A 144,179-nucleotide genomic window follows, 5' to 3' on the forward strand; every position below is an offset into this window, starting at 1 on the left:
AAATCACCGCAAGGTTTATATTTACACAGGTAAGAAGCTAATTTGCTTTTGCAGACACAGGTCAAAAATATTTGCAAATATTTCTAGCAGTGAGTCAAACCTGTAGAGGTAGCAACAGAGAAGTACTTGGATCCTTTCCTCTTGAAAAAGTTCATCATTCTTACTGTCAAATATACTTTAAAACTTGAAATTAAAGTAGAATTAACCCTTTCACCGTGCTGTATACATGTATGTATCATACTATTTGATTGTTATTCTGGATGTAGTAGTTGCGGAGGTGCTAATTTTAACTTCTATTACTATTTAAAGTTTTAAAATGCATCATGTTATATTTGTTAATCATATGATGCATTAACTGAATGTGCAAAAGAACTAATAAGGCGTCAAATAAAAGTAGTAGAGTAAAAAGTACAGTAGTGTGTGTGTCTGCAGTTTAAGTATAATGTGGTGTAAAAGGGAAGTAGTTAGGTGTAGTACTTGAATAATAAGTTATTTCCCCCCTCCTGCAGATAGATTTGCAGACAGTTTGAGTTAACAAATATTGCGGCACTGTGGCCGTGATGTTTGATGAGGGTTTTATTCCAGAGTTTGGTGAAAGTGACAGGAACTGGGAACATAAACTCCTCCTGCAGTGGAAGTTCTGGTGGTTTGGTGGTGAGGAGCAAATCCAGGCGCAATGTTATCACTGCTAACATGTCAATTCGGTCTGATTAACTCTGTCACTGGTTTTTTCCCCTCGTCGGAAAAGCACAAGTGGTTCGGCCGCAGCTGCTCCATTTCTCTCTCTGTTGGATTACGCAAATATTTAGAGTCTGTTTTCCAGTTGACTTGTGTTTATTCGAAAAGCACCTCATCTGAACTGAATTTATATTAAATGACGTGTGTAGAGTGAAAATGTGACACCGCCAAACATTTCAGGGACAGAGGATAAAAAACACCTGTTCCTCCCTCCCTCCCCCCTCCCCCCGCCTCTGTGTGTGTGTTTGTTTGTTTGTTTGTCAACAGGATTCTGCAAAAACTTGGTGGAAGGATAATAACAACACAATCAGACATATTTTGGGGCTGATGTGTGAGTGTGTGTAGTTTGGAGCAGCTTGTTGTGGAAGCCTTGGGTGAGATAATGCAATATACTGAGTGTCATCCTTGTTTATTTATTTGTGTATTTTATATATTTACAGAATTTTTTTCACCCTGAGACCAAATCTGTGAATGAGACCTTTTGCACCTCCGAGGTTAATTCTTTGGTATTTATTTTGTACAACTTCAAACCAGGTTGTGTGTATGTAAAGATGCAATACAAACTAATCGCTCTGTCAGATAAATATTAAAGAACCCAATGAGAGTTTGTCAGTTCAGTGCAACCTTAATTAAAAGACTTAACTTTTCCATTCAGTATGAAACACAATGTGCTCTGACCTTCTCAGGTGAAGAGTTTGATTCCTGCGTTGAATTAGCGACAAATAAAGAAAAGTGATTTATATTAAAGGAAACACTATGGTAACAGTTTCAGGTGCACGTCCTCCGCTCTCTGCTTTTAGACGTTCAAGGATGAATAAAAAAAAAAAGTGGGTGGAAGGAATAATTATCTGAGACAGGTGTGGTATAATGTGTGATAAACAGAGGAGGAAAGAAAGAGCGACAGAACAAAGAGTATAAAGATAGAAGTGTCAAACATTAGCGAGTGCCAAGTCGTCTGTTGTTGTCTTTTGATGGTTATGACACTTGTGATAATTAACAAAAGCTAAGTGGAATAAATTTACAACAAATTACGCTGCCTTGATTCTTTGACAGTTGGTGTTTGACTTTAAAGGAACTTTTTACAGAAAAAAAAAAGTTTCTCTGTTTGAGAAGGCCTTTGTGATTTTTTTTTTATTACAAAGGAGAAGAACAATTGCTTCCATTTATTGCAGCGGAGTCTCGGTTAGTGCACGGCACACGCAGTCTCGTGCACTTCACCGTATCTCTGACATTTGTTGTTATGACAGGAATTTATGCCCTGAAAGCCTCTTTATTGGGATCCTGCGGACTTGTACATTACACGATGGATCTGAGATGATGTGACCGCTGACCTCTTAGTGAACTTCGGCAGAGATAACTTTGTTTAGGAGACGTTGCTGTGGCTGTAGGTTCACCGCCGACCGCTGCAGTCAATCAGTGTGTTTGGTAATCTGATTCACCGCTGCCAGGACGGACGAGTGCCCCGCTGCTGAACTGGAGTACAAGTATCTGAGCCGACATGCTAAATATTTGCTTTCAGTTCCGTCTCAACATTTTACCAACTGATTAGGATTTATTTTGAAGTCCAGCTCATAACGATCTCCGAGCCCACCTTTTATCTGACACTGTCTCGTAGCGTCTGACTAATCCTAACCTGAGTTTTGTTTAGATCAACTGCAGATCGGCTCAAACCAACATGTGAAGAATGACACACGCGTTTAAACCCCTTCCATTGGTTGTCTGGCTGCTTTAGAAAGTGTATTTTCAGGATCTGTTGTTGGTTTTTCTAAATCAGTAGCAGCCCCGCGCCTGTATACATGTCAGATGTGATCTCTCCGGCCTTTTGGCACCCCCCAGGTCAAGATTAAGACCAGTGAGGGAGCTGCTTTCAGTGAGCATGCTCCTCGCTCCTGCCACAGTCCACCAGAGGACCTGAAGGCAACACAGTCACATGATATTTTCAAATGGAACGTATTATTTCCATAGATTTCACAGTGATTATTTGTAAACTGATATTTTTAAGTAGTTTATTTCTGTTCTTTTGAATCGTTCAATCTTTTTTTTTATTTGCTTATTTGACTTTACGAGAAGCTGCACAGCTGCAAAAATATTATATTAGGCACAATAGAACTTAATGTCCTTTGTGTTATCTAACGTATTTTACTTTCATCACTAATAGTTTGGGTATTGTCGCTGTTATTTAAATTAATATTATGATCACTTACTATTTTTATATTTTTGTTTGGTATCTACTTTATTTATTTTATATTTTTGTTTTATATTTCAAACCTTTTGCAACTTTTCGACATAGCTAGAATTGAAGACTGTCAAAGTTCAATCTGAACGTTTATGGGCAATTAAAATACTTATCACCTTCTTTGACATATTCTATGATTAGTGCACAGTGGTTTTGTGTGTGTGTGTGTCTGTGCGTGTGTGTGTGTGTGTGCACGTTTCGACTGTACTTTCACTGTGACCATGTGTTTACTGCAGATACAGATCAGCCACAAGCCAAACGCTGGTCGTGGTAAAGGTTTTTATATTCCACCAGCCGCTCTGGAAAGAAAGTGGCCATCACATGGAGAAATGGTTTTACTCTGAGAATCATAAAAAAAAATTTCTCTGCACTGACGCTGGAAAGTCTGAGGAAAAAAATCTTAGTCTTTGCTTTATTGTGATTTTTAGAACTTTAATATCTGTCATTTTAAAGAAACATGAAAGCAACATGTCGGAGGTCCTTCAAACCCTTTGTTGTCAAAATCCAAGTCTGTCCAGTGACTGAAAATAGACCCAACTTAACAACTGGTGTATTTTCACATTGTGTTTTAAGAACCTACCCTCAGATATTAATAATCTCTTGTCGTTTTTTGAAATATTATAGGACTGCGTCTTTCATTTGGAATCACAGCCCTTCGTGTGTTTCCCTTATAGCTGCTGTTTCTGGCTGGTTTATTACCACCAGGCTTTGCTGTGCTCCCAGGCCACTCTCCGCTCCAGCCTAAACTCACACCCATCCAGGAAAAGATGAGTCTTCACACCTCTTCTGCAGCCTTCCCTCACTCCTCGCTTCCTATCGCTCTGTTTTTCTTTTTCTTCCCCTCCCTCCTGGTTTTATAGCCCGGCTCCAACACCCAGCTTTTTCCAGCCCTCATCATCATCCCTCATCTTTCCTTTTTTCTCACTCTCCTCTGTCCCTCCTTCCCTCTATTTCACTCTCTCTCTCTCTCTCTCTCTAAGGTGCTGATCAATTCACAGCCTCAGTGGGAGGTGTGACAACCCCCCCCCCATCTTCTACCATTCACCCACTGCCACCCTCACCCCTCCACCCTGAATGGTGCAACTGGCCGACATGTGACTTCCTTCCCTTGCCCAAAGCCTGATTTTTTGGGGGGGAGAGGAGTTCATGATGATGATGATGATGATGATGATGATGATGATGATGATGATGATGATGGCAATAATCCTCTCCTTTTGTTCTTCATCTTCTCCTTCTGTCCTCCTCTTTTCAGTTCGTCCCGTCTCCTCCTCTCATGGCAAAAGTGTCTGTGACACCATTAGCACACCTGAAATAATACCAGTGGTGCCAAATGTTGCTGGAAGGGGAGGGCGAGAGACCTTGAGAGAGAAGGAAGAGAGGGAGAGGAAAGACAGAGGGAGGTAAGGAGGTGTGTGTGATGGAGTGATGAGCTCCTGCTTTATCTGTGGGGTTAATTCAGACTCAGCAGCCTTTCAGAGTAAAAGTGGAGCTGCTGACCTGGTGGCCGCTGGCACAATGTGAAAATTGACTGGCAGCATTCGGCACAGTTATTATTGCAGGCCTCTGCTGTGTGTGTGTGTGCGTGTGTGTGTGTCCGTGTGTGTGCTTGAATATATACGTTAATTTGTCTATATATGTATGCATCTAATTTCACACAGTTCTCACTCTACAAGCAAAGCAGCTGTTCATCACGTATATGTACCTATAGGTGTGATGCAGTGGTGTCAGTGTTGCTGTCACATCCACGCAGCTCCTGTGTTTGCAGTTCTTTATCATGAATCCACATGTTCCACATTAATTCAACACCTACACATCAACTGTTCAGAGACAAAGCAGCAGCACTTTTTTTTCTCTCTCAGGCTTTGACGGAGCTGAGTGAAGCTTTAAGTTACTCAAATGTTTACTTCGCAACATAGAAGCAGTTTTATTCACCGAGTTCAAGGTCGTTTATGAAACACGTGTGTGAAAGCTTCGCTTTGAACTCAAGAAAAACTCTTTTCTGTATAAATATATGACTCATGTCACATTAACAGTAAACACAGCGACAGGAACAAGCAGCGTCTTCTCATGCTTTATTAAAAATCAACCATTTTAAATATAGATTGGAATTGAAGAAATAAAAACACTGGACAACTGAAACACAACAAAATACAAATACAGTTCTCAGTTATAACCTTTATTAGCATGTTTAACAATAAACAAAGATCATGAGAAATAAATAAGGCTTCAGCAAGTAATTCATTTAAAGATTCAAAAAGTATTTTCTGCCTTTAGTGCAACGTGCAGGGAACTAAGAAATACTGATGTGCAAAACGTTAAACAGTGAATTCAAACTGCTGTTGTTTCATTATCTGAGCTGAACTCTGCATTTCTGCACCACATGTAATTTCCAAGAGCTCCGGTAGAAGGCGCACATGATTAAGCAGTAACGTGTGTGAGCAGCTCACAGGAACATTTGTGCAGGATCCAACAGCAGAAGTGAACTCTCCCACAGGAAAGTTAAGAAAATAACTGTAGCTGTAGTCTCATGGTTTCAATTAATATTATAATATTTTATATCATTAAACTGCAGCTGCGATTTTACACCATTAACCTCGTGTCTGTATTTTCCACGGTGTTTTCTGTGCCATGTAATTATTCTCCTGAGGTTTTAGCGTCATTCTCCTTTAGAATGAATCAAACTTTTGCAAAAAATCACACTCGAGCCTCTTGTTACAATAACGTGAGTCAAAATGTAAATTAAAATAATTCCGGCTACAGCACTTTCATTGATTAGACATATTTTGAACGTAGTAGTTTAATCCACCACATGCTTTTGTTCTGTGAGCCTGCAGTAAACATGCCTACCTGACATTATACCTCATTACAACCACTTTTAAGAGTAATCTCCGAGGCGCGTTGGATTCATCTGCTTTCGCCTTTTTTCTCCTCCCCTGCACTGAATCACTTCTCACATGCCTCCAAACGCGCCCTAATGAATCCGGCTGATTATTCTGACAGGCGATAATGCACCCGTGCTCTCATATAATTAGATGTGCCGTGAAAACTTTTGCAGCAGGTCTGTGTTTCTGCAGCGGTGACACAAAGCAGAGAGAGAGAGACTCCAGTGGCCTTTTCTCCTGCAGATCCCAACACGTCCGGGCGCAGAGCTGCGGGGCTGCAGAAAGTTTGACCTCAGTTTGACTCCTCGGGCTGCCAGTTGCTCCCTGTTTTTTTAGTTTTTTTTTTTACGCAGTGATACAGAAGGTCACACAGAGACGGACATGTGATTCATATCTCTGACCTCGAGCTGCTTTTAAAATGTTTTCTACCCTCAGGCACGGGTGGTAAAATAATGTCCAAATTTGCGTAATTCTATTTGTAGGAACAATTCTCTGAACTAAAAATATCTGCCGGTGACTATAAATAGTGATATGCAACACAGCGAGAGATGCACTTCTTATATTTACTGAATTTCTACTCAGTGCGCGTGTTTTCAGACTTTAACATGAAGACTACAACTCCTCTTTGTCTCCAGACGCACAAGTCAAGGCGCACAGGGCCATCTAATAACGCTCCCGTTTGTTTCCGCAGTCAAACACGCTGTCAATTTGCATTCAGCCGTTTGAAAGTAATACCTGCTGATTTTATTGAAACGACTCAAAGCATTACCGTCAACGCAAAGCGGATTAAACAGAAATGACCGTATTTCGCCCCCCTCCCCTTGCTCTCTTTCAGGATGCCAAAATGCGCTGACCCTCACGAGAAGAAGCAGCTCCAGGAGAGAAAGTGGAGCTTTTATAGACGCTAATTGAAGGAGTTTAATTGCTTTATAATGCCATAGTAGTTATTTTACAGTGGGCAGGCGCTGACGTGATCTCCTTTCATGTTAATTTAGACCTATACTCCTTCTCAACGAGTCACTAAAAAATTGTGTACCTTGTGTAAACGCACAAAATTAGCTGAAAGTGGATTAAAACACAAGCGTCTCCTTTAATTTTGAAAATATTCGAGTTTAAAAAATAGTTTATTTTATTTATAATCCATTAGTTATAAAAAAATAAAATAAAAAAGGAACAGGAGAATGAGAACCTTCTACTCACCAAAAAGTCACAGAATTAACAAACTCCACGAGCACATTCTCACAGCAGAATATTTGCTCCGGTGTCTCTGTGCGTAAAAGTCCGTGCGTCCTGCGCGGCTTGCTGGCGTCTCTGCTGCCCGCGCCCCCGGACTGCGGGAGGCTTTGATATCGTCATTTCATGCCTGTAAAAACGTCCCATCGGATCCCACCGCTCCGGGTTTTTTGTGCCACAGGAATCGCCGCTGAACTTGTGAAGCCGCATTATCATGTTATGACACCGTCGCTGGCACCGGGGGCAGATGATCGATGGCTCAACGCACTGAACGGGGGAAGAAAGGCGTCTTTAAGCTGCCTGTCACCGACCAGCAACTCCTCGTGAGCATAATCTGGAGATAATGTGGCTCTTTTTACAAACTCTCCATTCACTCGTCATGACCTGGGAAATAATGAAAAAGTTGGGTAAAGCTCTGGGTGCTGACAAAAACAAATGAAACATCTATTGAAATGTCTGGAAACGCTTTCTGCGTCTTTTCTAAAAATAATCCTTCACATGTAACTTCATATCCTTTGGATTATCTCATAACTACCTTATACGTATTTCTACGTAATCTCCCAATTCACATTTTTATTTAAACTGAATAATATTGGATTTGAATCCCTTTAAGTACTAAATTAATTAACTTCATTTCCATCCTCACTTTTCTCACTCGCATCATTACTTTTGTTGGAATCAGTTGAGAATTAAAGTTTCCCTCTCATAAATTCACACTCATTAATATTTGATCAAACTTTATTAATCTCTGCTCTGCAAACCAGTGAACACTCACGCGCACTGTTCATTTTAATGAAACAAAAACAAAAGCAGGGAGAAGGAAGGTGACAAAGTCCTGTTTGGTGAAGACGAGTAATTAAGATAGAGATGTGAAAATTGGTGTGTGTGTGTGTGTGAGAGAGAGAGAGAGAGAGAGTGTGTGTGTCTGTGTCTCTCTCTCTCTCTCTCTCTCTGTGTGTGTGTATGTGTGTGTGTGTGTGTCACAGAGAGGGAGATGTTGGTCAGATGTCCTGTGTTTTGGTGAATCCACAGTCTGTGGGAACTGACAGGGAAAAACACAGAGTGTGTGTTTTCAAATCTCGGACGATGTTTTGTTTTTGCGCCTCAACGCTAATGTGGCCTATAACCGATCAATCAGCCCCGGATCGATCATGTGGGGAACCAATAGGGGGCTCCCATCTCTGTGCCTCTCTGCCATTGGCCAGCCCGGGCAGACTGGAGCGACCCATTCAGAGCTGCTGTGGGGGAGCGGGCTGGACGACATGTGAACTGTTACTCAGACATAAGACGATGCTCCTGTAACGTGTTTAATAGCTTATTTATTAATTCAGCTTTCACACTGTGTGCAGATAAAGACTAATTACACTGATTCACGTTTATATTATATATTATTATAATTAAATCCAAGTTACGCACCCAAACGACTCGATGGAAGTTATATTTGTTGCTGGAGAGCTCACGTTTGGAAGCCTTAAATCTTATTTATACTAATTCACAGGTGGAGACAAATGCACTGTGGGCCTGTGCAAGTTGATAATGAGCCTCAAGAGTCTAAAAACCTGCAAGACAGGATTCTGTCTCCAGTGCACAGTGTGGATTCCCAGCAGCAGACAGTTGACAGACTACCACAGGCCTTGAGTGTCTATCAAACTATTTAACTTAACACGTTTTTAGTCACATAATAAATAAATGTCCGTCATACATGAATTATTAATTGTGAAGTTGTACTCCACGGTTCAGCTCATATCTTCTTGGAAACATACCTGAGTGTCTCACACCAGAGTTGACAGCAGGTTCATTGAGTCTTTACAAACAAAGTGTGCAGGCGGAGGAGTGGAGGCTGTGCGCGTCATCCTCGAACATCGGGAGTTTCACAAGCGAGTCCGGGGCTGCAGAGGAGTCACTTAGTGTGGATGAGCCGTGGAGCCGGAGTCCTGGTGCATGTTCACTGTTCAATCCCCGCGTTGTTCCAGCTCGCTGTGCGCCTGGCCGGGCTCGCCGAGTCCTCCCACCCCCCCCTCCATTGCGCACGACTTGCTGCAGCCCGGTGCGTTGTGTAAGACGCGACCTGTTATGGCCACCACTACTTCCGGGTTTCAGCAGTCTGGTCGAGATCCTCCGCTCCTCCTCAGCTCAACACACACATCCATTGTACACAAACGGACAGGCGGCTCACGCATACACACGCACTCACTCACTCACACACACACACCCACACACACACATATATATACACACGCAGACGCACACACACGCAAAGCATCGATCGTGGCTCCTTTAAGAAAGCCTAAGCCAGAATTATCACCCCACCTCCTCTTGATCTCCTCTAGACGCTTTTGCATAAGAAAATCAAGCCGGGAGCCGAGAGTGATCAAAGAAAGCGAGAGGAGAGCTGCTTCATTTTTTAACTCTGATTGTGACCATTAACACTGAGGTGGTGCCGATCCCGTGGAGACGCGCGTCGGACCATCATTCATCCGGTACTTTTGACAAGCCCTCGCGTTTTGACTGACAGGCGGAGTGGCAGAAAGCCATGAGAGTCGCCGCTTCGGTGTGAGGGGGCTATTTTATTTTCACCCTGGTTTTTTGGAGAAGGAGTCTGGCGCCGCTGCCCCCGAGGACAGCCGAGGACCTATTCGCCGCGCCTGGGCTTAACTTGCGCAGAAAAGCGCGGACTGGCTTCTTTCAGCGTGGAAAAAGAAGGCACACGGGATTTTTGGCTGACACCGCTTCCCATTTATTTGGATTTTCTTTCTTCATTTCGTGTCCATCCTGGCCTCAGAGGGGATTTATCTAAAGTGAAAGGACGACCAGGGAGTGAGGAGGGTTATGGCGCAACGGGTACGTAGGGCAATCCCCCCCTAAAAAGTTTCTCTAAGTCCACCGTGCTCGAACGCAATGCTGCGCTGTAACGTGGCTTGATGACACACACGCCCGCACGGACGCACACACTCGGCGGTGAAAGTTTCTGCCGTGCTGCTGACACATGGAAACACAATTTCATGTTTGTCGTCTTTTGGCACGGTATTACGCGCGGCTGCACTCGCTCGCTCCACGAACCGGCCCACGGAGAGACATCGGGAGCGTGATCATATCTCACATCGGCGATGTTTCTTAGATTAGTTATGACAGGCCAGTTACTGGAAGCGAAAAGGGGGGGAGGGCGAGGAGGCAAAAACATATCTCGACATTTCTCCTCACGCTGTTCCCGTCCGGATTTCACACCGAGTGGAGCAAATTCACGAAGTCAACAAAAAAAATCCCAAAAATTTCAGTGTCAGGTCATCCCGAGCGCGAAGAGTGCGAAAACGCGTAATATTAGCGTAATGCCAGCGAGGCGAGTTTTTAGTAATGAGGTGATGACAAAATGTTTGATTCATACACTCCAGGAGTGTTTGCCTCGGAGCAGCGGCTGGATCTGTGCTCGGGTAGTGGACAGAGTAAACGCAGAGATGATCGAGGCACACTGGGCACATTTAGCTGCTCGGTTTGGCACCGGAGCTGCACCACGCTGGGGTTTGCACCTCTTTGCCTTCAGGGTCGAAATCCTCAGCTTTAAGTGATAATGCTTTTTTTGTTTTTGTTTGACTCTTTCCCCCTGCTCTTGTTTGTCACCTCCAGAGAAAACCATCAATAATTCAAGATCCCACTTTGAAAACTTTTATTCCATCTTTTTTAAACCTGACCCCAGAACTCTGCGTTGTAAAGAACCAGCATCGTGTTTAACAAACTGCAAAACAACAACGTAAAGACGACAGTAAAACTGATGGAGTCCAAACTGACACGTGAAAAAAGTTTGAAATTCCAGCTCCGGTTTAAAAACTGTGTCTAAAAAACTCACAACACGCGTTTAGTTGCTTTTGCTGCGTGAACTGATCACACTGTGTTTAATGCTGCACAACTATGAGCCCTTCAAATGAAGAAACACTATTTAACTAGTTTAAGACATTTGTAGTTGTACACAGTGAAATTACTGGACACCAGGGTTAGAAATACTCTAGTGATAATAATGAAGTAATAGCAATAATAATAACTGAGTCGTGCTGCTATAGTTTTAGTGTTTTGCAGTCCTAATAAATTTAAACGTGTTGAATAATTCATGTTTTATTTTTCCTTTAAGCTACAAGAGTCATCGCGAATATACTGAGAGCAACACCAGTGTTGTAGTTTTTAAAACGTAAACTATCTTCTACTTAAACTTCAGTGTTTTCTTGAAAACTATAAGAAATAATTAAAACAACTCTGGGGAATTTATTTCCCTTCTTTTCTAATTTTTTTTTCATGTGTCAGTAGTTTGAAAGAAAGAAAGAAAAAAGGCAGCTCGGTGCACATGTACAAAAATAAACAGCACTTTGAATTAATACAATTTGAGAAAACTGATTTGGGAAATTAATTAAACTATTTCCCAGCTGGCAAATTTTTTCCTTCACTATTTTGAAAGAAAAACAAGACTCCAAGTGTCACTTCGACAACTCTGAAGAACTTCTCTAATGTTTTCCAGACCTGTAGTTTTTATATAAAGTTATAACCAGACTCTGGTGTGTTTCTGTGTATTCACCCGCGTGTTTGTTGTGTGCAGTACGAAGACTTGCCCCACTACGCGATGGACGGGGTGGGCATCCCGACCACCATGTACGGGGACCCGCACGGCGCCCGGTCCATGCAGGCGGTGCACCTCAACCACGGGCCCCAGCTGCACTCCCACCAGTACCCGCACACCGCCCACACCAACACCATGCCCCCCAGCATGGGCTCCTCCGTTAACGACGCTCTCAAGAGAGATAAAGACGCTATATACGGGTAGGTTCGAGCCCCTGGTCCGCGGGGAGAGCATCTCGTGGGTCCAGGCCCAGAGGGGGCAGCCGGGGTGGGCGAGAGGCTGCACAGTCAGTCCCTTATAGCAGGAGAGAAACCCCGGGTCAGTGCCCGGTGAAAACACTGGAGCACAAACTGCTGAACGCTCAGACAGAAGGGAAATAATGTTCTGTGATTTTTGCACGGTTTGGATTTTTAGGCTTTTAACGTCAGCCATGTTTACTTCATGTTTGTGAGACTTGACAACTGAACTGAGTAGAAAAGAAAAAGTTGTGTCTCGTGAAGGTTCTGCTGCTCGTGAAAATGTATTTATGACTTATGATAACACTGAGATACTCATGAGACAATGTCCCATTTTAGTGGAATTTCTTTTTTATTTTAGAATTTAACTTTCTTATTTTGAGCATAAATTATAACCTCATATCTTTTAACTATTTTAATTAATTGTGTGTAACGTTGCAGGCCTCATCAAATTAAAAAAAAAAGTATGATGTTTTAGGGAAATCTCACAAACGCACGTCGTTTATTATTTTTTACACAAGTTGACAAAATAATTTCTGAGCATTAGTTTTGTGGAGGCTGAACAGTTTCACCTTGTGATGACACAACTCCAGGAGACATGTTGTCACTGAAGCTTCAGCTGTTTACTCTGATGCCTTAAACAATAAATAAAACACTGGATGTGCGCACGTTCAACCTCCTGCAGCTTCAGAGGAGTTTACCAAACACACACGCACACAAACACACACACGCCTGTAATCCAAACTGAGACCTGTGCAAGAAATTGTTTGACTGACTCTAAAGCTTTTATGCTATTAGGCGCGCTTAGATTTAATCACAGAAGTCTGCCCGCTGTTTGCAGCCCTTCTCCCAGCCTCTGCATAATATAATAGCAGAGGCTGCAGCAGCAGTCCCCACGGGCGACTTGCTGGAGAGTAGCATGGCTGGCTAAATCTAGCCTGGAGTAGTCTTGACCCCGGCGCTGTTCTCTCTGGTGACATTTGCTATTGTGTGTGTTCCCAGGCACCCCCTGTTCCCCTTGCTTGCACTGATTTTTGAGAAATGTGAATTAGCGACGTGCACCCCCAGAGAGCCCGGGGTGGCGGGAGGAGACGTCTGTTCATCGGAATCTTTCAATGAAGACATAGCAGTGTTTGCAAAACAGGTCAGGAGAGTTTGACTTTTTTTTTTTTTTTTTTTTTTTAAATCATGCATGCTCGGGCTGGTCGAGCTCTTATCTGCACATGCAAAGTGTGGAGCTCATGACTTTTGTGCGTAAAGTTAATTCTGCATTTCAGAGAAAATAAAATGACATGTTTTGTAAAAAAAATGTTTGAATTTAGTACAGTGTGATGGCTGTGCGTAAAGTGAGAATTAATGCCCGATACACGCACGTTATATTTCATGTTACATGGTGTGTTATGTATAACTTTATAATAGTTTATATTCATGCTTTTTTTATGAAAATGTTTTTTTTTGCTTTTTAGATTCGGGCAGAAAAGCCTTTATTTTCATCAAATCCAGAATTGGATAATCTGGTAAGAAGCATCATTTATTTATTAAGATTTTCTGACATTTCTCCATATAGCAGCTGCACGTTTGCGTCAGAGATCCATGCATGTGGCGCTGAAAACTAAAAGCACAATTGGAGGTGATGTTCGTCTTTTGGGGCTGTTTGATATCACGATGGCCCCCGGTTGTATCTGCACATGAAGGGCCGCTGTTTGACAGCTGTCGCAAACCTTTGAACTCTGTCTGGAAAGTTTTTTTTTTCTCTTCGTGCTTTTACTTTGTGTAGTTTAGCTTCCTCTGAATGTGATATGAGAATAACGTTTTCCTCACCACTAATAGATCTCTGACTCTGAGGCTTATTGCTGCGCCATGTCTGCACCGTATGCCTGCTCTCCATATTGCAATAACGTCCAAGTTTAATATCAGTTCCACATAAAAGCTACTCGCATGAATATTTCCTCCTCGTCTGCAGTTACTTGTATTGAGGAAAAACGTGCCTGTTTAATATCAAAAGATGTGAGCAGCTCATTTTTTTTATTGTTATTTTAATTTTTCAGATGATTCAAGCCATCCAAGTTTTACGATTTCATCTTCTGGAGCTGGAGAAGGTAATATTCTCTGTCCACTGCACCACCTCAGACCTATGGGCTGTTATTTGCATAAATGTATTTTTGCGAGTCGGTTATAATTAGCGTCAAAATCAATCATGGGGCCATTTCTCTTCCGCGTTTAATCACGACGCAAGCTGTTACAACTGGAACGGATATCTCTGTGCCCAAATCTCCCCGCGTGTTCTAATGAAGTTTAATGTCGGCAGAGATTGCATGCAAGGTGAAACATATCGGCGAACTTTGTGGGGTTTTGTAGAAATGATTCTTTGTGGAGGGCAAAAGGCCCCAGGCAGCCATCTGTGGTGAAGAGGGATAGTGGGTGTAAAAGTCTGATTTGGCTCCGTGTCAGATGCACCACAGTAAAAATCTCCACCGACTCTTTTAACCTAAACTTTAATATGAAATATGAACATGAAACATCATCAAAGCTGTTCGTAGTTTGACTTTAATGTCTGTGCCACTGCGCGCGCGCACTGATCCCCTCACTGAGCGTTGGAGCAGGAGGAAAAGTCAGTATAGCTTAAATAAAGTTTAAGGTGGATCTCTGTTTTTCTGCGCATGCACGCTGCTGACATTTGGCTTCCTCGTGCTGCAGGATGCGCCACATTGGCGGTGATAATCTAATGTAGTAGACGAAATTAAACAGTTTACCTTAAATGTCAGTCAAGCGGGTCACACTCCTCTAATGGCCACTACCCGGGGCACCGATGATGAATTTAACACGGGTGTTGAGTGCGTTGTAGCCCCTGAGCCCTCTTGTCACTGTCAATTTTCGACGATATCTCTATTTTGAGAGGCGGAGGGAGAAGAAAAAATAATAAAGTTGCTATCAGAGACCGGATGGAGCGCGCTGCAGCCACCGTGCGCACTGGACTCAGCGTGGGGGACTGATCCAGAGGGATCTTTTCTCAGATTTCCAAAGAAACTTGAAACAACATGAGCAGTTTTTGGAGGCAGAAAATGCGAAATAAAATGTGAGTTTTTTCATCATATTCAATAATTTATCACAGTGTCAAATGAACATGTTGCCATTGATCAGCCGTGGCTCTTTTAAAACTATATCAAAAATGTTAGAAGCAACAATACGCTGCGTAAAAATTGCGTAAAAACTGTTCGGGCTCCAATTTCATGTCAAAGGCTGTGTGTGTGTGTGTGTGTGTGTGTGTGTGTGTGTGTGTGTGTGTGTGTGTGTGTGTGTGTGTGTGTGTGTGTGTGTGTGTGTGTGTGTGTCAGTGAGTCAGTGAGTCAGTGAGAGTTGGGGCGGTGTTGTGGTTGCACATGTCACCGCAGTGATGGTGATGATGATGAGGATGAGGATGATGATGGTCTCTTTTGGGGAAGAGTGTGTATGTGTGTGTATGTGTGTGTATGTGTGTGTATGTGTGTGACGCCTGTGCCTCCTCTGCCTGCAGGTACACGAGTTGTGTGATAATTTCTGTCACCGGTACATCAGCTGCTTGAAAGGAAAGATGCCCATCGACTTGGTCATAGACGACAGAGAGGGCGGCTCCAAATCAGACAACGAGGAAATCACGAGATCATCGGTGGCCCTGGATCAGGTACACCCCTCTCTCTCTCTTTCTCTCTCTCTCTTCTTCCTCTCTCTCCTCTCTCCCTTTGTGTGTGTGTGTGTGTGTGTGTTCTCCCTGCTGGTTATTCAGCTATTCTGGGTCACTACTCCGCTGCGCTGTTATTTGCATATGATTAGGGCCGTTTTACATTCCATCCATCGGAATGAAAAAATTCTGAATAATGTTGCTATTATTGGCCCATTAAGACTTGAACCCGGAACCGACCTGGGGAGATTAGCTCGAAAAAGCATCGCCATAAACTTGACCTGTTTCATGTCGATTTTAATTTAGTGGCTCTCTGGGTTTTTTTTTTTTCTTCCTTCGACTCAGATTGAAGCGTTATCATCTCCTCAGTGTCTGAGCAGCAGCAGCAGCAGGCTGATGGGCTGCACACTGGGGTTTAGGTGCCTTTGGTTTCTCCACTGTGCAAGTTCACGGTTCATCACGCGTCTTGTCAGTGTTTTTCCTTAGACATGAGTGCACATTGCTTATCGAGACCTCCTCCTCCTTTTTTTTTTTTTTATTTCGCTTGGAGCGCACAGATTCAGCCCCAACGAGGATGTTTATATATTTAATTTTTTAAAAAGCAGCGGGTATTAAAGGTAGATTAGGGGAGTGTTTCCTTTTGTGCAGATATCACAGATAACCACGGCCTTCATTATGTGCTCCACTGGCTGTTGGCACTCCGGGGACATTGTAGTGTGCGCACAGGCATGACCCTAATGGTCCACACTCTGCCGTTAAATAATGATAACAGCCACCGATGATTAGAATTATGCAAATCTGGATTTTCGGCCATTAATAGCTGGAGTCATTTGGTTGCAGGCTATGAGACCATGTATCAATAAGTTAAACTACCCCCCCATCTTTGCGCACAGGCTCATAGGAGCTCAGCGGCTACAACGTATGGACACCGATGAGGGAGAGAGAGAGAGAAATCAAGTGTCCAAATTAAAGGGATTAGTTGGGTAGTCCGACATAAAAAGCAATGAAGCGATTAGGCTAAATAATTTAAATCCGTGGACTTCCATATGGTTGAGTGGCTGGTCTGAGTATAGAGAGAGAGACGGCCACCGGCTTTTATGTCCTGGGCTCAATAGCAGGACTGGGGCCTGACTGGGGACACCCCCACCCCGCTACCCCGGCTCTCTCTCCTCCATCCCCTGGCCCTTATGTCTGATTATGGAAATGAGAAAGATCACCCGGAAGATAATACTTCATTTAATCCAGAAACAGAATTAAATAACACAGACGCCACTTGTGCATTTAAGTGTCTGTTTGAACTGCTCGTTGTTTCCTCCTGGGGATTCAGTTGTCAAAAGTTTTTTTGATAGATAGGTCAGGACATGGAATGAAGCCTTATGGTATATAGATATGGAAATGGAGTGTGTTAAAACCCTTGGGTTTCAAGGTATATGAAGGAAATTATGTTGTGCTCGGGGCTCTGATGCAGATCTTTAATTGACTGTAAGATGAAGACGTGGCCTAATTTAATATAATGATCGTCCCTACATATCGTCAATTCAGGACAAAACCACATGAGCTCTTGTTTACACTGACAGAATAATATAAATGACCCACAGGCACAGTTTGCATTAAAATGCAGAGGAAACTTTTTGACAGATGTGTGATATTGAGGGATTGGCTGATGTTCCAGTACGATAACATGGAGACTGTCCACAGCAGCGGGCTGTGTGTAAATGGGCATATCCAAACAGGGAGAGGGTGCACGCTTCTCACTGCTTATATTGTCAATCTAATGGCACTGCACTTCATGACTTACTCGCAGCAGAATATATATTTTTGAATTTTGTGGGCTATTTTTGTGTGACATCTTATCTGCAGTTGTTAGGCAGTGACATCCTTAACGAATTTGCGTTGTGTGGGCATTATCTCTTTCCATATGTATTTTTAATATATGCCCTCGAGCATAAAGTTGAAGTGGACTGGAAAAAAAAAATGCTCTGAATTTGCACAAAGAACAATGTTAACAAGATGGAGAAAGCAGGCTCATTTATTCATAAAGCAATTTATTCCAGTGAGGCGACTGTAGCAGAGGAAAAAAAAATGTCAGACAGAAAAAAATACTTTGAATTTATTAAACTCAACAATCCAACAACGCTGACTCTGTTGCTGCATTATGCACCCTTGCGTCATAACAGTAATTTCCTGAATATTCTTTACATGTCTTTACATCGTGCTTGTTTTTAGCCTGCCGATGCAGGCGAGTATGGAGGGACGCTGAGCGCCCCTTTCAAAAGAAAGCAGAGCATAGCTGAGAGGTGAAAAAGTCAGAGAGGCTCTGCGCTGGCTTGTGAATGCAGCCCAGCCAGTTTGGGCTCACCCTCCTGTGTTTGTGTGTGTGTGTGTGTGTGTGTGTGTGTGTACGCACTAGCTGTGTGCATGCATCTGTCTACAAGTGTATGCATATGTGTGTGTTTGTGTGTACGCTGCAGTGTGCGCATGTGTGTGCATGTGTGTGTTGAGACTGGCCTGATAAATGCAGCACCCCCCTCAGGTGCTATGTGAGTGGAGTGACTGGTTAGCACCAGTTGGACTTTCTTAACCCCTTCCCTGCCGCTCCCTGGAGAGCTTCCCACCATGTTTGCCTCATTTCTTGACTCGAGCAGCACGTTTTCAGTCGCCCCAGTGGGCACAGACGTCCTGCTTGAGCTCAACTGCATATGAACATTAAGGCACAATTAAACTGTGAGGCAGAGGCTCTTGTCCTCACCGAACATGGCTCGGTCTCTCTGTCCTCTTGTTGTTGTTGAAGTGTGGTGTCTGTTGCTCCGCTGATTGCCATCCCAATTTGCCTGGAACACATGTTCACCTCAGCCTGAAGAAGCATGGGGGTATTTCCACGCCGCTGTACGTCATTTGCACAGTTGCCTTTAATTGCACCGAGAGCGAGGGGAGGGGCGCAGCAATTTGCTAATGAACTCCGAGGGCCTGGGCTCTCCACTGTAGAGCAAAACACTACTAATGGTGCTGAGGACTCACTGCAAGTCTCAAGAGCTTCTCTACTTGATTGAGCCACGCAGGCTGAAGCAGGGCTGGAAATAATTGAAATTTCCCTGAAAAATATTCGGCGGCAGACTTTCTGTGGATGTGAGAGAGTCTTAAATGATTCGGAATGATCAGCAGTGGATCTGCTGACTTTATTTATATTGTGGAACTGACATTTTGAGAAGGTGATTTGTGTTTGCTGTAGAAATCATGTGAACAGATTGTGCAAATGTGAAATAATCTGTTGCTGTTTCCTCATGTCCAGCGCACTAAACAAACCCGGCCTGTGTGAGCTCAGTGTTGTGGTCACTGTGTAAGAATTTACTCTTGATAGCACTATCGCGGTATCTTCTCCTAACAATTGGCACTGTTATGCCATACAAGTGCTTGTTTCCAGGTCTTTGAGGCCCAGCAGTGTTGGTTTAGGTAACTCCAGTGGTCAAAGAGTGACCCCCTACCCCTGCCCACCCATCCGAGCTCAATGGAAACCCTGACCGCCGGGGTCAGCCACAATTTTCCTAATCAGTACACCGCTATCGCTAATCTATCCGCTTCTCGTTGAAGTATGGACGGAGTTACACCCGACTTAGCAGCCGCTCGCTCTCTCTCTTTTTTAACTCCCTCTCTCTCCTACAGTGGCACGCTGCTGTTCTTAATACAAACTTTTGAACCATCGTGGTGATTGTTGGTAATAGCTGCTTTTGTAGTTGAATGGGGGAGAGGGTTGACCCCCCCATCCCCGCTCGCCCCCTCCCTCCCTCCCTCCTCTACACCCTCACCCACCCCCAACCCCCTCTCCTTTTTTCCATTGGGGAGTGAATGTGGGGCGGCTGTGAAGAATTCAACAAGTGATACAAAGAGGCGACCACGTGACTTGTGTGTTTCTTAGCCTCTTCATTATTGTGGTGGAATAGCAAGTAGGGGTGATTCTGATTAAGCAAATCAAGGCCAGAGTGACTTCAAAGTAAAAGGGACGTCAGGAGCCTTCATATATTCTCAGACGTCCGCAGTGCATTTGTTTACTTGTCCGAGGTTCTGGATTCTTCTGGTTGATTTACTAGTTGTTTTTAAATCATTCATTATTGCTGGAAACCAGTGCAGAGTCGAGCCGCACAGTGTCACAGACACTCTGTTGTGATAGCCACAAGATCCCAATTGCAAATAAAGTTCTTGGCGAGTATCTCGTGTTACTTATGATGGGCGGCCATGTCTGTCCCTGAGGCCTGCTGTGGTTTCTTTGGCTAAGTAAACAATAACCTGGCTTAACACATGTGTACTTAGCTAATGGAAAGTTCCTCTCCCTCTTAACCCCCTGCAAGCCTCTGACAATGGCCACCGTCACAAACAGCCCGTCTCCAAGGAGTCCACAGAGAACATCCCAGCGCGGCGGCTGTAAGTCAAGCTAGGCTAACGAAGAAACCGCAGCAAAACATGTCATTAAGAAATCACGGCCCGCCTTTTCATTCACGACGGAGGAAAATATTCTGTGTTTGGGGTTAGATAGCGCGGAGGGGAGGGCAGCGGAGTTAATGTTTTTGTTTGGATTTCAGCTCAGAGAGTAAACAAGCGAGAGCTGAAGTGGAGGAGGCCACGGAGAAAGAAAATCAGAAAGCAAATCAGTTTCCGTGAGTGTCATCTAAATGGACTTTGAAAGCTCTGGTAATTATCTCAAACATGTAATTATCTTTGGTCGTCTCGATGAGGTTAACCCATCGGTTTTAAAAAGCCTACTGAAGAGTACCTGACGGCTATTCACTGTAGCATACTTTACTTACTCAAGAGACCAAATCCAGTTTCTCCCTCACCCCCTTCAGCAATTATAAGGTTATTTCTTCTTTCTTTGTCTATTGTGAAGAGTTAGAGGAGGAATGGGAGTGCAGAGCAGAATGGGAGGGAGGGGGTCTTTTGCTTTTTTTTTTTTGTACCATGCATACCATTATCAGCCCCCTCCTTTCATTTTGGAAGTACTAATATTGCAGCGAGGGGAGGAGCAGGGTGGAGAGCAGCAGAGAGAGCAGAGGTAGTCTGGTGAGCTCTTGCTCGGCTGGTTATCAGAGGGGCAGATCCTGCTTGTGCTTTATCTGGTCACAGTGGAAACCAAAGCAAACAAGAGTTTACAATAGCTTTCAGCTCCTTTCACTCACAGCTTCACCGCCAGCATTCAGCTGAGTGGGAGTATGTGTCCGGACTGGAGTTATTAGAGGCCACCTCGCTGCTACAGCACACTCGCCGATTTCAACAGGAGGAAGCAGCCTCTGTCGCAAAAGGTCAAAAATGTGTCGAGGAAAACGTGTTAAAGAAAACAACTGCAGAGAACAGATGCACCAAAGCATTCTGGGGGATGAAGTAGCCCAACTGTCATCTTTGATTCAGATGTACCACCGCTGAGGAGAGTATGTGTGTGGGGGGTTATTTGGATATTTATGTCTGTGCCGTTAAGTATGCACATATGATTATTCCCGCACGCTCGCTGGCACAGAGTGAAAAGTAAATATCCATATCATCACAAAAGATATTTCAGAGTGAGGAAGGAAGAGAGCGTGGAGGGGCGGGGGGGGCAAAGCACAACAACCTTAACCATTTTCTTTATTATTGCAAATGAATTGGCAGGGCAACATTTCTTGCATGAGCGCTTGTATGATATGGGGCCTGGCACAGCGAGAAAGGGAAGCCCCCCTCGCATCTTAGACGCGGCACAATGAGAATGCATTGGATTGGAATGCCTCACAGATCATAGCGGAATCAGAATTTCCAGCAAGGAAAATCTTTTCATGGTGAATTAGGGTGGTGGAGGGAAGAAAAATGGTAATGAAAAAAAAAGAAGAAGAGAAAAAAAAAAAAAAAGGTATGCACGGCTCACAAACAGGGTTCCCTCGGCTTGGCGCGGCAGATTTAAGAACTTTAGCTAAAGCTAGGCAGAATAGAATGTGGAAAATTGAATTTACTAAACAATTAAGCTTTGAATTAATCTACATCCTGCACAGGAGAGAGCGAGCGAGAGAGAGTGTGTGTGTGAGAGAGAGAGAGAGAGAGAGAGACACACCAGTGGCTCATTAAGGGAACAGAATAAACCGAGTGTGCACTAGAGGGAGAGCTCTTTCTTTTTCTCTGTTTCCCTGAACTTTCTGTTTATTCACCTTGTGCATTTGCATATCCCACCTTTTAAAGGAGGACCTCTGTGCTGTGGACTTGTTGGCACAAGGTGTGTGCTTTTGTTAAATAGGGACCGTGTGATGTGTGCATAGGTAGATAAAGTGTGTGTATGTGTGCGTGTGAGTGACCTGTGTGCACTGGTGTGTGTGTGTGTGTGTGTGTTGTGTGATCTCAGCTGTGTATTAATTGTGTGTTAGATCAGTGTTGGGCCTGTTCTGTGTAAGGGTGGCCTGTGATTATAAATAAACTCCCTGTCCCCGCGGAGATGCCACCAGGCCCTGTCTCAGCCCCGCCCCCTTTCCCATGGGGCCTCGGCGGCCACCTCCCAACGGGCAAAGCACTCTTTTGTTCAATTACAGCTAACGCAGTAGTTTGCCATGTCCCCCTACACTTTCTAATTATATTTTCAAGTGGAATTTGTTGCAGAATTAAAATAAAAAGAAAATGGTAAAGAAAAAAAACTCCTTAGTGAGCTGAGGCTCTTGGGTTTTTTAATACTTGCTGTTCATCATCCCTGGAGAACTGCTATTCTTTTTCACGTAGCTCTGAATAAACAAGTTCTGCTCATTTTTTAAAAGCTGCACTTTTGGAGGAGCTGGCAAAAGCCAGTGTTAACTGTTTGCATGCTGAGCATGTGGTCTGGATTACCTCACTTCTGATGTTCTCTGGAGTTACTCAGTCATGCACGGGTGTTTCATTTTTCAGTGTTCTACGGTCAGCAAAAAAGAATTTGTTTGGGGATAAAAGACCCTCTTGGTATCTTATCCCTGTTAAAATCAACGTTTATCTACACAATCGCGTCCCAGTCATGCCTTTGTGCAGTGAATTTCCTCTTTATTGCAAAGCCTCAAAGCCTAATTCGGAAAACAACGATCATATCGTCCATGTAAGCACTGGATTATAATTTCATAGCGCAGGAACATCAAATGGGTTCTAATACACCCCAAATGTGTTGAATTTGCTGACTTATCGTATATTCTTCTCTTTTCTTTTATTCCCTTTGCATTTTCTTTAAAACAAACCCTGTGTCATGAATTAAAGGTTACTATTTTAAAATGCTAAACTCAGCTCTAAATCTCACTTGCAGAGGCAACAGTGCTCGTAGTGTCCCAATTGAAACCAGTTGTGTCTCTCTCCCCCCCCCCCCCTCCTCTCCTCTTCCATGTGGGTTTCTATCACTCATTTCGTCACATAGCCCTAAAAGCGTGATGCGAACACCACATTGCCCCTTGATATCTGCTTCATTTGATTTGACAGAGCAAAGATAGGCTCACACGGGTGGTAGAGGAGGCTTGAGTAAGTGTGTGTGTGTGTGTGTGTGTGTGTGTGTGTGTGTGTGTGTATTTTTTGTTTGCTGTTTGTTTGTTTGTGTTAGCTAGCTGTGTGTGATAAGACATGAGATTCTATTTCCTTTCTCTTCTCTCTCCTGTCCTCAGCACTTATGTTGCTTCTCAGTGCATTGAGAGATAAGAGCTAACATCTGGTTTAGTTTCAATATTATGTAGCAGCAGCTTTGTATGGGGCAGAGTGTGTGTGTGTATGTGTGTGTGTGTGTGTGTGTTTATTACATAGTTTATACAGTGTGTGTACTGTATAAGTGTGTAGATGTTAGTATTGAATGTTGTGTGTGTGAGGGATCTCAATATTACTTTATCTGTGTGTGTCTGTGTGGGTAAAAGACAGTCCAAGGAAAAATGAGTGTCAGCTGCACAACATACAGTAAGGAGCAAACGGAGAGGACGTTAAAGGGAACGCACACACACACACACACCACACACACACACACACACACACACACACACACACACACACACACACACACACACACCGTACTATATATAAACCCAGGGCTCTAGTCAGTGAAGTTTTATTTTTCTTGAAGTCAAAGAGAAAAGAATGAGTTTCAGCTCTGTGGTAAAACTCGACCTTCTTCATTTGTCTCTGTGAAGTTTTTAGTCGGCGTCAGTTTTGTGTCGTACTGTGGGAAAGCTTCAGCTTATTTGGTAATGTCTGTCTCTCACTTGGCTCTGCTTCCCCAAATGAAATTTAAAATCTACAATACATTAGGGGGATTGGTCATCCATTTCTTTTTTTAATTTCATTTTTTCGACAAATCGCAGGAATTAGACTTATATGTAGCAATACTTTGAATTATTTACCGCTCGCTCCTTCTCTCTCTCTCTGTCTCTCTGTCTCTGCTCTGCTCGGCCGAGATGACATCACTCCCTGGCACTGGCTGCGGCCTATCTTAAGTTGTAGCTGTTTTGTATTTTCATCTGCTAGTGGTTTGAGCCAAATGGAGGCAGCCATGGATTGCATGCCTCAGAAAGCTGGGAACTAATACAACATGTTCGCTTGCTATTCATCTGGGCCTTTCTCTTTATTGAGCCTCCTCGTTCCATGAGATTGTTACAGGGACACACACACACACACACACACACACACACGCTGCGTGACTTGGTATCGAGTTGGCGAATTATGAATTTTGTTTGAGTTTGTGTGTGGGCCTTCCTCTGTAGTTTTCAAAAGAAGATAATAAAAAATGGATGCTTAATTTACCCCCCAAAAATCATGTGTCTTTCTGTTCAACAGACGTCCTGGAACAGAGATCATGACGACACGGCGTCCACACGCTCCGGAGGAACACCGGGGCCATCCAGCGGCGGACACACATCGCACAGCGGCGACAACAGCAGCGAACAGGGTAAGAGACTGAGTTTCTGTCTGTGCATCTTCTTCATATTTGTCATTTCGAGGAGATAAAGAGAATCAGGAGATACAAGACGTAGCTCCCGCAGAGAGGTCAGAGGTCAGGTGAAGCATGTGGGACCACCTCTGGATTCCTGACCTGTTGTTGCAGAGCAGACATGGAGGGTTAGATGCTCTACCTGAGTGTAGAGTGTGGTTTCTGTTTACCTGATGCCACCCTGTCAACTGGTTGTTTCGTGCTGAAGGCCTTTATCCTCTTTTTTACTTGGATTTTAGATTTCAGGAATATCGTGGATGTTGTCATTTATAAAATCACCATAAGGCAGTGATTTCCCTGCTTTAGTTTTGTTTGAAGGATTACATTCACCTCTGTAGAGAAATCCAGGCGCATAAATCCACCTCAGATACTTCTATGGGTGTTTATAGGCTGTTGTTTTGCAGCATATGGAAAGCTATGGCTGACACATGCTGCAGGTTGCACTGAAGTTGAGTGCATCATTGACTTAAATTATTCGGATAAGAATCAGAGAATTTTGTTAAATAGGCTGAAAATCTATTCATGAGTTGGCTATATTTGATTTTACGATATTACATTCATCCTCATTATTATACTTCACTCTTCACTCCCTCTTTGACCAGTGAACTCTGCTGGGGCTTGGTGTGTGTGTGTGTGTGTGTGTGTGTGTGTGTTATAGAGGGGCAGCAGTTGGAGGATGGGTTGGTGGTGGTCGGGCGGCGCTGCAAACAAACTGTAGGCAAAAAAGCAACTTCATATATTATTGAAGGCGATGTCAAGGCGAGCAGTTTGCAGGGTTGCCAGTGCCAGGAGGCAGAGCCTGGGTGGGAGCAGGGAGCAGCGCCATACCTTCCACTCCAACGAGCAGCCATTTATATGGTCAACACACACACACACACACACACAAACACACAGACACACTCTCCATCTCTTTGTCTCTCTTTTCCGTCTCACACTCGGTCTCATCCTCTCTCTTTCTGTGTCTTTCACACACATTTTCTCTCTCTCTCTCTCTCTCTCTCTCTCTCTTACTCACGCACACAAACACACACGTACTGTTTTTTTTCTTACTCGACCTAAGAGCTGAGGAACTGAGAGGTGAGACATGAGGTGAGATAAAAATAAAAGATGATGAGGAAGAGGAGAACAGACTTATTAAAGAAGGTGAAACAGGGAAAGACAAAGAAATATTGTGTGTGTGTGTGTGTCTGTGCGCATTTCTACCTCTGATGACTAATGGTCTGGGGCAGCCAGGCAAAATCTGATTGGTCGCTCTAATGAGTGTGCTCTGTGCCGAGTTTGGGCTCCTGCTTCTCTGACCTTTGCCCTCTATTGACCAAACTGACACTTCATTTTTCACATCTTTCCAATTATAGGCTCACTCCTTATGTTGACCCGCCTCCTCTCATTCTCTCTGTCTCTCTCTCATCATCTCTCTCTCTCTCTTTTTCCTCATATCTCTCTTCTTTCTTCCTGTCTGACTGTCCCTGACCGTCGGAGGGTTTTGTTTGTTGTCGAAGTTCATTCGAGGGTAAAATGTGGAGTGGTGTGTGTCTTTGTGTGTGTGTGCCTGTGCACACTGTGGTTGCATGCGTGTGTTGGTGCGTGTCAGTTTAATGAATGAGGTGCTTTGATTTGCCAAACGCAAGTTCTGCATGTCATGAAGATGGCGACTTTATGATTCATTCAATGACCTGAAATTCAATATTTTAAGTCTCAATTTTTAAAATATTTGCTGTAAACGTTCAGTTTTAAATGAATGAAGAGCAGCTGCATTGTGTATGGTTGTATCTGTTGAACATGGTACATTTACAGTTTTTATACAGGACTTTTCTAATCTTATCAACTCCTCAAAGCACTTTACACAAGTCATGAGGTCGGGGTCAGGTTAACTTGAGACTCTAAATTGGCCGTAGGTGTAAATGTGAGTTTGTTTGTATGTTTGTTGCCCTGTGATACGTTGGCGTGGGTGAACCAACTCCCCCCCGCAACCCTCGAGGGACTAGTGGTATAGATAATGGATGGATGGACATATGGGTATAATGTGCAGGTGTCCACACACTTTTGGCCAAGTATGTTTATTAATTCAGGCTTATATGTGTAATTTAAAGTAAGATAACAGCTCAGTCAGTGTCTTCAGCCTGCAGGTACCCTGATGTCAGCCAGTGCAACTATGTGTGTGTGCATGAGATATTTCTTTGTTTATGTGGGCACACACACACACACACACACACACACAGTCACTCACAAACACACACACACACAGTCACTCACAAACACACACGCCCTCCCAGTGGAGCATCAGGACACAGTGACAACAGTAAATACCGGAGGACATCTTGGACTGCTTTCAGGTTTATATGGGTTAAGCGCTATCACTGCCACGTCATATTGGCTCTGGCAAATTGTGTGTCAGTCACTTGGTAATCCCAGTAAGCTGGTTATTTATCTGTTTGGCACTTTGCTCACTCTCTCCCCCGACAGCTTCACCCCACTGTCTCTCCTCCCTCTCTCCCTCTCTGGCGCTTTCATCTTCGCATCCTCCCTCTCCTCTCCGGTTTTCCCTTGTCTCCCACCTACTCTTGCGTCGCTCTCTTTCATTTTGCTCTCAGTCGGTTTCTCTCTTCTTGTGTATCCCCGTGCTTTTCTCTCTCTCCTCCCCCCTTTTTTCCCTCCATGCCTCCCACTCGCTCTAAAACACCACCTTTGTTTATCCTTCTTCTTTCCCTTTCTCTCACCTCTCTTTGTTCCTCTTGCACTCTCTTTCCCCATCTGCCTCTTTCACATCTCTGTTTTTCCTCTTTATGTTTTTTTATCTTGTCACTTTTGTCTCTCATCTCCTCTCGCTGTTTTTCTCACTTTTTTACTCCTCCTTTTCCTTAATCCACCTCGCACTCACTTTCCGTTTACCTTCACAGCTTCCTTCTTTCTCATCTGATTTTTCCTCCTATATCTCATCACTCCCTTCCCTCGCCTTCTCTATCTTTACTCTTCCTCCTGCTCTCTTTCACTTCCCTCCTTCCTTATTTCCTTTTTTCATGTTTTTCTGTTATTTCTAATCTTATTTACCCTCTACCTCTTCCTCTCCTCCACCCTTTCACAGATTGCTTTCTCACTGACCTTTCCCTCTGTCTCTCTTTTTACACTTTCTTCATTTTCTTCCCCTCTGCCTCTCCTTCTGCCTCTCATCCATTCTTCAATCGACTGCATTCACTCCTTTTACCTCAGTCTTTGAATCTATTCCTCCTCTTGCACTCAGTCTTTCCTCCTTGTTAGTCCCTCTATCTTCCATACACATGTCCGCCCCCGTCTTCCCTCCATTCTGCACCTACAGCAGAGTAGGAAGAGGATGCTGGATGGTCGAGGGCCTTTAACTAGTGAACACCAGCCTCCTCTCTCTCTCAGGCTTTATTCCGAGGCTGTTCCTGAGATAGACACATGCTCTGCTCTGCCCTCTTCTCTCAACGGTTCACTGCCCATTGGTATAAAAAATCCCCCATCTCTACCCGGAACTGTAGCACTCTCACTCTCAAATGCAGGAGCTGCAGGAATCATGAGGAGGTCTCTGCATTACGTAAGATCAGAGGTCTCTTTATGTGCTTGTTGTGGAGCTTGATTGCAAAAGAAGATGCTCGTTCCAAATAGATAATAATGTGATATTTAAGGAGAAGTCTTGGGTTTCTTTTTTATTCGTCAGCAGATGTTTCGCAGCGCTTTGTGTCCCAGTGGCAATGTGCTCAGCTAGAAAAAAATTACTTTTTATTTTTGCATGTGGTGACAATGCTCACATGCTGAGCTCAGAGTTATGTTGTTTATGCTTTGACCATAATGGCGATGGTATTTTTTAGCACTAAATTCCATTGGCAGTTATAAAAAAAAAAAAAAATGAGGGAGGATCACATTTGCTTCACACATGTCATTAAAATCAGTTCTGGGTGTCTCCTCGCTCCCTGAAGAGCAGACAAAGAAGAAAGCCTCTTATTTTTCTCCTCCCTTTCTCTGGGAGATCTTTGTAAACATCCAGCAAGCTTCGACAGGGAGAGTCGGTCGGGAGAGCGGCCCTGTAGTTAATTAGTCCCACTCTATTAGCCCAGCTGTTTGTTAGCTAGTTCCTACCAACAGGGCCCTTTGTTTAATACCCAGAAGCCCTCTGGAGAAGCCTCATTGTAGCTCTTGTGCCTTGGATCATGCTTTTCTGTGAAGAGTAATGCTCGAAGGGCAGAGGAAAAGCCAACAGATCATATACTGTATGCATGCGATGGAGGGGGGGGGAGGTCCCTTACGGACATGAGTGGGCCTTCTCTTTTTCTCGCAGTATAAAGTACTCCTCTTTGCCTGTGTGAATTTGTGAGGACACCCCTTGGCTTCTCTGAGGGCCTGGCGTGCGAGGGAAACAGCATAACATTCAGGCACCGACTCAGACAGCTGCAGCGGTGTGGATGCGAGTCGAGCGAGCGGCGCGGAGCAGAGTGGTTTGCTCTGTTTTTGAAAGCTACAGGGTTTCCCCCTCCGCTTGTCAGAAACATCCAGGGAGTGAGGCGATGACTGGAGATATTAGATATGTATCACCAATTACCCAGGCCGTTTGTGAAGAGTACGGTGTGCTGCGCCAAGGCAAATAGCTCCCTGTAAAGTTATGTGTTCGTGTTTGCATACATTTCTGGTGTCTGAGTGCTGGCCTGAGATTTCTGGTTGCTGTCTGATATCACGCTCTCAGGGTTTTCTTCTTTACCTCGTCTGATTAGAGGAATGCTCAACACAAAATATACGTATGTTAGCTAATTGTGCATGTGTGTGTTTGCCTGTAGTTCATACAGTTAATTTATTCTGCTCATGACGTCCTGTTATCAAGGAAACTAATTGTTCCAGTCTGTATGAAATTCCTGCATATTTTCTTTTAATTTGACTTTGATATTTGAATAAATGACTGAACAAATAGATCTGTGTAAAGATGGAAGACATGGACCTGTAGGAATCACATAAAAGCAGGTCGTACTTTAGCTCTGTTCTAAATCCCAGCTGGGATCATTTTGGTGGAGGATGTGGCACGTGGCTGATTGTTGGTTTTCCTGGTTTGATGTGTGTTTGAATCTCATGTGCTAATAACAGCTGCAGCCCATTCATTATGAATCACTGTATGTAACCTCCACTGGCTGTGATTCCATTGATCAGGCTGCCATACTCTTGATTTTGTCGTCTGTCCGTCCAGCCTCCGACCTCTGCACCCTCCGACAAGGTCAGGCCAGAGAGGAGCTGTTGCTTTCTTTCATCTCATTGGCCAGTCCGTAGGGCAGGGGCGGGCTCGTTAGGGGTGCCATGCAATCAGCAGCTCAATCCAGCTTGTCCAATCACTCGGCTTCACGTGGCTCCCTCAAAGTCACCGATTAATTGGTCCGATTGTCCAGTAGACTGGAAGAGAGAGAACTGTGTGTGTCTTTCCGGTGTTTGTGCGTGTGTGTGTGATTGAATGTCTATGTTTGTGTGTGTGTCTATGTGTGTGTTCTGCTCCGTGACTTGCTTTCCTCTCCCAGTCGCTGCTGCTGTTGTAAATTTTCTGTTGCAACAAGGAGATAAAGACTTAATACTATGAGAATGACAAACACTTTAACGACATAGGAACACGACATCTGCGACAGCTTTCAGTTTTACAACTCTTTACTGTTGTTATATTACATTAAGTGTTATTAAAGTAATCAGAAACTAAAACTAAAAGTCAAGCGTTCGTTTGCAGACATATCAGAAGAGTTCATTCTTACGGATCAAATATTAAAATATGCATAAATCTGCAAATAAAAGCATCAAGGCTGAGAGAAGCAGTACGTAGATGTTGTCAGCTGTTGTCTAGACATTATCGAGGAAGATCCTCACTTCAGTAATTCCCTTACCGGTGTCCAGCTCTCCCAGTAATCAGTTTAAATGTAAGGCGCTGTGGGTAGATAAAAGGTATGATGCTGCCTTCATTAGTCTGCAGTCTGTATTACTGGAGGTGTGTGTGTGTGTGTGTGTGTGTGTGTGTGTCAGTCAGTACAGTAGCTGGCAGACACAAACATGATTCTCCCTTTGATATCCTCACTGCCTGAACATGGGGAAAACGAGAGAGGAAAAAAAAAATGAAAGAGGAAGAAAAAGACTGCAAGAAAAAACAAAAACTGGAGAGAAACTCAGGGTGAATGCTGTGAAAGCATTTTGATGCTGACTGTGTGTGTGTGTGTGTCAGTGTGTGTCAGTGTGTGTCAGAAAGCTGTATAGTGAGTGAGGAGAAGAGAGAGAGACAGAACAGTTATCCCTGATGAGTGTGTTAAGTGCTGCTGAGTGTTGTTTGGGAGTCTATTGAGACACAGACGCACTGCTGCTTGCAAACAGCATTACATCTTTATTACATCTTCTCCGGCAGTTCAGAGGTGACAGAGCCGTCATGAGCTCACCCTGCGTCACACAGGGAGTTTAAGTGAAGTGTATATATATATAAACGTGTGTGTCCATGAGGATCGTCATGTGCAGTCACAAGAGCATAAACCGTAACTTTCTGTTCTCATGCTGTTTATGAAAATCAATATATGAAAGGCCTAAAGGGTAAATGCATCTCAGAAGACCTTGAGAAAACATCCCTCGACAACTCCAGCTTTCCCGGTAGCAGTGTTTATTCAGCCTCAACTGGATTTACTGCATCTCAAACATTATTATCTGTGGTTACCTGGGAAAATAGATGTTTGGCCTTTCGGTGACCAATCACGACCTCCCTCTCTCAGATTCACTGAGATCTTTACGACCTCGCTCTATCGCGGACGTCAAACAACATGTAGTGACTCGCCGGGCAAATGATAGCCCTCGATGACTTTTTATTGCCCCACAGGCGATAAGCAAACTCCGAGTGGCCTGAGTTTGCCCCTCTTGAAAAAGAGGAAATTGTATCAGGTTCCCACAGCGAGGGGCCAGTTTGCTTTGTGGATTAAGGCTGGTGTCACCCGGCCGCTGGGGTCGAGTGGAAGAAAGAGTCAGAAATACAAGTAAACAAAGTGACTTCCTACACCCTCTCCTCTCCTCCTCTCCTCTCCTCCCTTTCTCTTTTCCTCCTCCTCTCCTCATTTCACCTTTTCACACATGAAACAATCTTTGTCACCAACTTGTATTTTATTGGCGTGGGTGAACACCTCATCTGTGAGAAGGTAGTGGCCATAAAACTGTGTGATAAGGTGTCACAGACTATTTGACTTTGAAATTTATGTGCTGTGTATTGCCGAGCATGTTTGCATATCATTATGTGAGCCACGTATTTGTACATATTGTCTTTATATCCTCTCATATCCTCGTGCTTTGCTAAATGGCTTTTTCTGTCAATCCGCCCTTGTTCTTAATGATATTCAGAAGTTGGCTGTGCACATTTTGAAGGTGAATAAAACGTTTCCCTTGCTTTCTCTGTTACTTTAATTCTCCCCTGCATTCATTCAAGTCTGCCTCTCTCTGACTGTTGGTTACATGTGGGCATGTTTGCATGACCAAAAAAATGCAAAGTCTAGCTCAGATCAATATGCCTTGTGTGCACAATTTACATGAAATACATATTCATTCATGACATGTGTGCACACGAAAAAGCTTCTCCCTCCTTCTTTTTCCTCTCGTTTTCATGCCTCGTCTCTGCTTTGTTCTCACTCAGGACGTGTTTTTCTCACAAAGAAAAACTTTGTTATCATTTATGTCTATTTATTTTTTACAAAACCATTTCTGTTGCTTTTCGTCTTCCTCGTTTTACCCATAAATGTGCTTGGATCACATCATGTAGTTTGGTGCTGCTCCAGGAGACAGTACGACAGCCGTTCATTTGCAAAAAAAGAAAGAAAAGAAAGGAGGTTCTACTTCATTTGCTCCAGTGAGGGAGTTCAAGCAGGATGGAAATGTATCTTTAGCTCCCATGTTATAATTGTGGCACGCTAATGATGTAGACACATTCTCGCTGTCTGTTTACAGGAAACGCTCTTCTTTAATTTGCGACTGGCGTGAATGCCAAATGCCTATATCTAATTACTGGTGTTTGCTAAAAGATACTATTTACACACACTTTTTGCCTTGTAGAGGTCTGTTGTGTGTCGGGGTGGAGAGATTATGACAAGAAAAAGTTAAATGTGTAAACCTGGTAAAGACTTGTTTTTAAAAAAATCTTATCTGCAACATCTTTTTTCTCTTTGCACGCAGGAAGTGTAAATTAGGATGAGAGGAATTCCTTTCCACACATTTGTTTTTTGTTTAAAGATAAATATATTTACATCTATGTATGTCTACATTCACAATCTTGTTTGACAAGTGTCGACCGAGGACTCCATCCAGGTTTATTTCTGTTTCAAACACCATAATTTGCACCATTCTTGTGTAATCATGTCCTTAAAAGAAGATGCCACTTTTGTCAAATTACTGGATATCTCTTTTGGGAACAGAAATTCTGCATCTTTGATTTGCAAATGAAAAACAAGTTGAAATGTGGTAATGCACTTGTCGTGCGAACAAATAAGATAAAAAAGAAACATGTGTTTGTGCATGTGTGTGCGTGCATGTGTGTGAAGGCTCTTGTGTTCTTGCCTTGGGAAACTAGTCCTAGTCCAGAAATGTGACAAATTTCCAAATTTGCACTCTTAATTTTGACTACTTTCAATTCATCTCCAAATTGCCTGGAACACACATTCGCACACACACACACACACACACACACACACACACACACACACACACACACACACACACACACACTCACACACACACGCTCACAAACGCTCTCACGGACTGAAAAGGCCCTGGTTCTTAATCGTGGCCAGTACAGGTTCATAGGGAATGTGACAGTGAAATCACAGCGATTCATCACTGATGTGTCACAACGCATTACATCTGGCTGATAAAACAACCTCGAATTCTCTCACTTCTTTCTGTCTTTCCATCTCTCTCTCTCTCTCTCTCTCTGCTGCCTGTGTCTCCCTCCTCCGCCTTCATTGAAGAGGAGCTGAGCTCGGGGCCCCTGGAGGCCTCTGATCAGATAGATGTTAACTTTCTCAGGCAAAACCCTGATAGCAGGATTCACACAATCACCTCTGCCAGTGGATGGTTAAAGACCAAATGAGCGTTTTCATCAGCCTTTATCCTGTTAATGTTGGGGGGGGGATGTTGTAATTAACATGTTATAGAGTATTAATCTTTGATGGCTATGAAAGAGACCTACTTCCACTGATGTGGTGAGAGAGAGAGAGAGCAGGAACGGAGGAGGGAGGGGGAAGAGCAAAGAGACAGGGTATTAGCACTTTGTTCTGCATTGTTTGGCCCCTTGGCACACACCAGAACACACACACAAATAAGCAACACACACACACATGCATGCACGCAGAGCACTAACGTTTATTTAAGCTTTTGATAAAGAGATTAGCCCCATCATCCCATGCTCTAAAGCTAGCCGAGGGGGTCCATGTTCAGGAAATCCTGGCTTTCCTGACACATGGTCTTATAGTGAAACCTGGCTCAAGCAACACTTAAACGATATTAATGCTTTTCCTACAGCTCCAGATTAACATGATGTGACCTTAACGTGGACGGCAGGTCAGTCAGTATATGTGTGTGTGGACATATTTAGAGAGGGAGAAGAAAAAGAGATAGAAAGTTACCAAGAGAATGAAAAGGTTGGAAAAGAGGCAGAGTGGCTCTGCCAGCTGGGCTGTTTTTTTTCCTTATTATTAGCCCTATCACAGTGGTTGGACTCCAGCTTAAAGCTACAGCGAAGTGCTAATTTTAGCTTCCAAAGAGGATAAGGATAAATAGCTTGCTGCCAGTTTGCCATATGGTCCCCTGCCGATTATATTGTGTCAGGAATATTTTCACCCCACCCCCTCCCTTGCCACAACACACAAACACATATATGTCGTTTCAGCATTTATGACGCCGGAAGATCTGTTCATCTCATGTAGAAGTGACCGAAGAGTTAATTTCCAAAATAATAATAAAAATCGTGCAAATTGAATTATTATAACGAAACACATCGCCAAGCCTCTGAAGGTGTTTTAAAGTCACACATTTCGTATTTATTTGCGTTGTTTATCTGTTTATGTGACACTGAAACTGTAATTTTCAGTCAGGAAATTGTTGTCGTGGTGATAGCTGCCTCTTTTTTTCTTCCGCTGTAGCTTCCAGCTGCAAGGTCACATTTGGCTTCTGCTGTAATCTCCTGCAACTGGGGTTATATTCTCATTTGAAAACGTGAGCCCCGTAGAAGAATAAAAATGAGTCTCTGCCTCTGTCCCCCTCTCTCCCCATCAACACACATGCATATGTTCACATGTAAATGCAACACACACACACACTCACACAGCAACTCTCCATTATTCTCTCTCTCTCTCTCTCTCTCAAATTGAAATAATTCAATTTATGGACACAGTTCCAGACCTCCCTGGCTAAGACCATTATGCATGGAGCCCCCCCCTTTTCTAACAAAAGAACTGGAGAATTTACCAGCCGGCTCTCCTAACGACACCCACACAAAGCCAATTTCATGCCAGGAAAACACCAGCAGAAGCACCATTTTTGGTCAAAACCTGCATCCCTTCGGATTTTCCTCATTGTTGAATATGGGTCGATGATACTTTAATTTTTGTTGGGCCTTATTTTCTAACCCTGATATGACCAGTGCAGCTATTTTCGAACCTGGTTCCTTCACAAGTGTTCATTCAGAAGTGAAAGACTCAACAGTATCAGACCTCTTGGAATGATTTGGCCACAGATTCAATCACTCCTGCAAATTCATTTTGAGCTTCTATTTTGTTTGGATTTCAATGTTAATGTCACTTTACAAACATTCGATGTGAAATACCGTGGTTAAAAGTTAGTGTGTTGTGAGTCCAGGTAACCCTGGGATGCAGGTAAAGTATGTCAACTAGGCCAAAGCTTGACCCGAGGCTGACCCAGACCAAACATGCTGCCCCCTGAGGCCTCCTCCCCTTGGTCCTTTTGACATGGATACCTACTTTAGGGATTTAACTGAGAGATAAAGACCTCGGCGAGCTTTTCTAAAAGTTTAGAGAGAGAGGGAAGAGAGATCTAGGTAACAAATACCTGCAGGTAAACACAAAAGCAGCAGGGTGGGCTGGAGGGCAGCATGGGCGTTTACTTTGTGTGTTTGCTGAGCAACACAAAGCATGCCACTTGCGGTACACACACTTGTGAACACACATTTGGATGTAACCCGATCATCCCTTTTCACTCCGAGCTAGTGAAACTCAAAGAGATGAGCAGGGACTGGGGGTGAGATTCTCACTAGTGATAACCTTTAGAGTAAAGGCCTCAGTGGCCATGTTAAGCGCACACAAAAACACACTCATTGCACGTATAACCATATATGTATTGTGCACACAAGCTCCCATGGGCATTACCAGGTCTTTGTTCCACTGAGAATCTCCACAGCGGCAGAGAGGTCATACTCTTACAGGAAGTCACCCCCACAGAGGGCTGCCTTTTTCAGGAAGTGACTCGGTAGGACTGTGTGGCGAGAGCGCCGGTGTCCACGGGGGGCATATCACTCCCGTCCACATGGGCCCATGCTCCACAGGAAGTAGGCCCGCTGTAAACCCACTCACTTCCTTTTCCCCTGGCCCTGTCCCGAAAGCCTTATCAGGTCTGCGTATGGGGAGACTGATAGGACTACAAATCCCCCACATCCCCACTACACCACATCCTGTGCCTATACTGACACATTGAAAAGGACAGGGGGAGCGGAGACGTAGCATAACTTTGGTCGGGTTAATTTAATACTTCTACGATTGTGAAACACAGAGGTGTAGTGTTGATGTCTTGAAGAAGGGAATCCTGTGATAAAAATGCCACAGAGCCCGTGTCTTTCTCTGTTTAATCATGTTTTTACTCATTAGAAATTCCCTTAAACCCTGAAATCTAAATGCAACGACTCAACAACTCAAATGGAGGAGGTTGTTGCTCAGATAATGACTTATCCTGTTTTCCTAACCACCCCTTAAGTAACCTGAGCTTGTGGGCGCAGACCTTATTATACCCCCTCCTCAATACTAAAACCTTCTGTTATTCCCAAAAAACTCACTGGGAGCTAATGCGCTATTATTAGCTGGTGCCACCGCAGGGTTAGCGTGCCTGTATTATCTAACTGCATGGCTGGGGCTGATAGGTTAGCATGAGTGGGAAAATCCTTGTGCATTATAACTGTTTATCAGAGGCTGTGCTATTCAGATAGTTGCCATGTGGAAAAAAGGCACACAGAAAATAGCTGTACGCGCTAAGACGGGAAAAATGAAGTTTGGTTAATTTATCTACACCCCAAACACGGAAGAGGTGATTACAGACAAAACATGGAACTAAAATTACAGATTTCCACTTAACTTAATTAAACTTGTGCTTTTGATTGGTTGGTAGAGGTAAAACAAGTCAGTGCTGCATGATACTGTAATTTCTCTAAATGTAGCTCATTGTGAAAGATGCACGGGTCATATGAAAGGATGTCCTCTCTGTGAAGTCATGTTGGCGAGAAATGATACCTTCATACTCGTCGTTAAGTAGAGAGATCCTGAAAGTTAAAAAAGAGTCTTTGTCCATAGTTGTATTTACAGTTGGTCTGAGTTTACTGGAGAAGATATTTTGATATTTTATTAAAGGGCTTCCACCAGTATATCTAGTTTTCTCTTGTTGAAAACATACATTTTACTCAAGGTTGGGCCTGAGCAAAGATAAAACAGGATGTTATTCCTTTAGTTTAGCTGAAGGTTCCTTCTCTTTGTCCAACGTCCACATTGAAGGACTTTGGAACGCCCTTCAGCACATCAGCTGACTTTTGGAAAGGACCGCCACGCCATTGTGTTGTTAAGTGCTCTTAGCTTTTGTTATAGTCCTTGTCCTCTCTCCCATCCCTTCCCCCCCTTGCCCTCTTCTTCCATACTCTGTTTGACTCCCTCTCCCTGTGCTGTGCGCCGAGTTTTGACTGAGGCTCGGTGAGTCGAAGGTGTCAAAAGCCGTGTGAGAAGAAGCGAAACTGATGGTTAAGACTGAGAAGGCAGCAAAAATGGCACAATTTCAGGAATCTTGTCATAATTTCAAGAACCATTTTATGTGCGTGTGTGCTTGTGTGTGTGTGAGTGTGCGTGAGGACTTCCCTTCATTGAGGCGAAGAATCTGGGGGCCCCCCCTCACTAGTGCTCCCATTTGAACCGAGTCTGGCCTTCTATCTTCAGGTTGGAAAAAAAGAAAACGGCAACACAAAGGCAAGAGGGGAAAAAATCAATAGTTACACAGCAAAAGTGCTCAACATGAAAGGGTGAATTCATCGCCCTACACTTTCATTTGAGCTTGTACCGTCTGTCTCTTTCTCCCCGATTCCTTCTCTCTGGACTGATCTGGAAATGGGACTAAAAGGCATTCGCTGTACGTGTGTGTGTGTGTGTTTGTGTGTCCGTGTCCGTGCCTTTCTGTGCGTGGAGGCATACTGCAGTTTAATGTCGTGTCGGTGCCCTGCGCTTGAGGCAGTTTCCAGCGTGTCAGGCAGCCTGTGGAGATGACCCTTTACGGGAAAATGGCACAGAGAGAGCAGTCACATTTACACTGACATTTTTGCCATCACCTATGGCTATGTCAACAGGCCTGATCCCCCCCCCCTCCTCCATCTCCTCCCGTCCTCCCTCTCTCACAGGCAACAGTGGATGGGCCTCAGCCACAGAGAAGCACATGAACACTTTCACGGGGGGGGGAAGAAAGACCATTAACACAGATCTAATATTTTATAAAAGGTTAAGCATGTGCTCTAAAAAACATCATAAAATTCCCTGAATAATTTCCCAGAGCTCAATGCGATGTCTTGAGATCGCTTGTTGTTTGTCCAAAACTCAGGAATATTCAATTTGCAAACAAAACAAACTGGAGCAGCTTGAGCCGTTGAATCTCTGGCAACAATATTCAATATGAATAGTAACAATAATGCTCTCAGACCACTACAAGGAAAACCACATGAATCTAATAGACCTTCTAATTAACTCATAAATATCATAACCGGCTTGTTATTTCTTATTTTTTTGTTGTTAGTAAAACACATGCCCTGCGTCTAGCTTCCTGATCTCAGATCACCACGAGTGAAATAATTGCTCAAAACTTGGCTTGAATTCTAACAAGAACTCTCCAGAGTGCTTTAATTACAAATAGCCCTTGTATATGACTCACCAGTTACTGTCATTATTGAATGTGTCAGCGCCGATCCACAAAACTGTCATCATTCAAGTGTCTCGGCTTTGTTATTGCAAAACACTCGTTATTTACTGTAATTACTTCAACGGAATTGTGTTTGATTACAGGAAGCAATTACTTAGCTCTCCCCTGATTGTTTACCTGGCAGCCCCCCGTTTCCTTTTTCTTTTTCTAATAATTACAACTTTCTCTGTTTGCTAATCTGTTTTTTCATTACGTTGCTATCGTTTACAAAGATTAATCTGTGCTTCAGAGTGATATGATCGAAAACTGCACCGGTTGTAGTTTGGATCTGAAAATAGTGGGGTGTCTCTCCGGCAAAGGCAGGAAGGGAAGTCTAGACGAGCCATATTGTTTTGTCGACAGCGCATGTCATTATCCATAGAATAGTCGAGGGGGATTTCTCTCTGTCTCTCCTCCTCCTCTGGAAGAAGAGGGAGGCGAAACAGCATTGCTCACAGAGAGTGTTTTGTATTTAAGTAAGTGTGCGTATGAAGCTACCTCATGGAAGATCCTGGGAAATAGGTGCATGTGAGTGTGTCTGTTTTCGGTGCCGCGGTAAAGGGAGACGCACTCTGGAAAATGTGCCCCTACTTGGGAGTTGCGTTGCAAGGAATTCCTACATGTTCAGAATATTTGGCGATGGGAGGGGCCTCCAGAGCCGTGCAAAGGGAACCCCCCACTGCCTGCACCCCCCCTGTACTCCCCCTCCCCAGGTCTAGAGCTTATGAATGGCCTGAATACAATAAACGCTACTTTTCTCCCTCCCTCTTGCGAGCCCTTCTTTACCCCTCTGAGGATTTCTGGGAATGTAATGCATGTGTATGTGTGTGTGAGAGCGTGTGCGTGTTTCTGTGCGAGCGCAAGAGCGAAAAATAGTGTGAAGGAGAGCACTTTAGTGAATGTACCTCAGCACGTGTGTGTGTTATGTGTATCGTGTTTTGAGTGTGTGTATGTGTATGAATTTCTCGCCTGCCAATATGAGATGTGTGTATTCCATGTGGAACAGGATAACAGGCCCCTGAGGCCTGAGTCTTGCCTGGGCAACCAACCCAGGGTCATGTGAGCTTTCTGGGGTGTGAAACTTTAGGAGTGGCCCATGAGGGATCAGCTCTAGGTCACTCGCACTCACAGCGAAGCACACACGCACACACTCTCTCTCCTGCAACAAATAGCGCACGGATTAAATGCACTGTCATAAACTCAAAAAAGATTTGTCCCCACCTCTCCTCCCTCTCAGTTCATCCACGGCCTATAAAACCTTGCAAAAACATCTCACGGTAACGTCCAAAAACGCTTAGCCATATGTGAACGATTCCTCACACAGGATCCCACTCATGACATCTGGCACAAAGCTAATATTCACAACCCTTATTCCTGAACTCAGTTGAAAAACGAGATATTAGAAAGCTAAATGTCACAATTCTCCCGCGTCGTGCTCGAAGCAACTCGTCTGACAAGATCACTGTTTGCAGATGACTGACTGGTGAATCTGTGGCTGTTAATTTGCCAGGCAGCTGAAAAATGGCTGACACCTTCAAATGGCACATGTGCCTGCGTCGAGAGGGCAGGTAGCACCAATCTCAGCCTAACGCCGAGATGTGGTTCGTAATCAGATCATAACAGATTAGCCTAGATATGGCTTGATAATGTCAGGGTATGCCTTGAGACAGAGAGATGTGGAGAAGTGATAAAGACATAGAACAGAGGAAGCATCACTAGCAATCACTTGTTGAAGAGGGGGACTGAAAACATCTGGATTACCTGGAAGTTCAGCCATATTGAATTTGTGAACTACCTTTTTTCCACAGTTTGGTTTGTTTTACAAAAAGGAAATCTTCAAACCTAAGATAACAATGCCTCACTCTTCAACACATCCCCAACACTGTGTATATCCTCCATCCCAACCTCACACTCCAGCTCACAAGGGGGGGGGGGTAATGAAGGAGGGAGAGGCAAGAGAGAGAGAAACATGGAGGGAAAGCTTTAATAAAAACCATTGAAGCTGAATGAGCATAGAAGCGAGTGTCTGTTTAGCTAATGCTAACGAAGCTCGTGGAAATGCATGAAGAAAGCTAACCTAGTTTTTACGTCATTATCTGTTTGCTCACTGTGTGTGTGTGTGTGAGTGTGTGTGTGCGTGCATTTGTGTGTACAGCATGTGAGGGGACTGATAAAATATTCCTTCCCTTGGTTGGCCCCGGGGCATTTCAACTGCCCCTGGCTCCTTCCAGTCACTGGCCTGCTCCCTAATTGACACACACACACACACACACATACACACACACACACACCCACACACACAGACACACACACACACACACACACACACACACACACACACACACACACACACACACACACACACACACACACACACACACACAGACAAAATCACACATGCACACGACATTCAGGGATAGTGTGGCTGGAAACACACATGCATAAAGAAAGACAGGGATAGACACACACACATACAGACCAATGCACATCCATGCATGCATGCATTCTTCACACACGAACATGCACCCCCACCGTCCTGCATTGATTCCCCACCCCTCCACCTCCCAGCCCCTCCTCTAACTAGTTGCAAAGATGTTGTCATGGCCGATCATCGGGGCCAGGCCCAGAGTTGTGCCTGTGGCTCTTCCTCATGGGGAGACTAGAGCTTGCTAGCCTAGCTGCCCCATGCTGTATGTTTGCAGCCCTGGGTTACTGCCTGCTGATGCTCTTAATGAGCCTGGCAGCCTGTGTATGGGGAGGGACTGACTGGTTTGCTTACTGGCTGCCTGGCTACGGCTTTCTGACTGTCTGGAGCGAATGGCTGATTGACCGACCGGCTGACTGACGAGCTTGTTTTCTGACTGACTTCCTGGCTGACTGACTTGATGGCTTTATTGACTGATTAGCTTACTGGTTTGCTAGATAACCTCCTGCCTGACTGGACTGACTAAGACAGTGGACAACCGCCTGACCGACCAACCAGAAGGGTCATCGGCTGAACGATGCACTCGTATTGCCACTGAGGCCATTTTAACATGAATGCAGATTCTCTTGAAATCGCTGCTTACGTGTCAGAGATTTTCTGCCCATTCAACCAAAAACAGTGGTTAATCTTTACATCCATACTTCCCATGATGCTTGAGCTATATGAGCGTTAAGGGCAACACGCATTTCAAAAAGCAGCACCCATTGTTTTTATGTTAGCCCACACAATGGAAGGGTCTCGATGCAGATCAGGATACATTCGCCTTATCTCCAAACTTTGACTGACCTGCATGTCCACTAAGATTTCTGTCTGTATGTTGTGAACTACATGCATCGATTGATGAACATGATGCAACAAGACCTGAGCTGCGGATGTTTGTTGCTCAGAATGTGGAGAAGTGAGTGCACCACCGAGTCAAGAAGTCTGGGTTTGAAAGGAATCATCATTAGTTTCCTGCTTTCTAACAAGTGTCACAGTAATTTAACATTTGATCTGGTTGTAGATAAATGCTACACGTGGTATTTTTCCAGGTGTTTTCACTTTTCTGAAAATCTTTGTGTGTTGTTAGAAAACCTCCGATTCCAAAATGGGCAATTTTTTGCATCACAGTGGACATGGCCTGACTCTGTCTCCATCCTCTCATTTCATTAACTCCAGTGTGCCACGCAGCATCTCTTCCCTCTCCTATCCATTATTTTTCTCCTTCAGTGGCACGAGTTTGATCTCCCACTTTTTCTCTCTCACTGATTACTCCTCATCCCTCCATCTCCACCACCATCTCTCATTCCCTTTCTCTCCCCGTTTCTAATCTCCCTCTCTCACACGAGCTGAGGTAACACTGTTGACATTTCCCCAACATGGCTGCCAGACACAACTTCCAACACCTTTTCCTGCCTCACCCTCGCCGCTCACCCCCACAGTCTCTCTCTCTCTTTTTTCTCTCCCACCCCACTGCACTTTCCCCCTCTTGCTCACTGGGGTTAAAAAAAAGCAGAAATTAGCCCCAGACCTTGCAGAGGTGATCGGTATCAAATTGCAGTGAAAATGGAAATGCCAATAAAATTGACAGCCCTTCTCCAGCCGTCCTCCTTCCTTTTCCCCTTCTAGGTAAAGTGAGCGTCTATAGGTCAGACTTACTCACAAGTATCAGGAAGAGAGAGAAGGAGGAATATTGGGACGGTTTCACTCTCAGGCATGAAATCTAAATTCAGTTATCAGGGTCATAATTTTCACTTTCAGTTTTCCCTCATCACTTTTTACTTCTGCCAAGGAGGTCGTTTCTGTCTGTGTTTGTTTCTTTGTTCGTTAGTTAGCAGCATTACACAAAAACTACTAAACAGACTAACTAGAACAAAGACTACAGTATGTTTTAGAGAAGAACTGATTCAAATTTGGTCCAGATCCTTTAACATTGATATAGGGTCTTGTTTTTTTTGAGCAAAAAAACCCAGACGTATTTGGGGAGCTCATCTCTATGAGCGTGTGAAATTTGTTGCAGGGACTGTGGGGCTTGGTGGAGATTTGCGCTCTACTGAGCGGCATTCTGGTTTTGGTTTGTGATTAATTAGTTCTTTGGGGTTATTTTATATTCTCTTGGCTCATGATTAGGAGTTTTAAAGATTATAGTTGCTGCTCATGCACCATGTTAATCACCATCACTCAATCGATTGGATGCACTACTTTAAATGTGGTTGATATCGCACAGTCTGATATTGTACTACTTTGTATGAGGCAGGGGCAGCTCACAGGTTTGAGAGCGGACTTGTGAGCAAAAGGTTAGAGGTTCAAATGCTTTTTAGGAAAGAGTATCTTTGTGATACTTATATTTAAATACAACGCTAAAATGAAATAAATACAATGTCTAAGAAGTTAGAAACATAACCCATGATAAAGTAAGATGAAGCCTGAATGAGGATGATGAAGTATGTGATGTGACAGTTCAGACGTACAGACAGCACACAGAATCACGACAATCAAGAATCAAGACTTTCTTATAATAATACACATTAATATGAGCTTTCTCTCCACCCTTTGAACTTTCTCCTTCTTTTCTTTATTCTCACGATTTCTCACCTCTCTCTCTCCATTTCACTCATTCATCCCGTTCTCCCTCACTCGCTCACTGAGCTGATACTCGGCGGCCGTTTGCTTCTGTTTTCCCAACTCGCATGGGACAAGCCCCTGGGTTTGTTATTGTAGGCTTTGCTGAACATGAGCCGGTCTTTACAATGGATTGAAAGCATTTGCTTCCAATGAAAATCTGGTCTTAGATTACAGGTCCGTGGCTCGGCTCGCCCCTCTTTTCCAGCCCGGCCGACAGACGCAGAGAGGAACAGGGGAAGAGAGGGAGAGAGAGAGAGAGAGAGAGAGAAAGAGAGAGAGAGAGAGAGACACAGACAGAGGGGTGGGTGTATTTTAGCCCTGAAACAGTAGGCAGAAAAAACTCACATGTTAAGCTCGGCCTGTGTTTGTCCCAGGCTAATGATGTAACTCAAGCTTGCAATGTGAGAGTGTTTTCAGACAGAGAGAGGTCTAGAAGCTGGGCGGACATGTGCACATTGTGTGTGTGTGTGTGTATGTGTGTGTGTGTGTGTGTGTGTGTGTGTGTGTAGTGTAGTGTTAACGCTGGTTAGTCAATGAATCAATGACTCAATTATTTGACAAGCTTAATTGATTGATTGTTAAATAGAACTGCTCAAATAAGAAGATTGGAGGATTTGCAGCCTTTTTTTGTTTTACGTTATTATATTAATCCTCTCGAGTGTAGAGCAATAATTCAGTAATCTGTAAAATAATCAACCGATCGATCAGTAATGACAATTATTCTTAGTTGCAGGATTATATAAGTGCATAATGATTGAAACTGTTCATTTTCTAAGTAAACATGTCAAAGGCTATTAAAGCCACCAAGAAGCGATTGCCCGATACCAACTTTTGACCTTTTGGCGATGTTACAGTAGCTCAACCCCACTGGCTTCACATGCATATGTGCATTATTAATGTGCAGTGGCTGGCGTTTGCATCAGTATCGCACCATCTATGAAACGCAAGCCCTTGTTTTAACCCTCCCCCCACCGTCCGTACCGCAGCGTCACCTCCACTTCTACGCGAGGTTCATTAAAAAGCCTTCAATATGTGTGCATATGTATCTCCTTCTGCCAGAACAGTCGGCGAGAGAGCGAGAGCTAGCCAAGAATGTTGTTTCGTATGGATCGTTGAGAGCCTCTCTCTCCTAATGGTGTATATAATTCAGGTGCCCTCCAGGCATGCTTTCAGGAATTCTTTTGCCTGAGGTAATGGGGAGCAAAGGCCTGGGTTTTCGGCCCATGATTATTCCATTGATGTGGCAGGCTGGAAAAAAGTAATCTCCAACCGGATTAGCGCCAACATCCCCATTAATTATCGATGAACCGGGGGCTTAGGTTTTAGCTAGGTGCTGGGTGTCGCCCTCTGCAAGTTAGTGTAGTACGGGCCCGCTAGAATGCAGTTATCTACTGCCGCCACAGTGAATAGAACTTGAAGCTTTAGAAGTGCTTTGTGTGTAATCAATAAATAACTGGATCCAATTCTGTGCACTGCTTCAGCGTTTTTTTTTTTTTTCTTCTTTCCTTCCCCTCACTTCCAGTCAAGAAACGCAGCGAGGGTGCCACTTGTTTATCCTGTCTCATGTTTCTTTTATGATTATCGTCTTCATTGAGGGTGGCTCGCATTTTTGAATAATGATAATAACAATTAGGCTTTTCACAGCCACAGATGGGAAGAGCCTCTTTCTCTCCACTGGAGCTGTATAGAACGAGTACAGTAATTGGGTAGTTTTGTGTGTGTGTGTGTGTTTGTGTGTGTGTGTGTGTGTATGTGTGTGTGTGGGCTCTGGTTGTTGTGTCTGAATGCAGAGAAAGGGCCCATGATGCACACCTTCCTTTCACTTCTCCTCTCACTGCTCAAATACTCTAAGCTGTCTCAGTGTTTCCCTTAGGTGAGGTTAACTGGCCTTAATAGAGTCTTATCGAAGCCCTACAGGTTGCTGTAAGCAGCCATGACACCATTGTTATGAAAAGCAGCTAGCTTTGTTAGTGCTGTTTGTGCCTCTGACTTCCTTTTTTCCACCTATTTTCCTTTTATTTTCCGCCTCCCCCCCTCCTCGCATCCTCCCTTTTGTAGTGCCATGTTACTCTTTCCACCTCAGGTAAAATGGCAGAATGCGCCGGGGCGACGCTTCAATAACTATTTTCCCCTCAGGATAATAAAGACTAAATCTCTCTGTCATTTTCAATTCTGCGCGGGCTTGGATGGGAGAGTGGGGAAATGCGACCTTACAAGTCCTTTGTGCTCCCCTTCCCTCTCTCTCCCCTCCTCGCAGGAAGATGCGAGCGCTCACTGTGTTTTCAAGGGGCGGGGGGAGAAAAATGAAAGGCAGGGTTATTTATAAATGTATTAAAAATGAATGCATTTATGAGGTGCTGTTTTCCAGCCATTCTCTTCTTGCCATTGTTGTCTCTCCATACCCCTCCATCTGTGCATACAAAGCCCTCCAGAATTCCTTCGAAAATCGTATTTATTCCCTTTGAATGCGGAGGCGCAGCGAATGCAGGAAGTAAACAAACTGTGTGTGTGATCTCCGCTGTCTCTTCCTGTTTCTTGTCATGTGACAGGTGATGGCCTGGACAACAGCGTAGCTTCGCCGAGCACAGGGGACGACGATGACCCGGATAAAGAGAAGAAGCGCAACAAGAAGAGAGGGATCTTCCCGAAGGTGGCCACCAACATCATGAGAGCGTGGCTCTTCCAGCACCTAACAGTGAGTTGAAAGAAGCAGCATTTGTTCTCTATCACTCTCAGTTTCATATCACGTGTGCGTGACCAAACTTCACTTCCCACACTCTCTTACTCACACACACACACACACACACACACACACACAGTTTCTATCTTACTAGCTGTGCTCCTTATTCTTATTTGACACAAACACACCACCACACAAAGGAACACATAAATGAACACACAATCATTGCACACCACCAGCCCCCCCTCCTCGCCACCATGTATTCCGGTTTGTACGGTGAACACTTCAAAGACGCAGGCCTGTGTAATCTGCGGGCGTTTTCGGCAGCTTGCGCTCTCGCTCCTCATCTGCTGAAACTGAGTAAGGTTGAAGCCACGGAGAGAGAGAGAGAGAGACGCCCCCGGCCATAACTGCTGCAGATACATAGATGAACCTTATTAAGAACAAATCTGTCATTATTTAACAGATGCCTGGGATGCTGCGCAGGCCTGTGGTTTGGCTTTATTTTTACGCAGTTACAGCAGGGAACATCAATGCGTTAGCACCAGCTGACAGCATCACAAATTGTCTGAGGGGGAAAATAGTGTGGGAAAAAATGCATTTTGACACTGGAAGACACTTACGTGACTGTTGAAATCGAGCTGACACACAAGAGAACAGGTTCTTTCTATCAGTTCTGTAGCCACAGGTTCAGCGCTTTACATTATACCAACAAGAGAATAAGTAGAAACCTTTTCCCGTATTGAGTTATTGTAGTTAATGGAGCTTCTTGTGAGTTCAAAGCTCATTCTTCTGTATAATTGATTGAATTTGCACCAATTGCTAATTCAATGAGACAAAATTGTTTAGGGTCAAATGAGTGTTTAAAGCATTACAGGTGGTTGAAAACGTCCCTTAAACAAGTTTCAAGTATTTATAAAGAGCTCTTTACTGTACAAGCCACTTCCTCCCATTCATACACATCATTCAGTATCTTGCCCACGGGACACTTAAGCAGGCGGACTGAAGGAGGCGGGGGTTCGAACCACAAACCTCTGGTTAGTGAACGACCCGCTATTCTCAGCCACCCTTTTAATAATAAATGATTTAGGTGTAACCAAAGCATCTGAGAAATGTTGCTGTGTTTTGTCAGTGACATTGGTGCTGGATAACATTCAAACTTATTGCAGTGACCAACTCTTAAAGTCTAAAAGAGTTTTAAAAACAAGCTTTTTCACCGTGACGTCTTTATTAAGTCAAACTGATAACGTTTCTCTGCAGTTTTAAGGAAACATGTTTCCAAACTAACTTCATCCAGGCTTGTGTCGCACAGATTCTGCCGATGTCAGGAGTTTGCGGAGAACACGATACAGTTTGGCTGAGTGGGTGTTGGTTTGAATTGCACAAGCCAACAGGGAGGAGGATGCTTGGAAAAGTAATTTGGTTGTTGGATTATGGATATTGCACAGCTTCCACTTTTATATATTTATTTGGAGCCTGTGTTTGATGTCGACGGTGTGTGTTGTACAGTGTCTTCCTGTTGCCAACTGTGGTAAAGGCAAATTGGAGAAACTTTTTCTTTGATTGTGTATAGTTTTGTGAGGCTCCCAGGCAGAGGTGTGCAGTGTGTATGTGTGCTCAGTGCAAGCCTTCTTATACTTTTTGTTTCTCTTTGTGCTCTCCTCTTTCTATATGACCTCCTCCACCTCCTTAACAAACCACCAGCTCTCCATCACCCTGCACACACATCATCACACATACACACTAACCTCTCCTCCAACTCCCTGACCTCCAACCCATACATCCCCCGAAACCTTGAGGGGCCGCAGAGGAAAGGTGTTTGAAACATACACACATCTTGTCTGTGGAAATACAGTTCACCACACACACACACAGACAGACAGAGCAACACACCTACTGTGTCACATTACACTGTGAGTTGGGCTTATGGGAGGTTTCTGCACCGTTAGATCTCAAACAGTGGGAAGGATATAAGTGAGTGTCAAGGGAGTAAGGGAGAAAAGAAGGAGAGGAGGAGAAGGCAAGGAGGAGAAGGAGGGGATAAGAAGGATCCGTCAACCTTTTCCTTCTCGGTAGAAGGAACTAAAAGATGTTTTCACGTGTAAGCACACAATGGCATATTGGGTGAATTGTTTTAAGATGAAGCTGCTGTTTCCTTCAGTGCAACAAACTGAAAGGTTGATAGAAAAAAAAATAAAAAATCCACCAACGTGTTTATCCAACCAGACAGAAATGAAACCCAGACAGCAACATCTTTTTTGTTTATAGGAAATGTGGTTTTAATTTTGAGAATCGTTGGCATTGACAATACCACTGGTGTCAGGAAAATGCTCTCACTGGTCTCATTTGTTTATACTAATCATTCTTCGGTGTCACTATTAATTTCATCAGCGTTTGTCGTTGTTACACGTAGCACCTCTAATGCAGAAACATCTACGGTATCTCTTTACACTGGCAGTACATCTCTGCTGGTGCAAACGTAAGCATGGACAGCTGATCCAGGCTCGTTCGCAGCGTCGTCAACCGGCTCTGTCTGGCCTCTTAGAGATAGACACAATGCCAATTAGGCACACACAGATGCATGCATGCACACAACCATGACAAAGTGCTGTGGCAACACACAACCCTGAATAAGGTTATCTCTCAAGCATAGTACATATTTTGATACTGCTGCAGACACAACAGGACATAATAAACCAGGATACAATAGAATAGATTTACGTAGATGTCTCTGTACCCACCTTGGTGTATTTTCTGTTATTCGCCCTCACACTTAGACCCTCAGGGGAGATCCCATTGTACTGAAGCGGAAGGGGAAGGTAGGTGGCAAACTGAGGCTGTGAGTGCATCAGCAGTGTAGGTGGTAGATGGCATTCACATGGCTGTTATTTTAGGGTTGTTTTTGATATAATTTCTCTCCATCTCTGCTCATTTATCCATCAATTATGTTAATTTCTAGTGTCTTATTCCTGCAGGAAAATAATTTAAAATAGAGAAATGTCAGTGCCAGAGTCAAAGCTTTAGTTTGGGTGTTATGACTTTTACTATATGAAGGGTGGAAGTGTAAAATGAGCAAAACACAAGCTAAGAACTGGAAAGAATGGACGTCTCCTCTGCTGCGCTTCTATCTGTTGTGTGATGGGTGGATTGACAGACCGAGCAGTGGCATTGAATTTTGAATGATGGCGCTTGTGGGACAAGTTCATCTGAACAATTGGCAGCTCCTACTTGGAGCGACGACAAAACTCGAACGTTTACCGCACAACACAAATGGCCACACAAAAGCAGCTCGCTGCCAGCCTGACATGCAGCTGTAAACTTGGTGGGGAACCAAAATAAAGGAGGCGGCGGCGGCGGGGGGGGGCTGCTTCATTTGTGTCCTCATCTCGCTCTGATGTTTGTTTTCCATTGACATTGTTAATTAAACACATGTTGTGACAAATGACAACGTACAGATGAAATGAATGGAATATTTGATGAGATGTCAACAAAAATCCACCATGATATCGGCTTGAAATCACAGAGGATGTGTTTAAACGTAAAGATGTCGATCTGAGGTGTGCTGCTGTAACTATATCATAAATATGTTAAACAACATAATTCAAGTTGTGGAATTGGAAGCTGATTGCATAACAGGCTGAGCCACATCTTTGCTTTGTGTTACAACCAAAGAGATGAGCCTTGACATTAAGAAATAGCTGGTACCCATTCTCTTTTTTCCTCCATCTCTCCTATTGTGTGCAGTTGGAATCCAGCCCCCTGCACCCTCCTCTCCTCACAAATGGTATTTTCTTGTTTAATTTAACAAGAAATGAGTAGTAAATGAAAGCTCAGGCCTCAAATCCCCGACGCGCCCTGTGCTCTGCTCTCCACTCCCCTATGAAAAGGCAATTTGTGAAATTATGTGATAGAGTAATTAGATGGAATTCACCCCCACCTCCCTGCTACACACGCCACCCATATCCCCGTTTAGATTGTTGCCTTGCTAAACTGAAGTGTGTGTATGTGTATGTGTGTGAGTGTAGTGAGAGAGAGAGAGAGGAGGCAGGGGGGTTTGGCATTCAGAGTGTTAGCATCGTTATATTAGCCTGGCAGACTGGGACACACTCTCATACACATTATCACTAACACTCTCTCATTCTGGCTCTCCTCCCCTCCTATTTGTACACAGACTCAGTGTAACGAGGGGCAGCCGCGATCGCAGCTCATAAAAGAAGCCAACCCGCAAACCCTCAATGTGCTGCTTTTTTTCCTCCCCCCCCTCCCCCCCCCCCCCCTCCTCTTTTCTCCTCTTAAAACGTGTAAAATGAACAGAGAGAGCGGGTGAGTATAAAAACTCCAACTGGAAGGCATAATCCCCCGTTAATACAATTAGAGTCTAATTTAACTGCTCGCATATACGCAGATGTAGCTGAGCTGCTCCCCCACAGCAGCGTGCAGTAGGGGGGGGGGTTTGAGCAGAAACAGGTGTGAAAAGTGATATAATTCATTTCTGCACCGGCAGAGGAGGCCAGGAGCCTCGCTGCGGTGGGCTCTGGGTGGCGTGCAGGGTGGGAGTGTGGTGACGAGGTGATGTATGGATGGACGGAGGGACAGGGTCACCAGTAATTAACTTTAGGCAAATTATTTTCCCTCATATTAAAATGGTTTGGGCGGCGAGGAAACGTTACTGTCAGACCAGTTTGGAAAATTTTTTTTTTTTTTAGATTCGAGGACGATTTTTTTTTAAATATTTTGTGATTTCGTTTTTTTCAACAAATAATCGCTGCAACTATTTGTTGATGTAAAATTCATGTTGTTGTGGGAAGTTCAGGTCCTGAACGTGTCAGAGGAGAGAACACAAACCAGATATGTAAAGTCAAAGCCAAACAACAGGAGCGAGGGAAAAGGATCGCCAGAGGTCAAAGTTCAACATTGCCTCAGATGCCATTAGTCTTCGGCTGTTTATTGCTGGAGCCTGGATGTGTCAGCACCCTGGTCACCCGCGGCAACACAGGCCTGTAATGGTGTTATTCTACTAATCCTGTGTTCATATTTACTTCAGGCTAAATTTGCCTTAATTACTGTTATATTGTTAAGAAAAAAACGGAAGAGAAAAAGAGAAAGTATTATATTATGAATTAAAATCACAATACAGAGACTTTACATGCATTATTTTTTATATTTATGGCTATAGTTGCATTGTGATTGTTGTAATTCTTGCCTATTTTTAAGTTTTCCACTGCTTCAGTTTTACGTTTTTTTGAAAAACAATTTCAATTGACCTTCTGAGCGGCTAGAATGCCCCGTTAATAAATTTGAAAAGTCATCAGGACGGGAGCCTAAAAACGGAGAACATCAGCTGACTTCTTAAGTGTTTATTCATAAACGACAACAAAGGCACGATGTCCATCTTGATACTGTAAAGTAATATAGTGGTCTATGTGCCTGGTGTCTCCGATTAGGTCTTAATTCAATCTAAGTGGCAGTCAGAATCTTAGGCGCCACAGCATTAGGATTTCAAAGAGGCCTTAAGAGACGACAGACAGGCGGACGGATCTGCCAAAGGCCTGGCGTGACACTGTGACGAGACGGAGCGGCAGAGCAAAACAAGAGAACAAGTCTTATTCTCAACATTTTTATTCGGTTTCAGATACATTATCTCTAGGAAAGGAATTGGCTTCGGGCTGGGTGTTTGTGTGCATGCGTGTCAGTTTGTGAGGGCTTTTGTTTGTGTAAATGCGTGTGTGTGATGGCTTTAGTTTGCATGAGGGCATTTGGAAGCAGTGACTTGTCCGTACCAATCGGAGAAGGAGTGGTTGGTGTCAAAGAGGAGGCAGCTGAGTCAACCTGCCCACCCCCCACCACACACACATTGCAGACACACTATTACTGTGCTCCAACCCCCACATTACCCCACACCTTGTAATGAAAACATCATCAATTATCCCTCTTGACAGGCCCCAGGGACTGAAGGCAGACAGCTCTCTTTGGGGGCTTCTCTTTGTGAACTGACCCTCACACTCACACACACACTCACACACACACACACTTGCTTCTCACACACTTTGCAACCATTCCATACATGTTTTTTTTTACTCTCTGTATTAAAAGCTGATCGTCCGAAGACCCATCTTTTCCAGGAGGGTAGAGTAGACAGTAGGTCTGGTCCATCTGGTGGAGATGTAGGGGGCAGGAGGTGTGTGTGTGTCTGAGTGTGTGTGTGTGTGTGTGTGTGTGTGTGTGTGTGTGTGTGTGTGTGTGTGTGTGTGTGTGTGCGCGTGTATGGGGGGGTTTTGGGGGTGTTGGAGGAGGGAGGGGTAATGGTATGGCGAGGGCAGACGGAAGCCATCAGTCCTGACATGGGCTCCTGAAAGGCCATCTGTTTCATGATTGATGGATGGAGTGATGGATGGATGAATGGATGATACAGTAGTGGGTAGAAAGACAGACACATGGCAGATGTAGACATTGTGGTTGTTTGCATGTGTTTGCAAAAGTATTGTTGTGGTTCTGGCATTTTATTATGACTTTAGTGAAATTCTTGTTTCTATTGTGACTATTTTTATTGAAAAAAAGCAAAAACCTCCAGTTTGATTGATAAATTACATTTATTTTACCCATTTAAAATCAGTATAGAGATTTCCTTACCATTGTGAGAGTGTGGTTTCTGTACCCTACTTCAGACCTGTCAGCTGCACTTAATGCATTTCATAAGTTTGGGTTTCCATGGCGTTTGGTTTTAGAGGTGTATCCATCCTGCCAAGAATCCAGTTCCTGGAAAAACACTGCATACTTGAAATTTTCAAAAATAGCTCTTGTATAAATATGAAATTCTTACATTGAGTATTGAAGCGTTTCCATCCATTGCTCTTTCTGGTTTAGACGTCATGTTTGAGTCTTGGCTACATGCTGCAATATATGGAAATGATTCTTGGGACTTATTTGACATTTAGGTTGCACGGGTTCAAATCCGAACACGAGTCAAGCCCACAAAATAAAGTTTGCCACAACTGGCTTGGAGGTGAAGTTAACATTCATACCAAAGGAGAAAACAGTCCTCCCAGCTGGAGTTTGGCTTGTGTGCGCTTAGTTGGGGATTTTCTTTTCTTTCCTTTTAAAATTTACTGTCATGTGAAGATATTCCTGATAATATCACGCTCGAATCAGGCTGAAAAATGACTTAAACACATGTGTAGCCTGTAAGATTCAGTCTCTTATATTCCTGACAACCCTTTATTTCTCCCACGTTCTCTTCTTCTCCTCTTGTATCATTTTACCTCTCTATTTAAAAGCCCTCAAGGCCAGTTAACTTTTAATTCATGTCACCTTTGAACTTTTCCAAAATGGCGACGGTGCAGTTGGACCGTGAGTGTGTGTGTGTGTGTGTGTGTGTGTGTGTGTGTGTGTGTGTGTGTGTGTGTGTGTGTGTGTGTGTGTGTGTGTGTGTGTGTGTGTTGATCTGGCCTCATAGTCGAGGGGTGGGTCGATGTGTTTCCTCCAGAACGTGAGAACTTTACAGACCCTCAAGGTCGGTCAGTAGCACTGGAGTGGATCAGCAGTCACAAGAGATCACACACACACACACACACACACACACACACACACATCACACACACATCACACACAGATCCGTCCATATTCAAACCTGTTGTGACGATTTTTTGATGTTTTAAGTCGATGAGATTAAACACAAAGTTGTGGAAACACTCAATATCGCTCTTAATTATTCTTTGTCCCCATTATTACCATCTACCATCTCTTCTTCTTTCTCTGTCATCCCTCTTTCCCTCTCCCCTGTCCCCTCTCCGTGGCCCTCATATAATTTCATAGTTGGGAAACTATGAAACAGTTCAGTGTGTGGTTTCATTGTTGTACGTCAGGATGATTGATGGCTTTATGCTGAAGCTGTGTTTCACACTACTTCTATTTTTCATTATCAGCTGTGTGTGAAAAGTGTGTGTGCGCATGTGCATCAGTGTGTGTGTGTGTGTGAGTGTGAGTGTGTGTGTGTGTGTGTGAGTGAGTGTCTTCAGACTGGGACAAAGGCCCATTAACCCGGATGTGTGAAATCACTCTTGGTTTTGGTACCCACTAATCAGTTTACAGTGATCTGCAAATCCGAAGAAGAGGCTCACTCTTAGCCCACAGACACACACAAACTCATATGGACACACACACACACACACACACACACACACAATTTAACATAGGCCCTTATAGTAACGTCAGTGGTTGGGTGGGGTGCGGAGTTCCCCACCATCACTGTGGTATTTATTGGAGAGTGAGTGGCAAGTTGAAGAGTGGAAGAGTCAGGGGAAATTATTGTCATACGTCTGTGGTTAGCTTGATGGAATGCTTCGATCAACACTTTGACATCAGCCATGTTAGCCTCTTATTCTTACTGTACGCAAACACACAGCCTTCAACATCCCTTTATTTAGCTTGACTCAAAAACTCTTTAAATGAAGCTTTGGCAGCTAAATGTTCATCGCGGTTCAAGAGACAGAGTTTAGCATAGCCGCATGTCGCATGATTTTGCTCATCCAGCGATATATTAACTCTGCTAAGTGTGAAATCACATTAGCACTAGCTGTTAGCCATTATCCATTAGGCTGCGTTTGTTGATCCACAGGATTGTGGGATCTTTTCTGGCTGCAGTCAGCAGCTCAATACCTTTTACTTACAGCAACTGCAGCAGCCTGCCCTAGATACATTTCATGTGTGTGTCCGTGTGTTATTGTGCATGTGTGTGAGTGTGCGCCTGCATGCACATCTGTCTGTGGTGGCATATGCAGTTGCCCTGTTATTTGTAAGTGTCAGCTTTATATCTCTTTTGTAAGAGCGGTGAGTGTGTGTGCGTGTCTCCCTCCATGCGTGTGCTTGATGGATCCTGTGGCTTTGCCGTCGTGGTAATCAGTTTGCACGTTGGCTGAACTAATTTATCAATTCAGTTCCTCCCACTTGTATTCTCTCCCATGCGTGAAGCCGCTCTCGTTTCCCTTCGCTCTCTGTCTCTGTCGCCCTCTCAGACAGAACACTCCTTTCTGGAAAACCGTAAGGGCTTCCTATCTTTTATGCATAGCTTCTGCTTCTCTGACTTCTCTCTGCCGCCGCCCCCCCCGTCTTCCATGACTCCTGCTCATTCCATTTTTCTATAATGTACGGCTGTGTTGCCTTACATTTTAATGGCCTTGAACCATGATATCATAACAGCAGTGTTGCACTTGTGCAGTTGGGGAGAGGTTTTGGTAAGAGAGCTATGATTCACACATGAGACACCCACTTGTCTTATAATCTTGTGATGGAAGTTCTCACTGTGTGGCTCATGGTGCACAGGGGGCAGGTGGCAGGGAAGGTATGGCCATAGGCTTGTTGTTTGTTTACACTTGGTCAGGTGACCCAGTGTGCCCGCGTCTAGGGGGGGATGGTCAGGTGTGTGTTGGAAGTGCATCTGTGACACACACACGAGCGAGTATGGATGTAGACATGTGTGTTTGTCTGTGTTGTGTATACTTGTGTGTGTGTGTGTCCAGTGGAGTGAGAGAAATCATAACTAGTGACCCAGGTGGTGAATGCAGACAGGAAATAACTCATGGTAGAGGAGTTGGACAGAGCTGAGGGAATGTGGTGGGAAAACCCACACCAGCGCTCACAGTTTTATTTCTCTCAGTTTTTACCCTCCTGTCTTTCATTACATCCCCTTCTTTCAAATTCTACCTCCTGTCCTCATGTCCTGTGTGTTTCTCTTTCTTCGGATGTGTCTTTCTTCCCTTTGCCCCGCTTCCTCCCTCTCCGAGGCGTGCTCTTGTAGTGTTGGTAATGGCGGGGGGAAGTGAACACGGCTGAGGGTGCTGCTCACTTGTTTGTTACGACAGATTAAGTCATTGATTTGTAAAAGCGGTGCACTGATGGAGAAGGCCCTCTGCTGCTGGAGACGAGGAGAGAGGCAGCCACATGCCTCCCTCCCTCCTCTGCAGGCGAGGATATTAAAATCGAAGGCAAAGATGAGAGCTAACGGTAAAGACAGGAGTTAAGTGGGGGGAGAAAAGAGGGGAGAAAGGGAGGCAGCATGAGATAGTTAAGCAAAAATGCTAAATATAGAACAGAGGGATGGAGGGGGCGGAGACGGGTGAGTAAGATGGGGCGATAGAGGGATGGGAGGGAGGAGGTGGGGGGGTGTAGGTGTGCACTGAATGACAGAGATGTCAGAGAAAGACAGGGGAGGGAGGTGGGGTGAGAAAGCTTCATCTTTCAATAGCATCGGCTGCGTCTCCTTCCCTCTTATGCTTCCCGCTCCAGAGAGCATAAGGGAGCAATTGTGAAATACCTTCACTGAGTTTCAGCATTCCCCCAACCCAGGTTCTGTTCACCCCCCTGGGGCCGACGGTGAGTTTCTAATTAAAACGTTGGGAGCAAAAGGGTAATTATGATAATAACATAATAATATCGCCAGGGTTATTAGAATGTTCTGTGGTCGCCAAATTGCTTCCTCGGAGAGATCAGATTTCAGTGGCATTACGTAAAGTCAAATTTCCTTGAAAGTCAGGTGAAATGAAATGAATTCCCTCATGGTCGAAGTATAATCTGAGAATTTGATTCCCTCATGTATGTCACGGACACCGACTCTAAAAAAAAAAGTTGCTCACCACAATCGCATGTACCACTTATAAGCTCAATTTAGTCCAAATGGTTTCTATGTTCAGGAAGTCCCCTTGTTTGTCAAACACTTTTTGTTTTGTAGCTTTAAATCCTGTAGCAGCAGGACGTTTCTCTGCAGCTCCGTGTTTTGTAGCTGTGTGTAACAAGAGAACATTTGTTTTTCGGGTTAACAGATCACTGCTAGAATGCTAGCTCCAAGCACTGTAGCTTGAAGATTGCACACTGGCGCTCGGAGGTGCATCCCGCTGTTTCCTCTCAGCTTTCTGTGGTACCTGACTGGGATCAGGCTTTGTGGATCCCTCCCACTCCCCATTTACACACCCCCTCCAACTCAGGCAGCCCCGAGGCAGCCCACCTCCAGCTGTGGCTGCCGTTCACTGCGCCACTTGGTGCAAGTACCGATTGCTTTGGAGTGCCTCCCCTCGCTCAAATAGGCGGTAATTATGGGCTTAAAGAGGTTTAGTGGTCCAGCAAACTACATAATCACCCCCTGAATTAGCCCCAGCTCATCAGCCTCAGTCCAACGAGCAGCGCTTACCACTAGCACTAGCTATCATGCTGCACCCCCTTCCCTTTATTGCACAGAGGGAAGCGCAGCAGCAGGTGTTGTGCAACATCCGGCCCCCTTAATAAATTTAGCCTCCCCTGAGCTGGAATGGGGAGGACTAATGAAGCACGCCCTTGCTCTTAGGGAAAGCAACCGGAGAGTACAGAAGCCGCTCATATAGCAAACAATAGAGACGAGTTCCTTCAGTAACAACATACCTCATCCTTCACATTCTGTGTTAAACAACAATGCAGCACTTTGTTAGGACTTGAGGTGGTCATGTGCTTACATGATATAAGCTCCAGTATACACATAAGCTGGAGACCCACCCAACTGTAAAGCACATGGATCATTGTTCAAACCCTGCAACAGCTACTGCTGCCCTGCATGATGATTTGTGCCTGTCGAGTTTTAGAAAAGTGATGATGGATAATCATCAATTATCATCGTGGAGAAGCCGTTGCCGTGCATTACATTGTCTAATCCACTTTAATAACATACTTTTCACCCATTACTTGTCAGCTAACTAGATTTATACAATCCCCATAGGCCAGAGAGCTGTGAGATTTCCCTTTATCAACAAAAGCTGTTTTTGCGAAAGAAAATGCTCATTAATGAGTAAAAAGACCAAGAACATCAGTTTTTTTTTATCACTTTTCTCAATTTCCAGAAGAGATTTCATGTCAAAAACAATTTGAGAGAGGGGGGGGGTTGCCATTTTAGTTGCATATATCGAGTTTTTAAAAAAGAGCAGTGGTAAATTATTCATGGTACAAGTGTGTTGGTTTACCATAGTCCAACGCCGTAAAAGACGGAGAGCGTTTATTCTGTGCAGATCTTGCAGAGGGCACGGTGAAATATTCTGTGGTCGGTTCATTTGGAGTCTCTCAAAAGATGAGCTTTTGCTCTGTTTCCTTATTTTGCATTGGAGCAGCCAGAATCAGAGGAAATTAGGTTAGGAGTGCTTTGTTTTTTTTTCTGTTGTTGTTTTGTTCGCCCTCACTCCCTTTTCTTTTTTTTTTCCTTCTTTAATCCCCCCTTTCTCCCAGAGCCAGCTTTGTTGCTGGGTCCCTGCTCCCTAATGAAGTCAAAGGGATGTCAGTCGATGCCACCTACACAGAAAGGAATTTGAAATGGCGTAGCTCTCCCAGCGCAGCGTGAGCACACACACATATACAGAGGATGAAACTTTCACTGAATGAACGAGAAAGTTGGGGAAATTGGGAGCGTTGAGATACAACAGGCTTACAGTTTGGAACGCTTGTTTTAAAGTCTGCTCATGCTCAGGGTTCTGGGCATTTGTTGTTAGCATAACAATGTGCTTGCCTCCCCAAATATTTAAGGTAATCTCATACACTTCTGGCAGGAGCAATACTACACTTCCAGTAAACTGTGTTCAAGTGACTGTTTGTGTGTGTGAGTGAGTAGAGTGTATGTGTGTGTGTGTGTGTGTGAGTGTGTGTGAGTGTGTGTGTTTAAGACAGTTTGGTATGATACTCTGATGCCCTTCTAGCCAAAAAGGCCCCCGGATTAGCCGTCAGGCATTCCTGATGGGCAGCTCAGTTTCCACAGAGATTTGACCTGGGAACAGTGAGGGGAACAGACCTGGCCAAGTGGAGGCTGTTCACTTTTACCTCAACAGCCACATGCCCGTTAATAACCATGAATAATGTTGTTTGCTGTAACTTTTGGCTTGTTGGGATTCACAGCGTCAGGACAGCCATTTCCTGCATGAGCGTCCTGGGAAAAGTAAAGACCTGAACTATCTTATTAATAAGAGAAAAGTACACATCGGCAAATTGTTGCACATTCACAAGTTGCTTACTGTGGATTCGTTGCCCTCTCTGGCGTCCTTGTGCCGTTTGGCCAACCTTAACCATGTGGTGGTAAAGCGAGCTAACTGAAAGTACCATTGACCCATGTCTGATATCCACACATTGTGCAGTGTCATGGTATTTTCCCTTTGGTTTTTGAGGATCGTCACATGACTGTGACAACATATGATTTGGTCCCTACATCCTGTTTCATGGTCGCAGTATTAAAAAGCTAATGTGGCATGTCGAGCCTTTTTATGTGATGCACAGAGGCCGGGGAAGCGCGGCTTTAAATAGAAATATATGCAACGATAACACTAATGGCTGAGGAAGGGAAAAGGACTGTGACTCCATCCTTGTTAACGGAGGATGGAGCCTCACACATTAAGATTGAGGCTTTCATTTAAAATGCAACATATATATTAAAATATATATATATTGAAATATTTACACAAAATGATCTGCCATGCAGGGACAGTTATGATTTCAGGCCTGTCTGCTTCTTTGTTGGTGGGTTTATTTGTTAGCAGGATTACACGAAAACAACTAAATGGATTTGTGGAAGGATCCCGTCCGTATAGGTCAGGGACAGTCGTTAAATTCCTGTGAATCTGAAGAAGGGGGCAGATCCAGTTTTTTTTCTTTAACATTGAAAGATGGGGCATTTTATTTTTATTTTTCAAAAGAAATATTTTGAGATTTTCTCACTTTTTCCAGGAAATAATTCTCCATGAGTGTGTGAAGTTTGGTGCAGCTTCATTGAATTTAAGGGGACCGCGCTCTACTCTGTGCCATTCTAATCTGGTGGGATTATTCAGAGACCACAATGGAAAAATGTGTAAAATCGTGGGGTTAGTTCGTCTTTTCTGAGCCAAAGCCAAATTAAAACGTCACTGTGTTTTGCTGCAGTGAGGGGATGAGACAGACAGAGAGAAAGAGAGAGAGAGAATAGAAGTGGTTTTGCTGAGGAGGCGAGATCAAGAGAAGGGAGAACAGCAGCAAGATAAAAAGACATTTCTAAAATTGCCCTCCCCTCATAGTGAAGTGGAGCATCTCGTACTAAAATGTGACTCAGACTTGTTCTTTACTTTTCTTATTTCTTTTTTCCTCCCCCTTCTTTTGTTGCTTCTGGGACGCACTTTTATATGGTTTACAAGTTCCAAAAACAAGAATTAGGAATCCATGACCTTTAGAAAGTTTCTCTCTCTTGTTTTATGACTGTAAACATTTCAGTGAGTTATTGCTTCTGCAGATGAGATTAAAAATTTGATGGGATGGTTTGTCCCGTAAATGTCAAAAGTTCAGTCAGCACAATGGCCGTGCGTCTTGTCAAAGTGACCTTGATGGTGGCGCCAAGTGAGCGGCATGTTTGAAGTCGCTCTGTTGTCAGGTCCAAAAGAAAAAGGAGGAAATGAGACTCAAACACGTGTGTAAGTTCCTAATGTTAGAAAGTTATTATAGTGTGTATTAAATACATGGAGCAGTAAAAGGTGTACTTTTTGTTGTGCATCTTTATTACATAATTGGTAACTAACATATTTTCTAGAATAGAATAGTTTTCCTCTGTGTTGTGACGGTGGGAGTAACGAGGGGTCTTGCAGAATATTTATGCTCTTATCTCTTCGTTAAACCTCCTGGGCTCCAGATATCCATTTCCATGTCTCCTTCCCAGCCTCCTCCCTCCCTTGTTCCTTCTTTTTCTTCGTCTATCTGTCCCTCGCTTGTTCTTGTCTGACTGGTTCAGAGAGGAAGACGGTCAGACGGTCAGACGGGGGGGGGGGGGGAGAGATGTTACTGATGCTCCGTTACTCACCCACACACACATCTGTAAGGGAAACACACTCAAACACACGCACACATGACCATGCACGGCATGGATTGACTCGTAGGCCCGGCGAGCTCTGTGGCTCAAATGAGAACAAACACACACAAGCAAAATTTTGACTCCAAAGGACACACACGATATAACAGACATGCATGCACACACCCACGCATGCACACTCACACACACACACACACACACACACACACACACACACTGGGATTGATAAGATGCACAGAGGAGAGCGAAGTGAAAACACACCCCCCTCCTGGCACACACATGCTCAGAGCCCAGCGGCGAGCAGGGTGGAAATTCTCATGAAAGGAGTTGTATATTTGGAGAAGACATATCATTAAGATAGGCGGAGGGAAGGGAGGGAAGGATGCGCAGAAACTTTCCATCTGCTCTTTTAAAGAACATGTTATTGCTTTTCTCTCTCTCTCCCTCGCTCTCTCAGTGCGTCTCTTTCTTTTCATCCCGCTGAACGTGAGCCAAAGGCCGTTAAAAGACACCAGAATCACTCACAGACGATATTAAAACATTGAGACTTGTTGCTGAGCGGGAAACTAAATCACTGTGTTCTGAAAGATAGGAGCTAATTTGGCCGTTTGGAGAAAAGGAGGACAAAAACATTTTTCCGTGTTTCTGGGAGCTTGTCCTGGTAACTCCTCATTTATGTATAAAAAAAAACCTCTTGAAAGGTTGTATTAGGTAAACAGACTTAAAATATCAAGTGTACTCATTATCCAGCAGAATGAGCCCTCTAATATATTACTTTCTATATTGTGAAATCATTTTAAGTGAGTATAACAACATTATATACTGTTAGTTGTTTTGATGAGTAATATAAGTACAAGACCCACAAAACTGTACTTACATATTGCAATTAAGTAAATATACCTGGTTGCATCTCTGGCATTAAGGAGAACCCACTGATGCCATCCAGGATATTCTTTCCTTGCTGCTGCCTGAGATTGAACTTGTGTGTGTTTCTGGTTGTGTATATGTGTCCATCTGCATGTGTGCGCTGAGAAGCTTGGAAGGACAGTAGCGTTGAAACAGGGTGTATTTGTGCTGTGCTGTGGCCCCTGGCATGGCCGCAGCCCCCATATATCACGAGGCACACACTCCTGCTTCGCCAGATCTGCAACACGTAGAATGGACACATTGATCTCTTCGTGTTCAATCAACTTTGTTTGTGGAGGAGAGCGACATAAAAGAAATTTTTCACATGGTTAGCTTTGATATGTCAGCAGGACAAGACAGGAGTGTGTGCAGCGTCTATATGTACAGTGCTCCATTCGTCATCACATGACACAAGCCCTAAAGAATGTTTTCTCACTTTCGACACACAGGCAGACGAGTGGCGCCGCAGATTCGCTGAAGCTATTTCAATTTCGATATTATCTGATCGGTCTGCAGTATGGAAGATACTTGTGCACGCGCTGACACACGAGTTATATGAATGGACACATAGTTCACATGCATGTTGGCGCACACGCACACGAATGGTTGTAGAAAGAAAGTGGACACAGATTTGGCCAGAGGCAACAATGCAATAATAACTTAGCGCGTGAAATTAGCCTCCTTGCGTTCCCATTCACCACAACCAATCACATGGACGAGGGAAGGCTGGGAAAAAAAAGTCTGTCTCCTCTCTCTCTCTCTGTCGGGTTGTTCCAGCATTAAACACAATCCTACTCATTATGCGCTGAAAAAACTGTAATGAAAATATGAAAACACTGGCGCCACACTGATTTTGCACGTCTGATTGACTATTAAGTGTTTGTGTGTTCTTGGTAGACATACTGTATACGTTATAGTGAAGCCGGATGAGTGGCGCCTGTTGTTGGTCACCATGACACGGCGTGATAAATGAATAAATGTCAGGCTCCTGACGTGAATAGCTTGATTCTATCATTCAAGTATATAAATTCTTGTCACCAACAACATGACAGCTGTTGTTGGGGATTTGGCTCCATCATAAGCAAGCGTCAAAGTTTTCCTCTTTCACAGCACGGAAGTAAAACTTGAGATCAGATACCATTTACACTTATGTGCTTACAAGTCAGCTGTCTACATGTTTGATTTTTTAAATCTTTCATTGTAAAAGAAAGTGAACAATTCCAAAATCTGACTCCTCATTTGAAACTGCTTTAGAACTAAATGGGTTCTTTCTCGCCTCAAACTCAAACCTTCCACAAAGTTTGAAGAAAATGGGCTCGGTACTTTTGCGTAATCCTGAGACAGGAAAACAGAACCTTCTTTTGGCAGAGGTAAAAATGGATTATTCAGCCATATTTCACGATGGTCCAAATCTTTGGATCCTAATTCATTGATGTTTTTCTTCTTTCTCTCCTTAATGTAAACGTAGCTTTTTGTAATATATACATTTTCCTCTCAACAATCTATTTTCTCCTTCGCTCCTCTGCGCCTCCCTCCTCTCCTCCTCTTTTATGGCCGGCCTCTGGTGTTCAGCACAGTCCATGTCTTGTCTCGGTCATGAACAGCACATTGTCCTCCATGAACAAGGCTCCGTGCATCTGCGATACCACCACCTCCCCCCCACACATTCTAATATAAATCAACACACTCCCCAAGTTCACATTTATGCAATTTATTCATTCTATATATTTAAACAGGTGGCTCGACTTCAACCGTTCTCAGCTGCTGGACCAGGGAATGTAGTCAGTCCGTAGTTTGAAGTCAGTTTGTGTTATCGTTCCAACAAATGAGCTGTTGTTGATCCTGCATTTATGTGTCATGTTCACGACCCTTCAACTGAATAATTAGAGTAAAGCTTGAAAGTAGTGTTTCAGTGCAAATCATCATTTGCCCTAATCATGTGTTTGAAAAAGCCAAAGCCTCTGAAAGAAAAGTTAAGAGTTGAGACAAGAGGAAAGTTTACATTCATAGATTGGAGAAGTGTGAGATTGGTTTGTATTCTTGGTGGGAGATTTTGAAGTAGAGCACGTTCTGCCTGGATCCACCTCATACCACATTCTCCCATCAAGTTTCCTGGAAATGTGTTCTGTGGTTTTTTGTGTAATCTTGCTCACTAACAAACAAACCGACAAATAAACGGGCATGAGTGAAAACATAACCTTCAGAACCAGATTTCAAGGTTGAGGAGGCTTGATTTGTAAAAGAAGATTAAAAACTAAATTAAGATTAAAAACTAAAAGTGACTTACTGAGGTGGAAGCGTGTGATCTTAGGGAAAGTCTGTGTTTCATCAAAAGGATGAAAACCTCGACTTTCAGTACTTAAGGTTGCTCACAACCTGCGTCTGGTAGAAATTATTCCAGCAAAGAGTCAACGTAACAGAGTCGTGTTATTACACCAACCGCAATAAGGATGAAAGCAACCGGCAGCAGTAAAGGAGAGAAAAGAGATTTTACATTCTCTTTTCTGTTAACGTTACATATTCCCAGCTCACTGATTACATATGCAGCGGGGTGAAAGGGGGGAGGGCCGTTGACGCAAACATATTTGTGTAAGAGGCTGCCTAATTACCAGAGCTGGTTCTCCACTTCACTTAACTTTCTAATTGGCTTGCCTTTTTGGCTGCCATTAATTACAGGATTTCATATTCCATTAATGATCGGAGGGAGGGATAGAAGCATTAACGTGCACACTCACACATTCTTACAGTTTGCATCCAGATAGACACACAAGCACACACTGACACCGACGTACCAATGAGCATCTTATTTTCTACCTTTCATTAAACAGTAAGGTGTGTGTGTGTGTGTTTGTAACCTGTGACCTGCAACATCTCATTCTCCACTGAAAGGAACATCAAACCCTCTTTTTCAACAAGAGGAAGCTTCATTAAACAATTTGTGGTCAGGTCTGTTCTCACACGCATCGTCCTCTCTCTCTCCCGCAGCATCCCTACCCGTCAGAAGAACAGAAGAAACAGCTGGCGCAAGACACAGGCCTCACCATCCTACAAGTGAACAACTGGTGAGTGGTCTCACCGTTTACATGCAGTGGATTTCAGAGGTTTGACCCCCCCGAGGCTATCCCAGGTCTTAATGATTGGAATTAATGCCTCCACTCCATCACTGTTAGCATCCCACACACACGCACACGCACGTACACCACTGACTGAATCATCCTCATCTAGATCAATCCATCTAAAGAGATATGGCCTGCAGTGATTTTCCAGACCAACTGCCTAACTCAGCCCAAACATGAGCATCCATGTTAATTAAGAGTCAAACTACATCATGAAAACATCCAATAAAAACATCCAACATGCACGAGTAAGAGCAGAGTGATTACTGCAGAAGTGGTAGCTCTGAGACTAATTATAGGGTTTTACTTTGGCTGACTTATTTTGGGGGTTTGTGCAGAGTTTTTTTGCAGCTGCTAACTTTTGTTTTAATCAAACCGTGAACACCTCATTCACCATTTACGCTCTCTCGGGGAAACATTTATTCCCAATTCATGTTTACGCTATAATCCTAACATTTTTGATTGATGCCATTCTCTTACTTCCAGTTTAAACTTTAGTTAAATGATTACTCACAAAATGACGTTAAATTATAGCAGCTGCGGCTTCGTTCCCTCTTTTAATTACTGTATAAAGTTTTTTTATTGGGTGTCAGCTGACCATGTATCCTTTTACAGATTGTTTTTTAGTAGTTTTTCATCATGCATGAAACATGTGAAGTTGTCCTTGTTAGCAAAGAGCCATGCTCAGAGGTGCACAACCTACCTTTTCAAATTAATGCTCTGTAAGTGCCAACTAGCCAGTTAATTGGGCACGAGCGTGACTGGCCCGGGTCATAAAATAAGGCTGCTAACTAGCCGTTTTAACCTTAGGTAGCACTGTAAAAGGTAGAAAGGGGCCCTATGTCCTTGTGCGGCTAGTCTTATCAGAGAGATGGCTATCAGCACATGCTTAGTGTTATTAGCCTTGTCTAATTAAATGGGCTGGAGTCTGGGATCCTGAGGTATAGGGCCCAGGCAAGAGGGTGTTTGATCTGAGCAGCCCTTAAAATAATCCTTGAAAGTATCAGTCAGTTGCAAAGGTACGAGCATGAAAGTGGAGACTGCAGAAAGAGAGAGAGAGTTAAAGAGCCAGACGGAGTGAAAAAGAGATGAGGAGAAAAGAGGGGAAGATAAGGAGAAGGGGAGAGAAAGAGATGAGACAAGATAAAGCCCCATTACCAGCAGTCTAATGATGTTAACATTATTCCCAGCCATTGTTCAATCTGAGACCTCAGAGACAGACAGACGTTAGATTAGGGGATGGTGTATCAGTCTATAGAGAATTCATTTTATACCAGGCCAAAAACAATGCACACACACACACACACACACACACACACACACACACACAAAACACACACACACACACACACACTGATAGAAAAAGGCCTCCTGACCAGAGGGAATCCTGTAGAGGTTATCAAATCACGTGACCTCTCTGAAATCCATGGGGGATCAATTCTTACAGCTGAGATAAAGCCAAGTTTGTGTGTATGCTTGTGTGTGTGTGTGTGTGTGTGTGTGTGTGTGTGTGTGTGTATGCTTGTGTGTGTGTGTGAGTCAGACAGACAGTCACATGAACAGTAGCTTGGTCACTTAAGGCTGACTGTGTGCTCTCGTTCTGTTTGTTATTTTTATTGGTAGGGGGATAGCAACGCACCCTGGAGGTGTGCGTGCGTGCGTGCATGTGCATCTTTGTGTAGGACCAACACACACACTGTGTAAATCGTGGGAGGTTAATCTTGGTTTGTGTAAGAGAGAGAGAGGGGAACCGGGGGTGGTTAATCTAAGGGGTATTAACTGTTAAACCCTGCATGCCGGGATCCCGCTGCCCCCTCACATTTCGTTGTATACGTATTTATGTGTGCGTGTTTGTGTGTGCGCTTGTCCACAGGCATATTTCCATGCATGGTTGTTTGAGCGAGCAGTACATTGTGGCATGGAAGGGTGATCGAGAAGGAAAACAATAAAGTGAAAAAAGGGGTTGATGGAGAGATATGGACAAAGACGTGGATAAAACAAGGGATGAAGGAGTGAAGTGATGCAGAGGAGGAGAGATGGAGGTAAAAGAGAAGAGAAGAAAACAGGACAGAGAAGAAAGAGCGAGAGGAAGAGACAATCACAGAGAGAGAGAGAGAGGGAAGGAAAGAGAGGTTACGTTAGGGGAAGTGCCATTTCGCAGGCGTGTTGTTGTGCTGATTGGGAAGCCCCGTCATTGGGTGTCTCCATAGCAACCCATGGTGATGTTACCTCCTGACCCACTGATTTGCTGAAGTCAATTTCCCGAGCTGTGATTATGTTTGTCAGTGCTGTTGAAGAACACACACTCGCTCACACACACATACACAAATGCATGCATGTCTAAATTCTCTCACAGATACGCACACACACACACGCACACACACACACGCGCACACACACACACGCGCACACACATACACACACACACACACACACACACATTTTCTCATGCGTTCACTTGCACAAAATCAGGTCTATAACTGTGAAATCAAGCCAAAGAGGATGTAAGAAACCATAAAACACTTACTGGGAGTGTGTTTCACGGTCATACACAGGCCATCACAACTGAATTGAATTCACATCGAATGGCCGCAGATGAACCACGGGTCATCCGTGTTTGTTGTCCCAACGGTGGGGGGGGGGACCTAACGATGAAAATCATGTAGAGCTGACAAATAAAACGCACAAAGGCATCATGTGACATGTTACAGCACAGAACATCAGCACACATAGACACACACAATCTCTTAAATCACATGTGTGTAATATGCTTTTCTTCACATATACAATCTCTCTCTCTTACACACACACACACTATCCTCGCACACACACACACACACCAAAGATGTGTTAACACACATGTCGGTGTGTATTATTGATGAGCGAGCACACGGTAGGGCTCAGCAGATTAAATAAAAATGCTAAAGGCCGGCAAGGGGCGCAGATCACTCATGAATTATTGGCAGGAATACTCTTCACCAGGGAATCTCAATTTGAATGGAAAAAGAGAGTGTGTGTGTGTGTGTGTGTGTGTGTGTGTGTGTGTGTGTGTAGGGCAGTACATGTTCACATTTGCACAGCTGAACCATATATAGAGAATGCATACACTGTATTGTCCACACCCTAATGCAAATACTTGGACACAACCCCAAGTAGAAGGCAGTGTATACATACACAATATATACACACATACGTGTAAATGCAAAGTCATGCACTTCCTGGACAGGTAGGGTGTGCGTTTGTCGCAACACACCCACACAGCAGACACGGATAAGTCACCACATGACGGCAACAAACACACAACTAATGGTCCCATGTTCAGACACCGCTGAACATTCCACAGAGCATGAAAATAAACACCATCAGATGTTCAGTGTTTTTAGTGACAGAGCAGCGGTTATATGATGGATTCATATTCATGCGACATATTATGATATAAGATGTTTAGTCGATGGGGGCACGGTGCTACACAGCATTTTAGCTTTTGCTAAAGTCATAATAAATCCTGTTGCTAACTAAAACACCCGGGTTCAGAAACATGAGTGGAAAAAGTTTTGGAAAGAAAATGAGTGACAGTTTTATCTTAATTAATTTTAACAAATCAAGTAACATTTGAGTTTGTCCTGTGAACATTTTCATCTCATTGGGCTGTGAAACTTTTACACATGAGCTGCTCTCCGCCACAGTGGGAGTGTTGATAACAAAAGTACACAGGCTGAAATGAAGAGATACTCTCACTGCTTCAAATCAAACAAATCGGAGAGGCGAGTATTTACAGTGAAACTATGTTTTTTTTAAATAATCAAAGTTTTTTTTCCACTTAAAGTCACATTGACACGAAGGAATATTTCCACACAACCTTGACCATAACTTACCTCGAGAAATGTTTCCAGAGTTTCATAATAATAATGTTTCCAGACCTTAATAATAATAAGAATAATACTAGTGATAATTAGAGCACTTTTATAGGCACTAACCAAACCCTCAGTGAAAATAAAGCAGACTAGTCATAAAATAATCAGTTTTAAGATTGAACAGGAATAATATGAGGCATCAAAACCAATACACTATGTGGAAACATAAACAGAGAAATTAAAACTCAGATCAAGTCAGGGACGGCTTCCTGATAAATGTGTCTTAAGAAGAAATAAGCCGCCCTGATCTCCTGTGGCAGGTCGTTCCAGAGCCTCGGGCCCAAGCTTAAGATAAATTACATACAAATATTAACATTTGTAGATCATAGGCAACGTGTGATTAAAAAATATAAAGGCAGAAGTCGGGCAGTGAATGGATCTGAAACGTTGCCACTAACAGCCGTAGTATCTGTTGAATACAAGTTACCTGCTCCCTCATTTAAACCTCTCAGGCAGCAGCTCAGTGTAACATGAAGGTCTTTCTTTCTTTCTCTCTCTCTCTGGCTGCAGTCAGTATCTCTGTGCTAAGTTCTCCTAACACTCCGGTGATGTAAAAATCGATGGAGAGGTCGTCAGGTTTCCCTTGTTGGCTGCCCCTCCCCTTCCTGCCTGCAATTTAATAATGCCCCTTTAAAGGCAGTGTTTAAGCCTCGCCGGGCGATTGTTTTGTCAATAAGACCTCCTTTTACGAACGTCTTAAAAGCATGGACCGGGAGAGACGGCACGAGAGAGAGAGAAAGAGAGAGGGAGGGATAGTATTTAGGAAGGCGGAATGGACGGACATGGAGACTACTTAGGAAGAAGTGGCGTGGCACGTACATGTGCGTCTATTATCGGGTTTCTGAAAGGACAAGCCGAGCAAGTGGAAGAGGGGAGGGAAGGAGAGCGAGTGGAGGAGGCGAGGAAGGAGAGATATAAAGGGCTGGAGTGGGAGAAGAAAGAGAAACAAGGACGTTTACTGTTTTTTTTCCTTTTGAGTTACTAATAAATCGTCCTGAAATTGAAACTGAAGACTTCGGTCTTAATCCTTTAGGTTTTCCTTTTCCAAACGGTCTGATGTAAACTTTACTTGCAGCTCACAAATAATACTTCAACCGACACACACTTTTCTACCGTGGTGACAAATTAATTCCAACTATTAAGGTTTCTACCTCCATAAAAATCTTATAATCAATCTTGTATATAAATAAGTTTTAATTAAGCAGAATTATCCTTCAAATAATGAGTGTCAGACAAACAGGTGGTGAGATGAGGTGTATGATTCAGTATGTTGACGAGCCAGAGACAGAGAGATGCTGGAACTTGTTTCTTCTGAAGTGTGTGTGTGCGTGTGTGTGTGTGTGTGTGTGTGTGTGTGTGTGTCTGTGTGTGTGTGTGTGTGTGTGTGTGTTTTGGAATTAGCAGGCCCAGTTTCAGTGAATGCCCTTAAGCCTGTTACATACACTGCATCTCCGTCAAGTTGCTTCAGCCTGAAACTCCCTGACGTTACAGTAAATACCACACACACACACACACACACACACACACACACACACACACACACACACACACACACACACACACACACACTCCTTTTCTATGACCTCACCCTCAGATTTCAACACCAAGTTAAAATGTGAAAATCTTGTCAGAAGCAACATTTTCTTCTCTCAGTGTGAAGTGCGTTGCTACCAATAGTCTTGTGCAGGAATCTTCAGCCTGTGCAGACACGACCCCGTCTTTACTGTATTATGTCAACAGAAATGCGTGTAGACCTGCGATTGTGCTCACACACATATAGGTGTCCATTTGCAAAGACACTCTGTGAACTGAACACCATCCCCTCCCTCCACCCCTCCTCTCGTTCTCTCACTCTCTCTGTTTCTCTTACATCACAGCACGCCGCCCGAGGCCAAACCTGCATTTCTCTTCATTCGCCTCTCTCTCTCTCTCTCTCTCTCTTCCTCTCTTTCGTTTTGATTCCCTTCTCTTTTCTCCCTTGCTCCTCTCCCTTGCTTTTCAACCTCCTTTTGTAGTAGTGGTGGTGGCGGTGTTGGTGGGGGTCCTGAACATGAAAGGCAGCAGAACGTGAATGCTGGGGTCTGTGTCGAAGCACACACACACGGTCGCTGTCTAACTCGCCGCCATCAGACAGTCGCTGTTCTCACGCTGTTGTTTTCCAGCGTTGATCAAACACTGTTGTGAAGTGCATCAGCGGGGATATTGAGCGTTTCGTGCCAAAATTAAATATCATCGGGGAAAATAGGACACAGACTCCTGCAATTAACAGACAGGAAACTGACATTGATTTCATGCAATTAAGATGAGTGATGGATGTATGGATGGATCTATGTAAGGGATTCGTAGACAAAGCGTAAAATGAAGAGGCTAACAGATATACTATAAAAGAGAATCAGGTATATAAGTTTTTATTTGGATCACTCACTCCCCTAAACATACCTGATTGGTTTTCGTCAGTTAATCCAAGATGATCCATGAATTATTTTCTGAAAATTTGGTGAAAATGTTGAAAAACGGCCCCTGATTCAGATCCACACAACAACTTCTTCTTATCCCACTGACACCACATCAAATCTTCTGATTTCCAGACACTGATATTATCCGGTCACCACATCTCCACACCCAGGTGTTAGCTGACGGTGGATGTCGTCTGCCTTTTTTAGTTTCCGGGGGCTTGGAGGGATCCTGTAGAGCTGGCTGCTGGGAGCCAGCGGGGGAAGTGATACACGTGGAGACAGGATATGACACGGGTTGTGTGAGGGGATTTAGGTCAACCACTGTGTTTGCAGCCATCCCCACTGCAAGCCCTGTCAGCAATACTGGCTCTGTGTGACACTGTGGTCATCTCTGTGTGTTTGTGTAAAATTTTTTTGTAGCCAGGTTTGTGTATTTATTTGTGTACAGTGGTAACAAACACACAAACACACACACACACACACACACACACACACACACACACACACTGTATGTACATGCAAATACATTTGCAAACCCTCCCCGACAGCATGCACAAGGCAAGCATTGCTAATAGAGCTTCTACACATGCAAGTAGACATAGAGCACCACAGTCAGTCGTACACACACACAGATGCATATATGTTTCGGTCCAAGCCCAAAGGCTAAAGGACACAGGCTCAGTCCAATGTTGTGTTTGTGCAGCGGGCAGCACGGGACAGCCATGTTGTTTCTGGGTCGAGCCCGGCTTTGAGCCATACCCTCTCTCTGGCATTGATGGATGAGCGGCTCTCTGAGTCCAAGAATGTGTGAATGTGTGTGAAGGGAATCAGGGACAGAGATAAAGAGAGTGACGGAGGTCAAATGTGACAGCAAGGCGCTCCCCTCTGATTTTCAGTCTCCTCCTCCATCTTTATTTCTTTGTTTTTCTCCTTCGCTTCTTTTACTCTCTAAACTTTTCTCACTCCTTCTCGCGCTCCCTCTGTTTATATTTTGACTTTTGGCAAATCCTATTTTGGAGTCGGTGAGAGTTGCAAAGTCGACTCAGCCATTGAGTTCATGTATGTTTTTCAAGTGGCCAACATTTCCCCTCTATAACTCTGAGAGGCACCTGGTTGCCATGGACACGTGCACATACACACTAAACACACTGAGCTCGTCTCCAGTTTGTGTGGTTACCCAGCCTGTCGCTCCACTCTGTAAAACCAGCTTTAGTGGTAGATTCATGGCTCTCTTAATGGACACTGGGCTCTTGGGTAGTGGAGCAACAGGGAGTGTGTGCATGTGCTCACATACTTGTATTTTATGTGTATGCAGTAATGGGGATTAAGTGACCCCATGGCTGCTCTCAGTCCAAAGCCCCTTTTAAATTTCACAGCTTTCTTATGTTTCCCTCCATATGTGACTCTGGATCCAGCTAATCCACCGCATGCTATTAGGAGCTGGATCTGCAGACTTGCATGTACTGAATGTGTATGTGTGTGTGTGCGGTGGGTGTTTCTGTGCGTAGCAATGCAAAGTATTTAGAGATGATGCTTCAGGAAGTGTTTGCCTGCCAATAAAGACTTTTATGTATTGATGACTCAAAACACAGGCCTCCTGTCTAATAACAGCTCAGCTGCAGCCAAACAGCATTAAGACTTCAGACAGGCGACTCCTACATGACCTCACTTCAACCTTACTTTTCAAACTGTGTGTGTGTGTGTGTGTGTGTGTGTGTGTGTGTGCGTGTGCGTGTTGCATATTTTTTAATGTGCTCGTACATGTATGAACATGCACGTATGTTTATGTCTGTTTACGTCTGTCACAGTGGCATTGCTAATCCCAGAGTAATATCTAAGGCACCACACCTTAATGCACACAGGCCTTTTCCATTCAGGAGGAAGTTACAAAACAGAAAGGATCATGGGAATTGCCTGTTTTGTGTTTGTGTGTCGAAGCGTTAAAGACCTAAAACACTATCGCCAATCACTAGCCCCAACCCCGATAGTGATGCTCCTCGTTGACAAGTGAGCACACGTGGCAGAATGTAACTGTGTGTGTGTGCATGTAGGTGTTTGTACCTGTTGAAAGCTGCACAGACAAATAAGGAAAAATGTTGTGTCTTTGCACAACAGTGCGTCTCACTCGTGGAGAGCTGCAGCATTTTTGTGCAGAATCCACATCTCTGCTCAAAGCTTAAAATTCCTCAAAATCAGTGGTTCCCAACCTGAGGTCAGGACCTGTCGAAGTGGTCTCAGGATAAGTCTAAAGTGGTGCTCACATGATGATTGAAGGGATGAGAAGGAAAAATATAGTCTCTTTCACCTACTGATGTTACTTTTTCTGATTTCTCTTCTGTTTCTACTTGGTTGAAATACTTGCCCGTGTCTGTATGAAAGCACTAACCTGAAATGAAAGCTTCATTAACATACAACGGTAAAACAATTGCACCTAAATAACCTTCTTCGCTCCATAATAGCAAATTCATACAAATATACATTTAATATTTCTCATGAAAAGACGTTTATGTCCTGATAAAATACCAAGAAATGTCACGACCCATAATCCAAATCACGCACCCTCTACAAATTCAATGCAAAAACTTGTTTTGTTTTGTCTCTTAACTGTAAGATTTGTTTTTTGTTAGTTGTTTTTTGTTAGTGAATTGTTTGTTTCTTTATTGAAACTAATCTAAAGCATCTAATCCAAGTGTATCTGACCTGAGAGTGACACTGAGGAGGAGAGGGGGGGGAGAGAGATGGAGAGAGGGAGGGAGAGATGTGGGGGAAAGGAGAAGGAGATGATTTATGAGTTAACTGAGGAGAACAAGGGGAGAAAATCATAACTGCAATTCCCTTCACACCCCCACATGCAGTACGCTGGCATACATTTACACACATATAGTGCGCAGGTACGTGGGCACGAATGCACCGCCACCCCCTGCTGCACATAAAAGAATATGTGAGCTCTATAATAAAATAACTAATTACTTAAGAAGATGGAGATGTGCTGGGACACAGGACAGGATAATAAAGTTCTGCAGGGATGCAGTGTGTGACAGCAGCGGGTGTGTGTGTGTGTGTGTGTGTGTGTGTGTGTGTGTTCGCTCTAACTTGCTGTGTGATTGCTTATCTTGTGATTTATGGCTGCTAAATGTATTTGTGTGAGTGTACGTGTGCAAATCAACTCCTGCCAATTTTTGTCTTTTCATAATTATATGAAGCAGTTTTGTTTGTCTTGACATCACTTTTGTAGAAATAGGTTAAATAGATCTTTCCAAAGAAACAAAGGAAATGAATTCAGACCAACAGAGCACAGTTCTAGTTTGCACAAGTGTGTTTGTGTGTTCACCAGTGAGTAGGAAGGATATATGGGTTAGGCGTTAATTGTGGTTGAGCAGCACACAATCGATGCGAGCCGCGCACTGACAACCTGATGATAAGTTACATGGTTCTACCCGTCAGTGCTCGCTTTCTTTTTAGTGCTTTTAAATCACATTGATTGGCAGCCGGGACGAGTGTGTGGTTAAACAGTTATTTTAAGCGGCTCCCAGATTTGAATATGTAAACCTCTGTCGGCACGCACTGACATCCACCGCCGGGTCCTGGTGCGTTCATGTTATGCCGGAATATCCAGCTGTACGTAAGCGTGAGGTGTGTGTAGGCCTCTACGCATGTGCACATTCTCTCAGATTACTAATGTAATATTGGTAGCGGGTGCAGAGGACATGTGTGTACATACAGTGTGTGTGTGCGTTTAAGCATTTCTGTGTGTCTCACATTACTAATATAATATTGGTAGTGGGCTCAGGAGATGTGCATGTGTGTGAGTATGAGAAATGGAGAACTCCACATGAATTTAAATCGACGAGCTCTCAGAGTAACCTTTTGTATATCCAATCTGCATCTTTCCACTGCTCGTTATTAAATTATCCCCTAATTGGTCACGCATCAAAGGCAGCTGATGAAAAAGACAATTTCTTGCTTTTAATTGGGCATTTCACGTGTGCTTCGTGTACACCTGTGTGCGGCTGCCTCGGCGTAGTGTGTCTGTGTCTGTGTGTGTTTGCCTGTGTGAGTGTGGGTGTGTGTGTCTCGGGTGTAATGAGAATAGGACATTAGCAAGGGCTTGGCAGACGCCGTCGCAATCAGTTCCACTCTTTCCAGAGAAAGAGGGAGTGGGGCGGGAGGATTAATCCAGACATTAGAAATCTCAGACGGAGAAATAGATCGGAGGCAAAACAACAAAGAATAAAATTCAGTTCACTCACATGATATTTAAGAGCCGTCTGTTCTGTTACACGGACGACATGTTTTTTTTATCCACTTTACCATAAAATGCTGTGCTCCCACAGTGGGACTCAAGCTCACAGCCTTCACAGAGTTCACGTCATGTCCCAGATTTATTGAACTATAGAAAGCTGAACTTTATTTCAGGTCATTTTTCCTTCCTCCCTCTTGTGTTTCGGTGTTTCTGCCTAACTTTGGGTGTACCACCAGTGGTGTGTCACGCCAAAATAGCACAGCTATTGTTGCAGTGAGCAGAGCTGAATAGTGCAGCTCATTGTGTTGTGATGGGAGGCAGGGGAATGAACAGGCCATAAACACTGGCCCTATAGCACCCAGGGGTCGTGCAAAGGTGAAGCCTCACTCCCCTAATAGAGGAGCGCCACTCTCTCTCTCTCTGCTCTCCTGCTCTCTCTCTCTCTTTCCTCTCTATCTCTCCATCACTCTTTATCTCTGCGAGTCTTCTCCCTTTTCTTATTTCCTCTCTCTTGACTCCCCTCCTTTCCCTCTCCCTCACCCTAACCTCTCCTTCTCCCACAGTCTTTCTCTCTGTTAGCTTATTAACGGTCACAGCAAGAGTGTCTGGTTTGCGGACCAGAGCCCCTCGCCTGCCCCCTCCTACTCTCTCACTCCTACTTCCCTCCCATTCTCCCGCTTTCCATCGCTCCGTTCCCCTGGCTGCTATTATGAGAGGCATTTTATCCTTTGTTCCAGCCCCCATGGTGCATCTGGCCTCAGATATGGGGACGAAGGGGACAGGAAACCAGTGAGAGTTTTTGCAGGGAGGAGGGGGTTTGCTGGGTCACAGTGTGGATTCATTGCTGGGAGGTGGACCGCCAGTTTCCACCATAGAGGAAAGGAATGATAAGGGGGGAGCGAGCAGGAGGAGGAAACAGATACAGAGGGGGACAGGGAGGGAGGTATGAGAGTCACTGTAGTCATCCTAGCTGCACTTGTCAGTCGAGCAATAGCAGCGATAGTTGGATTATTACTTCTCTGAAACATAGTCTATTTAATCCTTCGAGTAAATAAGCACCGGTGCCATATTTCAGGGACGTAAAATCAAGTTAGATTCTCCCTGAGCTCAATTGTACCAGGAACAAACGTCTTTCTAAGAAGTGCACACCTATTGCCATAACAACCTCCTTTGTTGCATCAGAGTATTTTTGAGGAGGGGGGACGTTTTGCAGGAGAGAAATAAAAAGGAAGGAAAGAAATGTGAGAGAGAGGAAGAACAGAGGCGCGGAGATGGCAATGAAAGACGAGAGGAAGGAGGTGAAGAGAAGAAGTCAATAGTTAGTCAGCGCTGGCCTCGAGATGACCTCATCCCTCTGTACAGGGCCGCGAGAGGAGAGGAAGAGGAGAGGAGGAGGAGAGGAGGAGAGAAGGAGAGGAAGAGAGGAGAGTTGAAGGAATGCTTGGGCCTCCTCAACCCTCCTTGCCCTTTCTCCCTCCCTTGCTCCTCCTTCCATATCTCCCCCAACAAAACAGAGTAGCGAGGGAGGAGGAAGGGAGGGGGGTGTTGGTGATAAAAGTCCAGACGTTCCCTCATTTGATGGTGCTCTGCCATGTCAGTGCATTCTTACATTCCTCCTCCCTCCCCTCTGCCCCCCAGTCCTATTTCCAATTCTACAAACTTTTATTATAACAAATACAGAAGAAAACTCAAAGGTCCTTGTTGAATTTCTCTTGTTCCATGTCACAGAAATCTCCGAATGCGCGCCTGTCAGAAATTAATATTTTTGTCTGAAACAGTTTACAAGACATTGTAAAGCAGTAATATAAGAATAAAACAATTAAGGCTGCTAATCTTATTGTGTTTCCTCTGCTTTGTGTCTCCAAATTCCCCTGCAGCTCTGCCATTAGAGGGTGATTCAGTTTAGATAACAAGCTGGAAAAAGAGGAGGAGCACCACAAAGCAGGAATATTAAAGAGATGAATAAAACAAGTGGATTCAATCCACTAATTGAAAGTCAAACAGATGCACCAGCTAGCGTCCTTTTGTTCCCATTCACCCTTTCCTTCGTTCCTCGACCCCTTAAATGCTCCTTTTTTCCAGCTTCAGAAGTGCAGCAGGGCTATTGTTTCCTCAAAGTTTAGCTAATGCTCCCTTTTTTTCAGAGATGAAATAGAAGTGTCCGGTGGGGGCAACAGCAGGAACACATAAATCAAGTCAGAAGCCCCAAAAGCCCTCTCTCCTCGGGGTCATCACAGGTCAAAGGGTCATTTCACAAGGGGTTAGGCTGAGCAAGGCCAGAGCACCGCCTGTATGAGTGTGTGCAAGGGCGTGAATGTGTGTGAAGGGAGAGATTAAGTTTGTGTGTGTGTGTCTCTGTGTGTGTGTTTGTGTGTGTGCAGTTAAAAATGAGCGAGCAGCAGATTTAAATATGAGTAGCTGTGCGTGTGTGTGTGTGTGTCCATGCAATAAATGGTCTGACCGTGTGCTTTTATTGGAGGTCACGGGGTAAAGGGGTTGGTCCAAGGCTACCAAATCCGGCTCCTGTGGACGAACACACACACACACACACACACACACACACACACACACTAAATAAAGCTCCTGCCGTCACAGAGTAACACATGGTCACCTGTCTTAACAGAGTATCACCCAAAACAATGCCTCGCACCAGTGGCAACGTGACATGTTTCTGTCAGCAACACTTCCCGCTCTGCCAAGTGTGTTAAACAGTCAGCACTCGCAGCTCGTCGCGACGTGGAACATCTCCAACAAAGCAAGATGGGTCGACATGTTTCGAACAGGCACAGAGAAAATCCCGGTTAAGCCTCGCCCCACAAAGACCCCAGTGTTTAGGTCGACGTGACTGTGTATACACTGAGGCTGTGCAAGTTTGTACAAGTCGAGTTTTCAAAGACAACTGCCTCGGTTGTTAAGGTTATTAAGATGTGACTTTCGCTGTGGCTCTGTGGGGCTTTAGCGGAGCTCAGCGCTGCTTATGGGAGAATAATTTCTCCATATTACTGTTATGGTTAGTGAGGAGATAGAGGTTTGGCAACGTGTTTGTTTTCATGTTGTGTGCCAAGATTGTCATGGACTTAGTCAGCACTTTGTGCCTGATCTTGATCGTCTCCGTTTGTCCCTTTCCCCTCCCTCTCTCTCCCCAGGTTCATCAACGCGAGGAGGAGAATAGTCCAGCCCATGATCGACCAGTCAAACCGTGCAGGCAAGTCTCCCATAGTTACTGTATTCAAGTCGTGCAGGCGAAAGCCGTCCACACTCCATGCACCTGGAGGCCTCTCAGCTGGTAAATACAGGAATGACCCCCCCCCCCCCCCCCAATCCTGGAATGTCCAAACCCTCCAGGGGCTGTCCCCTTCGATACAACATTAACGTTACAGAAATGACAAGAGTTATTAATCAGCTTTGACGTGACATTTGGAGTGAGAAACTCTTAATTAATTCTAAGATGTAATAATTTCACCGAAAATTAGTTAACGACGAGTGGATTTATTTTTCTTAAGCCCATAAACAAAACTGGCTGTGTTCTCAGTAAAGTTTGCTCTTAACCCCTTCCTCCCACCTTTCACCAACCAGGCAAAGGGTGAAGAAAAAAAAACACCCCCCCCCTCCAGCTCAAACCAAAACATAAAGAGAACTACACTCGTTTCTTTTTTTGGGTGACCGTTGTTTGGCTTTTTGGCTCCAGACCTGTTTTTACCCATCCCCTCCTCCCACTCCCCTTTAAACTCCCCACCTCGACCCTATTTGTGGCTGTTTGAGGGAGTGAGGGGAGCGAGTGGTCCCCCTGGTGCATGGCTTGGTTTGGACTGCCGTAAACTTTATTACCTGTAATAGGGGTCAGAGGTCAGGGTGGCATTAGGGGCGCAGTAAAGTTCAAAGGCATTCAGTGGGGCCGAGTTCTTGCTTTTGCTTGACTGACCCCCAAACGGCCTAAATCGAAGGTAAGTGGATTTCTATGAGCGCGGAACAATGGAGGCGAGCAAAACGTAGGAACCCTATCAGGTTTCACTTAGCGTTGCTGCTCAGTTCTAGCCAGGATTTATTAAATGCAGCATTTAGAAGCAGATTCTGAGGCCAGACTGCAAGAAGGACAGATTGTTGTAGCAAACAGAATCTGATCAGAGCTTTAACCTGGATTTCTTCTTTTGATTATGTGTATAATCACATGTTGATAGAAGTATTTTAAAATCATACTTATCATATAAAGTGCTAAAGGCTTATTTTGTCCTGCATAAGTTAATATTGGGATTTGGGTTTCAGACTTTTTCAGGTCAACATTAAACATCTCAAAAGTTTGACTGAAAATATATTTTTTTTTTAGTTTTTGAGGATATTTTTACTTTTTAAAAATATTGTTTTTCGTCTCCATGAGAAAAATCCCCCTTCACCTCTCGTGTGCAGCAAAACATTTGAAAACTCAAAACTCTATTTAAACTTCTAGTAGAGATCCCAGAGTTTCCAATGACACATATATTAATATTTCTGATAAACAATATGATACTGTAAGACAGTGTGGAACAAGCTTAGCTTATTTTATCCATCGCAGGACCCCAGGTGTATTAATATGTTATATTGTTTGGTCGTTGTGTGAAAACAGTCGTGACCTCTTCCAGAAGGTTCAGATCTCATCCTAACAGAAAAGTCTTTGTGTGTCCTCGGTGTGCGTTGAACTCTTTCAGTCCGATCCCTATTAGAGCATTTAGACGCATTAAAGTCTACCAGGGGCTTTACAGTAGAGAGCCGGCTGCAGGGACACAGAACAAACTGACGTTGAAAGACAACGGCGGCTCCCTGTGCGTGCACCGACCAACAGATGATCCCGCTTCGGCCACTGAGCCTTAATTAAAAGCACTAATTGACCACTCCATCCCCTCGCTCCAATCCCTCCATCCCTCCCTCCCTCTGTCTCCTCCTCCATCCACAGTAAGTCAAGGAGCTCCCTACAACCCAGATGGCCAGCCGATGGGGGGCTTCGTCATGGACGGCCAGCAGCACATGGGAATCAGACCACCTGGTAAGGCTTTCTCTGCGTGTCTGTCCCTTTCTTTCCTCCCTCGCTCTTTCCATTTTGCTCCTTTCTTTCCTTCCATTAGTTCATTTTCATGACTTTGTCCTCCTTTTTCCTTTCCTTGAGTCTTGCCTCCTCTGTCCTTCCTCGTATAATTTCACTTCTGTCTTTGACCTCCTGTCTTCTCTCTCTCTCTGGCACCTTTGTTCTTTCTCATCCTCTCATATCTCTATGTGTCAGTGTGTTTCGTACAGTCTGCCATGATTGTAGTTTATTCTAGCAGCACTCTCCTTCTCTGTTTGTACTCAAAAGAAAGCCGCGTGGTAACCGTGTGATTTAAGTGTAAACTGTGCCGCTTGTGCACCTTCCACATGAAGATACACATTGCACAGACACACACACACACACACACTGATACCTCCCCCTCCCTCGACACACAAACCAGAACAGGTGTGGTCAATCACATTACACAACCCTCTCCTTCCTCACTCCCTCGCACTCAGTCTCTCTCTCTCTCTCTCTCACGCCATCACGTCTAATCCCAGAGTTTGTCCTTAAGCTCCTCTCCTCCTTCTCTATCCCCTGTTTTCTGGGATTCTCCCAAGTCTCTAACCCAATCTCAACCTCCACTCAAAGTCAGAAGGTTTGGATAAACTGCAAGGCTACTTAACCCCCACCTCCACCGCTGCCACCGCCCGTCCTCACGCTCTTCACTAGAACTCACTCTGCCAGTTTTCTCCTCTGCTATGTCGTCTGTCCAGTTCGTGTCAGAGTGAAACCATCTCTTGAATTTTTTTACCTCAGTGTTTCCTCTTTAAGTTTGCAAACACTTTCTTCGTCACACATGAATGCAACAACCTAAGGTTACTCAGAGAACGTATACATCCGCCGAGGCCCAACAACATTAACCACATTTAAATTATATTGTGGATTCAGATTTTTATTTGGATCTGCACCAAATTGCACACATCATCCGATTCACTCATCAAGATCCACGTGAAATCAAAAAGTCATATCTCACAACTGTAAAGAAAGTAAAACTATTTACTGGATCTGCACCAAAATGAACAAGTTCTTTTCTGACTCATTCCACATCTTCCCACCAAGTTTTGTTATAATTCATCCTGCAGATGAAAACCTCCTCTTGTCTCTTTAGATAAACTGAAACGGATTTTACATTCCTGTCCATGTTTTTGTATTAAACTTCTCTCCCTCTATGTTTCACAGGACCAATGGGTGGAATGGGGATGAACATGGGCATGGAAGGTCAGTGGCACTACATGTAGCCCCGCCCCAGTCCAACCAATCGCAACACAAAGGAGGACGTAAGTACGAAATTGACACTCGCAGACTTGTTCTTACATATTTATTTAACTTTCCACATCAGCAGAGGCACGTCCACGGCATTTTGAATGGGGTCTCACACTCAGCCATACAGTACATTATTCATGTATACATTTGCCGCACGTCAGGAGGTCGTGGTTCTGCGTTTCGGTTGCAACCCCTAACTTCTTTTCCCAGTGTACTATCACGACATATTTAAATCATATGACTCGCCTCTTAAAAAACACGATATATTTCAAAGTAATTAATTCATACTTTCCTTCTCTCTGAGTTTTCTTTCTTACAAACAGGCTCTTGTTTTTACCGGACTGATTTCTCTGTGTTAGTCTCTCCCACTCTTGGTCTGGTGATAAGAGCATTTGATCACAACCTTGTAACTACGTCTATGTAACATGTGCGTGTGCGTGCGTGTGTGTGTGTGTGTGTGTGCGTGCTCTCACATATCCAGTAGCTACAGGACTAAACATCCTGCATATCAGGGAGGACAGGAAGGATTTTCAGGATTCAAACAAAACGAGAGAAACAGAGTAGGAAATGTAGGGAAAAAGAAAAACAGACAGTTTGAGCACATGTTCACATCCTCGTGTACAATATACAAGTGAATATCAGTGACTCAAACATGTGTTGAGTGAACTGGAATTTCTCAAAATTGAAATGATTTAACAAATTTCTATTTACCAACTATTCCTGTCTTGTTGAGGAGGAGGAGGAGCAGGAGGAGGAGGAGAGAGAACATGAATGGGGCAAAAAAAGGGGGAAGAGGAGTGATGAGTAGGATGGGGTGGGGAAGACTGAAGGGGGGGGGGGCAGGTAGGACGTTGCCATGGCAACAGACTGATTGGCAAAAAATGTAAGCAGTCGTCGCTGGTGCAAGGAGAAGGGGAGAGAGAGAAGTGAGTGCCCCTTAAGTGTCATAAATCTGCCGGGCTTCTGTTGATGCATGAGCCACATTAATACACACACTAACCAGCTAGAGGAGTCGTCTCCCCCGCCCCCCGCCCCCCCTCCCCTCTCTCTCCCTCTCTCTCCCTCTTTGTGGTTTCTCTCTATCTCCTTCACAAACACCTTTATTCTCTTTCTCTTTAATTCTCTGCCTCTCTCTGTCTTTCTCTCACCTCCTCTCCCCCTCTCTTCCTCCCTCCCTCCTCCCTCTCTCTCTCTCTTGCCCCAGGGCCAAATAGACTCCCACATAATTCTGGATGTATACAGGCTCGGTGTTGTCACAGTGCACAGTGTGTATAAAGTGGCTACGGGTCCAATCATTCTGAAACACCATTGTTTCTTGTGCTTGTGTGTGTTAGTGTGTGTCTGTGCATTATGTGTGCACCTGAATGAGTGAATGTATACCATAAATGTCCATATGTGAAATACATACATTTGTCCATGTGTGGGTGTGTGCACGCTCACCAACGTGTGTCTGCACAACTGTTTATGTGTGTGTGTGTGTGTGTGTATGGTAATAGGATTACTCCTGGCACAGGGAGGGGACACAAACTAGTGCAAAATGGAGGACATAGCCAGCAGGGTATGGAGCTTAGCTGGGCCTAATTGACTAGATCCAAATTAAATATGCCATCACCAGAGGTGTGACCAATGGATTTGACTTATTCAGTTTACAAAAATAGAGACCATTAACCCTCCACAGAATGTGCGTGCACGTGTGTGCGTGTCACGATGACAATATACCGCCATTTTTTCCTGTCACAAATCTCCTCGACCAAAACAAAGGCAAAAAAAAAAATCCCACTTGGAATGGCATGTTTCAGGTTTGAAATGCAGGGAGACGTGGTAATAGAAAAGTCTGTGCTTTCAGGATGAGGCGTGTGTGCGTCTGTGTTTATGTGTGCGAGAGTGTAAACATGAGGGCTGGTTCTCCGTGTCCAGGCAGCCTCTCTCCAGCAGCTGCTAGCCTTCCCAGCAGACCTTGCTTTAAACAGCCTCAATTTGCCTGCTGAATCTCGTAATTGGGCCACCAGAGGAATCCTCTGCGAGACGGGCAAAGCACAGAGAAGACGAGTAGACAGCGGCGAAAAAAAAAAAAAAAGAAAAGAGAGGGGTAGACATCAAGAGGGAGGGGCGGATGAAGAGATGGCGAGAGTGAAAAGAGTAAATGACAAGAGGGAGGGAGGACGGGAGGAGGAGGGAGAGACGAAGAAAGAATCTGGGAGAGAGATGGCGACAGAAACACGTCCTTGCTTCCTTGCGACTAATCGTTTCTTTACAGCTTCATCAGCTAGTCGTCGCTAGCTGCTAGCACGCCGCCGTCAAATTGCTACTTTCCTTTCTAGGTCAATTAAATGTAAGTGATGTGTTATATTCTTTCATGACCAATTAAATTAATAGGTTATTACAGGAGGGGGGAAACAGTTATCTTATTTGATTAAGAGAGCACAGGTTCATTATATTTTATAAGCAATTTTCATTAGCAGAGTCGAGGTTTTGTTACCGCGGGGCTAAAATGAGCGGTTATTGTGCTGGGGAGTTCTAAGCCTTCATGCAGAAGGTGTGTCTCACAGTCACACTGCAACATTAGTTAAAACTAAAGCCAATTAGTCCTGCTTAGTGAAGAGCGTTATGCTTTCCAGCCGATGATGATTACAGAGCTTATATCCCCTTGCGAAACAATACACCTGTCAGCCGAGATGAAGCCCAGCAAGTGAAGCAGAAGTGAGCTGAGCCTTTGATAGCGACCAAAATGACTCTCGGATGACCCTTACCCCCTTTCCCTTCTTTCGCTCCCCCGCTTTCCGTCTTTCTGCGGAATTAGCCTGGGGTGGCCCCCGAAAACTGTAATTTTAATTTTCGGGACAATAGTTATCGCACAGTGGAAGAATTAATTACGGCGCAGAGCGTATGGAATTTTTCCTGGACCTCTCCGCTTCGAGCTTTCTCCAAAATGTCGGGCAAAACGCTTGAGTGAACGCCGCTCGTAACCCCTTTGCTGCCGGTCTCGGCTGGAGACCTTTTGTCCCAGGATTCATTGCTCCAATCATTAAGCACAAATTTGTTAACCTTCTGCTGAGGGGTCAAGATTTCCCCTCGCCCCCCCACCACCACTCATCCTCCCACCGTCACCCCCTACCCTCAACTTCTCTTTCTGGTGGATGAACTTTTACTATTAACGAACATTAGGGGAGAAAACTGTTCCTGATGAGGATTTTGTGCCCCCTTGTATTGTCCATGTGAATGTGTGTCCCTGTTGATTTGGCCCCTCTGGAATCCCCCTCGGAGTCTAAGAATGGAGGCCTGCAGCTCAATGTATTGATTGGCTTATTAAGTGAAAAACCGTATTAGCAATGTGTGCTCTTTCAAGCACGCATAGTGTTTATCACACCCCTGGTGCTCCGGTTGTTTGTGCCACAAACAAGTAAATTATTAAACCAACAGATTCTTCATTGGTTTTATTTACATTTTTAAAAACATGGTCGTTGTTTTGGTCACTCAACTGTGACTGTGCTTCCTGAGTTTTCTGCTAAAGTTTTGTTTCAGTTCAACCAGATACAACTAAAGAAAACAGATTTACGCTAGCATTTCTAATGGCTTGCTGCAGGTTATGTCAATGGAAAGGTCACAGGTTTGATGCCATTAGCTCCAGAAAGATATGTAACCCCTATCACCTCACTCGTTGAAACCAAGCTAATTTAAGCAAGCACAGCTGACATAATGGCTCACTGGCCGAGGTAAAAACTGATGGATGTGGGGAATAACAAACGAAGGTCCTTGCTTTTAGTCGTCTATTGTCCTCCTGCCGCTGCACCTCCTTGTCCTTCTCCGTGTCTGCCTTTGTGTCGTCTGTAGTGGCCCTCTTATGTGCGGCGAACACGTGGACGGGCCCCAGGCACTCTCAGGTGACGGGCAGCCGTGAGCCTCACTTCTCCTCTTTGGTTTTGACAACAATGGCCCCGGTTTCTCTGCAGTGACTTTCCACCTTCAGAGATGGATGGCAGCTATTGTTGGCTTTAAGGAGAGGAATGTAGGGAGGGAAGAGGGCGAAGATGGATTTCTTTACATCATCTTTCACTGTCGCAGGAGCTTTGATGGCAGGTGCAGGTTTGCAGCGGTTGGAGTTGTGTGGGTTGATATGTTGACATGGTGAAGGTAATTACAGTGTGATATCGGTGAGTGTGTGAACTTTGGTGCAGCTCGGTGGCGGTACCAACTGTCCTGGAGTCTCAGATTGAAATGCTGACGTTAGAAATCAAAAGATAAAATCCGAGGCTAATTTTGAATTTCCCCGTAGTCCACGTTAAACAGATTATCCAGGAAATGTTAAGCAGTGGACCTCGGTATCACTTCAACTTGATCATGCGTGTTTGGTCTCTAAGTCCTCTCCTACTGTTAAAGTAGCATTACTCAGGGTGTAGGATTAACTCACTGAACCCTCCGATGCCTTTTCTCTCTCTCTCATACATCCACACAGTCTCAGTGAAGGGCAGGAGTCTGTAGTCTGACCCAGATTAACACTATGTTGGGACCACAGACTTTTTTATTGCTCCTCCGGGGGTTTTATCAGCGGGTCCTGCCACGTTCATGTAACACGAGAGTCTGCTCTCTGAAGTCCAGTGTGATCTATTGTTGTATTTAATGAATGATTAATGATATCTAACTCGGTCAATAGTTTTCTTATGCAGTTAAATACACTCGATGATATCGTGCTGTTTTGGATTTGTTCAACTTTACGTACGTATCACTGCTGCCAGGTGAAAGCTTGTTATCAGCTCATCATCAGTTGACTCTGAATGTCTTTGAGTCCCTGAAGGACTGAGTAACTCCTGGCTCACAGTTAAAGGCTTTTCCGCGACTACAGAGATTAAACTGTCTGACTAAGAAACGTAAACATGAATCCTCCCTCTGATCAGCCATTCACAGCGGGCGCCAATCTGCTCGCCAAATGCAAAGTCTCTCATGTACCTGCGCAGACCTGATCATTTATTAAGGATTTTTTCCTCCTCTCTTTTTTTCAGAACTGCAGGGAAAACCGGGGGATAACGTGTCTCACAGAGGCCTACACGGAGCATGGGAACGGGATTCCGACTTCCTGACGACGACGACAACAACAACAACAACCAACAGCAGCCCCTCTGTCAACCTCCAAGACCCAACAACATTTGATTCGGCTGATAATCTGCAACAGGGAAACCTTCCGTGACTGCCTACAATCCTTGTATCCAGTGATGGCGACGCACAGAAGATCAAACCTCACCCAACTCAGATGACCCACAAACCCCTGCTTCTTCTCTGGTGGGCACGAGACTTTCCCCCTCTTGCCGGCCACTAGTTTCACATGGATTCCTCCATTGAAAGTGATTGCGATTGCCAGAATAGATGACGAGAGACACACTGGGTCCTCTGCCTGTACCTTCGGCAAATGTGGCACTTGGTGATATTTTCTAGACTCTTTGGCAAACACAAGAGACTTCCTGCGAAGAGCACTCCACTCTTTGGGATGATGGGATTGGACCAAGGAGAAGCCAATGTCTGTATCTGACAGGACACTAACAAAGCAAAACAAGGTGCCCTTTAAAAAATATAGTGGATTGAAACATGGAAAGAGGGAAAGCAAGAGAAAAGAAATTAAAAGTATAACTATATCAGACCCTAGTTTGGGAAGCGAGCGGAGAAAGAAAATATACTGTATACTGTTGTAAAATTACGCTGGACTCTCACAAGAACTGGGAATTTAAGTATTGTAAATGCTATTGTATTGTTCTGCATATTATGTTGTTTCTAATAGATTTTTTTTTTTAAAGGATGTGAACTTTTTTTTTTTTTTCTGGTTTCTTTCCACACTATGTGTGTGCCGTCTCTCCATCATCAAATTTGACCCCCTGCCCCCTCCCTCCATTCAATCACGAAGCATTTTTTTAAAGAAAAAAGTGAATAAACTGACAATTCGATCAGTCCATCATTTCTCGCAAGCCTTTTTTTTGGATGGAAAGAGAGAGTGTGATAGAGATTTAATGTTTTTTTTTAACGCACAGTATACGCACAGCCCATCCACGTACACACAGGGTACAGATAAATGTATCACTGTTGCTGTGCCTACACCTCGTAACTCTAACTTTGGTTCATTTTGAATATTTTCATATCACTTGATTATATTTTCCTCTACTGGTGGAAAGTTTTTATTGGTGTAGAAGAAGCTCTGACTATTTGGGGACATGAAACTTAATTATAAATGTATGGATTAACTCCACACACAAGTTAAACGCGGTGTTTTGAGAAGCTAACATTCTGGATTCACAAGGTTTTTAATCCATTTGCCATCGTCCGGTTCCTCCTCTGATCTGTTTTGTGCTGCGTTCAGATGGAGGACAGACACATAACGTAGGTGTCCACATGGCTAACATCCCGACAGGCTAACAAACATGATGCAGAGCTTCAGTTAATGTCTAAAAAAAAAAAAAAATCACTGTGGATGGGGAAACTGCAAAGTGTGTGTCCCGCAAAAACATGTTGTTTCCTGTTTTTCTCTGTCTATGATTGAGGGCCTCTGAAAGTCTATTCCAGTGTCCTATTGATGTGTTTTATGTCACAAGGCCGAGCACTTGCATGGCCAATGGATTCTCTCTCCCCCAGTGTTTCATGCGGCCTGATAACAGGGAGAGGCAGAGGCTATGGGAAAACACCATTTATACTACAGTCAGTTTTGATTTAACCAGATGATGTAATGATCAACAGACAGGAGAGAATGTAAAAGTCACTCTGTGTGTGTGTGTGTGTGTGTGTGTGTGTGTGTGTGTGTGTGTGTGTGGAGTGTGTGTGTGGCAGTATGCATGTGAGGGGGTCCGTGTGTGTGTGTGCATACATCCTTGTGTGGGTTATCAATGCATCCATTATCCATTGCTTCAAACATGTATATCGCACATCTTTAAGATTCCTTTGAAGACGTCTTGTTTCTTATGCTTTTACTTTGAAGGGTATATATGTGCATCTGTGTTGTAAATAAATACTTTTTTCTTCAAATAACAGAATCACAACTAGTCTCACATTATCTTCCAACACGTGCAGAAGAGAGAGATGAAAACACACTAAAACAAACATATGACCGGTTGTTAAATAAAGCAGTGAAGCTAAATTAGCCACAAAACATTTGTACTTAAAGGAAAACGCTCCTAAGTTAACCTTCAGCTCATTGCTGTGGATAATGTGTATGGCTAATGCATGCTTTCTGCTTCCTGCTGTAATCTCCTCACACGTGGAGCTGGGAGGCAAAGGAGAAGATGGGCTCCGAGAATTATCCTTAGTTTAGCATTAAAATTAATTTAGGTAAAATTGCTACAAACATGTAAATGGGAGGATTAGTTCTCCCTCGCGCCTTGTTGCCCGCAGACACAGGGATCCGCACGGAGCGCGGTGTTGTCTCCGGGAGACAGTGCGCGTCAGGAGGCTGAGAGGAGCCGAGAGGAGCCGAGGGGACACGAACTCAGCCACTTCTCATTGATACGTTTCCGAGAGAAGCTTTGAATCCAAACTCTCTGTCTTGTTCCTCTTTTTCTGGGGTAAAAACAGCGAACAAGAGCGAGTCTGTTTCATCCACAACAATAAACGCGTAAATCAATACTCTCCCCTTCCTCCCTCTCTATCTCTCCTCCGCGCAACTATTGTGTTTTTACTGCCTTTGCAGAATTCAATGATATTTACACTAAAGGAGAAGAAGAAGGAGGAAAGACACGCTCTTAAAAAACCCAGGCGACGTTTTAATTGCGTCTCCTCTCCACCACGGCTGGAAAATCCGAGGCTGTGAAATGTGAATTCCTGAGCCCGTGGCCGCTGGGAGCTGTGGAGACATGAGGAGAAAGCCCATACTTGACTGCCCTCTTTAGGGAGGCCTGGTAACTGTCCGGGGCAGGGGAGGCTTTGGCGATGGCGCACGGCACCAACGCTCCTGTTTTTACGCACGGACGTACACCGCACAAAAACGCGTCTGGAGTTTAAAAGCCAAGAGGATTTACAAAGAGTTCCTCGCTCCTCCAACAAAAGACTGCACTAAAAAAAACATTATATACATTCAAATGTTTCTTCATTTTAATATGAAAAACACCTTCTTTCTTGAAATGATTTAATAAAATGTTTGGAAATGAGGTGAAATAATTTTTGCTTTCACAACATTTTCATCACAGAATTTTGTTTATACGAGTTTTTAAAACATTAATAAATCACTTGTGTTTATTAGAATCAATAAAGACATTTAATGGAATTAAATAAATGGAATAAAATGACTTTTAAAGCTTCAGACATTAAGATTTAGTTCCTCGTTGAATGAGCTGCTAATTATCGATTATTAAAATTTGTTAAAACACAAATAGGCCACAGAAATAGTCTTTTTAATTATGAGGCTTGGTGCAACTTCATCTGTGGAGCTGGTTGTTATTTTGGGGCCTTTCTGTCACAGCTGACCTACATTTCAATCCGCTGAGATGTGATTTGCCTTTTGACTGTTTGCGTCTCGTTGCAGCTTTTACGCACGAAACTATATGAAGTTTGACTTGTGCTAATTTCAAAATGCTGCGAGTCAAAAAGTAATGTGGAGTCACTGACGATGGTGTTGCTCACTCCAGTCTCTCCCCTACACACACACACACACACACTGACCGCGGAGTGAACTGTCAGGGTAATGAATGGAGCAGAAATGTGTTCCAGAGCGGTGGAGGTGCCCGGACAGGCCTCCTGTCTTCCTCCCACTACAACGCACATATTTATGCGCCTTTATGGTTGGAACAGGGAAACGTGGACAAGTAGAACCGCGAGCCTCGTGTTCTCTGCGGCGCTACAAGCCGTGACAAATCTCAGCAGCAATAATGTGTGAGTAAGCTTATTAATTCAAACCGCCGATTTGTCACATGGCTGCTGAACGGCCTGTTCCTCTCAGCGGATCTTTCATTCGAAACTGTTTTTATTTTCATCAAACCTGATATTTTATTTCTAAAACCATTTTTTCCAACATCTCTCTACAACACCGTGGGTTTAATTTTACTAAAATATGAAATCGCAGCTTAATTTCATTTGACTACAAAAGATTTAACCCAAAACGAAACGTCAGGATTTATTATTTTGCTTTCTTCTCCTCCCGAGAAGCAGAAGTTAAATGTTGCACGTAAAACGTTCAGATCATGAAGAGTCATAACTGCAAAGTTCAACTCGTGCTATTTTTACGCAGCGCCACTATATCACTTTACAATATTCAAGTGAACTTTGCATAGTTTCCAAAGTGAAAATCATTACAGGAAACAAACGTATTGCGGAGATGATACGTCAATATCTTTTTTTTTTTTTTTTTAAATCAATACAGAAACTGAAGCATCCAGACGCCTCCCTCAACAAACTTTACACCCCCCCCCCCCCCCCTCCTGAAAAAAACTGCACCTTCAAAAGGTCGCGCAGCAGCTGGTTCTGAAACAAAAGGAGGAGGAAAAAGAGGGAGGGAGAGAATAACAAAAATCTGTTGGTGGGGAGAAAGAGAGAGAAAGAGAGAAGGACTGTTGAGCGGGGACCATTTTGGATGTCATCTGTCTCCTTGGCGACGGGGCCCCGGCCCTCAAAAGCCCCTTGGGCGCACGGATTGTTTGAGAAGAACCCGCTATTTTCTGCAGCATCATTTATCACTGTCACCACATAATGATTCCCCTCGCAGCTCCTTATTGATGTTTGTAATTGCATTATCTCATAAGGGGGGATGATCAATGGAGCCGAGAGGAGCATCGAGGGGTCAGGAGATGCCGGATTGCTGTTTGTCCATTTAATGCAGCCAGGCGCTCATTATCTGCAGCCTCTGCGCGCTCAGGCTGCGTAGCGTTTGGTCTGCTCTCCTCTGAGGTTTCACAGAAAGGAGAGGAGGAAGAGGAGGAGGATGAGGAAGAGGAGGAGAGCAGCTCGTTTCATTTGTTTAACCTCAAGCCACTGCAGATTTTTTAAAAAAATTTGAAACGCAAAGAGAGGAGAGAGTGAAAGTAACGTGATTAAGTTTGATGTTATTATTCCACTGCGTCTGAAAAAGGAGGATTTGAATCAAAGTTCATCGTCACAGTTCTTTTGAAACGTGATGATTAAACACATCAATGCACCTCCTGCATGTGATGGAGCAACTGCAGGAGAGTCTGTAGGAGAAAATGTTTTTTACTTTGCTCCACGAACAGAAATAGATGCGTCCTGGGGTTTGGAAGCTTTGACACATGAAGCATCAGGACGAGAAGAGGCTGTTCGGTTCTTTTTAGGGAGAATGAAGTCATGAGATCAAGTTTCCCTCGCGTCAAACTAAAGGCGAGACTCCCCTTCTTTCAAACCTGTGAGCGGAGCAACTCGAAGCGGACCCACATCTTTACGCACACATGGATCAAATCTCTTATCACAAGTATTTCTCTGTGGTTCTTAATAAACAGGACACGTGACGTCTTATGGGATCCAATGTTAATACTGAACTTGTTTCCAGTCTTGAGATAAATTATGTTTGATCCACAGATTTTTTTTTCCTTGAGTCGAAGGTTTCGTCAGAATTCAGAAGAAGAACAAAGTCATGAAAGAGCATCTTGATGCTGCTGTCAGCAGGTGGAAGACAAGTGTGAATATGTGGGCCACGGGGTTTGGACACATGCGCACTATTACGCGCCAAACACGGACTGTGGCACAAAGCAGAGGCTCGTGCAGGCGGGTAGCAGGTAAACACTCCTGTGGCTGCTCTGTGGATAAATTACGCAGAGCATGAATCTTCAGCTCGGGGTGTTTTGCGGGAGATTAGCGTGTTTCTCCGCTCTCTGCCGGGATTCAACACGTCTCTGGCCTCGGTGCTTTCCCTGCTCCAGCCGCGGGGAGGGAGACGGCGCTGGCAGCGCACCTTCCCAGCGTAGTGGAGCAAAACCGCGGCTGGTTCCTACGCAGAGATGTTCCTGTCAGCACCTTCCTGAATATCCCCGCTCTCTCTTTGAGGAGTCACCTTGGCAGAGTCAGGCAGGGGAGCAGAGCCAGAGGAGCAGGAGGGTGGGGAGGGCGGTGTGGGGTCCACAGCTCACCTGATGAGGCCACATCTCCTCTCCTCCTCCTCCTCCTCCTCTCAGGCCACAGCCTGTACCCCCCTCGCCACTCGACCCCACCTGCTACAGTGAGTATAACAGAGACAGGTGCTGCTCATGTTTTCACATAAAGAGTCAAACACTTATTTACAACCACCTTCATTATTTTCTACACAAATAATCCAGTTGCTTAAATTCAGAATTCCTCTTAGAGGTCAGCTTCAGTGAGAAATGAAAAAAGGCAAAACTATTGGTTTTAAATCGGAGCCATTGTTTGTGGTTGTGCGTAAAAAGGACGTCACCAAAATATCAAAACACTGAATTTAGTTTTGCAAAAATATTTTTAGGACATTTAAAATTTCAGGCCTATTCTGTCGCTGAACACATGAAATAATAATTCTATTTTTTACTTGAATTATTATCTAATATCATCCTGTTCGTAAAGAAGCCTCGTGCTGAGGACTTGTGCGTGAAACCAGGAGTCGTCCTCATTAATTGGCCCCAGTGGGAAACAGCATGGCTGCCTTTTGGATTCTGGACTCCGGGTTCCTCCCTCTCTCCTGCTGCTGCCGGGCCTCTGAAAGTAAACAGCGAGGGAGCGAGTCGAGACAGGAGAGCCGAATTCCAGCCCCGGCACAATATACTGATAAATGATTGGCCCAGAGCCACGTCTGTCATTAGTTTATTTATATGTGGAGGCTGCTTCACCATTCATCACATAATCCAATCTCTGCTCTAATCTCTAAATGTGTTGTGGGGGGGTGACTGTGACTGTGAGGGACTTGTTGGGCTGTTAAAGAAAATAAGTGAGTAAAATAGTACCTTTTAAAAATGTACATTGAAGTTGCAATATTACTGGAGAATGAAGCCATCTTCATTTATTTATCGTTAGGACTCTGGAATATGCAAGAACAGATTCATCACTAGAATTTATTATCCTGAAGATCCCAGTCACGATAAAACACATTTGGGAAAAAACTGTATTTATCCTCCTCACTGGGGAAAAAAGCTCCAGGATCCATAAACTACATATTTATTAAAAAAACTATTTAAGTCTGTAAAAGTAATGTTTGATATGATAAATGTTCCTTTTTATATATGTATATGATTGATCTGTTTTATAAGTGTTATTGTCCATACTCTTCTTTTTGAAAGTTATTTATCTCATGTTTTTGTTGTATTTAAATATAAGATTGTTTACATTTTCATGGTTTGTTGTGGTTTTATATTTGCAGGCCATTTAAAATACATCACATCCCTGGATGAGTAAAAAAGCCACTGAATCGCGAGACAACAAGTTAAAGCAATTAATAAAATATAGAAATAGACTCTTTGGTGTTCAGTCTGAGCAGTCTGACGTGTTTCTCATCCAAAATAATCTTTTATCTCGATAGAGCCACTTTTTTTATTTTTTTTTTATCAGAGCTGCATTTGACTGTGGGACTGAGTGGAAATGAAGCTGTAAAGTGAAACAGTTTCCCTCCACACTCCCACTGGAGGCTGTGGACACGCTCTCGTCTATTCATCAGCCTCACAACAGTGATGGGCAAAGAAAAAAATGTCAGCTCCACGCGCTCTCACCCTGTCAGCTGCTCTGCACCCTCCAACCGTGACAATGTGCGTCTTCATCTGTGCTGTTGTTTTGTCTCGAGTTCTCTACGTCTGCTGGAAATGCAGCCACACAATGTGTGTGTGTGTGTGTGAAAAAGAGAGAGAGAGAGAGAGAGAGAGAGAGAGAGAGAGAGAGAGAGAGAGAGACAGTGGGTTTCTTTAGCAATAAAAGCATCATTGACCTTAATGTCATATAAGAGTTAACGTATAAATTCAGAAAATAATACTTTTGATCTTCTGTGAGTCAAATTTCTTCCCCGTTTTTGAATCACATTTTGATGACGGTGAAATCTTCAGTTTTTAGTTTTCACACATTAATAAGCTGCAGCGTGTTACTCCTCTGCGCTCTTAGCTGTGATGTACTTGATAATGTGGTTGTGATTATTCTCTGTCCACTCAGCTCTTTCTTCTATCAAACACACACACACACACACACACACACACACACACACACACACACACACACTTTTTGTCTCATCGCTGCAGTTTTACTATTTATTGTTATTTCTGTTTGTCATTAACTTGCTGTGTGTGCATTATTTTAAAGGTCTTCCTGTTGTTCATCACAGGATCTATAGTGTTAAAGCACATGTTTGGGGGGGGGGGGGTAAAACTGAAAAAAATATTTTTTAAATGCACATTGCACAAAATGCTAAAAATCCACGTTTCATAAAGCGACTGTGTGAAAAATCTTTAAACGTTTGCATCATCTTTAAAAAATGTTATGTTCAGGCTCTAAATTCCTCTCAACAGTTCGTCCTCACAGCCTCTGGTACATGTAGAAACTTGAATGAATCCTTTAACGCGTTTTCTTTTATTGCACATTGCGACAGGTTGTGAATTCCAAGATTGGAAAGACAGTCGCTGTGACATTTCTACATTTACAATGTTATGAGCAACTTGAGTGCAAAAATAAACAGAGGACTTTATGTTTACACAATCAAACGATATGCAAAGTGGAGTCAGGAACTTATATTTTATAGTTTGGTTTATTGGAGTTTAGTCAGAAATGTCCTGACAAACCTGAGCTTGTCTAGTGTTGCACACAGAGGTGCTCCCTGTACTTTACAGATAAACAGTTTATCAGATACAAAGTGAAAACCTGTCACATCTGCAGGGTTTTATGATAAAGAACACTCACTCATCCACTCACTCCGTCACTGACTGTTTCAAACTTTGCTCCGCACCGATCTTTCCTCATCTCCTCTGAAAGCCCAGGGATCTCATCGCACAATTTACTAAGCAAATCTCAGCCAGGGGAGAGAGAAGGGGGTGGGGGTGGGCCTGAATGTGCACGTCCCCGCAGGCCGACACTGAGCAGCGTTATGCTCGGCGCTGCACAATTTATGGACCATGGACAGTTTATAAGAAGCAATGTAGTCTATCAGACAGGCAGGAGAAGCGAGGACAGAGGGGATCGTTTCCGTGCAGGAAGCTGTGTTTTGGAATAATATACGCCCTGATAAAGATGTTTCCCTGTGACGTAAAACAGCAGGGTGCACCAACGGCCACTTACTAGTCCAACCAAATATGAAAGAGAGCCTTTGAGCTGCCATGAACCTTTTTTTATTTTTTTTCCTTGTGTGTGAAACGTTGAGATGTTGAGACTGTGGCTCTTTGGCTGCGCCATCATTCAGTCCAGTTTCCAGAAGTAATTGTCGGTGGCGTTTGAGTCATGATGTAAAGGATGTATGTTGAAAAGAGCACGACATCGATAGTTTATCATCTCCGTGTGTTGACATTGGTCTAATACCAATTTAGTCATAAAAAATACTGCCAGTACTGCAGCCTGCCACTACCACCACATCTGCTACAAGTATTACTCAACTGCAACATTTACTGCAATACAGTGGAAGTATATTACTACGCTGCAAAGGAATCCCGTTCTAACTGAGTCATTAAAACAAGTTTCAGCTGGTTCCAGAAGCAAATTGATAAAAATCCTTTTTTAATTATGCTTTTCTTGTTCAGCAATCACTGCCAAGGAAACTGAACGCTGTGAATTTCTCGAATCAAGAAAAAAATCAGAAATCAGTTGCTAAAATGAGAGAGATTATCAGCGTCGTGTCAAAAACTAGAATCAGTCGAGCACATATCTTCTCCAGGGCCTGACCCTCACCCTTAAAATGAATCAAGCTGCACCGAATTCCACACACTCGCAGACATCACTTCTCTAAATATGTCGGATTTTCAGAAGGATCCATGAATTACTCTCTGAGAAATCAAGGAAAATGTTGAAAACAACCTCTTGCAATGTTAAAGAAAGGGAAAGAAATCCTGCCCCAAAGTTTGAATGCGTTCTTCTGTGACCCTCCCACCGAGTTAAACTGTAATCTGGTCAGAAGAACAAGAACAAGCTTCACCTCGATACCACTTTTTTATAACTTATGAGCTGAAACCGAAATAAAACACTTCTGTTTTACAGCACGAAACTTCATTTGTCCCCTTAAAATGAGAGAAGATTTGCTTTTGTTATGTCCTCGCAGGAAGTTTATTGGAGTCAAGTGCCTCCTCAAACATGGACGACTCCAGCGAAGCCTGGCTGAGAAGCGACTCACCTCAAAATCAGTGTTTGTGGCAGAGGAGGGGGGGGGGGGGCGAGCCACAACAAAAAAGTGACAGCGGCTGAGAAATAATGAAAGGATGCGACTAACTTCCCTCGCGGGCCTGACATCTGTCGAGGCGCCGGTGTCACCAAGACGGCTTGTTATGCAAATGTCCGATACGTCCCCATGAGACACCGACCGGGCAAACTACAGCTGTAGCTTGACATCAATGAAGACGTCACTCGTCTGGTTGTGGCTTCTAGAGAAAACAAGTGCTGGTGTCGGAATATGAGGCTGTTTTTCATTGAGCAAGTTTATATTGTGTAATGTAGCTTCGGGGAAAGATTGAGCCAGAGAGCGGGTGACACAAGAGCAGTGAAACAGATCTGCTCAACATGTGAGCGTCCTCCATGATGCGCCTCCATCGCTGCAACCTGCCGGCTTGTTTATGTTTGGATGGGAAATCCTTGGCAGCAGAGTTATCACACACATCCATCTGATAAGAGGTTTGAAAGAGAGCTGCAAGTCCCAAGACACACACACACACACACACACACACTCTCACGTGGAAAGCTTTTAGCAGCTGAAGACGCGGCTGCTGTTACGCTCCGTGATGGATGATGCAGACGTATGTTCGTGCTATCTGACTAATACAAAGTTGAATTTATTAAGCGGTGGATGAGCAGGGTCATCGCATCCGAATGGAACGTGAGCGAGTTTCAAGGTAAATAAGGAGGCGTTTGTGTGAGGAGGGAGCCTGGGCGGAAACCTAAACGTGTGTATATGCACACGTGTGTGCGACGGAACATGTGAGAGAAGCTGAAGATTGAACCGAAGTTTCCAAATTCAACAATCATTATTTCACAGAGATTACGTTTATCGTGGTTTTGTGTTACTGTGAAGTCATTTTCTTAAATTTAAAATTACAGCCACTAGGGGTGTGTCAAACAAACAAAAGACCTGCTTTGATGACATCATGAAGCAGCGTGGGATCATGGGAGTTGTTGTGAAAATCTGCCTGACGTGACTCAAGCAAGAATCATGTTCACGGACGAGGTTGTGTTTTATTCATGTTACGCAGTAAAATGGCATTGAATAATCCTGATGATCCATTTCTCAGACTCATGATTAAGCTTGAAGAAGAATCTCTTCTTCTTTTCTCTCTTCCCACTCTACCCGTCTATCCGTCTTTAAAAAGCAGGTGCAACTGTGTTTTCACGCCCTTTTCCCATCATCCCTCTCCTCTCTCGTCTTCGCCGCTGACCCTGAGTGCACGGGGCAGCGCTCGACCTTGGCTTCCCTCCGTTATAGCGGCGAGCCTGTTAACAGTGGCCATGAGTTGTGGCCTGGCGTTAAACTGTGCTCCAGCCACAGTCAATGTTTATGTCTACCAATCAAACGCAATGTGTTTATGTTATATGGCATTATGGACAAGGAGGCTCTCTAAAACACACAGCGCTGGAGGAGTGCGGTCCAACACCAGGGTTTATGGTCCGTTGAGCATCGGAGAAAAATGGAGCGTCAGTGGGAGACGAGAGGTTCAGGAACAGAAAAACTGGTTTGATTTTGTGTTTGAAAACAACTTAAACCAGGAAAAAAAGAAGCGAAGATAGAGAAATAAATCTGATTTGTGAAATACTTCTTGTGGTGGATACTCCCGACAATATCGTGCTGTATTGTCTGAGGTTTTTACCAAAGGGGACGAGTAGGAAAAACTCCGGGGTATGTCCAGAGCCTCCGACGAGAAAATCCAGATTTCTGTGAATGTCTGAAAGTCAGTTAGTGTGGTTATGGATGGATGGAGGTGTGGGGATGTGATTAATGTACTGACCTTTAATGGAAAATCAAACAGTAGTGATTTGCAACTGATGGATGAAATAACAATCAGATATTTCTGATATTCAACTCTAGATACTTCTACACTTCATCTTTTTTTCCATTTGTCTGTTGTGAAGATCAAACCCTGGAAACGCAGTTTGAGGACAATGATGTCCAAGAACAGGATGTGCGTTTGTGTGCTGGTCCAGATTAGGTGAAAAGATTAGCTGTCCTCCCTGTCTGGATTTTAAACCTGGGTGTCTATGTGAGTGTGTGTGAGTCCTCGGTGCCACGTGGGAACGAAAAGCAAACACACACTTAATCCTCACTGATGCAGAGTCTTGACATCAATTTGTCCCTGTAGGGGACGAGCCCCAGGCCAAGTTCCCTCAACCCTCACTCCTCTGTCTCTGTTTTCAGGCCAGAACCTCCCCACTCTCTCTCTGCCTTCTCCCTTCTCCCTTCAAAACATCTGGATGAAGACACACAAAAACTCTTCCTGCTCTCCAGAACTACCTTTGAGGCGTCCTTGAGCAAGGCACTTAACACCCCACATGACTTGTGAGTGGTCAGCAGCAGACGGCAGCTTTCCATGAATCGGCATCCGCCTCCTCTGGAAACATCTGTGTCACTGAAATGAAACCGTTTCCCTGGTGCCTGGTGATAATCTGAGAAATGCTTGTCTTCTAATTTTGTTCAAATCCATGATAAAGAGTCCTGGACTGTTTGTGCACAGTAAAACAAATTTTATCTGCAGGGCAATAATCTGCCTTAATACATTTTGCATCTTCTACTTTAAAGGAATTGTTTTGGAATCAAGCCTTAATTGATAGAACAGAAAGAGAGAGAGAGAGAGAGAGCGAGGGAGGGAAGGGAAGACCTGCAGCGAAGAGCTGGATCAGAACCGGACCTGCAGCTGGTGCAGGAAAACTCATAAAATATAACTTAACATCGATAAACGTTAGACAAATAAATAAAAATGTCCCTCCGAGCCACAATACTGATACCGCCAGCAACCGAGCGCTTTACCTGGAGCAGGAACGTTTTGAGGATGATAAAGAAGAAACATAAAGACTGTGGTTGTTTATGTCAAAATGCAGGAGGAGCTTCTGAGCTCCCCGAATAAAGGGTTCCAGTATTTCTGGAGATTAGTTTTCTATCTTCCTATCGGGGCTGAAACTAAATATAAGTTTTTTCCCCCCAAAATAATTTGATATTGCAGAAATCCAAGACGCCTCACTTCCTGTTTGCCAAAGAATTTCCCCCCAGAAGAGAATCACCAAGCATCTGGCGGTTGGAGCAGATGTAGAAACTCGGATGACGCATTTGGCAGAATCACAGTTGGTTTTTATCAGCTGGTCGTTGAAAGTAGCAAAACAGTCAAATGATATAAAGGATAAGGACTTTTGTCTGTGCGACTCTCATTCTCTCTCTCTCTCCACCATCAGTGAAGTGGAAACGATAAAAGCGATGTCTTCTCCGTGGCTCGCTCCGAAACATCACCCATTTATCAAAAGTATTTGAAAACATCTGTTTTGTGAAACGCTCCAAAGTTCATCACTCAATATATTTAAAAGATAGAGAAACGATGCCATTAAAGTTTTATCATTTTGTCAATCACAGACATCCCGTTATTTATTATCCTCCAAGAAAATACCATTATTTTGTTTCCATCTCGCCATCAGTCTTCTTCGTGATGGGTGTTGCTTTTATCAAACAGTGACGATCTCATTTTGGAACAAGACGGTATTTGTTCAATTCCTCTCTTTGCCACAATCCTGCCTCTGTCCTTCATCCAAATGCTTCTGTGTCAACTCAAAGCAAAATGAATAAATTTTGCTGCTTTTCTCTTCTATTTTCTCCCCCTTCCAAATGATTCTCCATTCAGAGTTGTATGCCACGGTAATAAATCCTCACAAGGTGGTTTCAGACAGCGCGCCGTAACTCATGTCACCACTGGAGCTAAATCTGAGCACAGCGGACGGCGTGATGCAAGCATGTTGGAGATATACACAGGGGGATTTATTGTGGCGTATTTCATCTGAAGCAATGCTGGGCCTGCTCTGATGTCTGTTTTGCACTTGTGAACTGGGACGTCTCGCAGAGAAGCACACGGACGCCGCTGTTTAATGTGCAATAATAAACAATGGGGAAAATGTAGGGTGAGAAAATCCTGTCAATTTCTAGCTGTCTTTTATTTACTTTAATTATATTGTCTCTGTATATACGTTCTCTGGGCACTTTATTAGGAACAGCTACACCTGCTTGTTCTGATATGATTAAATAAACCAGTGGCGCGTCTGCACTGAAATACATGAAATGCTGCAGATACAGGCCGTGAACTCCAGTTCACATTTTAATGTCAGAATGGGGGAAAAATGTGATTATGTGGCATGAATATTGGTGCCAGACGGGCTGGTTTGAGTATTTGTGAAACTGCTGATCTCTTGGGATTTTAACACACAGCAGTCTCTTCAGTTCGTTCAGAATGGTGCCAAAAAAAAAAAAAAAAAACAACTCAGAGGGGAACAAGTTTCCATCTCTTTGTTAATTTTCCATAAATGTTGTTTTAATTAGTAGTTTGATTCCATTAAAACAGGGGAAACATTATGATTGACGGCTGAGACTGACTCATGATTGGTCAAGTATGCGTATCGGCGGGACCTCGATGCTGCTCCGCGGTTGAAGTGACATCACCAGCATAAGATGGCGACACCCAGATGTGGAATATTTTAGCCTCAGTTTCGTGCAATTGGTGGAAGTGGAGACGCGTCGTCCATCTTTATTTTCAGTCTGGTTTGGTGAACGTAACAATGAGCTCAGTGAACTTCAGAGAATTTCAAATTGGAATCCAGCAGAACAACTTCGGGATGTGGAGAAACATGATATGAATATACTGCTGACATGTCTACAGACATTATGTGATGCAATCATGTCAGCGTGGACCCGAAACCCAAAAGGAAAGTTGCCGACATTTTGTGGAATTGAAGCCAGAAAAAGACTCTTATGAGAGCAAAGGATCTGCTCAGTATTATTGTGGTGTTCCTAATAAAGTGCTCAGTGACTGTATATCCTCGTCTGAATTTAATGTGGAATAAAATGTGACATCACTTGTGTCTGTACCAGAGGAAAATGAAAACAGCTCAGAGCTTCACTGTTAGACGCTAAATTCGACTAAAGTTTGGCATTTTCCCTTTGTTTCTAATTTAAAATTTGCATGAATTTCTAAATATAGATAATTAACTTTAGTATCGAAGGCCGTCTTAAAGTTAGTGATCTTGTGTTTAGACCGATGAATCTGTGAAGCTTTACAGAAAGACAAAAACAGTTTCCTTCATGTGTGCCTCCTGGAGGTTTAAAGTATTCTACAGAACATTAAATAAGATTTTCGCTGAGTATAAAGTTTACATTGATCCCTTTATTTCTCGGAGCTCTTTTCCAGTGAAATGAGCTTGACCTCGTGCCGTCTGGTTACATGTGCTGATAAAATGTTTAAATCTGCGTGAAAGATGAATCAGAGCTTTGTGCCCTAACTGGTCAGTGAAACACATGTGGGTGATGTGGAGGAGATTGAGAGAGAGAAAGAGAGAACGAGGTCACGGAGAGGGTAAGAAGACAGATACACATGGAGAAGCTGAACGGTTGTAGAGAAAACTCAGGGACTGAAACAGAGACATACATGCTAGTAGCATGTAGCTGCTATCGGTAGCATGTTAATTACACGCTTTTTGGTAGATACACGTTAATTTAATCATTTTATAAAATACATTTTATCCCCTTGTCACGATGATGAGCATGTCTGCCATGTTTTAGCCGTCGCTGCTTCATGCATGTTGTAAAATCATTAGCATTGCTACATTTGCAACGCTAACGAGTGAGAAAGGACCATGTTCCGATTCAAGTGTCGAAAATGCCTCCAGATAAAACTGCAATTTTATTTTCATGGAAGTCACTTCTATTTTCTTCAGCAATCTCTTAAAGCATTTGAAGACTTCCATACAGAGTTTGCTCAAATTAAAAATCAGTGCTCGGAATTGGCCAAAACACAAAAATGGCATTGGAACATTTCCAGGAAAGATATTTGTAGCGTTGCTAATTAACTGCACCCTGCAGGTGGAACATGTGGATAGTTTGAAAGATTTGTTGAAAAATCCATCCCTGGCTTACCTTTCCCCCACTTACGCTTTTTACTTTCTTCTCCTCTTTCTTTAGAAGACCTCTGAAAAAAAAAGCTCCAATGGTGAAGTGGAGGGGTGAGGCAGAGGACACGGTGTCTTGTAAAACATATGCACTTAATATTAGGGTCATAAAACTTGTAAAATTAAAAGCTATTTTGGAAAATAGAAAGAGAAATATTTATGCGTCTGGCTCTGTATAGAGGTCGTTTTATCTAGGGGCAGCGAGGGCCCGCCGGGGCACAGGTAACGACTGTCAACAGATGGGGGGGTGTATGCCTCTGCATGCGCTCTGTCTCCGACCAGCTGCATGCTCTCCGTGTCCAACCAGATGTCAATATGTGTGACTGGGTTTCCCCTTTTCTGTTGGCCAGAGTGGCCGAGGTCAAGGTTTCCAAATAGCGAGAGAAATAGTGGGAGAGAATCTCGCAGAAGAATCTTGGCGCTTCGGACTAAAGTTTAGTTTCATTCACCGCTACAACACACAGAGCAGCCGACCTGACGACAAGAGGGGGAAAAAGTGAGAGGTGAAAAAAAAAAAAAAAATACAAAAAACAATGTCCACCAAGTTGGGTTGATTGAAAAGCTGCAAAAAGCAATTATGATTGTGAGAATGTGCAGACCCTCTTCTCAGCAGCCAGAAAACATCGTAAATCGTGCAGCGCTCTATGTTTACATTGAGTTGACCCCTCTATGCCCTCTGGTCCTGGCTGGGTTCTCCCTGTCCTCAGCACTGTTGACATACATACACATGGAGGCTGCTCCACATGGACATGAACTGAGCTCTTTAAATGTCCCTGACTTTTGTAGTGGCTGCATTACACTGGTTTTATACATGTTTTAATGTTGCTATTCAGATTCTGATGCAATGTGAATTTCTTTTTTTACCCGGGGTCACGAACACATCATCACTTTAGCATTAAGGTTCGCTATGTTCAGTTCCCCTTAGTTTTGCTTCTATGTGATCAGATAATCAGGAAGAATCTTTTCTTTTTCCTCATCCACTTTCTTACAACGATAACAAAGAGGTTTAGTTCAGTGCCAGACTCTGCTCCTCTTGGTGTGATCGCCTTGTTCACCAGCGTTAAACACCTTGTTTTGACCAGGCCTCGGTTAAAGGCAGGAAGAAGAACCTGTAGGTGCAGCATTGTTTGTTCAGGAGGAGGGATAGGTGGCAGCCATGGTCTGACCAATGGATCATCAGCTTCTGAATCAAGCTTCCGCCTGCAGTGTGCTCAACGTGCTCCATAAACAACATCAGTCAACATTTTTGGTGACTTTACCAAAAAGTGAAAATTGCATAAGAACAGCAAGTAAAAGAAAAAGTAACAGAAAGTGAGTTGTTTCCAACAAAGCTCTATTTTGACATTTTGGTCATTTTTCATAACAAACACAAACAACACCACGGACGATGAGATGCGACTCGGAGAGTAGCGACCTCATGAACTCGACTGTCTGTGTTCTACATGACAACCTTGAGTTGTGTGTTTTTGTTTTGCCTTTTGACATTTTGACAATCTGTATTAACCAGGACGTTTCAAGCCTCCACTGGTCAATGGTTCCCATACACTTTATTATTTCTCAACAGGAAGTGACAATGGTAGCAGATGAAGAAAAGGGCTTCAAGCTCAATATTCATTTAAAACAATTGAAAACTGGACATGTGTGTTTTAAAAATCTACATCTCCTCTGAATCCACTGATGTGACCATTGCAAAGAAGAGCCCACAAGATTTTGATACAAATGAAGTTCAAACAGCTGAAGGAAATTGAACTCCTGAGTTCGACCGATGTTCAAGACTTGACCCAGAGAAACTGCAAAGTCATCACTTTTAGTGTGTCAGGCTCGGTGATTTACAGACCACACACATTTTGCAGAATCATTTCAAACAGCTTCATGAACATAAAAAACTTTCTCCAGCCCCAGAACATTTGATAAGTTGGAGCCGCATGTGCGCAGGAGTCATAAAGTCAGATTCGTGTGAAAGAAACTCATCACTGACATTTGCTCCAGAAACAAAAGGGAAACATGTTTGGACTATGTTTGAAACTTTAAGAAAATGTTTTGAGGAAAGTTGCATTAACCTCATCGAAGATTGTGTCAGTAAAATAACAATTTGAATCCTGGCTCTTCGAGACAGACGTAAACATTTAAATGTACAACAGAACAGATGCAAACTTAAATGAAGCTCATTGTTTACATGCAGTAGATTCTTTATATACTCATTTATTAATATCATTACAAATTTTGCATAAGTGGATAATTTGGAAAAAAAATCCCCATATATGGCTGCACAATATTGGACTTTCGGTATTTTCCAACCAGGGCTCTTTGTTTGTAAATGGATGGGGCAACTGCAACAGTCCACAAAATGGTGGTAGGGACAACAAGCTGCTGCAGAGTTGTGACATTTTAAAACCTCACATGATGTTGACAGACTCTTAGCAAAGACCCAAAATAACCATTTTAGCCTTTTATTGGCAGAAGAAGCATTTTGAGTGGACACTTTGTGGACGGTCGCAGTTGCCCCATATATTAGTTTGAAGCCACTTTGTTGAGATAATCTAATGGACTGATTCCAGAAGTTTTTTGTTGCATTAATATACTCACTTACAAACACAGGGCCAGGGGTGAAAACAGAAGAATTCCCCTTTAAGTGCATGTGTTATTTGAGATTATAAAACGATGCGTGTGGTTTATATATGTGTGTTCTTCTTTTTTAAAGCTTCACTAAGTAGCTACCTTCGGAAAACGAGCAGAAGCACAATTTTATGGAATTTATAGCATAATTTCTGTGTGTGTGCAAATGCTTGTGTGTGAATAGGCACGTTTCTGTGCGCGCACGTACACGCGCTCACGTTTGCGTCTTTTCGACACAACTCTGGCAGACCTTTATGTTTTCAAACAATAAATACAGACGCAGCCTTTCTCCGTGAACCTCAGACGCACATACACACCAATGGAACATGCTCTTAACATGCACCTATGCACACCTCAGCACGGCCAAAATGCACTAAAAATTTACGACCTTAACATTCCTGCAGGGTCAAGCAATTTATCAAATCCTGCACATTCTGGTTTCAATTACACAGACGATTGTGGAGAGCGGTTGTTTTAGCAGGTTCATTTGGCCCAGTAGGGGAGGTTGAGTCTTTTTGCTTAACTCCCCTTCCCCTGAGCACGACTGGGCATTACTTCGTGGACAGATGCTAGCCTCTACTCATGCTACAGATGGCAGGAGAGAAATTGTCAGGCTGCGAGAACCTGAGCAGATGAGCTGCGGGTGTCATCACACAACTGTCTCTCTTCATTTGGTTTCCCCTCTTGTCTTTTGGCTCGGTCCTCCTTCCAGACCTTTTTTCAGTCCATCATGCTGCATGTTCCCTCCTTCAACCTTCCTCATCTGTCTGAAGCTTTACGATGATGAAGAGTCTTCTATCAGGTTTTTTTTTGCCTCTCTCTTTATCCCTCTGCGGGTTTCTCTTTCTGCCTCCCTATATCCTTCTCTCCCCCACGTCACCCGTCTCTATCTGACTTTCTTGATCTCTTCGTCCCTTTCTCAGCCTCACACCCTCTCCCTCCATCTCTCTCCTCTCTCGCTGTGGTAGAGTGGTGATAAATCCCTATTTTATTGCTGGAGAATTCCTCTCTCCCTGCAGGGCTGACAGCTCCCCACGTTCTAAGACACTGCTAGGACCAAACCCAATCCTCCCTCCCTCCATCACTCCATCTCTGCCTCCATCTGGCCCTGATTACTGAGAGAGTGGAGGAGTGGTGGGGTAGGATGGAGGGGAGAGGGAAGCATCACACCATTACACCCTAGGAGAGGGAAAAAGGAGACAGGAAGGAGGGATGGAGGGAGTGGATGATGCACAACATGTTGTGGAGGAGGAGGAAGAGGAAGAGGAGGAGGAGGAGGAGGAGGAGGAGGAGGAGGAGGAGGAGGAGGAGGAGGAGGAGGAGGAGAGTGAGGAAGAGCTCTCCGGGTGAAAATGGAAGAAGAAAAGAGACAAGAAGAAGAGAGTCTGGGGAAAAAGAGTTGCTGCTTTTGGTTTCTGCAAATAATAAATGGGATGACCTGAGGAATGGTGGCATGAGGGGGGGGGGGGGGGGGGGGGGGGGGGGCAGAGAAACAAAGTCATATTCTCACTGTGACTGAAAGTGAAGCAAAAAGAAAGTTCAGTTTCCATTCGACAGACAACAGTGACGGATAAAAACACACGGTGACAACACGCAGTTTAAAATGTGTGTGTCACATAGAGGCCACGAGAAATGCAATTTGCCCATAAATCTGTAAAACATCCCGTTTGTTATTGTGCTTAATGTGCATGTTTAGATTCCAGGTGTAACGTGATGATGTGAGTTAGAACTAAGTGATGTTGGTTTGCATAATTCAAGTTTCACTAAGCGGTGCAGCACACCACTGAAACAACAGCTGAGTCCTGCAAATGTAATTGAAAAGTGATAATGGCCAACATTTGAGTGGAAGTGGGCTAAATGGAGAGATTTTGGAAGAGCATGTATGTGTGTATGTGTGTGTGTGTGTGTGTGTGTGTGTGTGTGTGTGTGTGTGTGTGTGTGTGTGTGTGTGTGTCCTGGCAGGCCGACTCGCTGCAGCAGGTGCCAAAGAAGTGCGTAATAAACACAACTGCTTTGGACAAGCTGGCCTCCCACATCAGATAATGTGTTCTGGCGATGTCCACTTCAGCTGTTCACATGATCAACACTCAGCAGCAGTGACGGCTCTCAAGAAAACACAACTCGTTAATATTTCAGATCCTCACAACGCGGCACTCAAGTCGAGTTTCTGGTTTGGTTGTGGTTCAGTTAGTTCTGTTAACCAGTCTATCGACTGTGGTGAGGGAAGACTTAGTTTCAGAGGAGGTTGTGTTTCAAACCTTTGTTTGTTTGTATGTCAGCAGAATTACGTGAAAAGGGATTTACACAAAATGTGGTGGAAGGGTGAGCCTGTTACATTTTCATGTGGATCCTAGGATGATCCAGGAGGTTTTTTTATTCCTGGATATTTGGGGGAGTGATATTTGTGCAATTTGATGCCGATCCAAATAAAAATCCAGATTTATTAGATATAAAGATAGTTTTGATAAGAGAACTGATGGATTTGCCATTAAAATGAGATTTACACAATTTGCTAAATAATTTTTTAATTTGATTAAAAAAAAAAACACAGAATGCAAGTTTCTGTATATTTGTTTCTACATATATACGCTGACACTGAAGTTAATAGAGTTTATGGAGTAATGAGGGAAAACATCCACATTAATGTGAACGCAGCATCTTGGCAGATCAGTTATTTTACTGCTTCCTCTCTATCATATGGATATTTAACTGGACTATCAACTGAAACTTAAACATGTTATATTCTACACATGAAAATAAATCTTATTCAGCTCAGTTATCTACTTTCACTGACTTGTTGGGATGAAGCAAATTGTGCATTTTGCTGTTTAATATTAATCCATTAAAATAAACATTAATTTAAAAAAAAAAAGCAGCATTTAAAGGTGCAGCCGTCACATTTCTCCCGTTCAAACCGAGCTGTTAAACATTAAGGAACATCCACAACACACTGTTGACTGAGCTTTAAGCTTCATGTTAGATTATGAATCCCCCCCCCCCCCCTCCTCACTTGCTCTCTCGCCACCTCCACCAAAATAATCAGGATAATTTCTATTCATTATTACACCTCCATTTATCTGCGAGACGACACGTGGGGAGGACGGGGTATAACTCTGAGGAATAACAATACCATTAAAAAGCCTGTGCGGCAAATATCAATCATTGTTGCCGTTAATGTCCCTCCAGCCTATTCAGATGGCCTCTCTCTTTTCCTAATGTCCACCCATCTGTGTGTGTGTCAGAGTGTGTAGAAGTGTGCGAGTGTGTGTGGCTGTTATATTCAAAGCCCTTTAATCAACAATCGCTGCATCTGGGCCAGATAATGAATGGCATTGTTTATAACCTCACTCCTGTATCGGGTGATAAATGCGTACGCGCCTAATGCTATCATTTGAATAAGAAATGAGATTGTGCTTTATTTTAATATCGAAGAGAGATCGTGTTAATATAAATTTCTGGGTAAAGTTGTGATGATGATGATGATGGTGATGATGATGGTGAGGATGATGAGGATGTTCCATTTTGTCAATCAGCCAAAGGCCATTGCAATAAAAAAGTGTGATGATGCAAAATGAAGTTATGAAGCAGTTGTTTGTGAGTCATGGCCTGTGACAATAAGAGAATTACATTCAAGTGAAAAGTGGATTCAGTGAGTCGCAAATTTATTGAAAAAAATAAACTAACAAAATCTGAACATTACTCAAACGGAGAAAACAGGTTTCTCTGAATCCACTTAAAATAATTCCCCCATCACTCGAGCTCTGATGTACGTGCAAAAGTTCTTGTAGTGTTTATTTTAGCAAAGCTGCCTCACCATGTAACACAGGATCCTCTGTGCACTTTATAACAAGGTGATGGAGGTGAAGCAAATTTAGCTCCAACACCACAACTATGCAGGAGCGGTTAGGAAAATATAAAACTCGGATTAAATGAAATATCGTCTGTGTTGAGTACAAACGTTTTCAGTTTGAGCTTTGAATTTAAATGTCCAAATATCTGCTTATTAATTTAATGTTCATACCCACCAGACATGCAGCAGTAGCTCAAAGCTGAAGTAATGTTAATATAATAATAAAAAAATAACAACTATAATGTGTTAATAGTCACACTGTGTAAAGTGTATTATACATTTTATATAAAATCTTTACTTTCACGGCTACAGATGTAAAACAGTGTGGACGGTAGATGCAGACTGATGTGGACCCAGTGCAAAATTGTTTTTGGTAATTTTGTTATTTCTGAATAAGGTGACAAAAGCTATTTATGCATTTTCACTAATGTTCTGCATACTCAATAAAAAACAGGGTAAAAAATAAATCCATCAATCCTGCATTAAATATCCTGTATCACAGAGACAAAAAAAAAAAAGAATGCAGCGCAGACAGTTTGCTGGCACAGTTTCCTCTGTGTCATTATCCCACTGGAATAGCGGTGGCGCGGTGTTACAACCTCGTGTGTCGCCACAGTGGAATACAGATAGAGAACAGCTCGGCGCTCGCAGCCCGGGGAGACTTTAGCTGTCCAAATCTCTGACAGTTTCTTAGCAGCGACGCAGCCTTTAAACTATGAAAGACTCCCCCCCCCCCCCATTCCCTCCATATCAGGCTGAATCATTGATAAAGACAGCCTTTCAGGGATGACACTGATAGCTGCTCCAAAACCATTTGAAAAGTGATTTGCCTGCCATTTTAGCTGCTGCTGCCCTCTTTATGATGCACACGTGTCCGGGAAGACAACCAGACCGATGACACAGAAGGAATTAAGGTGGAGATTAGAAGACCGAAGCACGAATTATTAACTGAAATTAAGATTTACGTTGTCAAACTTTGGATTTGCATGCTCAAAATATCCTCTCTGTTGATTTTAAATAAAAGTGAATAACTGCCCAGTAGGAGAAGTCCAGTTTGCAGAAATGCTTCACGCTGCAAGTCCGAAACACAAAAAGTAATAATAATATAGATTTGTCAAAAAGCTTAGAGAGTGAACGTTCTTTTGCTGCGAAAGTGTCAAGAATCAACATCTTCATTCTACAGTTGCAGCAGACGTCAGTGTGTTAAGGTTTATAAAATAAATCCTACAATGAGGCCAATCCCGATGATTTCTTCTTGTAAAGATGAGCAGCCCTCGTTTTTCTGGCCAGACGTTTGAAAAGCTGATATATTTCTCCCCGAGACAGCAAAATATTTCATGATGGCTTCAGTTCAGTGCATTTGAAGGCCAGCTAAGATATGACATGCAGACCCTGCCTCCACTCCTCCGCCTCCACTCCTCCGCCTCCACTCCTGCATCCCTTCATTCTTGCCTCCATCCCCATCTTCAGTCCAAATGAATGACGCCAGCTGGGGTCGGTCGGCTGATGCTGGGCCTTGCTAGGTGGCATTGACAGCTGAATTATCCCACAGGCCACGGCGGCTGATTATCAGTGGAGAAGTCATCAGGGTGTCCCAGCCTCCGCTCCCACCCCCCAATCCCCAATCTCTCGGCCCCCCTGTCCTCTTCCCCGTCCCCCTGTCACCCCTTGTCAAGCGAGGGACGCCTTCTCCGAGCTTGCCGCCCGGGTCCTCTTGACAGGTAATCTCAACAATAACAATTACCGCCATTACTGGTGTCATAAACAAGTGGCCGACCCCAAGCCAGGGCAATAACAAAGGCTTTATAATTCACCATGCAAGGCCATATAAATACATGTCAACAGGTAACAAGTAATCTAGCAGAATGGATGAGGGCTGCTGCTCCCAAGCACTGGACTGAATCAGTGTGTGTGTGTGTGTGTGTGTGTTGCATGGAGCTGTGAGGATGCAGTGAGCAGATTGGAGGCTGAGGCTGCAGACTCACATTTAAATATAAGAAAAAAGGCTTTTTTTTAGTGTCGGCCTAAACACAATGAATATTCTGGCGAGGGTCACACTGGTTGGATATTTAAATGCGGTCGTGTGCAGTGGAGCAGTTCTGTCAGGATATTGATGAGAGCGTTTTATCTGAGGATGTTATTGATTTTCAGCACGTTATTGATTTAGCAATAGAAACTCTACTGCAGAGTATTTCACTGTAAATCTTTGAATATCAGAAAGATGATACGCGGATGCATCAAATAAAAACTTTGTCTTGAATGTTCAAATCAAATTGTTTTTGCGTAGCCCACATTCACAAATCAAAATTGGGCTGATGGGGTTAATTAATCTGTGCAATATCCACAATCTTTGATCCCATTAGGTGAAGAAAAACTACAAAAAATTATATTTTAACAGGGAAAAAAATTGGGGAAACACAAGCAAGTGATGCCTGAGGAGTAATATCAACACATAAAACATTTAAGGGAGAAGAAAATCCTAATTAGAAACTAAACACAGGAAATATATTTTTTTTAAATACTGAATTTGAGAAAGAATTAATGAGAGATGAAGTGTGTGTTCCATAAAATAATACATAAATAACCCAAATATATTTTTCTCTTTTCATGTATTTTTTCAAACATTTTAATCATCTCAATATTTCCTCATTGGTTGTTTGAGGTAAATAATTGCACGGATTCATTCAGTATCCTGGTGTTTTCCTGCCCTGACGCGTGGTAACTTTGGGCCAGATTGCCTCCTCTCTCCTCTGCAAAGCAAACAAGGCGCTGTGGCCCGGAGCGCTAAAATAATTTGAGACTCCCTAATGAGCAGAGCTGAGCAGCAATTAACACGTGTCAGAGTCGACATCATCAGGTGCCACTCTCATTTTCCTCCCCGACACTCAGTGGATTTTCTTCTCTCTTCTCCTCCACTCGTTCCCTCTTGTTTATTCCCAAACCGGAGGCGGCGGTGTTAACTGAGGTTTCCACTCCTGGACCGCGGCGCATTTAACAATCGCTGGTTAACAGCAGAGAGGCTGTCGCAGACGTCTCTTCATCCTTTATTCGTTTTCTTAATTTCCCCTTTTCTTTTTTTTATTATTCTCGCAGCGGCAGTCACTTCGGTTCAGACACTGATCCGTGCGTAAAGGCTGCTGGAGCGGTGCGTAAAAAACGGACCAGGAGGAGGAGAGGAGCTGCTGATGCTGCACGGACGTTAAAAAAAACCCACACAGATTTAATCATCATTGTAAACGAGCAACAAGTGAACTGGATCATTTTAGATGAATTAAAATGAAAACGGTTCATTTGTTTTTAAATGTGTGGAAATATTTGTGCAAGAAATCCGTTAATTTTTATTATCTCTTCTGTTTAAGAGCATCGTTCTGAAAAAACACTGATTAAAGCAGCAATTAAAATTAAAGATATATAATATGCATATAACATGGAGAAAACTGTACTGTGAGTAATTGGTAAATTGGTTTTATTTCAATTTATTTATTAGTAAAGAATTTTTTATAAATTATTTTTACATTAAGAAAAAAAAGGATTGAAGATGTGAAATACAAATGAGACAATATACCAAACATTACTATACTAAAAATAAATATAAGCCACATTTAACATCAGATTAACTGTCCTCTGTAATTTTAACAGATGCGTTTATTGTAGAATTAACACATCATTTCACTCACATCTTTGTCCAATTACACACGAAACTACGAGTTTAAATGATGTGTCAAAATAAATTGATGTCAAATGTGTCTATTAACAGATATGACTTCCATAAGCACAATTACAGGCCACACTCGCTGAGCTCAGTTTTATTTTTATTGTCGTAAATTATGAGAATTAAAACAGTGGAAAGACTTGATGTGTTGAATCTATCCTACTAATGCTACTGCCACTGACAAAAAAAATAAATAAAAATCTAAGTAGCAAATTGCAGAGCAGGAACAAACAACGCATTAGCGGCATCATGTAGCAACAGTGTGACCTCATCTCTCAGTTTATGCTTTAACCAGTTTGCGTCGTCTCTTGCTCTCTTTAGCCGCAGGATGAAGAAGAAGAAAGAGAAGAAAAGGAGTAGGAGGTGTTTTGTTGCCATTCTTCTGACCTGAGCAGCTCATCTTCCTCAGAGCTCAGCGGGAAACTCGGCCGGCGCTCGCCTCGCCTACCCAGGGTCCTTTTGGTGTGTGCATCTCATTTACATACATTACTCGCCGCCAGGACGAGGCCTCTCTCTCTCTCTCTCATTAAAGCCTCGTCTCACAAATTCCTTCCCAGAATCCTGCTGGTCCTCGCTGCCATGAATCCGTACCTGCGGCGGCCGCTGACAATGCCGTGCTGTTGTCCGAAAAGAAACCGAGGCGAGGGGTGAGAGGATGGGAGGGAGGTGGGGGGGGGGGGGGGGGGGAGGCGGGGGTAAGCCGGGGAGTAAGAGTAAGAAGAAGTGCTGGAAGAAAGGGCAACGGTTTCTGTGCGGAGAAGACAAAAGAGAACGCAAACGAGAGGAAAACTGCAGTGGAGAGAGAGCGAGAAGATAAATGAGTTGTCTGTGCACCCCTCTCCCTCTCTCTCTCTCTCCCCCGCTCCGTCTATGTTTCTCTCTCTCTCTTTCTGACTCTTGAACCAGGCTCCATTTTGTGTTAAGCAGCTCCCTCTCATGACAGATCTCTGGCGGAGTCAGGGGTCAAAGTTGAGGACAGGGTCAGCGGCAACACAACATGCGAGGCCACTCTACAAACTCTGTCTCTCTCTTTCTTTCTCCGTCCCAAATGTGACCTTCTATCACTCTGCAAAAAAAAAAACGTGCTTCATGAGCTTCAGGGTGATGAACTGTCGTTGAGAGAATAAAGATTAACTTATTGTCAACAAAAGCCATAAAAAGACCAGAACCAACAACACGTTACTGGAAACTCAGAGTGAAACAATGACCGTGTTAAAGGAAAAAAAACAAACTGAGGAAGTTAGAGGAAGTTCATAAATATTTGTAATTATTAAGGTCATTTTATTTATTTCTGGTTGCTTTATAAAAATCTACAGATGAAAATGAGCTTATATATAGTCAGGCTCATTAATTAAGAACTTTCTCTATAAAATAAAGAAATAAAGGAAAAAAGAAAATATTTGGACAAACCTTAGAAAAACTACTTCAAATGGTAACAGAGTTTAGAAGTTGATATAAATTAATTTGTGTCACCAACTGAAGTCTTTTCCAGGACGTCCGCTTTGATTAATAGTTCCACAGCTTAAAGCAATTTATAAAACTATGACAACAGATTTTACGAGAGTGAGAAATGATCGCAGTGTTTTGAGAGATTGCAAAGTAAAAAATAAATTTAACAAAAGAATCTTTAGCACAACAGAGAGGTTTGTTGCACCATTACTGTTCTGATTCAGATGAAAAGGAGCCGGACACTACGCTGTAGGAAGTTTTACTCAAACTGAAATAGAAGATGTACAGGGACTATTTTGAACTGTGGATTCATACACATTCAGTGCGGACAGTGTTTACGTGATTGATTTAAAATGAACCCACGTTCCTGTGTTGACGAGGATGAAGGAACACGTCGTCCTGCGCAGGTTTTGGTTATTCACGTGTTTTTAATCATTTTTTGGACAACTGTTATCATCTCATATCAACAGGCTTCTCCTTAGGAAGTTTGGTTTGCACCAATCAGAGGGAAGAGTTGATGAAGACAATACGACACACCAGAGGAATTTATCGACATACTGCATGTGTAAAGAACGAGAAGAGATATGGACTCTCTCTCTCTCTCTCTCACACACACACACACTAAAAAATGAACTTACACACGTCGTACAAACACGCGGACCGGCCACATCACTCAAACCTCTACACCACTGAACACAAGTGGAGGGCGAAAAACAGAGGGAGCGAGCGAGAGAGAGGGAAAAAATGATGAAGTCGGACTTGAACATCAAACAATAAACAGTCCATTAAGTCTGTGGGTGGAAGGGTTTGGGGGTGGCGGGGCAGATATTGGAGAGGAGGGGGGAGAGGAATGATGGGAGTTTATTTAAAGCATGGTGACCCCGTGGCCGAAGGCTGCCTCGGTGCAGGGATGAATAAAACTTTAATGGCTCATAAAACACAGTGACTCCTTCTCCAAGCCGAGCTTCAGAGCATTTATTCCTGCCGGACCAATCGGATCGCTGGAATCTCCAAACACAGAGAGCGACGGAGAGGAGAAACAGGGGAGGGTTAAAGGAGAAGTTCAACATTCTGGAAAAAACTGGGCTTATTTGCTTTCTTTTCAAGAACGAGAGCAGAAGTTCAACATCAATCTCACGTCTGTGGACTCTGGATTCATCGACACACGACCCGGCAAAATGACAGACGCATTAAAACACTACGGTTTGAGATTCATCTTTCTGCAGCGTTGTCTGTCCGTGTGAACACAAGACTTCAGGATATTGTTTGCAGAGAAAACGTTTCAGCACGTAACTCCCACTGAAATCACAAACTACCGTGTTGTCATTCGTTAAACAAATTAGGTTCAATACGTGAATCAATGAGTTGCACAGGGGTTGTACGTCTGCTTTTAAACTTCAGACGGAGACAGGATCCTAATTTCATTAATTTCACCACAATGTTTGGAATAAACTGTTAATAAAGATGGAGGACAGCTTTCTAAAAGTGACATTTTAGGTAGTTCTTACTCTATTGGTTTGAGTTCTGTTTTAATTAGTTAACAGGTGCTAAAGACTGATTTGTATCTGGGACGTTTAAGCTTCATCTAGTCTCTGCCTCATGCTAAGCTACGCTAACAACACCCTGGCTCTAGCTAGAGGTCATTAAACACAACATTGATAAGGAACAGTAAAAAAAAAAAAAGATGTTTGCAAGAAAAAGGAATGAGTCAAACTGTAGAAGAGAAAGAGTGGAGGAAGAAAAAAAAAATCAAAATAGGCCACTGATGAAAGAGGAGAATAAATAAGTTGTGGCAGTGGAGCTAGAAAAGGAAACAGAGAGAAGAGAGAGCAGGGTGAGAAACTGTAGAGACAGAATCAACCACAAATGAGGACGTGCTATTTACCCTGGTAGAGTTTCACACAGACATGCAAATCACACACACACACACACACACACACACACACACACACACACACACACTCCACCCTTTTAGCACGACACTGTGAAGGTACAAGTCAGTGGTGATATCAAACCCATGTGAACTGTACTTTCTGCCAAGCACCATTTGCCTCTGGACTGAAGCTGAGGTGTCAATCCACCAGCATCACCCCAGGGTGCTGGGATCTGTAAACAAGCATCTGTCACCTCAGTTAACGCTCAGCCATTTTCTTAAACATGGCCGCCCCGATGTGTAGTCACTTTTCCCAGGAATACTTCATCTAACTCCATTTCAGTTAGTCCACATTCCCCTGAATAGTTTTTGTCAAACTACCACAAAGAGGTTTAACATAATCGCAGTAAATAATGATGGGGATCGTGTTATGTGCATAAAAATAATGGATGCATCATTATTTACCTCTAAAGTTCAACATTGCGGCTTTAAAAAGAACATTTTCTTCTGGAGTGACCAGGAAACGTGTTTGTTTTCCTTCCTCATGTGTGAGAAGTGAAAGAAAAAGATATTTGAACGTTGAAAAACCAGATTACTGAAGCATCTTTGCTGTTCAAGTTAATGTGTTTTCCACTGTTTGACTGTGCAAGATAAAACATGTTGTGGGTTTGTGTGTGTGTGTGTGTGTGTGTGGTACAGTACAGACCCCCCCCCCCTCTGCTCCTCTCTCCCCTCCTTGCTCGGCCCAGCGGGTGTCATTCCCAGGTCATGAGACTGTAAATATACACAGTTAGACCCCAGAGCCATAAATCAGAGTGAGCAGCCCGAACTCCTACATGCACAGATAACATGAGACATGACACGTCTGCTGGAATAAATATTAATAGCACATATTCTGCTTACACTGAGCTGGTAATAAAAATATGAACACGGCTAACAATACTACTATTGATACACGCAGGCACACACACTGTTATAGGAAGCAGTGGTACGCCTTTGAAACCTACTGTGTACTATTACTGTGACTATAAATCTAACGTGCATTTTAATACATACTTATTCCACCTTTCCGAGGAAGTTCTTTGTAAAACTCACTGTTATTAGAGCAGATGTTATAAATCCTACCCGTGGAACAAACCCTGCTAATATCATTTTCCAGCTTCTACAAATAAAACATGAATTATCAGTAACTCCGATGATTTTTTCTGAACTTTCAACTGAATCTTCATTACCTCGTCATGGAGGTTGTGTTTTTATGTCCTTGTGTTTGTTTTTTTGTTTGTTTGTTTGTCAGCACAAATACACAAAACTTCAACAGTGCAAGATTTTTTTATGTGTTTTCTACACTTGTCACTTTTACTGATTTCCCAGGTTATGGATCTTGATGAAATGTATAATCTTAAATCTTCTATTCAGTATTTAAAGAGCTACTTCTGGTTCTGCTGGTGTTTTAAACTCGTCAACTTGTTTTCGAGTGATAGATCCCAGGCTTCATGCTCTTTATGAGTTGCATCACGACACAAACACGGTCCAGCAGAACTAACGAGCACGCCAACGCTCATGAGCGTGACGGGGGAGAAGAGTGGAATTCTGGGAGGAGTCTGTTTGCGGAGGTTGTAGCGATAGAAGACGACGGCCGGACTGAACTTGTGCTGATTTTCATCACCCCTCTGACTGTTGAGCCTAAAGTAAAAGTAAGTGACCTGTTGAAGCTTGTCATTAATTCCAGGTGTCGAGCAATATAAAGAAAACGGTTAAGTTTTAAACATAGCTTTAAAATCATACATCGCTCATCCTCACACGTTTCAAAGATGTTTTATAACCCAGGAGGTATTTCTGCTTCGCTCCAAGGCAACGGGCTTCTTTAAAATTTTGTTTTATCTTTCTTGTAAAATACAAAGAAGCAGTCACTTATTTTTCTACCTGCATGTCTGTCAAGTGGAAAATGTAGAAACACACGGAGGATACGAATGTTTTGTCCATATCAGCAATAAAGATCAATTGAACTGAATCAGTTTTCAGAACAATGGAGGATGAGTTCATCACTCTCTGTCTTTTGTTAAGAAATAAATTAAACAATATCTGCAACTCTTGTGTTTTAAAATAATTTGATTTTCAATTAATCTTAATGGTTGAATTCACTTGTGAACAAAGGTCCCATTTACCGGAGATCTGGCTGAAGATGAATGGTTTTCCCATTTAAATTAATTATGTCTTTTTTAAATTTCTATTGCATGTCAGAGAGTCGATTATGAAGCCGGGAAGAACTACAAGTCACTCAGTAGAGAGCAAACCTTCACCGAGGTCCAGCAGTCTCCTTAAATCCAATCAAGCTGCACCTAATTTCACACACTCACAGATATCAGATCTCTAATTATGTCTGATTTTATTTTTTCATCAAGATCCGTGAATTATTCTCTGTGGGGAAATCTGTGAAAATGATTATTTAAAAAAGTTTCGAAACAGTCCCGGATCTGCCCATTTGTCCGGATCTCCCTCCCCTGTCCTGATGCACTGGTCCAGTTTCATCATTAATCTTGTAGAATTATCCATATTCAGACTTTTCATGTGAATGTTATTGTTTTCACACAGTTACCAAGACACAGTTTGATTCTATAGACTCAGAATCCGAGGCATGCACATAATATCACCGGCCAGCTGCCTGGTGTGAACATGTGTCATTGCTGAAAAATAACATGTGTGCAGATTTCCCCAGCACATGAAACGTTGAATAAATGGCAATGACTAAAGCCTGGTCAATATAATCCACTATTACTGTTACATTAATGTCATCTCCTGTCCAGAAAATCAGCTAAAGTCTCCAGTCATCCAGTATTTAACGATAATTACAAGATTCTACTGACATCACCGGAATTAGTCACCATGCACTGGAGTTCCCATTACTTAAACACACCAAAATAATATCATTCATCAAGTCATTTATATATCGGCAATGTGGATCAAAGGTGTGAAAATGGAAAACAATACGAATGTATCTTAGATTCGACGCCCTGGCAACGGTTGAGTCAAAATATGTCGTAAACCGAACGAGCTAAATCATCATGTCCTGATATCAGGGGGCAGTTAACTTGAACCGCATCGCATTTACATCATCCCATCTGTGATCTCTGAGGCGGTAAATGTTTTTCCAGGCATTAACACGTCATCAAAGTGTCCGAAATCCTAGAGGGTTTGATCCTCGGGATTTCTGGAGGGTCCACGGACACAAAGTCTACAATTATCTCTCTGTTATGTCAAGTGCGCCTGAGCCAAAAATTGCTCTCGCCTTGGATTGTTCAGAGCTATCAGGTTCCCATGTGAAAACACAGGGAATGTGACATCACTGCGTCACTTTGCTATAGCTAGCTACCTCACACACACACACACGCACATACACACACACACAGGCACACGCACACACACACACACACACACACACTAATCCCTGGTTTTGGGAACGTGAAGCCAACACAGACTCTCTCACCGACTTCCATTACTGAACTAACCATCGAAACAAGTCTTCGTAAAGAAGCGAGAAAAATCTAAACATTCCACAGAACTACTTGAGTTTTAAATGAGAGAAAGATTTTTATACACTAAGTTTTAAAGAAAGTAAATACGTTTTGGAGGTTAAGGTCACTAAGATCTTATTATATAATTATATAATTTTGATTTAGCTTTGCTCAGCTATGTTCTTGGGTTTCCTCACGACTGACGCAATCAGCGACGCTGCCACTAAACACAGGTGAAAACAGGACGAGGTGAGAAGGAGACAGAGAAGGGGAGCAAAGCAAACTCATCATATCTGAGAGAAACCTGACTGACAAGTAAAGGAGGAGTTGATTTCATGATTAATCTTCATTTATATAAACAGGTAAACACCATTTTAACCCGTCTACTCGCAGTCCTGCAGTCGCCTGTGCTGGACTGCTCACACACACATACACACATACACACACACACACACACACACACACACACACACACACACACACTCTCTATCTCACACATACTCTCTCGCTCCTTGTCTTTGACAAAATGGCAGGGAGGAGGAGAAGGGAGTAGCAGAGTGTGTCGGCTCCTGGCGTGGGCCTACTGTGCTGGGAGATGCACTGGGCTATTACACATGACCTCTGACCCCGGCAGGCACCCTGAGGTGAAATGATGCGGGCCTGGTCTCACTCAGCTGGAACACGGAGAGAGGAGGGAGACACGGGGGTGACTGTGGGTGTGTGTTGTTAGTGTATATATATATATGCATATGTGTTTACATGTGTTCGTCCGCTCACTGACGTGTGAGCAGTGTTCACGCGTCCCATCGTCACAATCAGACACACACCACCAGCCCTGGTCCCTGACACTGAGAGCTGTGGGCCTGTCCTGTGGCTGTATGCAGATGTGATGGGGGATGTAAAATATGAATCACAACCCCCCCCCCCCCCCCAACCAGCGACACTAACGAGGCTCTGTCTGCAGTTGGAACATGACAGAGCACACAACGGCTAAAGACAACAAACAAAAATCCATGTAGGGTTGTGGGTTGTGTGTTTTTTATTTTCACACGGTCTCATCATCGGTTTAGTCATCTGAGACATTTAAAGACGCTTCAGCTCATGTTATCGGTCCCCTCTTGTTTACAGGAGCCTCTTTCCTGCAGATAACTTGTGAAACGTGCACATTTATTGTCATGTTGAATCATCTGAAAACATTGGCTTCCGTTGGGATCCTTGACTCATTCATCGGGTCAAGTTCACTGACAGAGGATGAGGAGAGATCAGCTACTGCACTACTTCACAATGCTAACTATCATTTTGCTGCAAAAGGTTTAAAGAAATCTTGTTTCACTGAAAGAATCTGAAAGAATCAAGTTTGCATCTGGATTATTTCTCAGTCAGGGACCAAGATGGAAAATATTCAGTTTTCATGTGCGTCCCTTGGAATAATTTAACACTTTGTACACTCGTACTTAGTTATGTGAAAGATAAACACCCGCACATCATGATCATTTTAATGGATGAATCTAGAAACTTCCACTGTTCTCAGGGTCAGAGCTTCCCAACGATTTCAAGTGAAATGAAAATCCTCTTACATGTGGATATTAAAGTTAATAAAAAAAAAAAAGAAACACAACTTAGACTGATAATATTTTACAGACTGTAAGATAAAGTCTTTCATCGCATGTAAAGGCACCAACCAACTCTCAGCTCACGCCTCCACACACGACACACACATTTACATAAAGTCACACACCGACACAACACTTAATTCAAGAGATTCATAATTAGCGAGGAGCGTCTCCGTCCTCTGGGTCCGTCTGCCAGTCACCCAGGGTTGTGACGAGTCAGTCCACATTAGTGTGACCCTCCTCCCTCCTCCTCAAATCATTATCATGTTCTGGTCTCGTCTCGCAGCAATTAAGAACAACAGGATAAAAAGTCAGAACTGTGCTTGTTACCGCTGTTGTATTCTGTAGGTTTTTCATAGTTCAGGTTTAACTTTGTTGATTGGGTTTTTATTGATTGAATAATATATTTTCCTTATGTGCTTCAGTATGAATTGGTTTTTTCTCCAACAATTTGTTATTGATCTATATATTTTTGGATGTGTTGTTGTATTTTGGCCTCAAACGACGGAAAGAAAATAAAGTTGAGTGAAAACCATGCATCGTAATCACAGGGCTTAAAAAGCACATTTGAAACACATCCCTAAAAAGTTCACTCCACATTCACCACACACACACATTTAGAAATCTACACACTCATCCTATGACCGTTGAAAGTTGTATATATAAAGTAGACAAGTTACAAAATAGGTGCTGACATTCATATGTAAATATCAACCAGGGCGAGCCTTCGTCCGCAGGCGCCCACACGCTCCTTTGTTCGTCTCCAGTCAGATACACTCACTCAGAGACAATGACTGGAGGGACGGGGGGCAACGGAGATGCCAAACTACCCTCTTGCCAACAGGGAGGTCACCCCGGGAGGGTCAGAAGACAGTGAGGAGGGTAAAAGGTCGGCAGCATACGAGAGAGAGACAGAGAGACAGAAAGAGACAGAGAGAGACAGAGAGAGAGAGAGAGGGTGTGTGTATGGATCTATTGTTAGTGTGTGTGTGGATCTATTGTTAGTGTGTGTGTTTGTGTGTGCAGCTTAGTCAGTGCTTATATCACTTAATAGCAGATTCCATTTTTACTCCTTTAACCAAAATGTCAATGAAATAAACAACAATCAAAATTCATTTCTATTGTTATGACCCGACTTAACTCTTACATTAGTTAGTTTGAATTATACACTCAGGGAAGTATGATGGGGAAACAGCGAGAAGATTACAGATTTAGAAACTAAATGCAACACAATAGCTTTTCTGTCTCATTCAATCCACCTAAAGGTGAGTTTAAGTGAGTGGGAATTTTCTAACATGGTGCAAATGACCACGTTACTGCACGATTATGAAAGTCATTTGACGCGGGTCTAAACATCGCAGAGCAATTTAAAATAAGATACTCAAGGACACATGAGGTAATTGCTTCAGGGTGCCAACGGGCTTCAACGTGACAGTTACGATTAAAAAAGATTTCCACACACCACACGTCCGTGTGCACACGCACACGCACACACTGAAAATATACACGTCGTGCAAATGTACACGTATTAATTCATGCAAATAAACACATGTGTGCATGTGACATGTATATACACATGACTTCTAACCTCTCTCATAACACAGATCTGATGTGACCTCCCTCTTCTGCGCACACACACACACACACACACACACACACATCATTACATTAATTTCCTTGAGATTTACTTTAATCTTAACCATAACTTCTGTTTGTCAAACCCAAACCCTAAAATAAACCTGATGTTACTCTGACTTTAAAATATATTTTCACCTCATGATTTACATTGTGGGGACTTTTTGTCCCCACAAGGAAGACAAATCCCCTAAATGTCAGTGTGTAAACAGATTTAGGTCCCCACAACATGAGTGATGCTGAGACCACACACACACACACACACACACACACACACACACACACACACACACACACACACACACACACACACACACACACACACACACACACAACCATTATAACCAGCATAAACAAGAATGACAAGTTGAGATTAATGAAGGGCCCAGCAGTGACAGACCAATTTAATTGTCAACTATGATGGCTGTTGAACTCCGGTGTATTTATGCAACGTTACCGTATCGTGCCTTAAAACGCTGCTAATTGATCATGACCAATAAGTAATTATAAAAACTGATAGTGTGTCCGTCCTCCACACGTGTCAAAGGCACACACTGTCACGGGGGGGGGTGGGGGTTGGGCAAGAGAACCTTAGAATAATGAGCATGAAGACAGAGATTTGAGATCATGTGACATTTTACTGCTGGAGTGTCTTCAGTGGAGAAGCTGTACAGGTAGATAACACAGAGGTTCCCAATTTACTCAGTTTTTTATATTTGGAAAAATTGTGTTTTATAATTTTATAAAATACAGTTTAGCCCATTTATGTTGTGTTTTATTTTTTATATATGTATATATATATATATATATGTTTTATGCACAAACTCATAACCCATCACTTTATAAAGAAGTGAAGAAAAGAGCAGTAATCTCGGCCTGATGGACGTGGATTAATGGAACATAATTTAATGTAAACGTATTACTATATTTAAACACAATGACAAACTACGAACTTCCAATATCCATGAAGTAAAAGCACCAACAAAGATTTCAAGAATTTAAAGATGAACGAGTTAGAAGTTTCCAAAATCAGTCAAACCAATCCGCTCATTAAGTGAAACCACGAAACTGAAGAATCTAACTGCAGGGAAAGAAAAGAAAATGGCCGACTGAGCATGTGGGCTTTGAACCTAAAAGCTGATTATCGTGTTTATTACACAACTGAGTATAAATGTATAAATTCCAAACTTGCAATTTCACACATGGACAAAGTTCTGTGAGTAGATATCAAACCCGCACAGATCTCTGATTATCACGGGAGCTTTTTCTCTCCACAAATTCAACCTGGGTTCACCTACTCACCTCTCACTCATCTTACCTCGGTCTCCTGGCCAGCACCGGTGCGATCCCCCCTCGGGTTCCCAGGAGTTTTTAACCAGGCTTTTCCAAACACTGCGAGCTGACGGTGGCCTTGGCTCCGTGACTTGACTTCACGTCCTGCGCTGGCAGCTCGAGGCCGGGCTCACTGGGAAGGAATGTGTGAGAGACAGGCCGTGTAAATAAATACTGTAAGGTCAAAAAGTGACAGTGAAAGAGAATTTGAAAGAAAAGCTACGGAGTAGGTTGAGAACCATTTCAGCCACCTGTCGTATATTTTAAAGGGAGATTACTCATAACTTGTGCCAGATAAGTTTTAAATCCAATAACACACACACTCAGTGTCAGATGAACAAAATATTAAGTAAACTTAGTCAAATACTGAATAAACAGTAAACAGAAAATGTGTGTAAATAGACAAACGCTGGGGATCAGAGTCGAACTTAAACTACGAACAGAATCTCTCTTTCTGTAAGTGGCGACAGTTTGAGATGTTATTTCTTCGTGTGATATTTGAAAGTTGGAAAGAAGATGTGCAGAGGAGAAGAGTGAGACACTACGTCAGGACACACAAACGTTTTCAGGTTTTCTACTAAACTGAATCAACTGAAATGATTAGTTGATTAAAAGTTTTGTTTGAAGTTCGTTCTCTCTCGGCCACGACTCAGTAGTTTTAAGTCATTGGAAAGCTGACAACACAACTCTAGACGTGAGTAAGCATAATGTCAAAAACATTCAATTAAATTCCCACCAATATTGATTAATGTTGCAGTTTAATGTTGTTCACAAGTGGCAGTGCATGCAGAGCAAAGGGTTTGACTCAGTTTGAGTCTCAGTGGCAATAAGAATAATCTATTTAAAAAGCTTTGTCACAATAACGTCTGCTAAAATCTAACCAAACAATTATGTAAATTAAGTAAAACTGTTTTTTTAAACTGAGATTTCTTGCTGCTTTATAGAGTTTGGTTCAATTGGAAAATAAATGATTGTACAACATAATATTTTATATTTAAAAGTTTTGACCTGAGAATGAAATGTGTTTGGAATGTGCACCGTCCTCTTCAGCCTGTTAGTCACTGTATATAACTACATTATATTGTAATACAGACTTTTAATGTAGGATTTATGAGCCTTGGGACACAAAATGTTTCCCCCCGATTTAAAACTAGAATATTCCGGTGCACTTCGGTTTAAACTGATTTCAACAAAACACACGTCAATCACTTTTGGGATCATCACTCCCCTCATTGCATTAAAACCTTGTATATTACACGGAGCCGCTGCTACGTCAGGAATAAAGTAGCAGTCAAAGCCTGCAAACTTTACTGCTGCAGAAGCACTCTGTCTGCTGTGCTGCTGCTGAGTGGCTTATTCATGGCAGCGCGGCTAACACGGTCACCGGGTATCAGTGCTGCGTGTATAGAAAAGCTTAAACTGAATGAGACCTAAACTAGGATATGGATACTTGAACCGACAGTTTGCAATGCCAGCACGTTATGCCCATACTAGGTCACGAATGATGCAGCAGCATGTGCACAGACTTCAAAAAGACCCGTCTCTCTCTGACTGTTTATGTAATTAAAATGACAACTCCTAGTGTAAATCATATGTCACACTCTGCATGGAGCATGATGCCTGTGTCACACTTTAAGTGTTATTGCAAATTTCAATGTTATGTTTGGGTTTTAAACATATCGGTGCTCGGTGAAGCTACCGCTGAGTTTATATTAAGAAAAGTGAGAAGGTGTTACAGCTGGGACGTGTGTGAGAGTAGATCGGAGCAGATGAGTTTAAAAAAAAAAAAAAAGGATTATTGTTGCACCTTTTAGGGACATGAAAAAAGAAACAGTTTAATATGACTGACGTACAGTAGATATTGAAATTTAGATTTTGCTTTGCTCGCCCTTCATGCCGTAGAATCTCAACTTTATAAGTGGCAGCCAATCAAATCATGTTTAAACAAATACTCAGGCACAAGCGCCGGCCAATCACATCACATTAGTGCAAATACAGGTTCTGCCTGACATCAACCTTCAAAATAAGCCTGGAGAGAGGAGGCAGAGGCAGCCAGGTTTTTTTTATTTCTAATCTCCTTCTCTTCAGTGTTTCATGGATAAAAGCCCGAAAAGACGGCTTTATTGTTGTGGTTCTGATCACGCAACCACCATGAGTTGGGCACATCAGCCGTCAACCCAGTTGGCTGCATTTAACGTGGCCCTGAGAGTGAATTTTCTTTAAAGCAAAAAAAACACACTTAAGTTACTATTTTTCTTAGCGTTATCAAAATCTCTGCAAAACTGAAACACAAAACTTTGTTCTCCTGAGTTCATATCACTTTTTGCTTGAGATGCAAAATAAAACTTCTCATTAACAAAAAAACCAAAAACTACATGAAACGTGTGAGCACATCTTTAAATGTGATGATTGTTGAGTAATTAAAGTGGTGACACTTTCATTTCTGAGCAGCTGATACACATCACCTACGTGCATCACTCTGTAAACATCTTCGACAACAGGCGTCTGTCATCTCAGTTGGCAATTCAACCTCGGAATCGTTCCCGATATCTAAGCAGCAAATGCACAACGCTTTCATTTGCATGCATCGCTAAAAACACATGCTCGAGAAATGCCTGTGACCCTCCCCATTTTCCCAAGTTGTCTTGGGGCCTGCTGTTGGCATAAAGGCTAGTGATGTCTGGGGGGCTGGGTGTGTGCGCCTGTTGGTGTGGGTGTGTGCGGAGGGGTAAAAGGTGTTCACCTTATCACTTGCTGAGTTGATACAAACCTCTGCAGACACCTAGTCTGAAGAGGGAGGGTGCGACCTCACCCCTGACACAGAAGTCCGCACCTGTCACACGCGTTAACACTCGCATAAACAAACACACAAAGACACGCATGTATGAATGAGTATCGCACAAAGGCGCCGCCAAAAATGCTTACATCTACAGACCTGCACGAAACACAGACAAACACATCCTGTCTGTCTGCCACCTCCAGCTCTCCTGGAGGCAGCCGGCTGGCGAGCACAGTGGGCAGCGTCAGATAAGAGGATATACACAGGCTACGTTTCAAGGTAAACTGTGTAACAACAGAGGAAATCAAGGAGCTGATTAAAGTCTGGTTCGGTAAATAAAACATTAGGACATCCATTATGAGAGACTCAGGTTATTAGTGAGTGACGTAGGATTAAGTAAAGGAACGTACAGTAACAACGGCTGCTGAGGACACATAAATAAAGACACATAATTAATCGAGATGGTCCAAAATTGCCAAAAATAAAATTGATAAATTAACAATCAAGCCCCCAAAGTACACAAGCTACAAATCCTTCATCATGACGTTAGTATAAAGTCCAGACATGTGAGTGTGTCTATAATTTGCACAATTAAATATGACTTCAACTGCAAGAAATGTCCATAGATCATATCCAGACAGTAGGAAGTTGCCCAGGATTAAACATTTAATGACAAAGCAACATTGTGTAATGAGAAAATATCTTACTACATTTTTATAAATAATCCGTTTCACATTGTTGCTCGTTGCTATAAGGGTTTCCTTTCTCGGCTGCCAATAAAAATAGGATGTTTCCTCACACAGCTGAGAAAAAGTGAGAAGCGAAAAAGATGGATGAACCAAAACCAATTTAGTCTTTGCAGCTCTCTTCATGATCCAAAATAAGCACTTGACCAAAGCTAACATCATAGACTGAAGCTATATTTATGGTGCAGATAAAATATTTATATAGTGAGTCATAAAGTCTGGTCCTGGAAAACAGCTGCAAGGGAATTAGACTCTGTAAGATTTTGGCAATTAAATAACTTTTACATTTTTCTAGCAGGATATGCTACAACACGGTTGCTATTTTGGTATGAAGAAACAGTTGTGCTGCGTGCATTGTGTATTAAACATTGCTGGCTGACTTCAGAGGGGTTGGATGAGAGTGATGGTGTTGAGGTTGAGTTTTGATCGAGGTTAAGATAGAAAGCTAAAGATCCAGGACGAGAGTGTGACTCCATCATCACCTAAACATTTAAATCCCTCTGCAGAAAACATTGAAATCTGGAAGGGATTCACGTAAAAGATGCCAGACACCACTGCATAAAAGTGCAGTACAACCAGTGGTTATAGAAACAAACCTAAATGTGATCAAATTACACTTGAATAAGGAACAGTTGTCCATTTACATATTTTGCCTGAACAGTAAAATTTCCAAATATAAATTTACGATTTATTTTCGCTTAAATATCTGATCATACAATCTCCAGAGCTAGAGACTACCCTGCTTTAAAACTCGATCTTTAGTGAATAATGGATCGTGGCACTATCGAATACAGAGAGGCTGGATGAACTTTGGTATCCCAGACTAAACACTGGCCTAGATGCAGGAATGAGTTATGTCTATTCCGGTCTGTAGTTTCATGAATTTGAATGAAACACAGTGAATCAGAGATAAATAAATCATGGCGTGGCTATCTGTGGCTGGTGTCAATGTTTGGTGTCGGGTGGATCTGAGGCACAGTGAGTTCCAGATTAAAGTTAATAATGGATTAAACTTAAAAAGCACTGGATCATAGTACACACAGCAGACATCCAGTTACACTACTAACAACATTGTTAATGCTTGTTAGCATGGAAGAGCTACAGGACTCTCTTCAAGGCCACAGGTACAGTATGTGTTGACCTCCTGTGCAACAATTTGAAGTAAATCCCTGTTATATATATATATATAAATAGACTTCATCATCTAGCATTAATGACTGACCTCACGTACACTCTTGTGGTAAAATGACCAAATCCCTGCAGCCAGGTTCGAAAATCTTGTGTCCTCGTGTGTTATTTAAAAGATCTGCACCAAATATTAACAAGTTCCTTCCTGACCCATACTGCATCCTCTTTGCAATATGTTTCGTGGTAATCTCTCTGAGTTCTTGTGTTATCAGTATATGAAAACTAAACCTCCTGGGTGGAGGTAATTTCTTACACCTCCTGGCGTGGCAAATAAAGTCTGTGTTAAAAGTACTTTGAAGGACGTCTCTGCATTGTATCCCTAGCTCTCTGCAGCAAAGATTCATAAACAGACCTCATTACAAAATGCCCTCTGCTTTCAAACGCAGCACAAAATGAGACAAAATACCACCAACATCCAGAGGGTCGTTATGGAAATCAGAGGAGGAATCAGGTCATGTTTGAAATTATGCACAATATGTGCAGAGGGACGAGGGACAAAAAAGAGCATTAATGCAACTATTACGACGCTCTCATCCCCAGTCTGATTCATTAAACATACAAAGTTCTCACACTCACAGTGACTCGCCCCCTTGAGATGAAATTCTAATGTGATATTAAGAGAACTGGGACAATGGCAGCTTATTAGCATGAAGCTGAGGCAGGCAGGCGGCCATGTAGTGCGAATGTAAACACGAATAGAGCAGAACGCATTACAAGATGCAAACTGACGTCTCTCAGCTTGTGCGGAGCGTAGAGCTCTCGAGAGCTTAGAAATTCTTTGGGTCTATATCAACACAGATTGTGAGTTTGTTTGTTCGTTTGCAGGTTTTGTCTCAAGAGGCATTCAGCTCCGCAGAAGCACTTGGGCAACAATAAGCAGGGACGTGGAGAAGAAGGCGTCCAGCTGGTTGCACAGTTCACTTCATGTTGTTAAATGTAAATTATTTACCACATATTTCTGTTTTTATGCAAATATGAAGCTGTTCAAAACTAGTTTTCACCTTTGTCTGTTATAAATTAATGTGTGTTGTCGAATTTACACAAGCCAGTGAAAGCCAATGAAACAGTTTCCCAACCTCTCGTCACCTTCAGGGTGAAATGTTCATCACCTTGGAAACACATCCATAAGCAACACGTTCTTTCCATTTCTCAAGGAAAAAAGAAACAGTGGGATGAAAACAAACACATGCTATTTCTAAACAGGCTACAAATCTCACAACGTATCGCTGCTGTCAATCCCTTTCAGTCGACTTAATTTACCAAACATCTGTTGTTAGCACATTATTTCAGGAGGAGCAGTGGAGTGTAAAGAGACTTTAGCAGCAGTAAGCAGAATTTTTGTGAGTTGTGCAACGTGAACGGTGTAATTCGTAGTGAGAAGATCCCCCCACACTTGTTTCCTTTCAGCTCCGCAGTGTTTTAGATTCTTTTGCCCGATTGCTTTGTTTTACCGCACACAAAACACTCACAACTTCATGGTAATGGTTCAGACTTTTATCAAGGTAGCGTAGCTTAGCATTTGCAGGAGTCAAGCTACCTCCATACAGCTTTTCAAAACAAAACAAGATGAAGATCGTAGCTCCGTCTCAAAAGTAAACTAACACACCTGAAAACATATACAGTATGTAGATTGTCTACTCTGCAACTGTATTCTTTGTTTCAGAAAGTACTACAGACGAGGAACAGTGTGAATAGTAAGAGCTTCTTTCCTTGGTCCAACAATCAGATGGAACTGTTAGCAATACTTTGCAGACACGGCTGGTACTCCACTGTCTCTCCGGAGGGGTGTAGATGGCGTAAACATAGCAACAGAGATATGTTTTCAAAAGAATACATAGTGATGTGGATGTAGCCTTGGTGGTGGTGCACAAACAGAGCAAAGATGAGAGTGAATATTGAACTTTGGTAACCAGAGGCACAGCCTGAGATGAGTGCCAACATTGCTTCATATTTGCCATATCAATTTTATTTATTGTGTCTCACACCCAACCTTACAAGCCCCATGTGTGACTTGGTGTCATCCAAGCAACCAGCGTTTGCTAAGTGCCACTCCTGACCCCTCATGTGGGACGCCACCCTTTGTCCCACTTCATGTTTAGTAACTTCAACCGACAGAGTTTCTCAGAAAAGTTTAGCTTAGTGGTTTGGAAAACACTCAACTGCAGCCTCTTAAACTGAAGTTTCACCAGGCGACAGCAGCACACATCTAATTGCGCATTGGATAAATTCTTTTTGCTGTTGCACAGGACCAGAGTCACCTCTCCGAGCAGACGAAACACTGACCTAGATACAGCGATAAGGAACAGACATCACCTTCTCTTCTAATTCCCTGTCTACTGGAAGATTTGTGGTGGAATCAATGACCATCTCCAAGTGTGACACTGACAGCCCAACTGTCGGCTGGCTCTACTGCCAACCCTTCTCCCACTGCTTAATTTATTACGTTTAGATTAAATCCGGTGAAATTCAATATTTTAATTGAATGTTTAGAGCCTGAGTGTTCAGTGATAAATTTCCATTGGCACCCTGCACTACACTATCATGTTTCTTGGCCTAATTACATTTGCATAAATGATGTTGGTCATTATGATCGCGGGTTGGGTAGGCACCAGAGGGGTGAAAGAACGAGCTGTGCAGTGTGAAGGGGTAAGGGCACACTGAAAGGACACTGGCAACATTTCTCTTGTGGTGACCCACAAAAAGTGCTAAGGATACATTTCTCTCCAGTGTGGAGAGGTGGTAGATCCTCATCTAAATGAAGTTTCTAAAAAACGAACATTGGCGATATCAAGTGTCCGCGTCTGAACAACCGCGAATGACTGAACGGCAGCGGCTCACCTCAGACAGCCTGGTGAGGCAGACTATCAGAGTGTGACCTATTGTCTGAGATCAATGAAAAATAAATTTATCTCAACTTGATAATGCCAGGCAAACCTAATGTAACGACAGTACAGTTTATTATGTGTTGACCTTTACCTGTTATTCATTTATCATAGTTAGAGAAAGAGGAGTTGAAAGGAAGCTGCACACTTGAAGGATAAATTACGAAGTTGCACAACTTATCAATTTACAATCTATATATTTGATAATTGATATAGATTAATAAGGATTAACATCTGTTTTTACACCCTGCAGGTTTACTATGAGGTTTAATCTCACGTTTATAAATCCCTATGGAAGGTTGAAGAATGCTCAACACAGTGATGCATCCCTCCTTCTTATCTAACCTGGTTTGCTTCATGTATTTTCACCTCCCATTTCAGGAAGCAAGGTGCTGCAGTGGTTAATACTGTCTCACAGCAAGAAGGTTCAAAACCAGGCAGGTCTGTGTGGGTTTCCCCCGGGTGAAGTCCAAAGACATGCAGATTGGGGATGGGTAAATGGAAGAATCTACATTTATAAAAGGTGTGAATGTGATTGTGAATGGTCTGCGAATGTCACCCCTGTGATACACTGGCGACTTGTCCACCTCTCACCATCGAGGATCGTCCAGCCGCCCCTTCTGAGAAATTAATAAATCTCATGAATCTCCACCACATTTTGGCCAAAACAACTTTAAACGCCAATCAAAGCTTTACCTGCAAAAATGAAAGCACAATTGGTCTCGAGGAAACATATTGTTTTAACTATGCAATAGAAATCCTACATTGTTGGGGCAGACGATGCATAAACCACAGCAACCCTCCATCATTCCACACTGGGGCTCTGTCAGACTCATAACTGATTGCAGAGGGTAAGGTGATCCCTGGTAACAGTAACAGCACTTGTCGTCATATGTACACAGTGCTTCAGAGCTCTCAAGTGGGTGTCAACCACTGATGCAGGCGGGGTGTGGGAACAATGTGTTCCTCGGGAGTAGAGTGGGATTGAGATGAGCTGAGAGCTGAGAGACATGGATACTGGCAAGGGAAGCAGCTACTCCAGCTTTTTAAGAGACAGAGGTTTTAAACGTACGGGTGGTTGGTTGTCGACACAACGCATGAAGTAGTGCACGGGGGGGGGCTTGGGTTTAAACTCATGTCAAAATGTTTCTTCCGTCACATCGTCCACAACAAAATATTACCAGGAGCCAGGTTAGAGTGGGTGGCCACAATACTGCATCTGCTAAATGGGAAAACAGGCAACTGTTTGGGTCGGCTGTGGCACAGGGGTAGGAGCGGATCATCCACCAATCGGAGAGTTGATGGTTTGATGCTCCAGTGTGCATTTTAAAGTGTCCTCGAACAAGACCCTATAAAGTATAAAAGCTCTGTCCAGAGAGATCAGAACCAAGATGGAAATGTGTCTTCTTCACGGTTCATTTGTTTATAGATGCTCTGACGCCATAACAACAGAAAATCTTTGAAGATTAAATTCTTGTGTCCAGTTTTGGGCGACTCTTTGAGAGGCACGGGGATAGATTCAGATTTGTAACACAAACTTTCTGTGGGATATGAGCCGCAGCTTATCCAAGCGCCCTGAGAAAAAAGAAGCTGAATGTAATTAATGAAGCAGAGGTTTGAGTTTTAAAGGGACAGATTTTTCAGCATGACATCAGTACAGGCTCTTGTTTGTATAACGTCCGTTGCCTCTTGATTAAACGCCTGCTCAGATTTTCACCCAGAGGACTTCTCAAGAGGAGTAGCCTGGCTTCGGCCTCAGCGACCAGATCCTATTAAGAACTGCCTTGTAAGAGGTTTTCTCCTCTTCGCTGCGGAAATAACTGCTGTAATGTCTCCCCTTCTTCACCACTTTGGAATGCTCTTCTCTGCCTCCCCCTAGCCCCTCTCAATTTCCTCCTCTTTCTTTCTCCTTGCTTGCACGCTGAGAAAAGTAAGTGAGAAAAATGATTAAATCATATTTTGTGGGGGCGGGGGCTGGGCAGGACAGACGGGGGCTCTTAAAACAACACTAGGTACATCGTCAAAAAGCAATTTTGGCGCTTAGGTTACAGCCACTGACGGGCCGTTACACAGCGCCCCATGGCGTGGGGCTGGTGGTTAAAATATGAGTGAGGCTGAAAGGACCTCCTTATAGTGATTGAGGAGGATTCCCCACTGTTTAAGGCAAGCAGGAGGTTAGAGCCCAGAAAGATTCACTGCACTCTGCTCTGCTGGACAGGATAAACCTGTCTCCCAGATTCCTCCAAAAACAATGCCATCAGTATAGTACCAGGCACTTGGATGAAAACTCCCATTAAACACAAAGGAGCTTTGTTAATTTCAATACTCGTGAGAGAACAAATGTGCCTGCAAAATTCAGGTCAACTTTGATTTGATAGACTCAAAACACATTTCCAGATGGAGGACTTCTCCTCACGTTCAAGGGAAGCCAGGCGTTCTAATTCTTTAACAAGAGCAGCGAACACGATAGCATAATCTGACCGCTTAGGGAAGCTCCTAAACCCTTTTTTGGGGGGGAATTAAAGCCCATAGAGGGTGGAGATGCCCAGGGGACGGCGGTGTTGTCTCAGAAGTCAGGAGTAGAGTTACTAGAAAGTCCCATCCCTTGAGTCTGACCCCCAGCGTGACCCCTTCTTACCCCAGGGATGGTCCAATGTAGTTCCATACAAGAAAGGAATGAGCACAGTGCCTCATGACATTGAGACAGTAAGTGGTGTCATTGTCAAAAGGGCCATGCAGCCGGGTATCAGGAGGTTAAGTGTCCTGCAGAAAAAGTCCCATTCTTCCAAATCTATCTAAACTGCCATCCCAGCACTTCACAGATCTGCAGCCTTCCTTCCCTCTATAGAAACACCGCACACACAAGGACTGTACCCTCTACCTAAAGCCTCTACAAATAATTTCTCTGGATTATATTTAATTTCTTTCTTCGTGTACTTTTTTTTCCTCCCCATCACTGCCAACTTCAAAGCAGGGGGCTCGTGACAGACGGTTACAGCGAGGGGCTGCCACTGGCCGGCTTCAAACGCTGCCATACAATGCCACATTGTCATAACCAGCTATACCTGGGCCCCCCGTTATGATGTGAAGATGATACGCCCCCACTGACCTCAAAGTGCCCTATTATAACAGGCATTCCTTTCTTGTGTTCCACTCTTTTGATACTGCTGCTGTAGGTGTATTCAGGAAACAGATGGATGTGCTTTATTCTATATGGTGGGAGTAGAAAAAGTACTTACTGAGTGTTTGAACTAAAACAAACACAAACCTTTCTCTCAGCTTTCAGTCCAGAGTTACTGCATTGCTCTGTTTGAATGTGTACATTTTTTATTTATGTTGCATACGTCACAATTTACAAAGAAAGACAAAAAACTTGCTGTTTCATTTTTCAACTTCTTCAATAAATCATGTTTTCTTCACTGAACACCTTCAGCTGCATTGCCTGTCCTTCACATTGTTGCCATCTACAGTTTTCTATTGATCAGTTGTATAATTGATTAATCACAACAGCTATAATAATAAAGTTGTCTTGAAAATAAGGACTTTAGTTTGGCATAATAACCAATATTGTTGAAATGTTTATATCAGGGATTCAAAGTGGTGCATGCATATTTTAAAAGTTCAATCATCATTTAATTCGGGCAAATTTTTTAAAAGTCTTTTTGGCTTATATCAGCTTGTCCACGTACCCTGTGAGTTCACTGCCTTTTAAGTGGTTAATTTAATACTTAACCACTCTTTCTGTCATCAGTCATCTGATTACTCTAGAAGATCCTTGGAAAGTGACCATGTTACAGCTAAATATAGTGAGGGTTTGAGTTATTTTGTTAAAGCAGCTCCTCCGAAATCAAAATCTTTTTTTTTTTTTAATGCATTGCCTCTTGTTTTATTCCAAGAACTCAAAGTATTCATGAGGGCGTATCTCTGATCCCTGAATTTTGCAGGTCATTATCATTCATCCTTGAAGTCACTCAAGGCCCAATGAAGATGCACATGTGGACATTTCTCACAACTATTCTTTACATATTTGTCACCATCGCGTCTTTCCCTCACGCTCTCACTCCGTCTCCTTCCGCCTCAACACAACTTTCCCCTGTCACGGCATATTAAAAGTGGTTTACATGTGCATGTCCAATGCGATGAATATGGATGTGACCTCTTTCTTTGGCGCCTGGCCGACTGCCTGCCCTCTCGCCGGCTCCCCCTCAGGCACAAGACACCACTTCTCAATGAGCACAGCATGCATAGGAGACAGAGCTTTACCCCTTTACGCTGAAAACACACACGCACTCACACACAGACACACACACTCCAAGGAGTTACACTCGTAATCATAGCCACACATGCACGCATATATATACATGCAGGCGTGCACACACACACGCAGAAACACACAGCTCACTCTCTCCTGCTCTCGCTTTTTCTCTGGTGCATCTCTCCACTGACCTTTCACAATGTGTTTTACATAAAAATAAAAGCAGAAGGGGGTTGGTGAGGGCCTGAAGACGGAGGTGAAGGAGGACGGTGATTTATAATTCATGTGTGTGACACCTCTAATGAAATAGTGGCCTCTGGTCTATGTCTTTATACGTGAGACTTCAGGGTTTATAGACATGTAGATATGTGTATTTGTGCATATCATCAGGGTTCTCTGCAGATATTAGTCTGTCAAAGTGTGTTTTCATATCTTAATTCTTATGTCTGTCTCGGTTCACAATAGTAGAATTTAAATGAAACATGCAATGAAGACATTTTCTGAGGTTCTTTGGATCATCACTGTCTCTTTAGTTGTGCTTTATTGGATTTGTTGATTTCACTTTACTAAGTTTTACAACATTTTATTGACATTTTAACATGGCTCTTAATGTTTTACTGTTTATGTACCTGCTGTTTTATTATTAGGGGCATTTGAATGACACTATAAACAAATCCGGGCTTTATTGAGTGATTTATTGATTTGTCTTCTCATCAGTTTCCTGGTCAGTTTCCTTATCAACCAACTTCAAACAAACAACAAAGCAATAAGTAAAAGTCAAATCTGTTGTCTGTTAAAAAAGTTAACTGTACATTATAAATACTTATTACACATTTGTAGAAGACAACAGAGAACAGTCATTGCATGTGTTTTTACTCAAAGCCCTGATTTGGTCACTTTAATTGATGTTCTGTTACCTTGTTAAGACTAATTAGACAATAGTGAAGGTGATGCCGGGTTTGGCAATTAGCGCGCGGCAGACGAGTGCAGGCTAATCATGGCAGGCTCCTTAGTGGCACGCATGATGTGACGCTGGCACATAGTGGCTCACCCACCACACTGGAGGGGGGAGGGCGGTTAAACATATGTTTTATGATGAGAGACAAACCTTATGTGTTAAATTTGGACTGGAGGGGGTGTATATAAGAAGAGGAGGACATGTGCTGGTATAGGTCTTGCTTCTCAATTGCTTAGGACATATAGTGGAAGCTATTATCTCTCGTCTTTACTACAAACACAAGTGCAGAAACACATAAACACACATAGGAGTTTGTATTTTATCAGAAAGAGAAAAGAGACATTAAAGTCACCCACAAACTAATTAAACCAGAAAGTGCAGGTAATGTTTTGATTAGCTTAGTTTTGATTGTGTCAGTCTGGTTTTATTACAGCGTAAACTGTGCATATGATATTGTATATTACTTTATATTAAACAACAAAAAAATTCTAAAAAGAGCTTTTTAATTTTTTTTAAGCCTATTTTATTATTTTACATTTAAGTCATAAATTAATTAAAAACAAACAAAATTGAGATTGTTTCAGGGAGTTTTCAAATACAAACCTTAGCATTTTAATAATTTGGTATTCAACAATTGCTTCCCTGCAGTAGAGTAAGGTTTTGTCAATGGTACTTTCCCAGATGAAATATCCCCGTTTTCAAAACCCGAATTTCCTAAAAGCTGAATGAGTGTGATGTGGACAAGGAGGGAGGAGGGGGAAATTACACATTGTAGCTATTAATGTCCTTGAACTCTGGTCTTTCCCAAGCCCGACGAACAATATACTCTCTATGTGGGTTCGTGACATGGCAGGAACAGAGCGAGGACGCTCCGAGAGCTGTGGCACCACTAGAACAACACAGTGGCACTGGCGGACGTCTGGGGTTGAGTCATGAGTCAAGCACGCCTTGCCAATCTATGAATGTGTGTATACATAACAGAGGGGGTGTACCACTGCACAATCACTCATGTGAGGATTGGGGGGATTTCGGGGCAAAATGTGATTTAAATGGATAAGGGCAAATGAGGCACTGTTTACTATTTCTCAGTTTCTGTCCGAGACAAATGTATGCAAACACACTGTGTAAGTGCAGGATTAGACACGTGTAAATCTGGTATAGACAATGTTAGCAGACAGATTTAGGCAGAAAATGCTCACACATAACTGAATATATATGGAATTTGCATGTACACACAAATAGACACGAACATGCATATATATATATATATATATATATATATATATATATATACAAACAGACATCTACAGTATTTTCCTGCAGACCATCTTTTACATGTAATCATAAATTGGTAAAATGCCATTTTTATCAATTAATCTGCAATTAATAACACATAATGAACAAAAACTTTCAAATTGAGCTTCCTGGACAGACTCCCACCTGTCCCACAATTCACACTTAATGTCAGGACAAAAAACAAGTCGTGAAATCTAAGAAACATTTTGTAAATCTCTGTACAAAATGTTTTGAAAGCCATATGGTATGAAAGCTTTGAGTGCAGGAGCACACTGACCTCAATGTTTATGAAATCAAAGAAGTTTGGAAACACCAGGAATCTAGGAATCGAACCACAGTAACCAGAAAGCTTTGTTCAGGGAAGTGACTATGAACCCGACACTCACACCAACAGAGCTTCAGAAGTCCTGAGCACACATCAGCCCACTTGAAGGGCATTTCATGAGAGTACGAGGAAACTTCTCGCTTGTGTATTTAAGACAAACAAGAAAATGCTGTAGTGGCTTCAGGACAAGCCTCTGACGGTTTCAGAGTTAAACTCCATAGACCTGAAGATGCTTCCCAGCCAATGTGATGGAGCTTGCAAAGATCTGCCAGGAAGAATATAAAGAAGACTCATAGCTGCAGTCACTGTCACTGGAGCTTTCACAATGACCACTATGTAATTAGGTGTAGATCGATGGGCAGGATCGGTAATTTCACCCATTTAAAGCTATAAGACAATACATTTGGCAAAAAGTGAAGGGGTCAGAAACCTTCTTGAAGCAACTGTATATCGACTATCATTTGTCAAACGCTGGTTTCCCTCCCTGGCACCGTTTCTGAGTTCAAACCCCAAAAATTCCAAAGGGCACAGTTTGTTTTCTTTCCCATTGATCACCAAGCAGCTGCTGACTGATTCTCAGCATAGCCAACATAGCCACAATGTTTTCTTAGCATTTCAGACATGCAGACAGACAGGGTGAGAAAGGAGAGGAGGTGAGGAGTGGGAGGGAGAAGGCAAAAATGGAAGAGCAGTGTGTGGGAGGGGGAGGCTTTCTCTTTGCCATATCCAGAAACACGAGGGCGACTGGAGTTTGAAAGTTTGTTTGGCAGGTGTTTGGTTAAAAAAGGTTTCTGAACCAAATATAAGAATCAGGACAATACCAGGGACTTCCATCTTTAGCCAGAGGAAAGTGAACAACTGGAAAAGGAAGCTTGTTAGTAAATTAATAGTTCTTCTAAACCTTTCAGCCTATCTTATGTTAATGGAAATAAGATTACCGCCCTGTGATGACGAGAGCTGTTTCTGTTCTACTAGGTTTTCACAACTCACTGCATTCACAGTGATATGAGGTCAACACGACCTTTACCTTTGACCGACTGAAATCAGTTCACCAAGTATTACATTTCCAGAAATTCCCCAACTGTCCTTCTGGGATGTTGCATTCATAAAAGCAAAAACATGTTTCGTAAGGTCACAGCGTCTTTGACTGTTGACCAACAAATTCTACTCTGTTCATCTTTAGTCCGTTGGAACATTTGCTCTAAAAATGAGCAAAGTCCCTCAAGGTCTTCCTGAGATATTATTTTCACAAGAATAGAACAAACAGACAGATGGACAACCCAGAAACACAATGTTTCCAGCCACTGACACACAGGCAAACAAATATGCTCAAACATTAGATTCTACCATGTCTCTCTTTCTCACTAATCAGTTAATCAGCTCGTTAATCCTCCAACTTTCTATCTGACTAAACAGCCAAGAGGCAAATTTAACAAAACCTCCATTGTTGGAGTTAACATGTGGCCGTTTGCAGCTTTTGGTTCTGATGATTGGTTCTACTTGATCTGTTCACCCATGTGCTAATCAGATGTGCTTATAGGCAGACAATGACGGATAGCTGTTAGCTAATAAGCTAAAATGATCTGAACTCGAAAATCGATCAGATGCGTCGGCTGGGAAATGAGCTGTTCCTCAACAACAGCAGCGAAGAAATCAACCTCATCTCTTCAGAGCAGCCGCTGACACCCACAGACATGAGGATCTGAAAAAGGTGAAATATCCCGACGTTGAAATAACTAGGCTTTACACGTGATTCAATGAATAATATGGAATACATGTATAATTTCCTGCATTTGTTCCCTCTGTCATCTCCTCTACATATTCATCCCTTGTTCCCTTGGCACCGGAGCCACCGTCCTCCTTCCTCCATCTCTCCATCCCCTCTTTAATAAACGAGCGCTGGTGGTAATTGCCCGGTCTGGGACGATGTCATTACTCATTCAGAAGTCCAATAATGTTGCAGCACCCTAACACACACATGCAAACACGGGCATGCACATAGGATGAGGGCTCGGTCTGCAGATCTATATAATTGATCTCTCCTCCTCCCTCCCCCTCTCCCTCCCATGCTTCATTTTTCTTACTCAATGAGTGACTTGTAGATTTTGCTGTTCAATACATATACGTCTCAATTAAGAGGAGCCATGGGTGTGTAGTGACATATATGAGAACTGGTCGAGCAGCGAGGGCAACGTTCGAAACCCCGACAGAACCCTGACTTTTTATGCACAGAGAAGGTTTTTATATGATTGATCAACTTGCAAATGATGCAAAAAGAAATGTTTTTCCTAAATATCCATTCATTTTCTGTTTCAAGGACAAACATAACATGCGATGGATCATTTAGCAGCTCAAAAATCCCTTTTTTAACAGTTTGACACAAAATCTCAACAGTTTGTTTGGAATATTTAGAAAGTTTATTCAAACTGCATCCTGACTCTCTACCTCAACCCTCTCCCTTCTCATGTTCACGAACAATCTAGTTTTGACCTAATTCATGTGATAGAATCTAAATACTTCATCAGTATTATCATATACACACACAATAATTCAATGCCATTTCTCCAGAAGCTCCTTAAGAGACCCTCTTCAGGGACAAGTCATAGATCACGAGCTCCCAGTGGTGAGCGGTTCATGGGTCAAAGCTGCAACTTCCAGACAAATATAGACGAGACCTGAATAAGGACCGAAGAGGGGCCAAAGCTAGAAATGCATCGCAGTGCAGAATCCTGGATCCAAGCAGCTGATGAGATGTGGTTTCCTCAGCCTCTCTTGTCAACCTCCCCGCACCTGAGGGAAAACAGAGCCGCCTGGGAAAAGAGAAAGTGGGCCAGGGTTTGTGTATCCGATGGAGGGACAGGCTGTACAGTGTAAGTGAGTGGGATACTGTTCAGTGTGTGTATGTTTTTTTTTAAGATGCAATTTGGTAAAAGCTGTTGTAGAATGTAAAGCTCGGTTTTTTGAATAATTCACTTTTTTTCTTTATTCTTTCTATCCTGTGGGATATTTGGGGAAAATGTCAAAAACATCCAAAACTTTACCTGTGCTTCCCTGAGCTATGCCACACCCTTCCACAAAGTTTTGAGGTAACCCTCCAAACTAACAGACCGACAATTTAAAACCTGAGCGGAAAACATTTTAATACACTACTTTATTTATTCTGTGTATTCAAGAAATATCAACACCTTGATTAATTTGGCTTTATTCATGAAATTTTGTGTAAACTGCAATTTCAAAATTTTAGAAAAACCTCAGCAGACTCATATTAACAAACGGTTGTAGGCTAGAAAGTAGTGAAGTGTGTTTGTTAAAGTGAAGAAATAACTTTTAGGTATTTCGCACATCCGACCAGCACCACCATATGGAGGCAGCTGGGAAGTTTGTGAGGCTGATACTCGACCAAAAGGTCACAAATCAAACAGGAAAAGGAAAACAGGGCCATGAAAATGAGTGAGTCATGCTTTGCCTCACAAATTTCTATGCAATTGTTATGGACGAGCTGCTTGTTTTTTTTTCTGCGTTGGACATAGAAGTCTGAACAGGTTGGAGATGAACAAAGAAAAGAAAAAGTCGGCCTTCACCCAAAGCCTCAAGCCAAACGTACTGTAAAGGGGCCGATGGTTGAGTAAAGTGTAGGAATGTGCCATCTTTTATGAGGGGGAATGGAGAGAGAGTCAAAGCACTCTGCTTCATAAAAAGCATGTATATACCTATATTGGATAACCGTACGTCTTGCTGCTGTAACCCATAAATCTCCGAGCTGGGATTGTAAAAAGGTTCAGGATAAAAGGCCTGATTGGCTTATTTTGACTGATCTTTGGTGGAAGAGTTATTTTTGCCTGTGGATAGACGTTTCTGGCAGACGCTGGGGAATTCACTGTCGGCCAAGTGTTAATATTAACTGTCCATAACCAAAGAGTGTTAGTCTGAGGAGAACGGTGGTGGAGCTTGACGCTGTGCAGACACCTGTATGATATCACAGCTGAAGAAGTGTACATTGTGTATGTCTGTGGTTGTAGGTTACGCAGTAAAACATGTGTTATGTCTTTCACTTAGACTATATAGACCCTGTGCAGGACTTTTTAGTTCATCCCATTCTTATATGGTCTGACTTTTTGGCTCAGATGTGTACAAATTAAACTTTCTGCCACTGTGTACCTTGAGGTCTTAAAACAGATCAAGCAAGTGTTAAAATAGCTGATTTAAATATCTCTCAATCAAAACAATAACAAAAGAGCTCTTTTCCGACATGCACTGACAATTTTCTAAAATTACCCGAAGACGCCGAAAAGACAACGAGAGGCTTTGGGTGTCGATGATTGTGCTGGAAACAAAAACATGTGAGCTCTGCAGTGGAATTCACGTTATGTTCTGCCTCTGCTTGCTCGCCTCGCCTGAACGATCCACAGATTTCTGTGTTGATGTTGCATTCTTTGTACGTGAAAGGCAAACTCTGGAGAAAGTTCGTGTCTGAGGATGGCTCTAAATTTGATGATGCTGTGAAACAGTGTGGGATCATGGGAGTTTTTGTCTTCAACACCATTGCATAAGAAAATGTACATGACGTGACTCAGCAACCATGAATAATTGTGATCCACGAGTCACTAATACAAACAGTAGAGGGGAAAAAACAGCTTTTCCTTTGTCATACATAATTTATGTATGTTTGTGTTAAGTTACAGCGGAG

At 43.2% G+C, this 144,179-nt stretch overlaps 1 protein-coding gene and 1 long non-coding RNA gene across 5 annotated transcripts; one reads left to right on the forward strand and one right to left on the reverse strand.

Moving 5' to 3' along the window:
- Nucleotides 1–4,193: 4,193 nt before the first annotated feature.
- Nucleotides 4,194–9,164, reverse strand: LOC109634012 (uncharacterized). Of its 2 annotated transcripts, XR_002203029.2 has the most exons (3): nt 8,853–9,164; nt 7,057–7,473; nt 4,194–4,332 (listed from the first exon to the last, which is right to left on the reverse strand). It is a non-coding gene; the product is annotated as an uncharacterized lncRNA (long non-coding RNA). The 2 variants fall into 2 exon arrangements; XR_011246021.1 differs by lacking the exon at nt 4,194–4,332 and having other exon boundaries at nt 6,951–7,473; nt 8,853–9,060.
- On the forward strand, nt 4,232–89,265 carry meis1b (Meis homeobox 1 b). Of its 3 annotated transcripts, XM_020094211.2 has the most exons (13): nt 9,351–9,930; nt 11,669–11,889; nt 12,928–13,069; nt 13,392–13,442; nt 13,974–14,024; nt 15,440–15,586; nt 24,353–24,464; nt 46,347–46,492; nt 65,193–65,269; nt 79,083–79,141; nt 80,864–80,953; nt 82,175–82,272; nt 87,256–89,265. In XM_020094211.2, exons 1-12 carry the CDS (start codon nt 9,919–9,921, stop codon nt 82,231–82,233), a joined length of 1,167 nt encoding a protein of 388 aa, XP_019949770.1. In that variant the 5' UTR covers nt 9,351–9,918; the 3' UTR covers nt 82,234–82,272; nt 87,256–89,265. The 3 variants fall into 3 exon arrangements, 1 of the variants encoding a protein (XP_019949770.1); XR_011246020.1 differs by lacking the exons at nt 9,351–9,930; nt 87,256–89,265 and adding an exon at nt 4,232–4,374 and having other exon boundaries at nt 79,083–80,953; XR_011246019.1 differs by lacking the exon at nt 87,256–89,265 and having other exon boundaries at nt 79,083–80,953.
- Nucleotides 89,266–144,179: the final 54,914 nt, after the last annotated feature.

The sequence above is a fragment of the Paralichthys olivaceus genome, chromosome 14 (genome assembly GCF_024713975.1).
Source record: "Paralichthys olivaceus isolate ysfri-2021 chromosome 14, ASM2471397v2, whole genome shotgun sequence".
NCBI classification, from domain to species: domain Eukaryota; kingdom Metazoa; phylum Chordata; class Actinopteri; order Pleuronectiformes; family Paralichthyidae; genus Paralichthys; species Paralichthys olivaceus.

Coding starts and splice junctions, on each gene's coding strand:
- meis1b (XM_020094211.2), top strand. Junction 14,025..15,439: donor ATCTTCTGGAGCTGGAGAAG/GTAATATTCTCT, acceptor CTCTGCCTGCAG/GTACACGAGTTGTGTGATAA. Junction 24,465..46,346: donor CGACAACAGCAGCGAACAGG/GTAAGAGACTGA, acceptor GTCATGTGACAG/GTGATGGCCTGGACAACAGC.